Here is a 144,179-nt window from a genome sequence, read left to right as displayed (position 1 = left end):
CCACCTGGATTTTTTACCGGAATCACGTACTCCTACAACCGTCTGGGCACTGTAACTTTCGGGCATACGTGTATGCCTGTAGCCACGATAGGGTTACATGACCTGTGTAGGTGTTTTGGCTGGTTCCCAAAGGCAAAGAATTTTACTACTCTCAACCTTAGTTAGGCTTATTACTAAATTCCGCTAGCCTTGAATCAAAACCAGTAACTGATTTTACCACCAACAGCAATCTCTATTGGTTTTGTTTTTCCTTTATTGTATTTCAGTTCCCCATCAGGGCGGGCTGGCAGCAGGAGATGCGCTGCTCTTCAGCCGAAAGACATAGAACAAACAATAAAAGACATTTAAAAATATACAAAGGGGAAAGCATATTGAACATAGATATAAAAAAGGGGGAACATCATGGAAGACAATAGACAAAAAAAAGGGCGAATGTAAAAGGGAGATAAAAACCGTGGGATGTGGGAAGGAAAGAGGCAAGAATGGGGTGCAGGGTCTCGGGGGGGGGGGGGGGGGAAGGAGGAAAATCCGCTCTGGGAGAAAGAGGGGAGAGGAAAAAGGGGGCCCTAGGGAGGGGGTGGGGGAACTAGGCCAGGTTATAGTTGGAAGCAAGGGTAGATGTAATGGCGAAGTTCATCATCCGGGAGGGGAAGGCACAGGAAATTGCCCTGATGAAGCAGATGGAGGGTGTGGGGGAGGTGGGGAGAGGGAGGGATACAGCGACAGAGGCGCAGCAACGAGTAGGGGGTGGGGGGGAGGGGGTGGAGACGAAGAAGGAAACCAGAGGGTGGGGGGAATCAAGCCTGTGGACAATGTAAAGTATGTGGAGATGTAGGAGGAACAGAAGGAGGTGGAGGGAGGGGATGAGTTCATACAGGAGCCATGTGGGGGAAGGAAGGCTGAGACAGAAGGCAAGGTGGAGCACATGGTGTCCGAGGATTTGGAGGGCCTTGTAGAAGCGGGTGGGTGCGGAGATCAGGCAACGCTGGCATAACAGAGGATAGGACAGATGAGGGATTTATAGGTGTGGAGGATGGTAAAAGGATGCAATCCCCATGTCCGGCCAGACAGGAGTTTCAGAAGGCAGAGGCAGGAATGGGCTTTCTGCTGGATGGCCTGGAGGTGAGGGGTCCAGGTGAGGTGACGGTTGAGGGTGGGGCCAAGGTATCTCAGGGTGGGGGTGAGCTAGATGGAACAACCTTAAAGGGTGAGGTAGAAATCATGGAGACGAAAGGAGCGGGTGGTGCGGCCTATGATGATTGCCTGGGTTTTGGAGGGGTTGAGACAAAGGAAACACTGGTTATACCAAGTGGTGAACTGGTTAAGGTGGGTTTGCAGGGTACGGTGGGACTGTTGAAGGGTAGGACAGAGGGCCAGGAAGGCAGTGTCATCAGCATACTGGAGAAGGTGGACATGTGGGGTTGGCATATCAGCCATATACAAGAGGTAAAGGAGAGGGGAGAAGACAGAGCCCTAGGGAACGCCAGCAGTGGAATAAAAGATACGGGAGTTGGTGTTGTAGAGGGTGAGATAGGCAGAATGGTGCGAGAGGAAGGAAGTGACCAGACGGACAAAACTGATAGGCAGGGCATAGGTTTGGAGTTTAAAGAGTAGATCGGGATGCCATAACTGGTCATAGGCATTTTGAAGGTCAAGGGAAACAAAAATGGCAGAGCAATGGGAGCTAAGCTGGAGGGACAGAAAGTGAATTAGGTTAAGTAGCTGGTCTTCAGCGGAGAAGGAGGAGTCGGAAGCCACACTGGGTAAGAGGGAGGAGGTGGTGTTAAGGTGATGATGGATATGGTATCTTTATTAGTTTTTTTCCTTTGTTGTTATTTTAACACCTTACATAAGGTGGGCTGGCAGCAGCATATTATGCTGCTCTTCAGCCTCAAGTTGTACAATTAAAATGCAAAGGAGACACAGAAGATGCAATACAAAGTGGTGGGCAAAAATACCATAGACACAGAAACAAACAACACGAAGCCGTTCACACTCGATGAAAAAAAAAGCACTAAAACTGTCGGCACGGCGCACAAACACTGACGACTTCGACGGCACAGGTGAACGAAGGAGCATGATGGCGAAGAGCACTAAACACAGACAAGATGGCACACACACGAGAAACTGAGGGCAATGATCTCCGGCGCGTGAAGGTCCACTTAGTGTGTGTGAGTCCGGGGACCTGCCATGAGGGGAAGAAGGTGATGGGGGAGGGAGAGTGGAGAGCAAAGATGCCAAGGGCAGAGGGGATGGGGGAGGAATGAAGGTAATGGGGTAGGGGAAGCCCAGGGAGTAGGGGGCAGAGAGGGAGGAGGGAGGGAAAGGGGAGAGAAGGGAGAGTGGGTGCCCATAAGAACAAACACAGGAAGAGGGAGGAAGGATCAAAGTTGGTAGGAGGGGTAGATGGAGGGGAGGAGGGTACCATCAGGGAGGGGGAGCTGGCGGAAGCCACCTTGGGAGAGGGTATGGAGAGTGGAAAGATGGAGAGCAGGTGGGACGTGGAAATACAGGTGTGGCAGTGGACAGGGGTGGGAGAGGATGGGAGAGACAAGTGTGTGAGGGGGATCTAATTTACGGGAGGTGTATAGGATCCGTATCCGTTGGAGGAAGAGAAGGAGGTGGGGGAATAGAATAAGATCGTACAGGATCCGCGTGGGGGAGGGGAGAATGATACGATTGGCGAGGCGGAGAGCATGGCGTTCAAGGATTTGAAGGGATTTGTAAAAGGTGGGAGGGGCGGAGATCCAGGCAGGGTAGGCATAGCAGAGGATAGGGCGGATGAGGGATTTATAGGTGTAGAGGATGGTGAAGGGGTCCAGACCCCATGTATGGCCAGAAAGGAGCTTGAGGGGATGGAGCCTGGAGCGTGCCTTGGCTTGGATTGTCTGGAGATGGGGGGTCCAGGAGAGGCGACGGTCGAGGGTGACGCCAAGGTAATTAAGGGTGGGGGTGAGGGCTCTAAGACGGCCATAGATGGTGATATAGAAATCGATGAGGCGAAAGGAAGGGGTGGTTTTGCCTACAATGGTCGCCTGGCTTTTGGAAGGATTGACATTAAGCAACCACTGTCGCTGCAGTTTAGTGCATAAGTGACTAGTGATGGGCTAATGTACATGAGTTTCTACAGACTGTGTTGTTTTATGACATATGGGTATATGTGCTCGCAATATATAACAGCGTCACGAATGTATTTAATAGTAATGGCAACGACATATAAATGTGTTAACTCATTTTAAGTTTATATGGCTTAAAGCCATAAAAATGTTAGTAACATGCTTACGCAATTGCATTTTTCAGTCTGTGTAATGGCCCGAATATCAAGATACGCAACAATTTTTTAAAATAATTTTCAAATATTCTGTATTTTTCAGCTGCACTTTATAATGGCCTAAGGCCGAAACTGCAATCGTGAGATAAAGAAAATGTTACAGTCACTGGCGTCTATATGATGTCTTTTATAAAACCACCAAAATCGTTTTTACGCTAATCGACTGCAGACGAATATAGTCGACAAACGGACTGAATGTCGTCGTCGTACCCTGGACAAGATCACTGTCAACTGTCCGAAAAACTCCTTGAGCCCGTCTCCATGGACAGCAATCATCAAGATGTCATGAAATGTCACTGACGTCAAAATCGATGGCTTACCTGTCCACACGCTAGTTGACTTCGCCGCTTTTTTTCCTGTAATGTCGGAAGCGTATCGGCGTCTGCTAAAACCGACTATGATCTGCGATATGAGAGCAGTTGTGCTGAAATTCGCAAATGAGAGATACCTCCCGCCAACAGGAACATATATTGCAACAATAACTACCTTCGAATTTGTCGTTTTAAGAGCATGTAGACACGACGTTATCCTCAGAAGTGAATTCTTACAGGCATCACAAGCAATCATGTACTGTGGAAGATCAGAGCTTCAAACTGACGGATCTGTTCCAACAAACAGACTTAACACAGATTGCTCTGGGTGACTATTTGCCTTTGAAGACGTTGCTATTCACATATCAACAGCGAGACACGTTCCAGTCGTCAGTCAAGATTCACAGATAAACTGAGATGCTTTTCTCGATTTTCGAAAAGCTACTTAGGCTCACAAAAGAAATCTACTTGCCAGCGACTATTATAGCCATTGTTGGTGGTCAAAGAGAACTTACATTCAGTAATCATTTCGAGCACACACAACTCATCCCTAAAGGTATGTTTAGAGGCAACCAAAGCAGTCCAGAAAGATTATCTTGTATTGTATTATATGGAAGTGGGACCTAGAAAAGACGGAGAGGCTGCGTCACCGCCGTATCCCTCAGTGGTTCCCAATCCCACAACAGGCTACAGCAGTCCACTCACCTCATCGCCACCTCACACCGAACCCAGGGTCACCGTGCTCTTCAACCCCCAAGTGCCCCCCCCTCCACCGCCACCCCCCCCCCCCCTCCCCCACCTCGGGAACGCCTCACATCAGTTGAGTGTAACTCCAATGTTTGCGTTGTAGAGTAATTATGGTGTATGCTTACGTGGAGATAGTATTTGCGCAGCAATCGCCGAAATAGCGTAACTGAGGCGGAATAAGGGAACCAGCCCTCATTTGCCGAGGCAGATAGATAACCACCCAAAAAACCCTCCACAGAGTGGCCGGCACACCGGACCATGACATTAATCCACCGGGCGGATTCGTGCCCGGAAAGCAGTGCGTTAGACCGCACGGCCAACTCATCTCAGTGCCATCGATGAATTATCGTTCTGCATTTGCTATACACAAAACGCAGGGGAACAGGCTGCTCCCAAACTTCCTCTAGGATCTGGTCTGACTGAGAAACAATATCGACGTGTAATAGGCATTCTGAGTCAGGTTTCAGATGCTTTTAAATCTCGAGTGGGGAAAGGACAGACCAATTAGCGCATGATAAAATGTCTTATCAACACTGGGGATCATTTAACAATAATCCAGTCACTGAATGACGGATTGACGGCCGGTGTGACCGAGCAGTTCTAGGCGCTACAGTCTGGAGCCGCGCGACCGCTACGGTCACAGATTCGAATCCTGCCTCGGGCGTGGATGTGTGTGATGTCCTTAGGTTAGTTAGGTTTAAGTAGTTCTAACCTGGGACCGTAGAGGTCGCGGGGTTTCAGACTGTAGCGCCTAGAACCGCTCAGCCACTCCGGCCGGCCGATACATTGAACTATTTCTGAGTTAATTAGAACTGATGTCAGAAAAATCGGACTGTTGTGTGTGCAAATTCAAGTTTATACCACATACTATTAGTGTTAGTTGTTCTCACAGCATAGCATAGATGATAGCGCAAATATTTTTTTATTACTCTCTTGTTCAGTTTCAGGAAACAAAGCACATTTTTGGAAACACCGTCTCTGATGGACCGCTTGAATTCACGTCCGTCATTGTTAACTGCAATGATCGCTAACACGGAAATGGTGCAACAAACCGCATTTTTTCGTAACAGTTATTTCTCCACACAACATATTTTGCAATGGCGTTAGAAGCTTTCCAGGCTGTTTCTGACCACACTGTATAAAAGGAACTAATAACCAATAAAACAGAGATCATTGTGCAACGTCTCAGCTCATCTGCAGCCAGAGATCGTGAAGGATTTCCGTAATCTAGTCTACATCTACATCTACATTTATACTCCGCAAGCCACCCAACGGTGTGTGGCGGAGGGCACTTTACGTGCCACTGTCATTACCTCCCTTTCCTGTTCCAGTCGCGTATGGTTCGCGGGAAGAACGACTGTCTGAAAGCCTCCGTGCGCGCTCTAATCTCTCTCATTTTACATTCGTGATCTCCTCGGGAGGTATAAGTAGGGGGAAGCAATATATTCGATACCTCATCCAGAAACGCACCCTCTCGAAACCTGGCGGGCAAGCTACACCGCGATGCAGAGCGCCGCTCTTGCAGAGTCTGCCATTTGAGCTTGTTAAACATCTCCGTAACGCTATCACGGTTACCAAATAACCCTGTGACGAAACGCGCCGCTCTTCTTTGGATCTTCTCTATCTCCTCCGTCAACCCGATCTGGTACGGATCCCACACCGATGAGCAATACTCAAGTATAGGTCGAACGAGTGTTTTGTAAGCCACCTCCTTTGTTGATGGACTACATTTTCTAAGGACTCTCCCAATGAATCTCAACCTGGTACCCACCTTACCAACAATTAATTTTATATGATCATTCCACTTCAAATCGTTCCGCACGCATACTCCCAGATATTTTACAGAAGTAACTGCTACCAGTGTTTGTTCCGCTATCATATAATCATACAATAAAGGATCCTTCTTTCTATGTATTCGCAATACATTACATTTGTCTATATTAAGGGTCAGTTGCCACTCCCTGCACCAAGTGCCTATCCGCTGCAGATCTTCCTGCATTTCGCTACAATTTTCTAATGCTGCAACTTCTCTGTATACTACAGCATCATCCGCGAAAAGCCGCATGGAACTTCCGACACTATCTACTAGGTCATTTATATATATTGTGAAACGCGATGGTCCCATAACACTCCCCTGTGGCACGCCAGAGGTTACTTTAACGTCTGTAGACGTCTCTCCATTGATAACAACATGCTGTGTTCTGTTTGCTAAAAACTCTTCAATCCAGCCACACAGCTGGTCCGATATTCCGTAGGCTCTTACTTTGTTTATCAGGCAACAGTGCGGAACTATATCGAACGCCTTCCGGAAGTCAAGAAAAATAACATCTACCTGGGAGCCTGTATCTAATATTTTCTGGGTCTCATGAACAAATAAAGGGAGTTGGGTCTCACACGATCGGTGTTTCCGGAATCCATGTTGATTCCTACATAGTAGATTCTGGGTTTCCAAAAACGACATGATACTCGAGCAAAAAACATGTTCTAAAATTCTACAACAGATCGACGTCAGAGATATAGGTCTATAGTTTTGCGCATCTGCTCGACGACCCTTCGTGAAGACTGGGACTACCTGTGCTCTTTTCCAATCATTTGGAACCTTCCGTTCCTCTAGAGACTTGCGGTACACGTCTGTTAGAAGGGGGGCAAGTTCTTTGGCGTACTCTGTGTAGAATCGAATTGGTATCCCGTCAGGTCCAGTGGACTTTCCTCTGTTGAGTGATTCCAGTTGCTTTTTTATTCCTTGGACACTTATTTCGATGTCAGCCGTTTTTTCGTTTGTGCGAGGATTTAGAGAAGGAACTGCAGTGCGGTCTTCCTCTGTGAAACAGCTTTGGAAAAAGGTGTTTAAGTATTTCAGCTTTACGCGTGTCATCCTCTGTTTCAATGCCATCATCATCCCGGAGTGTCTGGATATGCTGTTTCGAGCCACTTACTGATTTAACGTAAGACCAGAACTTCCTAGGATTTTCTGTAAGTCGGTACATAGAATTTTACTTTCGAATTCACTGAACACCTCACGCATAGCCCTCCTTACGCTAACTTTGACATCGTTTAGCTTCTGTTTGTCTGAGAGGTTTTGGCTGCGTTTAAACTTGGAGTGAAGCTCTCTTTGCTTTCGCAGTAGTTTCCTAACTTTGTTGTTGTACCACGGTGGGTTTTTCCCGTCCCTCACAGTTTTACTCGGCACGTACCTGTCTAAAACGCATTTTACGATTGCCTTGACCTTTTTCCATAAACACTCAACATTGTCAGTGTCGGAACAGAAATTTTCTTTTTGATCTGTTAGGTAGTCTGAAATCTGCCTTCTATTACTCTTGTTAAACTAGTAAACTTTCATCCCTTTTTTGTATTCCTATTAACTTCCATATTCAGGGATGCTACAACGGCCTTATGATGACTGATTCCCTGTTCTGCACATACAGAGTCGAAAAGTTCGGGTCTGTTTGTTATCAGTGGGTCCTAGATGTTATCTCCAGGAGTCGGTTCTCTGTTTAATTGCTCGAGATAAGTTTCGGATAGTGTACTCAGTATAATGTCACTCGATGCTCTGTCCCTACCACCCGTCCTAAACGTCTGAGTGTCCCAGTCTATATCTGGTAAATTGAAATCTCCACCTAAGACTATGACATGCTGAGAAAATTTATATGAAATGTATTCCATATTTTCTCTCAGTTGTTCTGCCACTAATGCTGCTGAGTCGGGAGGTCGGTAAAAGGAGCCCATTATTAACCTAGCTCGGTTGTTGAGTGTAACCTCCACCCATAATAATTCACAGGAACTGTCCACTTCTACTTCACTACAGGATAAACTACCACTAACAGCGACGAACACTCCACTACCGGTTGCATGCAATCTATCCTTTCTAAACACTGTCTGTACCTTTGTAAAAAATTCGGCAGAATTTATCTCTGGCTTCAGCCAGCTTTCTGTACCTATAACTATTTCAGCTTCGGTGCTTTCTATCAGCGCTTGAAGTTCCGGTACTTTACCAACGCAGCTTCGACAGTTTACAATTACAATACCGATTGCTGCTTGGTCCCCGCATGTCCTAACTTTGCCCCGCACCCGTTGAGGCTGTTGCCCTTTCTGTACTTGCCCAAGGCCATCTGACCCAAAAAAACCGCCCAGCCCACGCCACACAACCCCTGCTACCCGTGTAGCCGCTTGTTGCGTGTGGTGGACTCCTGACCTATCCAGCGGAACCCGAAACCCCACCACCTTATGGCGCAAGTCGAAAAACCCGCAGCCCACACGGTCGCAGAACCGTCTCAGCCTCTGATTCAGACCCTCCACTCGGCTCTGTACCAAAGGTCCGCAGTCAGTCCTGTCGACGATGCTGCAGATGGTGAGCTCTGCTTTCATCCCGCTAGCGAGACTGGAAGTCTTCACTTGCGATTAATGAAGACACTAGACCGAATTACACGTATACATCCTCGATGAAGTGTATAAAATGCATGGTATAAGGGTAACATCTTCGACTGTTACTCATAATGTCGTTTGTCCCGGCTTTCAATCTAGGCACTGTCAATATTTTGATAGAAATTATCAGCAATGGCGGCCAAGGGCTTGCAGCATTAGAAGTCACTCTCGTTCTGCCGAAGGCCTTCCCCAGTAATCGACATGGGCTCTGCACACTCACCTTGGTGGGTAACACTGCCCCTAAAAGGCGGAAGTATCAGCAATAATCAACTGTTCGAGCATGCAGAAGGTAAGTGAAACGGTTGAATTAAAGATTTATAAGATGTGTCTACAGGACAAGTGGCCTGTAACTGAAAAAACAAATAATTTATGAAGATCTGTTCTTTGGCAAATGATACTCCATTGGCAAATGATTCTGGATTAGTCCCCTATTGGGGGTCTCCCAATATCAACAGAAAATGGTGCAACTGGAATGGTTAATTAAGAATAGGAAGATAGGCAGAGAGTAAACTACTGTGAACATTTCAGTGATAGGTTTCTTCTCATTAGAATCAACAGCAAACCAACGCCGACAACAATGGTTGAGCCGGCCAGAGTGGCGTAGCGGTTAAAGGCGCTACAGTCTGGAACCGCACGACCGCTACGGTCGCAGGATCGAATCCTGCCTCGGGCATGGATGTGTGTGATGTCCTTAGGTTAGTTAGGTTTAAGTAGTTCTAAGTTCTAGGGGACTTATGACCACAGCAGTTGAGTCCCGTAGTGCTCAGAGCCATTTGAACCACAATGGTTGAGGTATGCCAGCCAACGTTACAAGTAGAACATGAAGAATTGAGAAAATATATGAAGATACTGAACGAGCTAATCACTACGTAAAGGGATAGGGAAATCTAACCACCTTGGTGGATTGGGTTGTGGTTTTAGGGGAATGTGTTGAGGAAAGGATTACGGAGGAATATTGGCTTGGTAATAGGAATCAAAGAGGAAAGAGTGTGATAGAGTTCTTCAAAAAATTTTAGCTAGTAATATCAAATACTCTGTTCAACCATCACAAGAGGTATAGGTGTAATTCGAAAAGACTTCGAGACACAGAAGATACCAGTGGATTACATATTGGTCAGGCAGTGTGTCCGTAATGAGGTATTGGATTTCGTAAGATCACATTATAATAATGAAGAGCAGAGCGAAGTTGAAGAATCTGTGAGGCATGAAGACGTAATAAGGAACAGTGGTAGGCCTTTGAAGTTTGCTGGGATGTGGATATAGTGATAAGCAATATCACAGTAGGCAGCTTAGTTGAAAAGGAGTGGACACCTCTAAAAAGTGCAATCACGGCTGTTGTAGAGACAAAGATAGGTATTAGGAAGGCAATTGCGACGGCACCTTTGGTAACAGAAGAAATATTTCAACGGGTCGAAGAAAGAATCCAGAGAAAGGGAGGTACACCACAATGTAAACCACTCAGGAATGAAATACCTAGGATGTCACGGAAAACACGGCGAAAAGGCTGCAGGAAAAATGCGAAGAAATCAAAAAGGAAATAAACGTATGAAGGACTGATTTTGCATATAGAAAAGTCAGAAAATCTTCGGTGAAATTACAGGGTGTTTCAAAAATGACCGGTATATTTGAAACGGCAATAAAAACTAAACGAGCAGCGATAGAAATACACCGTTTGTTGCAATATGCTTGGGACAACTGTACATTTTCAGGCAGACAAACTTTCGAAATTACAGTAGTTACAATTTTCAACAACAGATGGCGCTGCGGTCTGGGAAACTCTATAGTACGCTATTTTCCACATATCCACCATGCATAGCAATAATATGGCGTAGTCTCTGAATGAAATTACCCGAAACCTTTGACAACGTGTCTGGCGGAATGGCTTCACATGCAGATGAGATGTACTGCTTCAGCTGTTCAATTGTTTCTGGATTCTGGCGGTACACCTGGTCTTTCAAGTGTCCCCATAGAAAGAAGTCACAGGGGTTCATGTCTGGCGAATAGGGAGGCCAATCCACGCCGCCTCCTGTATGTTTCGGATAGCCCAAAGCAATCACACGATCATCGAAATATTCATTCAGGAAATTAAAGACGTCGGCCGTGCGATGTGGCCGGGCAAAATCTTGCATAAACCAGGAGGTGTTCGCAGTGTCGTCTAAGGCAGTTTGTACCGCCACAAATTCACGAAGAATGTCCAGATAGCGTGATGCAGTAATCGTTTCGGATCTGAAAAATGGACCTATGATTCCTTTGGAAGAAATGGCGGCCCAGACCAGTACTTTTTGAGGATGCAGGGACGATGGGACTGCAACATGGGGCTTTTCGGTTCCCCATATGCGCCAGTTCTGTTATTGACGAAGCCGTCCAGGTAAAAATAAGCTTCGTCAGTAAACCAAATGCTGCCCACATGCATATCGCCATCATCAATCCTGTGCACTATAACGTTAGCGAATGTCTCTCGTGCAGCAATGGTAGCGGCGCTGAGGGGTTGCCGCGTTTGAATTTTGTATGGATAGAGGTGTAAACTCTGGCGCATGAGACGATACGTGGACGTTGGCGTCATTTGGACCGCAGCTGCAACACGGCGAACGGAAACCCGAGGCCGCTGTTGGATCACCTGCTGCACTAGCTGCGCGTTGCCCTCTGTGGTTGCCGTACGCGGTCGCCCTACCTTTCCAGCACGTTCATCCGTCACGTTCCCAGTCCGCTGAAATTTTTCAAACAGATCCTTTATTGTATCGCTTTTCGGTCCTTTGGTTACATTAAACCTCCGTTGAAAACGTCGTCTTGTTGCAACAACACTGTGTTCTAGGCGGTGGAATTCCAACACCAGAAAAATCCTCTGTTCTAAGGAATAAACCATGTTGTCTACAGCACACTTGCACGTTGTGAACAGCACACGCTTACAGCAGAAAGACGACGTACAGAATGGCGCACCCACAGACTGCGTTGTCTTCTATATCTTTCACATCACTTGCAGCGCCATCTGTTGTTGAAAATTCTAACTACTGTAATTTCGAAAGTTTGTCCGCCTGAAAATGTACTGTTGTCCCAAGCATATTGCAACAAACGGTGTATTTCTATCGCTGCTCGTTTAGTTTTTATTGCCGTTTCAAATATATCGGTCATTTTTGAAACACCCTGTAAAAGCAAGGGTGGCAACATTAAGAGTGCGATGGATATTCCACTGTTGAACGCCAATGAGAAAGTAGACAGATAGAAAGAGTACACTGATGGCATCTATGAGGGAAATGAATTGTCTGATGTCTCCACAGAAAAGGTTGGAATCCATGCAAAAGAGGTAAGGGATTCAGTATTAGAGTGAGAATTTAAAAGAGATTCGAAACATCTGAGATCAAATAACGAAGGAAAAGATAGACAACACTTCATTGTGATTCCTAAAATGACTGAGGTGGAGGTGGCGACCAAGCAACTAGTGACGTTTGTTTTAGCATATGTGAGACTATCGATTTACCATCAAACTTCCGAAAAAACGTTATAAGCACAGTTCCGAAAACAGCAATGTCTGTTAAGTGAGAGGACTATCACAAAATCGGCTTATTAACTCATGCACCCATGTTGCTGACAAGAGTGTTGTTCTGGCGTAACCACAAGTGCTAGAACGAAGATGAATAACACAAGAGAAGAGAAGGCGAAGGCGATGAAACGACGTTGGGCAATGATGCACTGATTAGGATCGCACCACAATAGGAGTGGCCTCCACAAGTGGAGAATAAGCTCCAATCCTGCCAGCCTCTGCCGCTCAGTATCGGCTCAGTATTCAGGAGTATTAGCACGGCCTGGAAGAGAGTGCTACGATAGCAGTGACGTGTGATTCATATCAATTGCTTGCAAGAACACTGTATATAGCAAAGGACACCTATTTGCAGGTCGTCCATCGCTTGCGACCACTTGCTGATAATGCAAGTTAAGTATGGTCGTTCGTCTTATTTGTAATAAAAACCATTAATGTTATTTGCTTGAGCTGTTGTATAGCATTCCGAGAGCGCAGTATCCTTTACACGAGTTAGGAGGACCCCACATTTGGCGAAGAGCATCTGTCAAACCTAGTGCCAGACGGCACTTGTCTTTACTTTGCAGGGTGCTCATTTGCTTTAACAGTTTCTTGTCGTTTTTGCTAGTTAGTGTTTTGAAGTTGGCGTTGGAGAATTTTCTTTGCCTTTATTTAGTTTGTTTGCCTTGTCTATTTGTTGCATTTATGTCTTCCATCATGCCCATCCCACCTGTCCCACTCCCTTCTCAGGCCCCGCAACGAAAAGTGTTAGATGCCACACAACTAATGCTGATGTTTCAGTTACAGACACAGCAGGTCCATACATTACTCAACATGGTGCAGCAGCGACTGGCTAGCGCTGCGCGCCCAATGGAACAAGCACCGCCTACTATAGCTGCTATACCACCTTTTCGACAGGGAACAAGATGAGGAATGGCCCGAGTGGTTCTCCAAATTTGAAGCCCACGTCATCGCCCACAATGTTCCAGGTACTGTGAAACTTTCCTATCTATTATCAACACTAGGAAGTTCAGTATTCAGATTAATTCAAAACTCTCTCGTAACGCCGCTCCGAGTGAACTTGCGTATGACAATGTTATCGCCTCCCTAACAACTATTATGACAAAGTGAATGTGGTAGCAGCTAGTTATAAATTCTTTTATTGCAAGAAAACGGTCAGAATGTACTTATCGCGGGTGGGTCACAGATTTGCAAGGTAATGCAAGGAAATGCAAATTCCGATGTGCTTGCAGTGCTTTATATTCAGATGTTAAGTTGTGTGATGCGATCGTGTACAATATAACTGATGCCAGACTCAGAGAAAAGATTTTGAAACAGTCCAAACCATTATTTCAGCAGGTAGTGCAAATATTTGAATTCCGGTGCCCTGCCGGCTCAAAAAATTTGAGCAGCCAGATATTTGCCGCGCTGAGTCCCTTGCTTGCGATTGCCCCATTCCACCCCGGCGACTTGCCCTAGCCATGCCGAGTAAACAACGTTCCACGCCGATTAAGCACTTTTCTAACAGGCGCCTGCACAGCCAAACAGAATTAAGTCATGCCGCAGGTGTTATTTACGACACAAACGCCAAGACTGCCCTTCCCAACAGGCCCAGTCTTACGCTTGTGGTTGGGAAGGACATGTCTAAACCTTATGTTTGCAACAGAACAGACATAAGAATTCGGCCCACACACAAAAATCTAGTCTCAAGGCTCATGTAATTAATGTAGTATATTACAAGTCTGCAACTAGCAAGCGTGCCGTTTCGTCAGTGATACGTCAGTCAAACAAACTTTTTCTTCATTTACTTATTTGTGGGAAATGTGTGAAATTTCAGTTGGGTGCTTCTGTCACATTGCACATATGAACTGTTAGGCTCCCCACGCATGCCTAAAACTAGCACACAACTGACGGCTTATAATGGACAAGATATTCCTGTTCTCGGAACATGTACAAGTACCTTGCCTGCTATGTATTGCAGGCAAACACGAACAGTGACTTTTACAGTGCCACAACCCACGCGAATGTGAGAACATAATTGGTCTTGATTCTTTTGATTTGTTTGGCTTTAACATTCAGCACAATGTGTTGTCATTGTCTGCATTCAATGTAAAAGACAGTGTAGCTATCTTGCTAGAAGAATTCCCGGAACTCTTTTCTGAAGGTTTAGGCAAAGTTCACAATTGTGTTGCAGATAGTACGCTGAAAGACAATGCTCAGCCGGAATTTTGCCGGGCCAGAACTGTTCACATTGCTTTACGGGACCAAGTCCCTGCTAAACTAAAAGACTTGGAAGATACCGGAGTTACTGAGCCCTTATCATCTAATCAATGTTCAAGTCCACTTGTTTTGCACCCCAAACTTAGGGCGAATTCGCCTCTTTGTTGACTTTACAGTCAACCCACAAACTGTGATTGGTACTTACCCATTGCCACGCCCAGAGGATCTCATGGACAAATTACGGGGCGGACGCTACTTTTCAAAAATTTATTTGTGCGACGCATATCTTCAAATACCGCTCGGCAACCGCAAGCGGTTCAAAACGTGGCCTGTCACTCGGCTTTGCTCGGTCCTACTTGAATGTAGCCGGAATAGAGCAACATTTCACTTAGCATAACTCTCTGAGTTTGGCTGAATCGTGCTGTCAGCACTGTTTACCCTTCGCTATTTCTTCGTGGTATTAAGAACATTCACAGGTTCAATGGCTGTTTGCACAAAAACAGGTCATCTATCGTCACAGTCATTTAAAACAGATGGGAATGAAAGAAGAGGGGGGGGATAAGAACTCTCAGTTCACATAAGCGACATTGCTACGAAACGACATTATAGTACCATCCAGAAGGAATTTAAGCTTTCAGATGACAATGAAAGAGCAAAAAATTACAACGATAGACTGACAGGATTCATTGTTATGTAATCACGAATCACGTTGTGATAAATTTGCAGGTATTAAGCACTTGAAGAAATTGGTGGTACGAATAGCTAAATGGCCGCGCGGGATTAGCCGATTGGTTTGAGGCGCTGCAGTTATGGACTGTGCGGCTGGTCCCGGCGGAGGTTCGAGTCCTCCCTCGGGCATGGGTGTGTGTGTTTGTTCTTAGGATAATTTAGGTTAACTAGTGTGTAAGCTTAAGGACTGATGACCTTAGCAGTTAAGTCCCATAAGATTTCACACACATTTGAATTTGAATAGCTAATTTTCTGGAGTCATACGCATTATTCCAGTGTCTAATGCAACAGTTCCAAATGAACTGAGCGAGGAGTATGGGTACTTCATATATTATTGCAAAGTTCGGTGGTTAAGTCAAGGACAATGGCTTGAACGATTTTATGATTTAAATTTCGCTATTGTTTAATTTTTGAAGGAGAAGAGAGTGCAGGAACGATAATTAGAACATCCGGAATGGATTACAAACTTCGAATTTTAAGTGGACTTGACTACATACTGTCCACACTAAGACATTGCAATGTAACTTTCTTCTGATTTGAAGGGGATGCATTTAAAAAGATAATCGCGTTGTTGATGGGATGCTTCCTGATGAGGACAATCCAGTTCCCCAAGCTCACTGTCGTTGCAGAAAGCACAAGGTCTGAAGAATTCATTGTGGCCTTGCAAGAATTAAAAGGATAGTTCTATAATGATTTTGAGGACGTTGTTAGTCTTACAACTCTTTTCGAGCTGTTTTCGAAACAGTTTTCCATTTCACACGAAGGCGCCCTGTTCATCTGCAGATGTTACTGACTGACCTGCAAGTTTGTTCCAGGTTTCATTGAAAATATTTTTACATTAAAACTGTCCAGGATATCAACATGTTTTTCTTGGGTAGGTTTTCTAAGTCTCCATAATGAGGTTGGAAAGTGCCACAATATTTCGATCGACATATTTGTGTTAAAGACCTTTTATCGATTATCAAATGAAAGAAATCACGATTACATGGCAACTTAAGTGCAAAATTGTGCCCAGCTGTCTGCGTCAGTCGGTATGCCGACAGCTTGTACCAGACAAAAATTGTATTATGTCTTCATGGTGCCTAAAATAATTAATTAATGTTTAAAACCTGTTTTGTTTGTGATCAATGTCATTGAGAAATAGGAAACATAAAATCAAGTTGTATGCCGTACACCTATTCTGCCTTTTAAATTTTACGTATTCACTGTTTTCCTCTCTTCCCGCCTCTCGCGCCCAGACAGCGTGGCATGGCGGTTTGGGCAATTGCGAAGCGAGGCTGAGTGCTTTGACACTCAGGCCTAGGCATCACCTGTGAGCGGAAATCTTGGACGCCCCTTTTTTTAGAGTGTTATTGTTTTGTGAAGGTCCTTAACGTCTATGAACGCTATGAGGTATTGTAAAGTGCCAACGCTGAGCTGAGAAGAGACCAGTACTTTCGTGTAGGTAATTTACAGAAACTGCTTTAAGGTATTCTGACGAGCCCAGTCTGAGTTGACAAGCTTTAATTAAGGAGTGTCAAAAGTACGTGTTCTGTGGGAGGATTCCCAAGACCTAAACAAACACTTTACCTTTGTGTGTCTGTGATTTTGAGACTCCACTACAATGTTGTGAGGGCGGATTCAGAAAGTTCCAGTGATATTGTTTGTTTGGTTCACGCTTTCATTTTCGGTACTCACATGCCTAAGATTTTGTTGCAAACACATGTAATGGGAATCGTCGTAGCCGTCTGACAGAAATAAACACCCAGCACACAGGAAGGATCGAGCAGTTTATATTTCATTGTTGAGGCTACAATTAATGCAACTCACAAATACATTTTACGTCTCTCGGCCTGGACTTTATATTTTGAAACTCTTTTGGAGTAAGAGAATCTTGGCTATAGTTCATTGGCACTGACTTTGGCTCACATTACATGTGGTCGAAACGGTCGCTCCCTGGTGCATTCTTAGCTGTCGACTTAGCGTCAAACTTATTTTCAGAGGATTTGTGGTTCGCGGCAGTGATCTGTTTAGTTTGCCTCTAGGAATGTCATTTACGTAACCTTGACGGAATTGTTCAAAACTATATCAAAGCCCAGGAACCCACAAAAGGTTCAAAATATTATGAATACCAGCATTAATGTCTCGGATTATTAACCGACACACACACTCCAAGACACCTGAAAGGCAAATAAAACTTTCGCAAAGCCTTCATGATATTTTTATAAAGTAGCTCCGTATGCTAACGAATGACCTTATTCTATTAAGTACCACTACAAATGGTTCAAATGGCTCTGAGTACTATGGGACTTAACGTCTGTGGTCATCAGTCCCCTAGAACTTAGAACGACTTAAACCTAACTAACCTAAGGACATCACACACATCCATGCCCGAGGCAGATATGACACTGGTGCTTTTATTATGGGAGACCATCGGCCAATTCATTTCGAACAATGATGCAACGATGAACAGGATCCGTATTATGGAAAGCCTGCGTAATTATTATTCCTTCCAGAGAATAATCGTATAGAATGTTAAACGAAGTTTATTTGCAGGTTCACTTTTGTTGGTGAAATAATATAAATGGCCTCCCTCGAACGAATTAGGATTCTCGTAAGGAACTACTACTGTTTATGACAATAAACGTTGAAATAAAACAATTATCTGCGTTATTCAGTCCCTTTATTTAACCCCACGACGCTTGGATGGAGGTTACATTCTCATCTTCAGGCGGAACAACAATATTGAGTTACATTTTTGCTACGTGGTAGCAGCTATTTTTTGTCGTGCTTCCATTTTACTACGGAAGCATATAACAGGCCCTTTTTAGCGCAATACTGCACTTAGATTATAAAACAATTATTGTTATTTACAATCTGTTCCAGTGCACAGAACCCTGCGGTTCGTCATAAATATACATTTTTAACTTGATTAGACTCACAGAACATGAACAATAACAAAAGCAAAGCAAAGGTTGGAATGATGTAAAAACATGGTGCCTTGAGTCACAGATCATTCCTATTTCGGTCAAGCTGCACGATGTTTCCGAACTAGATTCAAAGAGCACATTAATGTATTTGGATACAAGACCTCCAATAAATCTTCCATAGCCACCCAGTTCAGGATACATGACATTCCTTTGATAACATAGGGGACAACCTAATAATAACAAAATAAACAGAGGCATCAAACTCCATCGTTATGAAGAACTGAAAATTTTTGTCCACAGTGGACGACATGGACACAACACACTAAATGAAAAAGCTGAGACAAGCACATTGAGCTTGTTGAAGAGCTTCGCAGGTATACTAGATGATACATTTTAACTCTTTCCACTTTCTACGTCCTGACTAATCTTAATAAAAGATAATTTACAAAGCGCTATACAGAATCAGAAAGAATGATATTATGTCGATAATAAGTCTGCATGTTTTATGTTTTTATAGCCGTCTACCAACTATTCACCTGGCTACTTGTCCCGTACAGCCGGCTGAAGTGGCTGTGCGGTTCTAGGCGCTACAGTCAGGAACCGAGGGACCACTACGGTCGCAGGTTCGAATCCTGCCTCGGGCATGGATGTGTGTGATGTCCTTAGGTTAGTTAGGTATAATTAGTTCTAAGTTCTAGGTGGCTGATGAACTCAGAAGTTAAGTCGAATAGTGCTCAGAGCCATTTGTTTTTATATTTTTTCTATATTTATTTATATTTGTGTTTTACCGTCTTGTATTTGCGATAGTAATGCTTTTAACAAGTTATTGTAATGAATGAAACAAATTTTATAGTTGTGATATTTATCTATGGCCCACCATGTAAGTTAATAATGAATGATCTCTGAGGCAAAGCCCTACATCTTTATATTGCTACAATCTTCGGTTTGCTTATGTTGGCACTTCGTGATATGTGAGACAAATTAAGTTAAAAAGGTATATTTATGACGAACCGCAGGGTTGTGTGCACTGTAACTGTTGTATTCTCCAACAGTTTATTGAACGTAACTTCTTCTACAATACAATAGCTGGCTGTACAATAGATGTAGACGTCCGTCGATCTAGCCGGAGATGTGGTTCCTCTCGGTCGGCTGGTACTTCGATCGGCGGTGCAGTACAGCGGCTTCGGGGATATCTTCTTGGAGACTCTGCTATAGCGGTTGCCATTAGCAGCGGACGAAGACTGGAGCCAATAGAAACCCGGCGTAAGAATCCGTCGCCGGATATGTTGCGGCGACCTCTGCAAGGAAAGGTTCCTATTAATGTCTTCACCTGTTTGGCTGTTGGTTTGTTTCCCTCATAGCGTGGCTGTTATGCGATGCTGCCTGCCTTTTAGGGGAACTCGGTGGCAGACAGTACAGTAACAAATTGTAAGTATATGTACCACCGTTTAAAATATATAATCTTAGTGCATAGTAGCAAACTGATACCATAAGAAACAACATGTGTCATCCAACTAGCAAAGATGTTACGCGATATCTTTATTCCGTCTGAAGATGAGAGTGTAAACTCTGACAATGGGTCGTCGGATGAAATACGAGGCTTGGAACTTAAATAGTGGTAACTGTTTTTTCACAACCGATAAAAAGGGTTACATGTTTGCCGCTGTTACTGTCCTCCAAAGTAGTCACCAGCGTTGTGTAGAACCCGTTTCCAGCGATGTGGAAGGCGTAGTATACCTTTAGTGGAGCTTATTCTGTTGTTGGTACGAATGGAGCGGCCTACTGCCTGTCTAATCTCTTGAGCAGTTCTGAAGCGAATAGCACGAAGTGGTTCTTTCATCTTCGAAATCAAATCAAAGTCACAAGGACTTAAGTCGCGGGAGTATGGTGGATGGTACAGTACGTCTCAGTCACATCGACCGGACAGAGCAGCCACAGCTTGCGCTGTATGCGCCTGCGCATCGTCGCGCAAAATGATGAGTGGGTTGCGCAGGAAGTGTCTCCGCTTCTTTCGCAAACCTGTTCGCAGGCGATGCCCCAGAAACGAACGGTAATACTGTGTACTGACGGTCTGCTGTGGAGGACCGTAATGCGTTAGGATAAATCCATCACAATCACCATAACTTTCACCATACTGGGGCTCTGACTCACTTTCAGCTTTCGCGGTGACCCATAATGACGCCATTCATTGGACTGGCGTTTTAGTTTTGGCTCATACGATGTGGCCCACGTCTCATCCAGTGTTACGATACGGCGGAAGAGAGCCTCTCCTTAGCGCTCATAGCGCTCCAAGTGCATGTGAGCAGCGTCGTATCGCATCCATATCTGCATTTGCGTTAAGTCATGCGGAACCCATCGTGATGCAGTTTTTCGCATGTCGAGCTATACGACCCCTGGCACATTCAATCTTGATCCAACTCCGTTGTTCCTGTTTCGGAAACATAGTGACCTCGTTACTTTAGACCGCTCGCTCACAAGAGACTGTGTCTCGCTCGATTCTACGCACGCCGGTGACGTATGACGGGCGAGTCCGTTTGCTCGGAGGTATGGTAGGTATGTCAAAAATATGTGCTATTAGCGACAATATTAGATTCCATTGCACAGTGTCACCGTCGCAGCATTGCGACTATTTAAGTACCTACGTACGTAGACTGTGTGACGAAAATTATTTTAAGTCCGCAGATCCGAAACTGTCTCCAAGCAGTTATTGTGGGCACTGTGCAACACACTGTTAGTATCGTGTTTTAACTTGACTTAATATCGCTTGGAAAGAAAAAAATTACTTTTCTGATTTGTGGACATCTGAAGGCAGTTTACATAAAATAAACTCCTGTGAAGATGGTGGTCTGTACGAATGTAGTCATCCGTTTACTGTCGAGTAAAGCAGTATTTTTCAAAAACAAGACACCGATGAGGTTTTCATGTAGCGGTGACTGTGGTATCTAGACGGTGGTGTACCTTGGGATACATGATTATTTCTGGTAGGTTTTCCAATGCAGTGACTGATTTTAGCATCACATCAAGGGATGCACTCTGGAAACTTAATTTTCTATTGATTTTGCTTTTGTGTAGCATGATGCTGAGTTCTGGACAGCATTTTCATTCTACTGGCGAACAAAAATCGCAACACAAAAAAGCAGTTAATGCACAGTAATGAAATTTCGGGAATACATTTGTCTAGGTTAAGTGATTAACATTGCAAGATCACAGGTAATGTAAGCTCGAGATACGCTATAGCAAATGTTAATTGCTGGTACCTAATAACAGGTGTAACGGACAGAATGTTGAATGCAAGTATGTAAACGTGCATACATTCCGTTGACTAAGTGCCGGATATCACTGAGTGGGATAGAGTTCCATTTGTCTTACACGGATATTGGTGTTTGTGGATAACACTGGAGTTATCGTCCGATGATGTTCCGTATGTGCTACACATGGTTCAAATGGCTGTAAGCACTATGGGGCTTAACATCTGGGGTCATCAGTTCCCTAGACTTAGAACTACTGAAACCTAACTAACCTAAGGATATCACACACATCCATGTCCGAGGCAGGATTCGAACCGGCGACCGTAGTGGTCTTGCGGTTTCTAGACTGAAGCGCCTAGAACCGCTCGGCCACACCGGCCTGCTGCTCCACTGAAGACAGCTCTGGAGATCGAACAGGCAAAGGCTACATGTCGACACTGTGTAGAGAGTGATGGTTACAACAGCGGTATGTGGGCGTGCGTTATCCTGTTAGAAATCAGCCCTTGAAATGCTGTTCATGAATGACACCACTACTGGTCGAATCACCAGCTTGACGTACAAATTTGCAGTCTGGGTGGTGCGTGGGATGGACAAGAGAGGGCTCTTGCTGTCATACGAAATTGCATCCCACACGATAACTCCACGTGTAGGTCCAGCGTGTGTAGCACTCAAACTGGTTGGTTACAGGCCCCCAACTCTCCTCCTTCAACCAATACACGGTCATCACTGGTACCGAGGCAGAACCAACTTCTATTAGAAAACACACTAGGTCTCCACCCTGCCCTTAAATGAGCCCTCGCTTGGCGCCACTGAAGTCACAAAAGGCGGTAGGTTGGAGTCGGTACAGTGCCGTTTACGGAGCGTCTCATTCGGAGTTCTCCTTGAAGTAACCGATCTGTAACAGTTTATTGTGTCTCTGTGCTGCCAACTGCTGCTGAAACTGCTGCTGCAGATGCAGTATGATACGCCAGAGCCATACACCGTCCATAGCCCGGCCTTCTTGCGACCGTACATTCTCGTGACCTTCGCTGTCAGCCGTAAGATACATTGGCTACATTCCTGTCAAGTCTTCCTGCAGTATTGTAGAGGGAGCATCCGACTTCTCGTAGCCCCATTACGCGACCTTGTTGAACCTCAGTGAGAAGCGTCTTTGTCGCCTTATTAAAGGCATTCTTGACCAACATCAACTGCCACGTACAGGCTCATAGATAACTAACGTTCACGATGGTAAAAATGGAAATAAGCGTTTGGTGTCAATTGCCGGGAGGCCCCTTACGGGGCAGGTCCGGCCGCCTTTGTGCTGGTCTTATTACATTTGACGCTACATTGAGCGACCTGCGCGCAGGATGGGAATGAAATGATGAAGACAACACAACGCCCAGTCCCTGAGCGGAGAAAATCCCCTACCCAGCCGTGAATCGGACCCGGCCCCGAAGAACGGCAATCCGTTGCACTGACCACTCAGCTACTGGGGCGGACATTCATGATGGTTACAGCGTGTATGTCAAAAAGACCTAATTTGTATCCTCAAAGTGGTGCTACTAGCGCCACTCTTATGTAAAGGGCACGAAAGCCGAACAGACATCGTCTTTAAAATGTAGAAACACGCGTATCGACTTTCGTTTATGTCGCACAACTCCTTACTGTCTTTGTGTTGTTTTTTTTCGTCAGTGTATTACGCGTTCAACATATTTAGTAGTTGTATATTGTAATAAAGCCGTCTGGATGGTGCAGTTACTTCTTCAGTTACAGAGTTTTATTGTCAGTAAAGTTCGATAAATTTTTAAAACTATCTATGTACTGTGTGCACAGTAAAGCCAACATCCTCGGTAACGCTCCATCTTGTATCTTGAAACGGAAGGTCTATGGCCATGGAAAATCTGATATTTGCAAATGGACGGAGTTTCTTTAGTATCTCAACAGTTTTACCTGTGTCCAAAACTGAAATTTGTGTTAACTGCAATTTGCCTTTATTCCAAAACATTGTCAACTTGTAATTGGTTTTTGACAGTACTTCTTCTTAATGTGATCTGTCTCAGTGATTTGTGGTGTGTAGTAGAGTGATAATGTTGAAATGTGTGTGAATTCCTAAGGGACTAAACTGTTGAGGTCATCGGTCCCTAGATTTACACACTACTTAAACTAACTTAATGTAACTTATACTAAGAACTTCAAATACACCCAAGGCCGAGGGGGGAGTCGAATCTCCGGCAGGAAGACCCGCGCAATACATTACATGGCGCTTAAACCGCTCGGCCTCTCCGCGCTGCTACACATGGATATACTGTTGATAAAATTTTCTTAATTGCAACACCTTAGAGCAGAGTAATTGTTCTTAGATACATGACCAAGTTTTATCTTGGAAAATATTTTTACATTTGGAGGAATCTTACTCTCCTGGGGTAAGTTTTGTAACTTCAGGAAAAGACTACAGCACACATAAAGTGAATGCTGTCATTTTAAAATGGATAAGGAGAATTTATTAACCTCTCGTTACAGGGCTGATTAGAGTCAAAATTATGAAAAGTTTTCCGAGGTTACACGTAGGCACACATTATCTCTTTCGCACCAATACGTAAAATTTGTCATTAAAGAATTTTTATTAACCTTAGGTCGCCGATATTTTTCTTCGTTAGGACAGTCGCTTCCTTCTTACAAACGGAAGTTACGCCAAACACTGGCTCATAATTTTTGAATGTCTCGATCGACCTGCTTGTTTAACGCAGCTTTCATTATTTGTAGTCATCGACGTGTTGCGTTTGTTTACGTTATATAACTCGAATGGAACTAAAAGTGGAGAAACATGAATAAGTTACTTAGAAAATACTGCATTGTAACTAAATAAGTTATATCTGACCTGATATCCATAATGTAAGGTCACTGCGGTCATATATATAAAGGCTTGTTTCAGCGCAGGTATCTCAAAAGTGAGAGTGACTTGAAGTAATCACTTGTAAGGTTCATCAGCCTCCTCACTCTCGTGAGGATCGAAGTAACAGACATCCAGCACTCCAGAAACAGTGCACCACACAGACACTGTCTTGGGTACACTGAAGTCGCTGCACGGTACCAAATGACGAGTGTGCGGCGAAACGACGTGGGAACGCCAATGTCCTGGGCGGAGAGTAGTCGATCGGTCCTGAAGCTAAACATCCGCCATCTGTGGCTGTGTGGGGTGTGGCCGCTGCCTGGTTCTTGGGTATTCTATGCTTACGCCGCTTCTATATTCGGGTTGGGAGTCTGGAACGCGGTGGAAGGCCCCCTGGCTGTTTACTTCTGCTGGGGAGATCTGCAGCAGACGACGATGGTGTTCATGAACACCTTCACCAACGGCAGTGGCCTTGTCAAAATGGCATTTTTCCTTCGTAACACACGGCAGTTCAATTCCCTGGTCCGTCACTTAGACGCACTGATGTCGGAGCAGGTGGAAGCGTGTTCTACAGACGCTCCTCTGGGAGAAATCTTGCAGGCATCGCGCAGACGGGCTTTCCGCCTCTCCCTCGGTATGGTGCTCTTCATGGCATCCCAAGGTCTCGTGTGGTTCCCCATGCCACTCATGGCTCACCCAGGCGAACGGCTGCTACCTTTCGTGCAGCATTTCTGGGACAACAATACAAACTACTACGAGCTTTCGTATGTTGTCCAGTGCGTAGCAGGGCTATGGATGGCCGAAATCAGCTTCGGCATGGACTGTCTCTTCGCGTCCATCATGATTCTGGCAGCAGCGCAGCTGGAGATCCTCTCAGGACGCGTTCTTAAACTGGGACAGCTGTCCTGTTTTGCAGATAAGACCAACCCAGCCACGGACACAATATACAAAGAGTTGTGTCGCATCGTCGAAAGTCACCAAAAAATTCTTAGGTACGTTAAGTATTTTTAAGTAAGAAAGTAGGTCCAGTAGGATAAATTACTACTATCATCATCATCATGACCACTTCTACGGATTATGCTTTCTACCTGTTCCGTCCTCAAATTGTTGACAACATTTCGTTTTGACCCTACCATCTAGGTCTGTGTCGTCCGTCTTCCTTCTGGCATTCTGCTCACATTCTCTGTTGGACTGCTCCTTTATTTCTCTATTGTGTTACTTATAGCCTCAACACTCAATTTTTCACTAATTTGTTCATTCGCAAACTGTCACTGTTCTTATAAATCTCATTTCAGCAGCAGACATGGCAGTCATATTGTTTACTTTCTAACTCCGTTCCTTACGAGTCTATTAATAGTGTCACATGTATGGTGGACTAGTTAAGCTTTTTGTCCATGTATCTATCATGCTGGTAAGTTCATTCATTTCCTAAATGTATAAATTTCTTAACTTGTTCAGTTATGCCGAAATTGATAACAAAATTTTAATCTGAATGCCTCAGTCCCTGTAAATGCCATTACTTTCATTTTAGCAACTGAGATTTCCATATGGTATTCTTTGCACAGCAGGTGCAACTTACGTACAGAAGATGGTTAATTATATCCATGGCCTAATAAAATGAACTGATCATCTGCAAAAAGGCAAGTGTTTATATTTCCATGCTGCGATATCTATAACTCAGGATGTACTTCTTATTTCCCTTTCCTTGAGAAATCTTCATTCTACATGTTGGATAACGTCGTTCACGAGCTGCACTCTTGCTGACACCCTAATTCACAGGTATCATTTCGAAAATTCCTGTACCTAATCTAATCATTATTTAAGTGTTCGTGTGTAGGATAACATTGTTTCTCATAATCTACAAGAACTATTTGCGTTCCTGTACCAAATTCACACCTTTTCTCTAGTAACTATATAATGAATACAACTCGTTCATTGACTACACTATCTGTGAACGACCTTCCCTTCCTGAAAAGATTTTGTTGTAAAGGGATTCTTGCACTAACGGCGTGTAGTCTTTTGCCAATCGTTCTAACATATATCTTATAGGTTGTATCTATCAAAATAGCTACAAACAAAATAAAATGTAATAAAATTTGTTAAAAATTAGAGATTATGGTGAGCTTACTTGTGTGAGCTTACTTCGATATTTTGCGGATGAGACTGAGGACATTATTTTTTAATTTGTCTACGCCTATAATTAAAAAACAACTGATATGATAGTATAGTACCCAAATAATAAACCTACGGTTAGGATAGGTGCTTCAAAACTTTGGCCTTAATTAGTAACGTTACCTTTGCATAAGTTTTTCTAGTATTGAAATAAACTGCTATAAAGCAAAATGTAATATAATATCTTCAAACTTAAGAATAATTTAATTAGCAGTCAGTAAAAGATTGTTTACCCTTATATCTACAATTCACAAACATAAGGTAAAAAAACTAAAAAAATGAATTTTTTAAAAATTATTCTTAATGAGACAGAGAAAGAATTAAAAAATTCTTCTGAGGTATGGCGGTGTTCCTTGTATGGCAGACCAAGCGTATTTAAGTAGAAGAAGAACGGTACGCATGCGTGTGGGTAACGCTAGATGAAAGTTCCTCTAATGCTGAAACACTTCCCGAATAATTATCGACGGGAAACATAGTGGCATCCAGGTTCGACCCGAACCTTTGAAGATGTCAGTCTTTTTCTATATTGGATTCACTGAAGAAGAGGCGTAGCTGCTTCAGGTTGAGACGTCTACGGCCCGAGTGGCCGAGGGGTTCTTGGCGCTACAGTCTGGAACCCCGCGACCGATCCTGCGTCGGGCATGGATGTGTGTGATGTCCTTAGGTTAGTTAGGTTTAAGTAGTTCTAAGTTCTAGAGGGACTGATGACCACAGCAGTTAAGTCCCATAGTGCTCAGAGCCATTTGAACCATTTGAGGCGTCTAGGGGGCTGTAACAGGAATTTCAGTCTCGCTACACGTGTTCTAACATGACTGTGGTGACCTAGCGGGTGCCAGTACGATAGTTCAGTGTGTTCCGTCAGAATACTAGACTCTGGGAATAGAGTCCTGTGTTCAATCGCGTGTAGGGAGTAGGGGTCTCCTCTCGTTTCAGTCCCTCCAGGAAGACTACATACCCACCAATATCCTTTCAAAATGCGTAGCGATGAGTTTTCGCGGGAATAAGGAAGTTGAGATTAGTGTATGACGTCCCGTCGACAGCTAGGTTATTAGAGATGAAGCACATGCTCGGATTAGGGAAGGATGGAGAAGGAAATTGGTCGTGCCCTTTGAAATGAACCTCCGTTTGCCTGAAGCGATTTTGGGAATTCACAGAAAACTAAAATCTGGATGGCCAGAACGGGTTCGAACAGCAGTCATCCCGAATGCGAGTCCAGTGTGCTGACCACTGCGTCACCTCGCTCGGTTTCGTAGGAATAATAAGCAACCAGAGTCACTGGTCCACCACATCTTTCACTCAAAATTCGTGGCTGATAGAAAGTCTGCAAGGCACTTGCAGGCAAGCCGATAGACCTGTCTCGAGCTTCTGCCTTAGCCTTTGCCTTTGCCTTTTACACGTGTTACAACGTTCCCGCGAACACATGAGTACAATGAGATTTTCACTCTGCAGCGGAGTTTGTGCTGATATGAAACTTCCTGGCAGATTAAAACTGTGAGCCCGACCGAGACTCGAACTGCAAGGTTCTGCAAGGTTCGCAGGAGAGCTTCTGTAAAGTTTGGAAGGTGGGAGACGAGATACTGGCAGAAGTAAAGCTGTGAGTACCGGGCGTGAGGCGTGCTTCGGTAGTTCAGTTGGTAGAGCACTTGCCCGCGAAAGGCAAAGGTCCCGAGTTCGAGTTTCGCTCGGGCACACAGTTTTAATCTGCCAAGAAGTTTCACATGAGTACAATAGTGGAACAGGTAGCTCAGTTTTATAGATGTATGTAATAATGTGTGAGATCCTCACATAGCATTGAGTTTCTCCCTGCATCACCTTGGACCCTTCAACAGTAATCATGTTCGCGTTTCTGTTTACTACTACGAAAGATCGCCTTGCATTTTACTAAATACGCAACTTGAAATAAAAGTAAAATGGAAAATTAATTTACCAGCATAAGAATTTGAAACTGACATCGAGTATGTCAGTTTAAAATAGTTATAACCGAAAAATTTCAAGCTTTTGTGAAAAAACGTTCGAGTAGTTAACCATGGAAACCAATATACACGATGGACGCACTAACAATGGGTGTGTGTTGAATAAAGGGAGGGCGAGACAGAATCGATTACAGAATTTAAGGAAAGCTTGCCTATGCTGTATCCTACGGAATATTAATCATCATCCGAAACCTCTAGTAAAGAGAAGGTCCTCAGAAAGAATGCTCCGACAATCCTGGTCTGCCCTTATTTTCTTTCAAACTCAGGAACTCTACACTAAATTCTGCAAGGATGTCATCCTCGGTATTAGATTTCAAGATATTATGTTATAAATCTTCTCCTTTGTACCCACTTGTAGTATTGCAGCAACTAATACCAAAGACTGTTTTCTGAGCCACTACTGAAAACGTCTTTCTTTTGTTCTAGATTTGCAGCGCGCCTGCAAGACTCTATGAGTCCCATCGCCATGACTCAGTTCGTATGCAGCGTTCTTGTACTGTGCGTGACGTTATTTCAGGCAACATACGTAAGTATCTTATTTATAGCTGTTTCTCAACGACGTAACTGTAACGAAACTTATGTTTGGGCTTTTACGTGGGTATTAAATGCGTTGTTCTGTAGGCCTTAGAGTTTTACGCTTTCTTGGTATCGACACTGGTGAGATGGTGAACAAACATTCGACGGTAACCATCTTGAACTCTTGTTTCATTTAAACAGCCGTATGAACTAATACACTCCTGGAAATTGAAATAAGAACACCGTGAATTCATTGTCCCAGGAAGGGGAAACTTTATTGACACATTCCTGGGGTCAGATACATCACATGATCACACTGACAGAACCACAGGCACATAGACACAGGCAACAGAGCATGCACAATGTCGGCACTAGTACAGTGTATATCCACCTTTCGCAGCAATGCAGGCTGCTATTCTCCCATGGAGAGGATCGTAGAGATGCTGGGTGTAGTCCTGTGGAACGGCTTGCCATGCCATTTCCACCTGGCGCCTCAGTTGGACCAGCGTTCGTGCTGGACCTGCAGACCGCGTGAGACGACGCTTCATCCAGTCCCAAACATGCTCAATGGGGGACAGATCCGGAGATCTTGCTGGCCAGGGTAGTTGACTTACACCTTCTAGAGCACGTTGGGTGGCACGGGATACATGCGGACGTGCATTGTCCTGTTGGAACAGCAAGTTCCCTTGCCGTTCTAGGAATGGTAGAACGATGGGTTCGATGACGGTTTGGATGTACCGTGCACTATTCAGTGTCCCCTCGACGATCACCAGTGGTGTACGGCCAGTGTAGGAGATCGCTCCCCACACCATGATGCCGGGTGTTGGCCCTGTGTGCCTCGGTCGTATGCAGTCCTGATTGTGGCGCTCACCTGCACGGCGCCAAACACGCATACGACCATCATTGGCACCAAGGCAGAAGCGACTCTCATCGCTGAAGACGACACGTCTCCATTCGTCCCTCCATTCACGCCTGTCGCGACACCACTGGAGGCGGGCTGCACGATGTTTGGGCGTGAGCGGAAGACGGCCTAACGGTGTGCGGGACCGTAGCCCAGCTTCATGGAGACGGTTGCGAATGGTCCTCGCCAATACCCCAGGAGCAACAGTGTCCCTAATTTGCTGGGAAGTGGCGGTGCGGTCCCCTACGGCACTGCGTAGGATCCTACGGTCTTGGCGTGCATCCGTGCGTCGCTGCGGTCCGGTCCCAGGTCGACGGGCATGTGCACCTTCCGCCGACCACTGGCGACAACATCGATGTACTGTGGAGACCTCACGCCCCACGTGTTGAGCAATTCGGCCGTACGTCCACCCGGCCTCCCGCATGCCCACTATACGCCCTCGCTCAAAGTCCGTCAACTGCACATACGGTTCACGTCCACGCTGTCGCGGCATGCTACCAGTGTTAAAGACTGCGATGGAGCTCCGTATGCCACGGCAAACTGGCTGACACTGACGGCGGCAGTGCACAAATGCTGCGCAGCTAGCGCCATTCGACGGCCAACACCGCGGTTCCTGGTGTGTCCGCTGTGCCGTGCGTGTGATCATTGCTTGTACAGCCCTCTCGCAGTGTCCGGAGCAAGTATGGTGGGTCTGACACACCGGTGTCAATGTGTTCTTTTTTCCATTTCCAGGAGGTTAATTTTAGGTGATTTGTATGTGGAAGATTATTATGAGTTTGATGGGATTCTTTTTACTTTTCCATAGCGTATGAATACACGTTTTGGGACATGAGCAATAACGATAAACGTCCATAAAAAATCTTGTAAGGGCCTACGAAGAATGTTGTCTCTTTGAGACTACAAAGAGTTTCCCAACTATGGGTTTGTTATAGTCACTGAAGAGTTCTTCAGCTTCGCCTTTATGCTTTCGGGCCAAGTTTTAAGGTGGTCGATGCATTTCAGGTATACTACATACCACCGGCAGCAGAATCAAGAACAAAACATGCTGATATGTATCCCAAAACCGTGACATTTATAGGAATGTGTATGTTTATAAAATTTAATGGTCTTCATCGTAATAAATGTAATACGCAATAAATGATTGCTATTACATAAAATTACTGTAAAGACTATTAAAACTTACAGTGATACAGATTGCCGTATCTTCCTCATACAACGACGTCAGGTCTTACGAATACGTATCAGATCACTTACCCCATCTACTACACTCTAGCGGAATACGCGGCGTTGCCCTGGTATGTATGCAGTTAGAGCGCTGGACTTCAATCCCATCGAAAATTTATGACCCAAAATGAAGCGATACATGAACTTAACTGTCCGACTCCGGCACTATGCGCACTTGGCCAAGTGTTAAACCTGCTTGATACATTGGAGGCGACATTCGGGCGATGAGACATGTTTCCAGAGACTGACGCCATATCTCTGATGCGAGTCTGTTATCCGCTCAAATTACTACACTTCATGTCAGGACAAGTGATGTAACCGTATTTTTTTAAATTAAAAATCTACGTAAAATCATTGTACTATAAACTTTATTTACTTAAATCGTGCTACATAAGACTTAACATATGTGAACTTGAGAAAACCACAAAAAGGTCAGTTGGAATCGATGTAGTAATGATGTCCTGATGTAAGACCGTCAGAGAAAAAATTAATGTCGACCAAAATAACAACAGATAAACTGTACAAAAATTATATTCTTTACCTGGCTGGCTCTTTAACATTTTCCTTGTTTAATGGGCAAAAGAGGTGCAGTTAGAGCCTGCATAAGTTATTTTTCAGGTTAACATTCTTTGGAAGTTCAAGGAAGGCATACCACGCATTGTGTCCATTTCTCGCTGTTAGTCTTCAGAGAAACGATCGCTACAGAGTATGCATTCAGTGTCTGCATCTTAATGTTGCACATCTGAAACATTGTCCTCAACTAAATTTATAACAGCCTCCCATGGACAGTGTTTCTCTCTCCTTTTTCCGAAGAACATAACATTTGCTTCTGCCTACTTTCACTCCACCACTGCTTTCTTCTCACTGAATTATTTCAAACTTTCTCTGCATGGAGACAAATTAGGTGCTTAATGGATTCAGAACGAGCTGATCCAATTAAAGCTACTGCCTCTTGATTTGGCTTGCTGACTTTGGGAGCTGTCCGTATTCCATTTCGACTGACATTTATTCCTTTGTTTGCACGTTGTACGTCAGACTCCTCATGTAGGGCCAAGTCATTGTCTCTAAGCATTTGCCTGTTACATGGCTGGAGTCCCGTTTTACAGCGGCCCTTCAGTGTTTTTTCCGTCGCTACTAGTCTCAATTAGGCCGTTCCAAATAATCTTGTAACCTTCATCTGGGTTATTTGCCCAGCAGCTTTCTCTTTATTCGGAATAACACCTTTAAACGGTCCAATGAATTCCACATAAGAGGCTGCATTTCATGCTTGGAATGGTGGCATGGTTTTTTATTGCTTTGTCCATCGTACAAATATGATAAGATGCCTACCAAGTCTTAGCACAACAGGATCATCACCAAATAGCTTCATGAAGTTCACAAAATTATCAAACCACTTAGTGAAAGTATGAATCTGAATCCAGCTACTAGAATAGCAAGCTGAAGTTATCCTTACATGAAACACCGTGTCCCAAAATACTTACATTGTTGAGTTTTAGCATACCCACGTAATCGTATATTACCAATAAACCATCTTGACCAGGAAACTTTGTCTCATAATTACGCTGCTCAGTTTTAAGGACAATTCGTTGTAGCTAATGAGGGAGCACTTTTGAAAGTTATAATCGTGTGGACAGTGTTGCAACAGGTACTAAACTTCAGAATTTAAAGCCCTACGAGACACATTCACTCATCTCTTCAGATATAAGTATATGCTGATCCAATTCGTTGGAAAAGAAGTACCACTATAAACGTTTATACGCCCAACCACATTTTTGTTTTCATTTTCTACATGACTCTTAAATTTTGGTTTAAGCACATTTTATGTAAGTGTAAATTAATTTTATCCGTGATCGCCATTCAAATATACTGTTACTGCTAAAATCAGTTCATATGTGCTCCTCTTTCTATAACGACTTTCTGTTGCCATAATGTTATTTCTAAACCGTATGTTTTACTGATAACGCTAAACCATTTTTTTGAAGACTCACTAATAGAGAAAACTATAGTGGTACATCATCGGCAACGTCGCAATTTTATCTTCTTCTGTTTCCTATAAGCCAACCACACAGATTGCATATCCATAGCAGTCTGAAAACTAAGGTTAATTCATATAAATAAAACACTACATGGTGACTTATAACAGTAATTCTCTTTGCCACATAGACTAAAAATCACATTAAACTACAACAAAACAACTGTCTTCACATGATCTGTTCCTCAACACACAGAACTGATAGGTGACAGTAAGTCTCCAAGAAGCACGTCGATCACACTGACGTCACTAAATATCGGACGGTGCAAGAGGTGCGAAATTAGGAACCGGTAAAATATTGGCAACTTTCTCTTAAGGAGCAAAAAGACTGCTATTGAGCTTGGCACTTACGTTTGAGTGGGTAATTTGAAAAAAAAAGTATATCATTATTCGTTCCAAAGCAGTGAATAACTTATATTAACTATTCCCTCCTACAGTTGGAGTACAATCTTTATAAAAGATGACATTTTGCTAAATGTTTGACTGACGAAAAACTACTCACTCCTCTGTATAATAATATTCACTCACACCTAATATATGAATGCCCTTAAAATTACTTGGATTAAATTTGTATAAAATTGTATGTTCTGTGATACAGATTTTGTTAGCTTGTACTAGAATAGTTCTCTTGAAGCCTGAGAATAATAAGCACCGTAGCTGTGCTCGTCAAGACATGAGAAACTACCACACAAAGGCTGTTGGCACGTACTATGACAGGCACATGAGAAATATTGGTCAGATGACCGAACAGAACTCTGATTCGGTGAATGATGACCAGACACATTGACCATCAGCTACTTCCTCCATGAGGCCCTTCAGTGTGCAAAAGAGGTTAGCACCTCGTTTGGACAGCATCTACCACTGCCTATCCAATCACTACATATTTCACAATTGCTGTTGACACCCTATGCTTCTGCATATAATGTTTAATTGGAATTTACTGTTAGATGACACTTTGATAGACACCTGTGGAGAGTAAAATTGGACATCAGAATGAGAGTAGATATGTTTCATTGTCTTCTTTATTCCAGCCCAAGGCCATATCACATTAGAAGGAGTTTGGTGAAGGCGTAAAGTTGCCTCTAACGCAAAACAAGCATTGCTGAAAGCCCAAAGTACGGGGTCAAGCGTAGTGTCACTCGAATGCCTCTGTCAGCAACGTATCCAGATGTGGGAATTATGACACCGCAGTGCCGCAGTTGACGATACAGCAGAGACAGCCATGAACTCCCTCTAGCAAGCAGGCAGCTCTCTACTTCGGTGCTGGTTGCTCATGTGAATGGTCAGGCTGTCCTCCCGTTTAAAACGGAAACGGGGTGACATTCCAAAGACTAAGGTCTGGTGTGGTGTAATTCATGATAGTGTGTCAATAACTACGGCAGGTTATTGGAACATGTTGGAGTGCTATCTATTTCAAAGGTCGAAGTAGTGCAACCTGGTATACAGGAGGATTCATTCCCATGTCTCCAAGTTCTCCAAACATAGACGTATAAAATTTAATTTATTTGGAGCTCGGTGGAGGATGTTCTGTACCAGACGCCCGTGTGGGACTTACGCCACCTGCATCTCTTTTAAGGTAACTGAATTGTGTGGGACTTTCACCTATACGGAACTTTTCTGCAGACACACACTGAAATTTACATGCGCAAACACACACACACACACACACACACACACACACAAGACTCACCCATTTTATTACTTAACACATGTTATAAGTGTAAGATAAATCGAATATGCAACTAATATACAAAGTGGAATCGCATACCTTACCTTTAATGTAACATCTTGAACACATTTCAATACAAAATTCATTTAAAGAATTCTTAGGAAAGTAAAATAATTGATTACGACAATCTCTGCTTGAGAACGGTTCAGCTTTTTAAGTTTCTTGCCTAACAAGATTAACAGAAAATGTAGGGAAGGTTCAAAGGAGGCCTTCATGTATCTTCGCCACTTTGCCATTTGTTTAGTTGATACGAGAGATCGACAGATCTACTTACGTATATATTCACTGGAGCCGTTTCAAGGAGGTTCTGCAAGACGAAACCAGTTGCCAGTAATTTACGTCCGTGACGATTTAGGAAATAAAAGTACGGCCAACATGGCATGTAATATTGTGAACAAACTGGTAGTGAATTCAAGGTTGTTTGTGAAACACAATTCGGTAGGTTAGGTTCAGATATTCGTTTTTCAAATGTACAATCAGCCAACACAATAAAAGGATGTAATGACTATGTATATAATATCAAGTATGCATCTGCAATAGTATGAAGTCTACAGTTGTGGTTGTACATGTCTGTATCCCATAATACTAAAATTTAAGCGGTTACTAATGGATTGTAAAGCCTACATAGGAGCAGATATAAACTCAGATCACAATTTAGTAACGGTGAAGAATAAGCTGAAGTTTAAGAGACTAGTCAGAAAGAATAATTGCGCAAATAGGTAGCATACAGAAGTGTTATGGAATGGAGAAGTACGCCTCAAATTCTCTAAGGCTATAGATACAGCAATAAGGAATAGCCCATTAGGTAGCTCAGTTGAAGAGTAATGGAAACCTCAAAAAAGAGCAGGCACAGAAGTTGGAAGGAAAAACACAGGTACAAAGAAAGCAACTGCCAAAAAACCACAGGTAAGAGAATAAATATTTTTGTTGATCGATGAAAGTGGATGTACAAAAATGTTCAGGGTAGTTTAGGAATTCTCAGATAAAGTACTTAATAATGAAATAATCAGGAATTGCAGGGAAGCTAAGGCGACATAGCTGACTGGAAAAGTCAAGAAATCGAAAAAGAAATGATTTTCGGAAGGACTCTCAGCATATAGAAAAGGTTAAACAACTTTCGGTGAAATTAAAAGCAAAGGTGGTAATTTTTATGTTAGCAGAAGAGCCAACACCGTGTTACGAATGGAGGCCGAAATGCACGCGTTTTAGCTCACTCAGGCTGGCGTGAGGAGAGAAGAACTATACGGACGTGAGGTCTGGAACACGACAAGGAATGAGAATTCAGAAAGCGGACGTAATTAGTTTGATACTTAACTTTAATCCATTAATGATGAACGTCACTCTTGACGGTACATGAGTCACAATATTATCTGTTCAGAATACATTCTTGAAGATACTACCTATAGTAACTGAATAGGGCGCCTTGTTAGGTCGTAGCAAATTACGTAGCTGAAGGCTATGCTAAACTGTCGTCTCTGCAAATGAGAGCGTATGTCGACAGTGAACCATCGCTAGCAAAGTCGGCTGTCCAACTGGGGCGAGTGCTAGGGAGTCTCTCTAGACCAGACCTGCCGTGTGGCGGCGCTCCGTCTGCAATCACTGATAGTGGAGACACGCGGGTCCGACATATACTAACGAACCGCGGCCGATTTAAAGGCTACCACTTAGCAAGTGTGGTGTCTGGCGGTGACACCACAGTAATATTAAGTGTGCAACGGGAATTTTAGTGTTAAATGCAGAAGAGTCAGCTAATAGCGAGAAAGAATACACCGAAGAGCTCTATGAGGAAGAAGACTTGATAGATGTGATACAAGATGAAACAGGAGTCTATATGGAAGAGATACTGGATCTGGTACCAGGATCTTAAATTAAAAGATCTTTGTAAGACTTAAGATCAAATAAAGTATAAGGGATTCATAGCATTCTATCACAATTTCAAAAATCAGTGGGGGAAGCAGCAGCAAAGTTACTATTCAGTTTGACGTGTAGAATGTATGAGTCTGGCGACATACCAATTGCGTTTCGAAAAAACATCATCAACACAATTCCGAAACCTGCAAGAGCTGACAAGTGCGAGAATTGTCGCACAGTCAGCTTAAGAGCTCATTCAGCGAACGTGATGTCGAGAATAAGGTAGAGAAGAATTTAAAAGAAAATTGAGGATGTGTTTGAAAAGATCAGATTGGCTTTGGGGAAGGTAAAGGCACATGAGAGGCAGTTCTGACGTAGCGGTTGATAATGATAGTAAGATTAAAGGAAAATCAAGACATGTTCACAGGATTAGGCCACCTGGAAAAAACGTTCAGCAGTGTCAAATGCTGAAAGATGCTCTAAATTTTGAGAAAAATTTAGGGAAGTTCTTGGAAAAGACGAGCAATAATCAATATGTACAAAAGCCAAGACGGAACAATAAGAGTGGAAGACCAAGAACGAAGTACTCGGGTTTAAAAGGGCAGAAGACAGGGATATAGTCTTTCTCCCCTACTGTTCAATCTATATATCGAAGAAGCAATGATAAAAATACAGTGAAAGGAAGTTTCGAGAGTGGAATTAAAAGTCAAGCTGAAAAGATATGAATGATAATATTCGCAGATACAATACTAACCTCAGTGTAAGTGAAGAAGAGTGACAAGATTTGCTGAACAGCCTGTTGAATTTTCAGAATACGGATTGGGAGTAAATCGAAGGAAGACGAAAGTAATGAGGAGGAGCAAAAATGAGAACAGAGAGAAACTTTAAATTGGGATTGGTGATCACCAAGCAAATGAAGTTAAAGTATTTTGCTATGTAGTGAGCTGTGCACGGCTCATGTTCGTGCCGTTTATTGCTTGACGCCTTGTCTTTGCGGTACTGCGTTTCTTATTCTATTTACTGCTGTCACTAAAATGCTAGATTGCCTGCCTGTGAGTGGCAGCAGCAGCGCTTTTCGATAAGAGCACTGTCATACTATCTCTGGAGTGACCAATAGTATTTCCGGGTCGTCATGTGTCGGGAGTTCAGTCGGGACGGAGTAGCAATGAGGTCCAGACAGCCATGATTCGCCCGACCGTTGCCGACACACATGACTTGAGTGGGCACGACCGTGATTGGTCGTTCGATCGGTCGTCTCATTGGAGAGCATGTATTTGGTCGCCGTCCACTTCCGGGTTCTCTCTGTGTGTCGACTTGTGATTCCTCCTAGTTCTTTCACAGTGACTGGTTTTAGTACAGTTCGAATTGTTTGTGAAAGTGTTTCGTGGAACAGTGTGAAGCTTGTCTGGTTTTGGCTCAGCAGTTATTTTAATGCTGTCTGTGTGCCGGATTGAGTCAGTTGGTTTGGACGGAGCTGTGAGGAAGTCTCCATGGCGAGAGGCCTGGCTGGGACAGCTGGTGGCATACACGCACTGTCAAATCGTGAAGCTGCGAGAGCAACAAAGTTCGCGCCCACCGAACCTGAACACTGAAGCTGAGCGATCAGTTAACCTGTTATGAAACCTCAACTATTGTGACATCTCTTCATTCATTGGTGGATTGTTGCTTCCTGGGCTGCTTGGACTAGCAGCAATGTGATGTGTTGGAGTCGGCGAAATCTTGCAACCGTCTTACTACTTTGTGATTAATTATTAAATTGACTGTTACATTGCCAGTGAAGTGCACCAGCGGTATTTTGTGCCCTGTGGTCGTTAACACCCCAGTTACCTGTCTTGGTCGTTAACATATTTTTCCGGCAGTGTGACTTTCCTCGTCGTATTGATGCTGTCAAGCACAGTGTGTTGTTCGACAGCTTTTTAGGTTCTTTGGTTGATATTTTGCTTAGGGTGGTTGTTGCTCCCTTGGCTGTTTTTGACATGCCAACTCCTGAAGACATAGTGCTGTTCGTATCCTCATCGTCGGCCGATAGTTTCCATCGTTGTGCCGTTGGTCGGACGGAAGGGTGTCGGTGAAATTGTTGGTCGGTCTTTGGGCTGTCCCTAGTTTGGGTTGCCATCCGATTATTTAACTTCAACTCTTGGCTGCCTGTCTCAACTCACGTTGCGTTTGAGCTACCTTCTCAAGCTGCCTTTGGAACACTTCTGAGCACCATTTGTTTTGGTTGTTTTAGATTGTGATTTTCCTGTTGGTTTGAAGTATTGTGCGAGGCCTTCGGCCATCTATTATTTCAGTTCTTTTAAATTTTACATAAAGGCCTTCAGCAATGTTAAAGTAAAATTATGAAAATTCATTTTATTTTATAAAAAAATTTTCCTTCAATTGATTCTACCAGAAATTGTTTATAAATCAGACCCTAGGCCGTTAGTTGTTCGATGTTTTATGTGTGGGCTTCAGCTGAGGCTTTACGTGAACCCCTATTAATATGGCCTTCAGCCATGTGTATTCTTTAAAGGACAAATTTTTTTATCAGAAGGAAGGGGTTTATTTTAAATTGTTTGTCTGACTTGTTGTTCAGGCCTTCAGCCGTTGTTTCAAATTTGTTTGTAGCCTTCAGCCATGCAATAAGTTAATATTTCTTTGTTTAGCTTTCTGGCTGGTCTGTCGTAAGTTTAAAAAGGATATTTCTTGGTTAGAACAATTATTTATTAATGTCTTTTAATTATAGTGGTCCTTCAGACGTGTAGTGTAGGCCATCAGCCGCTAATTGTTTCGATCGCATGTTCTTTTTTTTTTTTTTTAAATTTAACCTTCTGTCTTTTATTGCTTTTGGTTTCTAAGCAGCAGAATGTTGAAATTGAAGTGGATTGCTAAGGCATGCAATGAGGTTCTCCGCAGAATCGGAGAGGAAAGAAATATTTGAGAAACTCTGGGTCATGATGGTAAGACATCTGTTAAGACACCATGGAAAGCTTGTATGGTACTACAGGAAGGTGTAGAGGGTGAAAACGGTAGAGGAAGGTAGATACTGGAATACATCCAGTAGATAACTGACTGCATAGGCTGCAGGTGTCCTAAAGCAGATGAATTCGTGGCTGGCCGCACAAAACCAGTCAGAAACCTGGTAAATAAAAAAAGGAAGAAAGAAACACAAATGTATTCATTCTGATTTGTTCTTTGTGTGTTGATGTTGCAGTTAGCAGAAAGAGGGTGATTTCACTCGTTCAGATGCTATTTCACTTGTTTTCTTTCAGAATAAGGACATCATCACGTCTTTGAGTTCCATGACCTTCCTTTCCAACCCGTGCGGGCAAGTTTATCTGTACTGCTGGGCGGCTCACAACGTAGCTGAGAAGGTTAGTAGAAGAAGAGTGTAATTGCGTCATCTTCGTAAGATTATTTTTCGCTGCGGATTGCACAGTTCTTCAATGAATTTTATTGAATTGGAATGTGCCATACTCTTGTTATCTCGGGCTACGTATTTCCCACTCTACATTGTGTCACAGAAATGTTGCGAGAAATTTCGAGGGGAGGGAGGGTGGGCTCTTGAGGAACAGATGGAGGGCAGGAATCTGTGACCGGAAACGGCATCCTACCACACGGCACAGTGTCGACATTACAGGCGCCGGTGCTTGCCACTAGGCCACCTCTCCGGCGGCAATGGTGACTTTGTACGCTGACGGACCGTAGGCGGAACATCTCGCAGTCTCATTTGTTATTGTGGTCACGACCGATTGTCCCGATCGCCGACGGAGAAGACGGAGCTAGCTGCTGCGTAGACATTCCTTGTCTCCCATGGAAGCGACTATCTGTTGCCCTTGTGGATGACGGACTCTGAGGCAGGTATCCACTACCAGGTTATTTTTATACTGTATACCGCAGACAAAATTACATAGCCCTATGTCACATCATTTACCGGGAACTTCGATCCGATATTTGAAACCCAATTACGCAATAAAAAGAATGGCACGTCTTACGCAACACAACCTGTATATCGTGAACACTAGTGGCTAGCCATCCATCCTTGAGACACTGTAGCCGCTACTTTGTCTTTGTAAAATATCTCCTTATTCAGAAAGACCTATTGCTTTATTCGTAACTAGGGAGTCTTCAATTCAAGTCGCTTACCTATTTCGATGTTCCGATAGCACGTGTTTTTAGAACTACAGTAAAAGTGCTAACTGTATCTGAAAGCTACCAGAAGTTAACACACTTGGCGTCAAACAATTATAGATCTATGGATTTCCTTTATGAACCGACCAACCTCATATCACATTGTTTGTACTGATTATTTCTGCGAGTTTCAACAGAGTAGTTTCCAATAATCAGAGAAGTTCAAAAATGGTTCAAATGGCTCTGAGTACTATGGGACTTAACTTCGGAGGTCATCAGTCCCATAGAACCTAGAACTACTCAAACCTAACTGACCTAAGGACATTACACACATCCATGCCCGAGGCAGGAATCGAACCTTCGACCGTAGCGGTCGCTCGGTGACAGACTATAGCGCCAAGAACCGCCAGGCCACCCCGGCTGGTTGCAGAGAAGTCATTGGACGTGCGCACTACAAATGTTTCATACTATCATCACTAACTGGCTCTACCTCTGTAAGCAAGTTCTTCTAAATATCATCCTTTCGGACTGCTCTTGTGTGATATGTCTGACACCAAGACATCAAATATCCAACTTGTTGAGGAATTCCATTCCTTCTGCATTACACCGTTCATACAATAAATCCCGACGACCGCACACGTTCAGAGACGTGGCGTACCATCGTTCGAGGAACTCGCCACACTCCAGAAAGCTTACACCCAGCAGCAGCGGCATGGGTGGGCACAATGGCCACCTTTGTATATCCGCCTCCAAATCCTAAGAGTATGTTGCAATGCACTATGGTGTGTCCAACGCGCCAGCGGAAAAAAACCCTCATTGAAAATAGGTGCAGTACTGCAATAGTGTCCCCATAACACCAGTGACAAATTCCGCGAAAACAAACAAATGGTGCAACGTTGTAAGGCGTGCCCAGAACACTGTCGACATGCATCCAGTAGCTCTTCCTCAACAAAGACACAGTAATAGGTATGGTGTAAGGAGAAAACACGCATGAAGTTCAAATCTGTGTTACCGTTGACTCGGAAGAGTGGTGGCTCCCCGATGTAACGAAAAGTCTGGAAAAGTGAGTTAGACCGACACAACTCCTATCTTCGCTTTCAGAGTTAACCAAGATCGCGCAATATCATACGTCGCTTCGTAGCAGCTACAACTTACACATGTACATGTTAAATAATATAAATAAAAACAAATTACCACGCTTCATGTCTAATATGTACAAAACAGAAAAATGTTTTCTAACCCAGACCATTTTACAAATTTTTCCCTTTTGTTTCCTATACAAGACTTGTTCCACAAACCCCTTGATGTGGGATATGTGGTGAATACCAATGGATTTCTTGCCCTTCAGTGTCTGCAGTTCGTACGTGTTCTGGTGGGCGATTCTTTTAACCCTGTACGACTCATTGTACACTGAAAAAAATTTTTTGGCATTTCTGTTTTTTTTATTTTTTTTTTAATTTTTTTTTTTTATTCGTAAGCCGAAAAGATTTCACAAACACTTTTCGACTATACGAAAATTACGTTCTCGCGCAACTTAGATTTGAACATATGAACACGGCTATGTCCTAGTATTTGTATGGACTTTCCGTGAGCCGAATCCGCACGGTCCTGGCGTCAATCTCACACGCCATTTCTATTTTGGTGATTGGAACTCGGGTTAGGACCACGTATTTCAATTGACTCATTCCGCTGTTCATCTGAATCTCTACGTCTCCTGTTCGTGTCGTTATGGCGGGTATCATATTTCCTCTGCCAGTTACTCTGCCGTCCTGAATTTTTTCTCCCATAGTCCTGCCGACCGGATGTTCCATCACGCTCTTTTCTCCTATCACTGTTGTTATTGCGCGGTGCTCCACCAAAGTCGCCATGGTAATGGTTATATTGCCTTTTCTTCGATCATGCACTGCTTTTTTCTTCAGAAATTAACTCCAACTTGCGCAGAAGGCTTTTGAATGTTTCAATATTCGATCTGTACTTTCCTACAAGCGCTTTCTGGTAGTTGCTTGGTAGTTTCGCGAAAAAGAACTTCATTATTTCACCGTCACTATGTGGCACATCAGTGAACTCATTCTTTTAAATTAACGCCTCAAAGTGCTTCTTGGGACTTTTGTATCCTGATGCCTTCAGGTCTGGACAGAAAATGATTTCTTGTTTATTCGGTCTTGCATTTCGAGCGATCAATATGTTTCGAGAAACGCGTTTGTGAATTATTGGTACGTTCGGCATGTACCCGCACCACAGCGCATTTTCTCAGTTGCCGTGCCCTTGATTTGCCCGCAGATAAATTCTAATGTTGCTAGCAGTGGCCAAGATATTGGTAGCGTGTTAGAGAATTGTGACACCCAAATTTTTGGGTGAAGTGACCCTCCATATTCCCGGAAATTTTGAAATTTGAGGATCGATAAAAAGTTTTTGTAATCAAACTCTGGTCCCCCTTGCACGTATCAATAGGCTCTAGTATCAAACGCGCCCGTCTGTTTGACGCGAGCTGACATCTCTTGGTGTGTATAGTGACCACATAGTCCTGTCCCAAAATGATGCTGGAACTGAGCGTTAGGTGTTCCGATTGGGCTTTCATTTTACGTCCGTATGCTCCCTGGGCTAACGTGCGCTCTTGGTAGTCCACTACCTTTTGCCGAGCCGGTGCACGGTGGGGCGTCGTCCGGCGCTACACTTCCATGTTCGCCGGTCGTCGCCTCTGGACGCGATGCACCAATTTGTACTTGGCGTTCCAGGCGTGCTACACGTTCTTCTGTACTTTCACATCTTTGGGTGATACCCGAAACGCGTTCTTCAAGAATTTGCATTCTTTGCGTCTTACTCGCAAGTACTTCCTTCTCCTGGGCTTTTATTATAACAATTTCTACCGAATTGATGTGTCCAGTTCGCCTAGCGATTCTTCCACGGTTAATTGTCATTTTTGACAATTGTTTGGTGTCAACTGCCTCTATCCTTACCAACTCTGCATCTCTCCTCGACGCCCCTTTTCTTTGCTTCCACACTCGTCTTACCAGCCAGCGCTATTTCATTCTTGACTTCTTTCACAATCGCAAGTACGTTATTCTCTACCACATCCATTTTCTTTTCTAATTACTGCTTCGTGTGCTTTATCACCCCCAAAATCTCTGATAATAAATCCTTCGGTTGACTAGGACCGTCTTCACCAACTGGTCATGTTGCTTTATACATTTAAGCGCTGTTATACAGTCGTGGCCGAATTTTCCTCGGCTTGTTCGCATCTGTGGTCTTATTTATAGAAACAGTTGTTTTCACATGTCTGTTTACTTCTACCTCCCTTTCATTCCTTCTGATTTCACCGGTCAAATCTTCCTGTTCTCGGTCTGCCTCCGATAAGCGTCTAACGTATGAGTTCCGTTCCTCCCGTCCCGTGGGAAAACTCAACCCTGTTACTACCCTGACCCTGCTTCATCGTGTGCAGTCGCATTTATTTGAGTTGCGTTCGACAACATTCGCGCTCTGCTACGAGTGAGTATTCATTCACGATAACTCAACAAAAAAATATAACAGCGAAAACACTAACACACACAAAATCAAACAACAGGAAATTACTAAATAAATGAAAAAACTGAATGGCTATTACATGTGCGCCGCAAAACGTTTCTACCGCGAAATCTATTTACAGCGAAGAAAATTAATTATGATGTTTTTCGTTCATCAGAAAATGTTATCGATCAAATCCTGATAGCGTCTCAGCAGTCATAGGAAAGATCCGAGGCAGGGGTCGCCATATAATGCCAGGTGCCGGGGTCGAGAACAGTCTGTACCTCTTTAATTCTGAAGAGTCCGCAGCTCGTGGTCGTGCGGTAGCATTCTCGCTTCCCGCGCCCGGGTTCCCGGGTTCGATTCCCGGCGGGGTCAGGGATTTTATCTGCCTCGTGATGACTGGGTATTGTGTGATGTGTTTAGGCTGGCTCGGAGCACTATGGGACTTAACATCTATGGTCATCAGTCCCCTAGAACTTAGAACTACTTAAACCTAACTAACCTAAGGACGTCACACACATCCATGCCCGAGGCAGGATTCGAACCTGCGACCGTAGCAGTGCAGGAGACTAATGACCTCAGATATTAAGTCCCATAGTGCTGAGAGCCATTTGAATCACAGCTGTACGATTGTTACAGGCTGCCTAAGTCCAACCCCCGCCGTCAAAGTTCAATGTCCCGCTGGGATTGCTCCATGTGACATAAGAAGAGAGGTCACTGCTAACATCGAGACGCTTTAATCAAATACAGTGACCCCACATCCAGTCTTTGGATATCAACCTGCCAAGTCTGAAGTCCAAGAAGAATTTCCTAACAACTTCACAGCCCTTAGCAGGATCAACTGCGGTTACCCGACTCACCAAGTGGAAAGAATGATACCAACACCTGTCAAACTAGATGACACCACAGCAATTCCTGCCGCCTGGACACATGGAGAAGTGGGTCATCTGGAAGTCCTTGAACAGACTGCGGACTGAAGTCGCAAGATCGGGGGACAATCTTCTTAAATGGAACTTCCGACTGCCAACTGCCAACACAACACTGTGCGAATGCCGTGAATTGCAGAAAACCCGGCATCTCTTTAAATGTAGCTCATGCCCAACCAACTGTAGCATGAAGATTTAACATCTGTAACACCCAATGCTATCAACGTTGCCCAGTTCTGGGTGAATGCTGTATAGTGTTCTTTGTATGTATTGTATATGTCTTCATTCTAGTGTACATCTGACACGAATAAAGAAGACGAATCTCAGAACATCATCTGCACCAATAGCGATCGTTCCCTCCAATTACGGGCAGGGCTTTATGACATCAACTCACCTCAGTTTAAGTTGACCCACAAAGCGCCTGCTATTTAGCTGGGGGCACTGAACTTGCCACTTGACCAGCTACGAAAGCAGCATGCCAACATCACCAGCCATCCGGCACCAGACAGTCGCGCCCAGCAGGGCACAGCCCACAAGTATTCTCAGAATCATGAAGACAATAAAGTCAGTCAGCGCCAGCAGTCTAGATTTCAGACGCGCGGGAATGGTAAACACATAAACAGCGGCGACACTCAGACGGCTTGGAGGTCATTTCGCCATTCTTACAATAGGCGAAACTAGACTGAGCTCAGTCGCCCCAGCAGACGTTCAAGCCCATTGATGTACGGCCCTCTCTGTATTCGTGGAAGTGCAGCCCCCCACGAAAACTCAGTGTGTAGTATTCTCCAGTGCTCGCCTCGCAACAATTCACCCAGGGAAGTAACAGAGAAAACTGAAAGCAAGACCACATACAGTTCCCAACATGCATAGCAATCAAGTGAAAAGTAATTTGAGCCCCCAGTACAAATACTCTCACGAGAATAACCATTGCACGACGAGAAAGTCACATCTAAGGTTATCGGGCCTTTTTTTTTCTAGGAAATGCGTGATTTTGGTTTTGTAGCTGCTACCGTGATGGGTAAGAGGTACGCCGATATGTTACAGACTCGCATCATCCCCAGCCTGGCTGATAAACACCTGCTGGAACGTACGATGTTTATGCAGGATGGCGCTCCATCCCATACTGCTACACGCGTGAAAGATCTCTCGCCCGCGTCGTTTGGTGATGATCGTGTGCTCAGCCGCCACGTTCGTCATGTTTGGCCTCCCAAGTCCCCAGACCTCAGTCGGTGCGATTATTGGCTTTGGGGTTACCTGAAGTCGCAAGTCTATCGTGAACGACCGACATCTCTAGGGATGCTGAAAGACAACATCCGACGCCAATGCCTCACAATAACTCCGGACATGCTTTACAGTGCTGTTCACAACATTATTCCTCGACTGCAGCTATTGTTGAGGAATGATGGTTGACATATTGAGCATTTCCTGTAAAGAACATCATCTTTCCTTTGTCTTACTTTGTTATGCTAATTATTGCTATTCTGGTCAGATGAAGCGCCATCTGTCGGACACTTTTGTAACGTTTGTATTTTTTTGATTCTAATAAAACCCCATGTCATTCCAAGCATGTGTGTCAATTTGTACCTCTCTATCTACACTATTCCGTGATTTATTCAGTTTTCAAATTTATACTGACTTTTGTATCACCAAGCACATGTAATTGACGTATACGTAACATATATCTCACATATTTCATTAGTACCTGTAAAATATTCCGACCTGCAGTTCCTTCTGAGCCCTGAAGAGTGATTTAATTCTGCTTGGGCAAAAAATGGAAGTTCTAATTTTGCTTGGGTGGAAAATATGGCCGGCCGGAGTGGCCGGGCGGTTCTATGCGCTACAGTCTGGAACCGCGCGACCGCTACGGTCGCAGGTTCGAATCCTGCCTCGGGCATGGTTGTGTGTGGCGTCCGTAGGTTAGTTAGGTCTAAGTAGTTCTACGTTCTAGGGGACTGATGACCTCAGAAGTTAAGTCCCGTAATGCTCAGAACCATTTGAACAATTTTTGAAAAGTATGCAAAAGTAGTGGACGATATTTTCCCTTTTATATCCTCTCCGTTGATTTTAACAGACAAACTTCCATCAATGAAACAAGATCCATAAAACAGAGATTGCGCTTCGTACTTTAAAAGTACACTCCTGGAAATTGAAATAAGAACACCGTGAATTCATTGTCCCAGGAAGGGGAAACTTTATTGACACATTCCTGGGGTCAGATATATCACATGATCACACTGACAGAACCACAGGCACATAGACACAGGCAACAGAGCATGCACAATGTCGGCACTAGTACAGTGTATATCCACCTTTCGCAGCAATGCAGGCTGCTATTCTCCCATGGAGACGATCGTAGAGATGCTGCATGTAGTCCTGTGGAACGGCTTGCCATGCCATTTCCACCTGGCGCCTCAGTTGGACCAGCGTTCGTGCTGGACGTGCAGACCGCGTGAGACGACGCTTCATCCAGTCCCAAACATGCTCAATGGGGGACAGATCCGGAGATCTTGCTGGCCCGGGTAGTTGACTTACACCTTCTAGAGCACGTTGGGTGGCACGGGATACATGCGGACGTGCATTGTCCTGTTGGAACAGCAAGTTCCCTTGCCGGTCTAGGAATGGTAGAACGATGGGTTCGATGACGGTTTGGATGTACCGTGCACTATTCAGTGTCCCCTCGACGATCACCAGTGGTGTACGGCCAGTGTAGGAGATCGCTCCCCACACCATGATGCCGGGTGTTGGCCCTGTGTGCCTCGGTCGTATGCAGTCCTGATTGTGGCGCTCACCTGCACGGCGCCAAAAACGCATACGACCATCATTGGCACCAAGGCAGAAGCGACTCTCATCGCTGAAGACGACACGTCTCCATTCGTCCCTCCATTCACGCCTGTCGCGACACCACTGGAGGCGGGCTGCACGATGTTGGGGCATGAGCGGAAGACGGCTTAACGGTGTGCGGGACCGTAGCCCAGCTTCATGGAGACGGTTGCGAATGGTCCTCGCCGATACACCAGGAGCAACAGTGTCCCTAATTTGCTGGGAAGTGGCGGTGCGGTCCCCTACGGCATTGCATGGGATCCTACGGTCTTGGCGAGCATCCGTGCGTCGCTGCGGTCCGGTCGCAGGTCGACGGGCACGTGCACCTTCCGCCGACCACTGGCGACAACATCGATGTACTGTGGAGACCTCACGCCCCACGTGTTGAGCAATTCGGCGGTACGTCCACCTGGCCTCCCGCATGCCCACTATACGCCCTCGCTCAAAGTCCGTCAACTGCACATACGGTTCACGTCCACGCTGTCGCGGCATGCTACCAGTGTTAAAGACTGCGATGGAGCTCCGTATGCCACGGCAAACTGGCTGACACTGACGGCGGCGGTGCACAAATGCTGCGCAGCTAGCGCCATTCGACGGCCAACACCGCGGTTCCTGGTGTGTCCGCTGTGCCGTGCGTGTGATCATTGCTTGTACAGCCCTCTCGCAGTGTCCGGAGCAAGTATGGTGGGTCTGACACACCGGTGTCAATGTTTTCTTTTTTCCATTTCCAGGAGTGTATTTTAAGTCAACTAAATACACGGAAAAATATCAACAGGTAGCTATTGAACATTTTTACATGTCCCCTAGACTCATCTCTACCATCACCCGTAGGGATAGTATGAGTCTCTTGCTAGGACTCCTTTTTATACCAATAATTAATCATATATATATATATATATATATATATACAAATATTGCTTTAAATTGCTCTAGGCGTTTCTGAGTTATGTCAGAACATTCAACCACAGTGAAGCTACGTGTATGTTAATATCACAATAATTTTTTCTGAAAGTGCCTAATAGGTGCACCATTTTGATGGAAATTGCTTCAGGCGTTACAGTAATAGGAAGATATCTCACTGTCTTTGGCTGCCTCCAATGACCCATCACTCCTAGGGGTCTATCATGGCCACTGAGTCTAGCGATGTCGAAAACTATTTATTAGGTACTAACATCAATAGTTACCGATTATTTTACATGTTAGAGCTTCTCAACCTTAACTCTATTGGTGGTAAATACGTATTACCCACAAAGAACTTACATACAGACCATTATGCAATTACTGTGTTACGAATAGACAAAACAAAGTTCGTATATCTGGAAAACAGATAGCATTCCAAAAAGCTTCTAGTCGTCTCGGAATGGGTGAATACTGGCTCCGTATGGTTATCAATGTAAAGTTTTAATACTGTCATTCCTATGCAATACTAGCAAGTTGAGGTAGCGGTGATGGAGGTACGCACCCTTCTCTCCAAAGTAGGACACAAAGTCTCAATAATATTGTCATCTGCTGACTGTGGCGGGCAGGGGAACGCGGTAATTTATCCTCGTGGTCAGAAACCCAGTGCTGGACGAGGCGATCTGTCTAAACAGGTACCCTGTCAGCTTCGAACACAGCAGCATCATTGGGGAATAAGTATTCTACCATTCGATGGACCTGTTCACCAAAAATTGCCACATAGTGCTCGGCAATATTACGACCTAACAGAGTAAGAATCGAGCCCATGGAATACCTGACATGGCCGTCCATATCATCAGCAAACCCCTCCATACATGAGTCTTGGCTGTAAGCTGTCTGCGTCGTAGATCTGGGGCCTTGTACGTCAGACATAAACTCGGCCAGTAATAGGTCTAAATGAAATGGTAGCAATTTTCCTTAGTCCAGGTTTTATGGATTCGGCACCACGTGGGGTGTCCAACTGTAGAGTTACATTTGCTTCTGACTTATCTTTCATCACAGTCCTCTTCAATGGCCGTCCAGCACCATCATTCAAGACGCACCTTCGTCGGCGTCGTGACTTAGAAGATCATGTTTTCCAGCTTTCCCCGTGTGTGGTGTAAATCTTCGAGGCGGTGACTCTTGACACACCAGTGTGGCAACGTTTGCTGCGGAAGCACTCAACATACGCCCTCCAATTTGCTCACGTTCGCATTGACTTATCTCTGGCATTATACACTCACAACTAGACAGAACACTTCTCTGACCACGACTGAAATTTTCAAATTAAGGAGTGCACCACACAGGTGTGGTTCGTCGTGGATACAACAGCACGATCTGAATTTAAGCAAAGGCATGCATTGCTCAAGATGTTTCCCCATTTTTGTGCACATTCTAAACAGGCTGTCCCAGGAGGAATGGTGAGTATTCAGAGACTTGGCCGGAACGATCATTCGAAGCAAAAATGTCTGGTAAACGTGGCCACTAAGATCGGTCCGTTAAGAGCTATGAGCACTTTTTCATCTTCGTTACTGAAACACATCTCCTGTGGTAAACAAAGGTTGATAGCTCTTGAGGTATGCATTTCACATCTCATGTTCAGTAAACATTTTTTTCTTGTTTTGGTCCATACCAAATTCTCCCACAATATGGAAATCAAACAGCTCGCAGTAGAGGAGTAAAAGAGATTTGCTTCCCTGTATCGAAGATGAATTGCTCATATTTCTTCGGGTCTGGGTTTTAGAACCAATGTTTTCTAGATTCATTTGCTTCGTATGATCTGCCCTTTCATATCCCTGATTACTGACGATTCCATCTGTGACCCCATATATGTATAACGACTCTTTCTGTCCTAAATAATGCTTCTGCGTCACCTACTTTTCACCCTCACACCCTTGGGAGGTAGGTAGATCTTACTCCCTAAGGTGCTTCTTCCCACACTGTAAGTCATGTGGGTGCCAATTGTGGAAGAAACCAATGTAGTTGGTTAGGAAGAGATGTAGGACTTGCATACATACTTACACGCATACGATTTTTATAAATGAAAATAAAATTAATCCAGAGACAGAGTTTAGTAAACGTAATATACTCAGTGCTTCGTGTAATGGCTGTCTGCTATGATAACTGCCTTTCTTTTGGTAATGGGTAAGAAGTTAATTTTAGTGAAGAATGAATTTGCAAAGTTGCTATGTTTTCTCATTCACAGATTTTTCAGCTTCTATTAATAATTTTGAAATACATTAAGAGATATATAGAAAGCACGCTTTAGTGAAGAGAAATTTAATTACTAAGTGACGTGAGACATACTGACGAGAATTTTGGCCTTTGTAGCAGTATGACAGTGCCACTAATTGCTTGTGCTCTTTTTTTCAACAGGCAAATGCAGTTTCTACGGCTGCATACAGCTGTTCGTGGGTAGAGGGGAGTGCATGGTTCAAACGCGCCCTCAGGATCCTCATCACTCGCGCCCAGAAGCCACTGGTTCTCACTGCTGGAGGTCTCTATCCTATAGATAGAGCAGCCTTCCTCTCGGTAACTATGCAGCTGAACCGCAATCTATCTTTATAGTCTGTTGTGCAATAAACAGTGGCAGCAGTACTCTCCAGATTATGGCAAACAGTAACAACAGGGTGGTACCTACGCGTCAAACCGACATTTGTGGGCAGTTGGCACTACATCATAAGTGTGTGACAAGATGGAAATTTGGGTTGGACGCGAGTTGTGCCCGGATTTCTGGGATGGTAAAGGTGACCATTAACGAGAAGCAGGAAATCCAGGTTCAAGTTATGGGCTGGGAAAAGTTTTCACTTGTCGCCATTGAGATTATCTCAGCACCTAATTCCACCCGAGTCAGGGTGTCTTTAACGTCATCATGTACATACGGCTGCAGGATCATGAATGGTGTCTATTGATTTGGACATAACCGTAAGAACAGACACTACACATACATGAAACCATACACGTTGTTCGTTGTTGAGAGACCTATTTGTTTTAACCACCTTTTCGCGGGGAGAACTGTTTTCTCATTTATCAGATTGCTTGCCTTCTATGCTGGCGTAAGCTTTCGCAAGCCCACCAGTTGGCAAAAATGAAGCGCAAAGCTCCATGACGAGGCGCTGGATCAAGTGCACCGATCATGGGAGCGGACAGAGAAACACCTGCAAGCAAAATGCCTCCAACGCCCTCTCGACATCATCTACTTACGCAGCCGCCGCTGACCTGAGGGCATCACTGATGCACCGATATCAGTTTGACGTCAGTCAGTATACTTGCAGTTCGTTGTAGGTTATGACAGTATATAACGACCAAATTAGTGTCTATAGCGGGACTAGCAGTGAGACTAAGTTTTGTAATAGGAAGATTACAGATTATTACTGATGAGTTTGAACCACAACACATGGACTCTATTAAAGTTAATTAAAAGTTCGTCTAAATAGAGAACCGTTAAATACACTTGTGCAGTTGTGTTGTAGAAAGAGGGTACGGGCCACCCATAACAACATCCTCTCCCTTGCTGCCTTGCTGTACAAGACTCTACATTTGCTCTAACTGTGAGGCACTTATTGACTTCTTACCAGGAAAGTTGTTGACTGTTATCATTACCGTGGATTTGTAGATCCAAAATGTAGTTTATTTTGACGCTCTGCTGGCGAACTACGAAAGTGATATATCAGCAGATATCGACATATACTGTCATTTCGCCTACATTGAATTTGCTTTACCTGGAAATAGATTAGTAGTGTCGCGACAGCAATTATTACAACCTAATAAGGGTAGAAGAGCCTAACTTAAAATAGGTACATTTTAACGGCTGAAAAGACAGTTTCGACTTCTACATCTACACATACACTCTGAAAGCCCCTGGTGGGGTACATTTTACCAATATTACTGACTACCTGCCTGCATTGCTAAAATGCTTCTACAGCATCATGGCCGTGAATTAGAATTTTAGGGATAATTTTGTGTTTTGTTGTCTATCAAATGTAATTATTGTGCAGGAAGAGTATAATGCTATATTCACCGTAGTAGCAGTTTCCTCTCCAACAGGGCATGAAATGGTACCTTCGTTTTCACCATCATATACCATGCGGTGACGTAGTTTAGATAAACTTTATTCAGTAGGAATAGTAAAAGTTCAGAAAAACTGGTCACACAGGTCCGTAGTATCCGTCCACGAACATCTTACAGGGTTTCATTAAAACTTCTCGGAACACTTACTTAACTTTGCTGTGTGTTCCTCTGCTTATTCTCGCCATGCAAGATTTTTTTAACATTATGGACACTTCCGAAGAAATTCTAACGTTCAGTCTACACACAAGACAGGAAGTCGATTTTTTTCTTTCTTATTCATTGTATTTTATTCATTGTATTTCTTGCTTATTCATTGCAAACCAAAGTATGGCCAATCTTTGTGTTTCACATTAAAAAAACCTCCCAAGAGAGCTAAAAACATGATTGATTAGTCACAGACTCTTTGTAATTCACTTTGTATAGTTTGTACTAGAGTTTCTCACAGTAATTTGCGCTGTTCATTGTATTATGTTACCTGTGTATTTATAGCATTATAGATGCATGAATGCTGGAATTATGTAGTCTTTTGGAATATATTTTATAAAGAGGTACTGAAATGAACACGAGACAAGCAGGACAAGTAAGCAAACTGCTCTTTATTTCAAAACTACTTGCCATAACTGTTAATAAATATATCCCTCCAACACAAGTCTGCCAATGCGTTCATGGAAAAAGTGGTTGCCTATGGAAACACGATTTACCTGGGCATCCACCTCTTCGTTCGAAGCAATTCGTCGGCCACATACATGTGGGCGGGCACACATATAGCCAAGCTGTTTAGACTACCCTGCAGAAGTTTCGCTGGCAAGTCATTAGAGACGCTCCATACAGTCCCCATCTCTCCCATGTGATTTCGAATTTTATGGAGCAGTAAAGTATGACATTCGTGACTGTCGATTTGCTTCGGACGAAGAATTGCATGCCTGGGTAAAATCATGGTACCTTAGGCAACCACAAACGTTTTTCCATGAAGGCAGTGACTATTTTGTCTCACAGTGAGATAAATGTGTTAATTACATTCATTCTCGTTTCTGGAATAATCCTGATATTTGGTCTTATCACAATGTGGTATCTCCACTGGGTTCTCCTTTTCACTATATCGAGATTGATGAAAGTACTGAGTTCGCTAAAACCCCTAACACACAGTCCATATAGTAAAAGTGTGAGAATAATTGAAACATAATGGTATTTTTTGCAACGAAAATTTTTACTAGTCGGGAAGGAGATATCCATTTCTAACTCTGGAGCCTCGTATTCAATTTGTGCATTTCAAAACCAAACCTCACTACAGCAATGTCGATCAATTAGATATGCATTACGTAACGAAAATTCTATGTATAACAAGAGATATTATTTGCCATCTATCTGGGAAGTAAAACGGAATATATAACTGAAGTCATATAGGTATCATACTATGATTGGCTTTTCAGCATATGGAATTCATATTATGTCGTGTTTTATACTTCCCCTAAACGCTGTATCCTAAAATTATACAGTCATTCTACCTTTCCCTGCCGAGTTGTGTTCTGTCTTGCATTTGAGTTAGTCACTTTAAACATAGATCAACATCTGCCATGACATTTGGCTGATACAGTTGAGCAGGATTATACACGAGAAATAATTGGTATAGCTTTCTGTGCGTTTTCCAATTAAGGTACTGAGATTACCAATTACAGTCAAGCGACAATTTCTTGAAGGAGATTATCTTTTAATATTGATTCCAACAGGCAAGCAGAGTGGCGCAGAAAAAATGAGAAATATTTAATAATAGGTGAATGTTTATCTGGAGAGTGGTTTGCAAACAGAAACTGGGGCAGGTTGGCCAATGTGAAACTACGCAGTCTACTGTAAGCTTCATGCTCCAGAATATTTCCCTGGGTTTGCACCCAATTTAATTAAAACCGGGAAAATTTAATATAAGAATTGAATTAATCTTTAAATTAATAAACCGACGTATTAATAGTAATAAAAAATCTAAGTGAATATAAGGAATGAACATAAGGGAACAGTTTAAGTACAACTGTCAAATCAAATAATTCAGAGCAAATTGAAACTTAAACCTGAAAAAAAGGAATAAGATGATGAAACAAAGGCTGAAAATATAAGGCATGCCCTTTGTGCTTCAGAAACTCAAGAAGGGATGTACTAAAATAATTTTACAAAAGCGGACGGGTTTGTCTGAGAAACTGTCATCACAGTTTAATATAGTTTATTAAATTAAAACGTCTTATAAAAAAATCTCAAGATAATTCTAAACTGTGATCGGTTGTTGTCTGTTATGTAATTCACTACGTCGCTTATTGTTGTACTGAGTGCTGCTGTACATTGCGGTGATAAATAAAGAGGAAAACTTCAGCGCGTATGGGAAAGCTTCACACAATATACACGATTCACGCACAAGAATAGAGGTAAACAGAATTTTGCGCCTCACATAAGTTAGAGGTTCAGAGGTTCATCCTATCGCTATTACTCTTAATGTCGTGGCGAATATTGAAAGGTGGCTACACTGAGCCACAGCGCCAGAGAGTTTTGTTTCGCCGCCTCCACTGGCAGTGATTATTGAGAAGTAGCGGAGCGCAGTGCTTGTGGAGAACTCGTAGTAGTGAAGTGTGCTTGCTGAGATGTCGTAGTGAAGAGTTCTTGTCGAGAGGTCGTAGTAGGGAGATCTTGTTGACATGTGGTAGTAGCGAGTCGGTGTGGAGATATTGTAATGATTAGAGGGCTTTTCATCAATATAAATGAAGGTAACAAACTCCTTTTCTTTTTTTTCTCATTATTTCAATGTCCTGAATAATGCGTCATTACAGGTTCGGTCAACAAAGCATCTGGCTTGTGTTCTAGTATTAGAGTGTAATTCTGGTTTTCTTGCGCAATTATAGTATCTCTAATTTTTTTTTATCACGTCAGTATAACTGGTATTTGAAATTTCTTGTCTTATTGAAGAAGAACCGTGCCAGATGTGTACGTTGAGTCATATTTCCACACACAGAACAGTTATACTTGTGCTTTGGTTTCGTAGGTTTTATAGTTGCTGGGGACTTAATTAATTAATTGTGTTAACGAAAATTTTCATTTCATTCTTTGTTGTTGTTCTATGCAGTCAGATTGCGTAATAATACTAGTCAGGGCCAACCGTTTACGAGACTTCGTAATCGGACATACAGCTACTAAAAATTTAAAAAGAATTTGCATTTCATATTTATATAATTAAGCCCCCATGCACGTGGCGACCGCTGCTTCGGATCGTCCCTTGGAATTCTTCTGATTGTAAAAATAGTAGACAGTAGTATTGTTGTAGTAATTTGTAGTTTAGTAATTGTAGTCTATATTGCATGTGTAGATTTGGTAATTGTCATTCTTCTAATGGTATTTTTTTTTCTTCAGAATTTAATTTTGTTGTCTTGTATACGCGTTTGACAATTTAGTGCAATTATTTCAATTGTTCGTTAATCGTGTTTGAGGGAAACATTTCGTGTGAATGGTATTGTTGGAGATAAGGAGGCATTGTGTGTAATTTTCGTACAGTGAAGAGTTTTGTATGTTTTGTAAATGATTACGCGCTCGATGAAAAAGGCAAAAATGATGGATAGTCAGAATGACGAAATTGTTGACATGGCGAAATCGCCAACACAGGGGAACAGTATGATGAATAATGAAGTGGAAAACAATTTAATATGTCGGGAAAGTAGTCCGGAACCATTTAAAAATTTTTCTCAATTAGAAAATTCACAGAATACGAGATTAACTATAGAAGATTCTGAAATAGTATCGAACACAGATAGCTTTACAGCTATGACGAAAGAAGTTGGTGTCGCGGGAAATGTTAGGGGCGAAAAGAATTTCGAACAAGTTAATATGGAGCAGTTGATGAGGGCAATATTAAATTTACGATCTGAATTAAAAACAGATAGGGGAACAATGGAAACACGGTTAGACTCACTGGGATCACAGTTGGGATCTAAATTTAAAACAGAGATGGGAACTTTGAGGTCTGAATTAAAAACAGAGATGGAAACAATGGAAACACGGTTAGATTCACGAATAGGGACATGTTTCAAAAACATGAAAGATGAATTAAAGAAAGAAATCAGAGAAGAAGTACAACCGATTTTGAATTCTCACAATAATAGATTAATTGCAGTAGAGATTAGACAAAAGGAACAGGATAGAGAACAGGAAGAAAGAGATCGCGTGATAGTACAAAAATGTTCAGAGTTAAATTTACAACGTGCAAACGATAAGGAAGAAATATTTGAGAGAATCGAGGAATCCGTACCAAATGACAGAATAAATAATCTAACTCAACAATATGAACACTTAACTACCAAATGTGTTAATAATGAAACCCGAGTCACGACACTTACGGAAGACGTAAATAAACAGAAAGAACAAATAGGTGATTTATCGGAAAGAGTTGAGGAGATTTCAGATAAATTGACAAGTCTTAGTTTAAATGGGGACAGGGATTCAGATGATACAGCACCATTGCCATTTGCAGAAACCGAAGAGTACCAGAACATAAATAAGAATGTTGAAAATCAGGGAAAATTTAATGAACGCGTTAAAAGGGAAGTTGAGGCATTACGAAAGCTAGTCAAACAAATTGAAGGCGAAATCGGAGGAAAAGACAGCAAAGGAAATTTAGAATCACAGGTAGCAGAGGGGTTTGAAGAAAGTAATTTGTTTCGTGTATGGGATGCAACAAGAGAGCGCCAGGCGCGTGAACTTGACAATAATCGACATTCGGACTGGAACAGTCGCGGTAGGTCTTTGTCACCATGAGGAGAAAACTTTGACTATAAACACTTCTTGACTGTTCGGAAATTTAAGATCTTTCGTAATTCTAAGAATGACATACATCCATGTGCATGGTTAGATCAATTTATGTACGCACTTCCACCAAATTGGCCACTAAGTCACAAACTGGAATTTAGGTGCGGCTATTAATGTCCTCAGGGGATTCACTACACTAAGTGAATATGTGCCGTAGCGTGCATAGGGCCCCAAGCTGTAGTGGTGCTATTTCCCTTTTAGTTTTCTGCACCGCTGCCTACTCTTTTACTATTCTTTGCATCTGTCAAAGCAACTCTTCAACTATCAATCTATCTAGAGAGTCGTTAAAGAATAACCGGATATGACTATTTTACCCAAAAGTGATTTCGGAAACTACCATTTGGACTTACTGTGTCTTCAGCAGCATTCATTCGTAGTTTAAACGAAATCTTACCTGTTTATCTTCGTGACAATATTACTTCATATGTTGATGATATTCTTATTGCTAAACATTCTTGGAGTGAACACAACAAAATTTTGGATTCATTATTACGTATTTTTGCAAGAGTTGGCATTACAGTGAACTTAGAAAAATCTGAATTTGGTCGTTCTCAGGTGAAATTTCTCGGTCACATTATTTATACAGAAGGTATTCTTCCTGATCCAGAGAAAGTAGATGCTATTCGTAATTATGCTGTTCCTACCACAAAACGTGATGTTCGTAGTTTCCTTGGTGTCTATAATTTTCTTAGACGCTTTGTTAGATTGGACGATTTGGCCACACCTCGTTTTTGCGATCTATCTGGAAAGTTCTTTTAAACGAAAATCGGTCGACAACTCTGTTTGGTTAGTTTGTATTCCTGATGAGTGGGTTAATAAGCTGATTTGGTATACGCATTTCAGTTATGCACACTTTGTTCCCAGAAAATGCTTTCATAAATTACGGGAAAATTGCTACTTCAGTAATATGGCAAAACGTATTCGATCTGTTCTGGCCAAATGGAAATTATGTCAAAAGGCTAAGCCGCCAACAATTTCTCACAGAGCACCGTTGTTTCCTATCATTCCAGCGAAATTAAAGGACATGGCTGCAGTCGATTTGTTTGGTCCAGTGGTTCGTTCTACTATTGGTTTTGCGTACATTTTAGTAGCAGTGGAATTGACATCAAAATATGTGTGTTTTACACCTTTACGCAAAGCAACAGCTCGTTCAGTGTCTAATGCTTTCATTAACCATTTTCTTAAAGAAGTGGGTCATATTGATAAGGTTATATCAGATAATGGATCACAGTTTCGTTCTAAAATTTGGCTTCGTACTATACGGCGTCGTAAAATTAAACCAATTTTCATTTCACATTTTCACCCTCAATCTAACGCTTCAGAGAGATGGATGAAGGAAATCAATAAATTGTGTCATCTTTATTGTCATCGGAATCACAGAGCGTGGGATCAGTATCTTCATATTTTTCAAAACATTCTGAATGAACTTCCTAATGACTCAACTTCTTTACCGCCTATACTGACATTAAAAAACAAAGCACCGACAAATCGCATTTCTGAAATCGTTCCTTTTCCGCCTTCACGGAAACTGCGGCATTCTGAAGTTGTCAACCCGGCTCTGCAAAATATTGCATCTGCGGCTGCTAGAAGAGTGAAATCAGCAAAACGTCCTGGTCGTTTAAAAACTTTTTCAGTTGGCCAAAAGGTGTTAATTAAGTCTCATCGTTTGTCTCACAAAGGAAAAGGCTTGTGTCGCAAATTTTTTCTGCTTTATAACGGTCCATATAGAGTTCGCAAAATTATTCATGATAACACTGTTGAAGTAGAAACTCTTAAATCAAGACGCTCTAAGGGAATACATCATATATAAAACGTTAAAATTTGTGTGGAATGACATACTTTCGAGAAACCAACAGTTTACGTAAACATGCAGAGAATACAAGGATACGCGCTGTGTTTTGGCGGCAGCATATACTCAAAGCAACAGTCAAGTCTGCGCGCCGCATAAGGCAGTCGTTGACCGCAAACAATTGCTTCCTACGTCACGCGCCTACAGCTGATCGAGCACTCAGTGCGAATGCACTGACAGCCGTAAACAAATACACAGTCTAATTTCTCCGACTAAATTCAGTATAAAGCTATAGTGACTTGATGAATTATGTTATTAACGTTCAGTGTTTTTCAGGATACGGTTGTGTAAAATGTTTAAGAACTTCAGGTAAATTCTGTGTGTCTCCGACGTTAAGAGGACTTACTATCGAGAAAATTTCAGGAAGAATGTAATTTCGAAGAAAAAAGTAATAAACTAAGAAAGGTAACTATTAATTGAGTTTATTTTTTCAGGTAACATATTTCCACTTAGGTACGTACTTTAGACGTAATTTGCTGCTCGCAATTACGTGATTTATACTTTGTGCTAATTTCATGTTCTACGAATTTACTTGTGAAGCGACGTGCTTGCGTACATTTGCTGATTTTTGTCAACGTTTTATTAATGAACAGGGTTGTTATTTGTATATATTATGCATCGCTTGGCTGCAATGCTTTTTGACTGATGTCATATTTTTTTTATTATGTGTCTGCTGTGCTTATTTATTTAAATTATAATTGTCTCCTGATTAGTTGTGCTGATATGTATGTAAGTTATACTTTGTGATTTATCTGCTTGCGCCTTCATGTTTACTTATTAAGATGACATATGAACATTTATTTGCTTATGCTGATATGATGCTAATGACCTGTTTATTACGTAAGATATATGTTTGCTGCTATACGTATGGATTGCATATTTATACATTTCTGTTTGTTGTCATAACTACTCTTTAATTTGGTATATAGAAATGCTGATGTACTGTGTACAAACATAGAGTTTAGGTCGCACTGTTGTATTAATTATAGATTGTTCGCTTGGCAGAGCCTCGTTGTAAGAACTGTGCTGCATCCACTTGTTGACATTCTGTTCTCTACTGGTATATTTACTCGCTATTGCATGTTTTGCTTACGCTCAGTGCCTTATATTTTTAAGATAGGAAAATGAACTGCTATAATTCGACATAAACGACATTAGTACAAGAAACTTCATAGAAGTCACATGAGCTGGAGGTTTTATGGAAACTGTATAAATTTATGCTAATAGGAAGGAAGCTAACGACATGACATACCAAAACTAGGTTTAGACCATTGACAGTTATTACACTGCATTTTTCGTGAGCAATTGAAATAGGAAGTGACACTTGACACAAGAAATACTCCACATGTTTGCTTCTGTTTGCCATAATTCTTCAAGTGGTGTACACACTGTGAAATATTATGATCATTCACACTCCGTAATCGTACTTAATTACTGAGAGTTATTCGAACTAAGTCTGTTAGAGGTCGTGTATGCATTTCTTTTATTTAATGATGGACAAGGTAACCAAAATCCATCATATAATTTATAATGAGTAGAAGATTTGGGTCAGATGGATTACACAGAGGTTGTGTGTTGACAGTGTGTCTTAGGATTGTATGGGATGATGAGGTTTGCATTAGGATTTTATCTGTACTTGTGCGAGGAGACTGACTAGAGGAAAGAGTTGTTATGGAAGTGAAATGATATTGGCAATAAGGTTTATATGTGTCGACGTATTGAAGAGGTATTATTGAGGTATTGAGATTATATGAAGTTGATGATTATTGGAATTTTTGTGGACAAGAGGTAAGGTAAATGATATTGATGATAAGATTTATATGTATCGATGTAAGAGGTATTTTTGAAGTATTGAGAATATGTGATGCTGATGATTATTGGAGTTTTGGTGGATAAGAGGTAAAGTGAGGTGCATATTTTTTTTTGTTGGTCTATATGGAACAAGGAGGATGAAGATAGCAGACTAGAACACTCAAGTAGAAGGAAGATTGTCTACACACACTTTGTTAAGTCAATAAGCAGTACATATTTTTTTTGGGGGGGGAGAGGAAGTAATTGCATATCTTGGCTCACTGACAGTTGCTCAGCAACCGTACATTTTGATCTGGCTTGGCAAACATTGGTCTCGACATGATGACTATGACGTTGACTTAACTATTATTGACTGTTATACATTGCTGCCACTACTACTTGATACACATGATGAACATCAAATTTTGACAGAATTGCATTTACACAGTTTACACTATTCAATTACACAGTAGTGCTTAATGTAGATGAAAGATGAGTGAATGTGTTTTGTGTGTTTTCCTTTCCTAATCCTACCCATCTATCTCATAAATATTATTTTATTTGTTTGTAGTGGCTTGCACTGACACCCATAAATATTATAGGTTTACTGATATTTGAGTATTTGTAATAGTTAATATGACAATTATCTGATATCATTTGTGTGTTTATTAGAATTTGTATGTTTAGTGTAAGAGCATTGAGAATAATTTTGTAAAAGCATTTGTATGTGCATTCAAACTATTGTTCATGCCTGAACTGTCTGATTAGTGATGGTGAATATTATGAACTGTTACCTGCACTTGTTCAACATTGATGTGTGACACTTAGAAATGTTTAATTTCTGCTGATGAACTGTGTGATTAGTGATAGTGAATATTATGGACTGTTACCTGCACTTTTTCAACATAATGGGTGCCACTTAGAAATGATTAATTTCTGCTGATGAACTGTGTGATTAGGATAGTGAATATTATGGACTGTTACTTGTACCTTTTCTACATGATTGGTGCCACTAGGACATGTTTAATTTCTGCTTATAAACTCTGATGAACAGTGTGATCAGTGATAGTGAATATTATGGACTGCTGTCTGCACCTGCTCAACATTGCTGGGTGCCACTATTGGAACTGCTTATACTGAAAATGTCACTTGTTGGTGTCTGCACCTACTCAACATTGCTGGGTGCCACTAATGGAACTGCTTCTGCTGAAAGATGTCACTTGTTGGTGTCTGCACCTGTTCAACATTGCTGGGTGCCACTAATGGAACTGCTTCTGCTGAATGATGTCACTTGTTGGTGTCTGCACCTGCTCAACATTACTGGGTGACACAGATGGAACTGCTTTTACTGAAATGAAGTCACTTGTTGGTGTCTGCACCTGTTCAACATTGCTGGGTGCCACTGATGGACTGCTTCTACTGAGATAATGTGACTTGGTGGTATCTGCACCTGTTCAACATTGCTGGGTGCCACTAATGGGACTGCTTCTGCTGAGTGATGTCACTTGTTGCTGTCTGCACCTGCTCAACATTACTGGGTGCCACTGATGAACTGCTTCTACTGAAATAATGTCACTTGTTGCTGTCTGCACCTGCTCAACATTGCTGGGTGCCACTGATGGACTGTGTCTACTGAAATGATGTTGCTTCTTGCTGTCTGCACCTGTTCAACATTACTGGGTGCCACAGATGGAACTGCTTTTACTAAAATGATGTCACTTGTTGGTGTTTGCACCTGTTGACCATTGCTGGGTGCTGCTGCTGGAACTATCAACTATTTGTTTTTTTTTAATAATTAAAAGTATTTTATTTGAATATTTGTATAAACTGATTTTTTGTGTATTGTGTAAACTATCATGTAAAGCCACATGTATGAAAGAATTTGTATTGCCTACTGTATTTTATATATTAGGTTATTGAAAGGTCAGTGCAAAGCCAAAATTTTATCTTATTATGTGATATTTACGTATTAATATTATCTTTTATTTTTGTCTGTATTTTTTTTTGACGAATTTGGTGGTATTTTCACCACCAATGCTGGCAAAAATACCATCAAATTCTAGCCCGTGGAGGAAGGGCATATGAAAGGTGGCTACACTGAGCCACAGCGCCAGAGAGTTTTGTTTCGCCGCCTCCACTGGCAGTGATTATTGAGAAGTAGCGGAGCGCAGTGCTTGTGGAGAACTTGTAGTAGTGAAGTGTGCTTGCTGAGATGTCGTAGTGAAGAGTTCTTGTCGAGAGGTCGTAGTAGGGAGATCTTGTTGAGATGTTGTAGTAGCGAGTCGGTGTGGAGATATTGTAATGATTAGAGGGCTTTTCATCAATATAAATGAAGGTAACAAACTCCTTTTCTTTTTTTCTCATTATTTCAATGTCCTGAATAATGCGTCATTACAGGTTCGGTCAACAAAGCATCTGGCTTGTGTTCTAGTATTAGAGTGTAATTCTGGTTTTCTTGCGCAATTATAGTATCTCAAATTTTTTTTTATCACATCAGTATAACTGGTATTTGAAATTTCTTGTCTTATTGAAGAAGAACCGTGCCAGATGTGTACGTTGAGTCATACTTCCACACACAGAACAGTTATACTTGTGCTTTGGTTTCGTAGGTTTTATAGTTGCTGGGGACTTAATTAATTAATTGTGTTAACGAAAATTTTCATTTCATTCTTTGTTGTTGTTCTATGCAGTCAGATTGCGTAATAATACTAGTCAGGGCCAACCGTTTAGAGACTTCGTAATCGGACATACAGCTACTAAAAATTTAAAAAGAATTTGCATTTCATATTTATATAATTAAGCCCCTATGCAATATTATGTCACACTTTTCGACGAAGATATATATCTGCATCACCTTGAACATGAAACTAAGCTAGGGTGGCGTTAAACACCCATAAAAGCAATTGAATATTAATGAACGAAGCAAAATTACTAATATTCGTAAAAATTTCTAAAACACCAATGTGTTGAAGGCGCAGGCGGCCGAATTTTCCGACGAAGGAATTTCCAAGCTCGTCCATCGCTACGATAAGTGCCTTAATTTAAATGGCAACTATGTAGAAAAATAGTATTTAAGTGTGGCTTTCATCTGTATATAATACAAAAATTTCCAATACTTTATTTATTTTTAATTCCAAAACGTAATGTACTTTGTGGATAGCCCTGGTATGAAGTTTTGCAAGGTTAAGCTACCAGAAGAGAAAGTTTGTTGTTGTTCAAAGTAATGTAACAAGAAGCTAGATAACATATTGGTATTAATAGACGTAGCTAAATGCTCTTTATACTGTAAAATCGAATGTGTAAATGTCTTCACCTATATAAGTAAGAAATAACGATTATGATATTTTTCTTTTGTAAATTTCTACACTTCAGTCTTTCTATAACTCAAACTTTTGCTTTAAAATTGTGGCGAAATTCTGTTCTGACTGTTAGTGGAAACAACAAAAATTTTCACATGTTACATGTTTGAGCAAGGAATGTAACATCAAAGCAATTTGTTGATTTGTATGAACAGAATCAAACAAGCAAAGGACAACTCCTTAAATAACTAATTTATAACAAACGTTTGTCCTCAACTTTTTAGATATGTCACATATTAATGAAATTTAGGAAGATGAATGTGGCTTATAATTTGTATCATAACCTGTCAGTGTTATAGGAAGTTAAGGTTTCTAGCTGGTACTGTAATGATGTATATAACTCTTCATACTCTAATTATGTACTGACATGTTTTACAGCTGGTGAATACATCTTACTCATACTACGCCCTTTTGGGCCAAATAAACAATCGATAGACCAGAATCCTGTACAGGAGTTCGTGGAGGATGGATAGTAACACTGATATCAGTCGCTCTTCAGACACTTCACATCAGCAAAATGTGGTTCAAAAGTATAAAAGTATATAATACATCAACTGCAAATGAAACTACAATGCAAAAGAAATTTAAATATGTATAGTATGTAATATTATTTTCATTTCAAAATTCCATTACAAAAACACTACATTTTTAATGTAATTTTGACGTTTCTTTCCACTTGTTACACTGAAAAGTATTTTATCTGAGTTTATTAATTTTCTTTTACATTATATTTCAGATGAGACTGTTGTATCTGCGAAACTAGATGCTATAAAATTGCTTGCTTTCATAATAAACGAGTTTTGTTCGATAAATTATGCCTATCTCTAAACATAAACGAATATAATGATACACTATGATATTTAGTCTAAGAAAACTAAAATGAAATTTAGTAACAATATATTTGCTCATTATGTTGTAAGTTTTATTAACACTTCGATGACTATAATTATGTTCTCTCAGTTACTATTGAGTAAAATGTAGAATGTACTGTAGGGAAATAAGTGCTTGTGCTTCTCAGTAAATTGACTGAAATATTGTTATGAAGGCTTAACAGAATTACAATAATTTATAACATGGCCAACAATCAGACATTGTGAGTTACATGTATTTTATCTAATACAAAAAAAATATATTTGAACAATAAGCCACATCTTTCTAGAGAATATTTTATAGAGGAACGAATTTTAAAAAGAATACACCTCACACTAGATGTGATATAAATCACTTCATATATAAACAATTCCTATATACTGTGTTGTTAGATAATTCACTGTCAGTCTCTTGTTGTAACAGTGTATTGATTGTAATGATATGGGATCTCTGTTTTATGCTATAAGGACGTGTAAAATAGTAGTTCCCTAGTTTCTTGTCACATATACTGCATATGCTTATCTAATATGTAAAATTTTTTATGTACATAATGCTGTCTATTAGTCTTTCAAAAAAAAACACACAAAGGAACAATGTCATTTCAGAATATATTTATTCTATTTTACCTTTTGTCCCTGAAAGAATATCTCTATCAGATTTGATTTTCCAGAAAGTAATCTTATGAAATAGGATATAAAAGTATATATTTATTGTAACTGGTAACTGAAAAATCTTTCATAATGATCATCAAAATCTAGATAACAATATCTCCGTGGAAACAGTATGGATAAAAACTTAAAAGTCTCATATATAGCAGTCTAGCTTATTATCTGTTCTTTTTTTCTATTATTCTACACTTATTTCTACAAATCTCCATAAAAGATTTATTTCTCCAATCTCATTTCAGATAGTGCTAATGCACAATTTTCGAAAATCACAACAGCGCAAAATAAATATAATTCATAAATGCTATGAGCTTTATCAGTTTCAGTTATTGTGCAAATACTACACTTTTGATAGTTCTAAGTTGAATGCATACTAAATTCTATGAAAATGTGGATAAACAATTCGTAAGGAATCTTCACCTTGACTCATAGGTGACTTCTCGGTTTTGACAATCACGTTTATGTGATAGTGAGCCCTCTGTTTGCACATGCCTGTTCGTTTGCAAATTTTTTTGTACCCTACTTTGAATGGATAAAACCGACTAAAATGGTTTTAAAATAGAGATGAATCTGTTGTACCACACATCAACTTCATTAAATTCTAAGGCTCCACATTTGTGTAGAGTACTTTCCCTAAGTCATATTGATTTTATACCCTCGCTAACTGACAATACACACGTTACATTATAAAACTCGTACTCATACTTCTACAGTAAATTTTCAGTAAGATTTTTGCAACAAAATACATGACTATGTTAAAAAACGCGTGGCAACAATTGGTTTACGAAGCTGATATTGATGTTACTTCATTAGATTAAAAACTATGAGGCTCTTTAATATTGGAATGCTGCACTGGCGATAAATGGACAATGTGTTGTCCCTGTTAGTTGTGCATACTGTTCCGTTCTGCTGTAAGTTAACCGCTTCATTGAAACATCATATTTGCTATTGGAAGATAAATGAAAGAAGAATGCACCACACAGAACTTCTATTTTGGAAAATATGACTTTATAAGTACCTTAGTCTGTGGTTCTTCTAAACAATACCATGTGTGTGACTCTTCTGAATCTGATAATCGTAACTGATTGTTAGACAGTATTGCTTATCCAGAAAGTTGTACTTCTATAAGCTACAGTTTTGTATACTTCAACCACTGATATTACAACAGATATATGACATAGACAGATAGAAGGACACACATTCCTCTGTACCTTAAAATACTTTCTAGATATTTGATCTATGTACTTTCCTAGTAAGTAAAAAAAGGTACAGGATGGTAGGAAAGGTATTAAGATACCACAAAACAATTTTCCATACTGTTAGAGGAAGCAGTAGAAAGTAAAAGTTGTGGATGAGAACAGAGCTTGGAACATACAAACAAATAATGGTTTGCATATCCAAGCAGTTTCAGTAAAATTTCAGAATAACAGGGTGATCATTTTTGACTGAATTTCCTACAACTTCTCTTTATAATTTATCATAGTGTAGAAATTTTATCCATATTTATAACAGTGTATTGTATTTCAACATAAATCGTTACCTTCAGGTAAATATATTTAGCTGAGATGGATTTTGGAGAAACGGCGAACTGAGTGCGAAAATAAAGGGGTGGCGCACTTATTAACTTCACAACTGAAATTTTTCGTCATGTTCGTTAACTATGTGACTATCTAGATTACTGATTCCTTTTGCCACCCATATTCTTCTCCTCCTTTCATTTCACCCAATTATGGGGTACCTTAGATGAGCCACTGTTTGGTACTCTGTCTCTTCCCTTTGCGCCTGTATTGTTTCTTTCTTTGTAATCCTTCTTTTCTTCTGTCTTCAAGGATTTACGTCGTCTGTCTGGTTTTGATTTTGACTTTCAACTTCTTTCTTATCTTTGGTTATTTTAAAATAGTTTCTGCTGTGAGCGTAATTTCTATGGTATTGATTCACCCCTTAAGACATTCTAGGTTTACTTAAACAATTTTGTTGTGAAAGTGGTCAAAATTTTCTTTGGTTAGCCTATTTGGGTTCATTCAGAAGATGTGCTTAAACAAATCAGTTCTTTTTCTCATCATTCTGTCTCGGAGATTTTCAGTTATGTGTTAAAAGGTTTCATTTGTAATGTGAATCACTTTGTTATTATGGAATTTGGGGCAGAGATGTTTTCTTAATATCTTCCAGTTTTGATAGCCAGACTCTTAACTGAGCCATGAATGATGACAGTCAGTGATTTGGCCATGTACAATGCTTCTTGTTTGAGTACCATGTTACAGTGTCTTATGTTTGCGATCTGTGTAAGGGAATTTTTGTTACTTGTGTTTTTTGGTGAGCTGATCGACCAGTTCACCGTTACTTCCTCTAGATTGCAGCTGACTCATTCTCAAATGGTTCAGATGGCTCTGAGCACTATGGGACTCAACAGCTGAGGTCATTAGTCCCCTAGAACTAGTTAAACCTAACTAACCTAAGGACATCACAAATATCCATGCCCGAGGCAAGATTCGAACCTGCGACCGTAGCGGTCTTGCGGTTCCAGACTGCAGCGCCTTTAACCGCACAGCCACTTCGGCCGGCGACTCATTCTCCAAGATATCTATAACATTTGATGATTTATATAATTGTTCACCCAATTTAAAATGTTTCAGTAGATATTTTATGTGTGTCATTATTTTGATTTCATCTAAGAAGATTTTTAGACCTACAAATGCAGTTATTTTTGTAGTTCTAAGGCCTTTTCTTAGGCTTATTTCCAGATCTTTGTTCAAAGGTTCATATCATCTTCCAAAGCTACGCTACTGACGTTTATACCTCTCTAACTGTCTTATGTAGTGCACAGTTAAATTGCAGTTGGATGAGTCTCCTTGCCATACACTGGGTTTTATGTGAACATTCTCTGAAATTTCTTCAGTCAGTCTAGCTTTGCAGTGTATGTAGGTAACGTTTAATCTGATTAGTTATGGTGTTTTGTTCTCAATGTTTAACTGTTTTAATAAATGAGGGATCTCCAGCCTACTGAATCATATGTGCTTTGGAAGTAAATGAAAGTGACAATATATAATGTTGCTCTTGATTTTTGGTATGCTGTGTGGTTCTGAGGAGTAGGATTTATTCTGTGTAGTACGTTACATTCCTGAAACCGTCTGGCATTCTACAAGTTGATTGTCTAGTTGGTATCTGCTCCATTTAGCAGGAATTTAGAAAATGTCTTGTTCGGTACACCTAACATCCCGTTGCAGTTTTGATGGTCTGTTTAGAACCCCTTCTTAAGTAATGGACAGGAGAGCGCTGTCTCTTCTTCATCTGTGAGCTATTCACTTATTCAGATTTCTCTGTGGTTTGTTTTGGCATTTTTGCTGACATTTCTCGAGGGTTCACCTGCGGTTTGGTTTTCTTATGAGCGCTTTTAGTTATTGAGATATCATTATTGTAGTACTTGATTATGAGTGATTCCGTTTTAGGGTTCATTGTCGTTAAAGTAGAAAAGTCAATTTTTCCTGTCTATTCTGTACTGAAATATGCTGGTATTATTTACAATTCCTCCTGTTGTGGAAAATATTTTCTTTTTGTCTAAGAGTTGAAGATTCGTTTGACTGTATTTTGCTATTTTTTGTTTAAAAATATTATAAAAGTTTCTTTTTTGTTGTTCTTGATGAGGTGTTCATTGATCCAGAAGAGGAGTTGGTCTTCTTGAGTTTTTGGATTCTTTTGAGACTTCTACTCCTAAATTCTTCTAAACTTAAGATATTTTTCTGTTATGTCTGTTTTTCTATCATTGTCACTGTTGCTGTACTTTTCTTCTTTCTTTGAGAAGTCTGAGACATCCGTATGTCAATCAGGCTCTTTTTTATCATTGATTATGGAACATAGTGGCTCTGCTTTAGCTATTCAACTTTCCAATATTTGATCTCAGTTCTGAATTTACACGTTTTCTGTTGCGAAGGGAAATCCTTTTGAGCGTAGGAACTTTCCTGCATCATATTTTATGCTTTTGGGTTTGTTGGTATAGCTTTTCTTTTTAGAAATGATTTTGAATTGAAATTCAGTTACGTAGGGATTGATGAAACCCATGTTTTCTGATTTTTGTTCCACTGGATTATGGTGATATTTTGAGACACAGGTTTCATTTGAAAGCTACCATGACAAGAATTACTCTGCGAAATCTCACACAGCTATTGCTGTACTGTCAGAAGAACCTTTAGAGATGTTACCTGAACAGAACCTTACCTTCCTTAACAACACCTGGGAACCTTGCCAGGAGCATTCACAAACCCAAATGATAGCAGCCAAAGAGGGACAGATCGCTGCAGAGCAACAACTGTGGCGTCTGGTGTAGAACTGAGATGGTAAATGTCAAGAAACCACGACACTGAGTGTCTCACCTCTTAGCGCCATGGTAACTCTGATTTTACTTTGCCTAGTTCTCACGTATTTCGAGTGATGAACCATGCAGAAGGCATGGAAGGTGTAATTTCAGTTTCTGTTGACCAGGTACCCAGAGACCGAGATGAAAGGTAGATTTATGGAGTCAGGGTTTAATATAGTGATTTAAAGGAGGCAAATTAGTATTATGAAGTTTTTTGTAGATTAAGGGTAGAAGTAATTACAATGCAGTTCTGGGACAGGATAAGACCCGAGAGACTGGGTCTTCTTGGTAGGGGAGGGCAGTGTACTGTCGTGTACCAGTCCGTGGTCAGGAAATTATTATTCTTTAAAAAAGGTAAGAGTAAGTTAAATAGAAGTGCGAAAGGGCGTTACTTTAGCAATCGCTGGTCAATAGCCGCCAGTGTGGCTACATGTGAATCACAATAACAGACACCCATTGTTCTACAGGGATAGCCAAGCCCAGTGGTAAACAGCGCCACACAGCAGTAACCATATAGCAAACGGGGAGGTGTCACCACTCCAGGACGAGTCTCCTCTTAAGGCAACATTATTATGTGCTGTGTTTTAGTGAAACAAATAAACACTGGAGGTATATAAACACATCTTGATTTTAAGGCAGGGAGCACCTGTCATTACCAGAAGACAGCAGTACCACCATGACACCAGGGCCATGCCAGACAGTGAGACAACTAGGCTCGGCCACAGGTTGGAGATCAGGCGGTGTCTGCTGTCTGCATTAACTCCTCATGAGAGCTGGTGTCACTAGTCTGCTAGGTTGCCGCCCGTGCCTGCCGCCAATGATGCTGCTTGCCAACTTCTGTTCAAGAGTAGCGGGTTGTACCTCGCACACAGCAAACTTCACATTCCGCCAATGTGGCTGCATCAATACCCATGGACTACAAAGGCTACAGGGCTCAGCAGCATGAGGAACTCAGCAGAACCACGCAGATGTTGCTACCAGATCATCAGCCCGAGCCTGAGTCATTGTTCAGAGGTGTGCCTAACCCACTACAATATGTATCGATGTCAGTAAAACTTCTTTGTAACTGTTAACAGTATGTTCCCTGGGACCCACGGCCTGTCACCACCACTTGCCACCCAACTGCTTTAGTGTGCATAAGTGGGTGCAACATCATATAGGCATGTACTGCCAAGTTACTTGCAAAACTGTCTAGATTTTGTAATCACTGAAATACATTCTCAACCCACGAAATTTCATTTGATTTCCTCCTCCCACCCCTTCAGGTATATATATATATATATATATATATATATATATATATATATATATGAGTGTGTGTGTAGGTGTGTTTGTGTGTGTGTGTGTATTAAACTTAGTCAGAACACGCCTTTGAAAGCATAATGGTACCGACTGGCCGTTGTTTCATCCTCAGTCCACAGGCATCACTGGATGCGGATATGGACAAGCATGTGGTCAGTGCACCCCTCTTCCAGCAGTATATTAGTTTACAGGACCAGAGCTGCTACTTCTCAGTCAAGTAGCTGCTCAGTTTGCCTCACAAGGGTTGAGTGCACCCTGTTTGCCAACAGCGCTCGGCAGATCTGATGATCACCCATCCAAGTGGTAGCCCAGCCCGACAGAGCCTAACTTCGGTGATATGACGGGAACTGGTGTTGCCACTGTGGCAAGGCTGTTGGCTGTATATGTAGTAGGTCGATAATACCCAGGACATGGGCACTGGAACAGAATTTCTGATTAAACTGGTCCAACATAAATTCTATTGGGGAACAGATCTGAGGAATTTTCTGAACATGGAATTATATCAGAATTATGCTGACAGTTGACTGAAACATATGCCATGTGTGGACAAGCATTGTTCTATTGAAAAATGACACCATGGTACTAAATTAGAAAAACACTTGTGGCCATAGGATGTCCAACACCTATCCTTGTGCTTTCAGAGTTCCCTCAGTGACTACCAACCCTGACCTGAAGTCTTACCCGACGGTTTCCCGCACCATTACATCAGGAGAACATTGCTGTGCCTCTCCCAAAACACTGGGAGGGTGGATTGTCTCTCACGGATGGTTGCATCAGAACAATTCGCTACTGGAAATAATATGACACCATTCTTCAGCACTCAATGCTTTCTAGTCACAGCATCACTCCTAACAAAGTAGTTTTTGTTGTGGTGTTAGTGACAGCCGATTTGTGGTGAAGTAATTTCCTATTCTGGCTGCTACTCTCTAACCAATAGCGCAGGAATACACAGAATGTTAAAGGGAGTCCAGTATTTATTATTACATGACAAATGTATATGTGAAAGGGTTACAATGTGTTTTGTGCACAATAAGTTGATCCTTCCCTGTGGTGCTCACACAACATCGACCAGAACCTAGAAGACAGTACTGCCCACACACTCCATTGCAGTCCTACTGTAGTCCGGTGTCACATCCAAATGCACCATAAATCAGGATTTCGCTTAATTCGATCAACTGGCTAACCTGAGGCCTTCAGAGAGTCCCATGTCAAATGCTTATAATGCTCAAATGTGTATGTGACATCTCCATGTTCATTGCAGCGATCTCTCAACACCTGATGCTGTTCATACCCTGGCTGGCTTGATAACAACAGTAAACGTGAACAACACTACTGCAGTCTGGTGGCTGCTCTGTCAGCTAACTCTAGTGATTCACATACCTGCCGATACTGTATATATGTACAACGCTACACTGAATTCTGAGGTGCTTCACTTTCTGTCATCAGACTGAATAGTAAATACACTAATACTTTCTATTTTTATAATGCGTGGGGTGTGGAGTCACACCCTTACTTACATGTGAGACTGTTTCTTTTTGTAGTGTGTGTGTGTGTGTGTGTGTGTGTGTGTGTGTGTGTGTGTGTGTGTGTGTGTGTGCGTGTGTGTGTGTGTTCGCGTGTGTTTGCGTGTGTGTTTGCAAATGTTTCTATTCTGTGATTAACTTTTGAATTTGAAAGTAGTGTTTTATGTACATTATCAATGAATTTTACCATTTTCGTGCCTGTTTTTGAAGTGTTGGCCTAGCGGTCTTCTTGACACATGTGTTTTGAGGACATTCAATTGCTAGTGCTGTATTTCCATGTTCTTTTACTCTTTTCACAGCTTGTTTCAAAAGTCCTTCTGGTCTGTCCGATCTGTACAGTATGATGGTCAGTACACCAGTCATTATGCTGATGTTGGTGAACGCCATATTTAATTCCACATGTGAATATGTGCCACCCACCATTTGACCTTCAGGACTGTGCCCTTCTTTTGTGGTTTTGGTGTCATGAATGTATGGTTAATTTTGAGGGGCAATGGTTTGTGTTGTAATTCCCTTTGCTTCTTTCTTATTTTATATCTATGTCTTTTTCGATTTTACTATCAGTTTTTATACCGAAAGGCCCTTGGTATCACCTTTTTTTGCTATTTGAGTCATTATGTCTAATTCCTTAACGTAGTTCTGTTTTTGTAGTTTTACAGTATTAAATCTGTGGAGCATGAAGCTGAGTGGTGGTTGTATTTAAGGGTGCAGGTGATCATTGGTATTGTGTTTTCTCTATTGCGTTAGTTTAGCTAGAAATAACAAGACGAATGTGGTCTTCCTTTTTCTTCACGTTAGATGCAGCTAGGTAGTCTATATTTCGTGTTTGTTCTTTATTTCAAGTTAGCTTCTTGTTTTGTAGTGCTTGTGTGTCTCTGTGTCATTCTGTCCGTTTCTGGTTCATCCACCAAGCAGAAGATGTCATTCGTGTACCTACATCAGTATATTTGATTGTATTTTCCTGGTACTGTTCTCTGAAGTATTCTTCCTCCTAAATTGTTCATGAAGATATTTGCAAACATCCTTTACATGGGAGATCTCATTGACAATGTTTCATTTTGTTTGTAAAACTATATATTAAATTCAAGCTAATTTTGGTTTTAATAAGGTCTAGAGGTAGTGTCTTTTATTAGTAATAAAAAGCGTCCTCGGTCCCGTGTTCGAAACCCAACACCGCATAAACTTTTATTAATAATCAGCATTGGCGGCAGAAGACTTCCGGCATAAGAAGTCATCCTCATCCTGCCAACGGCCTTCTCAAAAAGGGCGAAGGAGCTGACGGAGGTCCAGGGCTCTCTCTTGTCCTTGTGGTGGGAACTTGCCCATAAAGGTGCAAGAATCAGCAATGATGAACGGCTTGAGGATGCAGAAGACAATGGAAAACACTCCATTAAAGACACATATCGTGTATCTACGGGACAAATGGCCTGTAATTGAAAAAGTATCATCATGATCTCTCCATTGGCAAAAGATTCCGGAACAGTCCACCATTCGGATCTCTGGCAAAGGAGTGCAATTGGGGAGGGGATTATTTGGAAAAGCATAAATAATTAACGAAAGGATAACGTTCTGCGATTCGGGACGTGGAATATCGAAAGCTTGAACGTGGTAGGGAAGCTAGAAAATATGAAATGGGAAATGAAAAGGCTCAATCTGAATGTAGTAGGGGTCAGTGAAGTGAAATAAAAAAAGACAAGGGTTTCTGATCAGATGAGTACAGGGTAACATCAACAGCAGCAGAAAATGGTATAACGGGAGTAAGTTTCGTTCAAATAGGAAGATAGGGCAGAGAGTGTGGTACTGTGAACAGTTCAGTGATAGAAATGTTCTTATCAGAATCAATAGCAAACCAACACCGTAAGCTGAAATGGAAAGACAGAGAAAATACGAATATATGATGATACTGTAAGGGTAATACAGTACGTAAATGGAGATGAAAATCTAATAGTGATGGAGGACTCGATTGCAGCTGTAGGGGAAGAAGTAGAAGAAAAGGTTAGAGGGGAATATGGGAGTGGGGAAAAATTAGAGAGGAGGAAGACTAATTGAGTTCTGTAATATATTTCAGCTAGTAATAGCGTGATTTCAGTTACACTACATCACGGTTAGACAGAGATTCTGAAATCAGATACTGGATTGTAAGGCTTAAGCAGGAGCAGATATATTCAGATCACAATGTATCAGTGATGAAGAGTAGGCTGGGGTCCCAGATATCAGACAGGAAGGATCAATGTGCAAAAAAATGGATACCGAAGTACTAATGAATGACGAGATACGCTTGAAGATCCCTAAGATTGCACATATAACAACAAAAAATTGCCCAGTAGGCAGTACAGTTGAAGAGGAATCGACACCTCTAAGAAAGGCAGTCACAGGAGTTGGGAAGAAAAGATAGGTTCAAAGAAGGAAAATATGAAAATCCATGGGTAACAGAAGAAATACTTCAGTTGATCGACGAAAGAAGAACGTACAAATATGTTCAGGGAATTCAGGAATAAAGAAATACCAGTCACTGAAGAATGAAATGAATAGAAAGCGCTGTGAAGGTAAGATGAATTTTCTGCATTAAAAGTGTGAAGAAACCGGAAAACAAATGACTATCGAAGCACTCAGCGTATAGGAAAGTCAAAAGAACCTTCGGAGAAATTAAACCCAAGGATGGTCATATTAAGAGATCAACGGGAATTCCACTGTTAAATGCAGAGCGGATATGCGAATGAGAACATGGAAGACCTCTGTGACAGGAAAGGTTTGTTTGATGTGACAGAAGAAGAAATATGAGTCGATATTGAAGGTACAGGGGATCCAGTATTAGAATCAGAAATTAAGAGAGCTTTGGTAGACTTAATATCAAATAAAGCGGAAGGAAGATAACATTCCATCAGAATTTCCTAAAACATTAGGGGTAAGTTCCTATGAAATCAAACTGCGGAGGTCATCGATTCCTAGGCTTATAAACTAGGTAGTGTAACTTAAACTAACTTACGCTAAAGACAACGCACACACCCATGACCGAAAGAGGACTCGAAAATCCGACGGGTGCCTAGACCGTGCGGCTACCATGCGCAGCCTTCACGTTGATGAGTACAATGTATGAGTCTGGTGACATACCATGTCATCCACATTATTCCGAAGACTACAAAACCTCACAAGTTTCAGAATTATTGCACAATCAACTTAACAGCTCAGGTCCCAAAGTTGCTTACAAGAAGAATACACAGAAGAATGGAAAAGAAAATTGAAAATGTGTTAGAGACGATCAGTATGTTTTTAGGAAAAGTAAAGGCACAAGAGAGTAAAGCGAGACTGATTGTCACGAAGTAGATGCCATCAAGTAATTCTTCTACCTTGGCAGCAAAATAACCAGTGGCGGACAGAGCAAGAACGGCCTTAAAAGCAGAGAAGAACTGGTTAAAATGGCATTCCTAGTCAAGAGAAGTCTACTAGTATCATACATAGGCCTGTATGTGCGGAAGAAATTTCTGAAAATGTGCATTTTGAGCATAGCATTTATTGGAGGTGGAACGTGGTGTGTGGGAAAGAAGATCGAAGCATTTGCGATCTGTTGCTACAGACGAATGTTGACAATAATTGGACTTATAAGGTGAGGAATGAGGAGGTTCTGCGCACAGTCGGAGAGCAAAGGATTATGTGGAATCATTGACAAGGTGAAGGGACAGGATGATAGGACATCTGGTAAGACATCAGGGAATGACTTCCATGGTACTAGAGGGAGCTGTATAGGGCAAAAACTATAGAGGATGATAGCGACTGTAATACATCCAGCAAATAACTAAGGACGTAGGTTGCAAGTGCTGGGATGAAGAGGTTGGCATATGAGAGGAGTTTGTTGCGGGTTGTATCACACCAGTCAGATGACCGATGACTCAAAAAAAAAAATTAGAAATCGAAGTTTTTTACTATTTAGGCCGTTTCTTCGACTGGAATTGTGAAATACATGTTCTCGACATCAAATGAGATTAACGTAGGTGTTTGTGAAATACATGTGTCCTGTATCTGATTTTTTAGTTCGTTTGTGACTTTCACTGTTCAGTTTTTCTTTGTTTTGTACTGTAATGTGAGTGTGTTTAGCATTTGTGGGTGCTTATCTGTATTTTATGACTGTTCTCATGGGTATGTTTAATTTATGAATTTGTTTTTGGATACAGAGTTTTAGAGAATTGGGTTTCATACGTACAATCTGAGCTTTTCGTTTGTCTTGAATGTGTGTTCAAAATGTTTTAGTACTGTTTCATTTCTGAATGGAACCTACTGATTGGCTCCAACTTTATTTTTGTGATTTTTTTCTGTATAATATGTTCTTGCCTTTTCTCATGTACTGCTTTTATCTATGAGAACCATTGTATTCCCCTTGTCTGCCTTGGTTATGATTAATTTTTCTCTGTCTACATTTTTCTCTGAGTATTTCCAGAGTTCTACATTCAGTGATTATGTCTATTGTTTTATTGTGTTCATATTTTGTATCTTTGACCGTCTTAGTTTCTTTGGTTATTAGTTTCCTAACTCCTTCATGTTAGTCGCCTTTCTCTGTTATTGAGACATTATGTATTCATATCTTATGATAAAATGTTTCATGCAACGTTCATTCATCTGGGAGCTCTAAACCTTTCTGTGGCAGCTACGGTTCTTCATCAGTAAATTTGCTGTCGGTGAGATTTATGAGGTGTCAGCAGAACTGAATGGGACCTTTCTGCTTGTTTCAATTTTTTGAGTGCATTTGTTGCTCTTTAGTGTTTTTTACTTTATTTTGCTGTCGTTTTTAACTCTTATATCATATCTTATTCATCTTTGTCCAGTATATGAGACAAAGACGCCGTTTTCTATGGTGTAACCTAATCTCAAGTTTTTGTCATACGAATAACGTTCCAGTACGTATTTTTGGAGTGAAATATTATACGTGCACTTGGAGGTTAGCTTCTTGAACTATTGACTTTACTTTCTGTGCAGCATGGGTGATAACGATGCTGCTTCAGGTGAAGATCTTCTGGAGATGCTTGGTTGAGCTCTATCTACAAATTGTATTTTAGCTGTTAGCTGTCTATTCAAGTATTGTGGTTTTAGAAGCAATATAGGACATTTTATAATTTTACAGAGGAATACCAGACGGTGTTACAGCCACAAAAACAGAAGACAATTCCGTTTGCAGCATCAAATGAAAGTACACTATACATAAACGAATCTATACAAGACGAAAACATAAGCGTGTCAATTAAAGGAAAGAGATGTGGTTTGCTACTTGAACGATTATTTCAGAATTTATTCGTTTTGTACTTTGATATTTTGAACTACTTACGTCTTGTTGGGTCGTCTGAAGATGTTTTTCGGAAGTTTGAAACGATCACATCAGTGTGTACGTAGCATTACTGTGATGCTGTAACACACCCAAAACTTTTCGAGTTGTGGAACAGCCCACTCCTTATCTATTTAGAATCGCAATGGAATGAAATGAAATGATCGTGTAGCGTTGAGGGCTGAGAGGCTTCAACATTGGAAGTCCGGCAGGCGAGTTGCAAGACTTATATAAGTTGAAGCCACATTAAGCGACTTGTATGTCGGTGATGATGAGACCATGATGAGAACAACACCCAATCCACGAGCGGAGAAAGCCTCCAACATGGGAGGGAATCGATCCCAGGCCCACTGCATGGTAGAAAACCACGCTACCACTCAGCTAAGCAGGCGGACATTATTGCAATGTTGCGGAAACACGCCTATGTCATCGACCAAACGTTTGCAGTTTTTGCAACACACATTGTTTTTGTCTTTTAGCGAAGGAAACCTAAATTAAAGGATAAGGATCAACCTCTAGAACGGGTAGTTTATTGAAATCTTCACTATAGACCTTGGACACTTGATTAAAAAGACATATTGCGGCTGCGCGGGTTTTTTGCGTGTTTTCCGTGTGCAGGCTGCAAATTAGATATTCACCTACCTCAGAACGTCCTCTGGTCGATGTCCCTCCACTCGGCAATGTAGATACTTACAAGATGATGTAAAAGCAGCGTTGATAAGAAATGCCATCTAATATCTACAATTACTGAGGCCGGCAACTCTATTAATGAAATAAAGTTCTGAAGAAAAAGGGTCATTGAAATATTTATCGGGCCGTAAGATAACGGACTGGCTTCTGGAATATAACGTCCAAAATTTCCACACAAAAATGTTTATTTTTTCTTATAGCCAAAGAAACGGTACTATTCAGACCACATTTAAACTATTGGTCATTTTCGTCAAGCTCACAATTAATACACTCACTTCGCACTCAAAGCAGCCAGAAACCTGTCCAAACCCGATCTAAATTAAACAATGTTTTCACAGTCATTAATTTCACCTCTAATTTGAGTTAATACATTGGGTAATGCTTATGGATTCCTGAAAAAAGAACACTGCTCGCCATAAATGCTCATGTTGAATGCTGAAATATGCCACATGGATAGATGAAGGTCAAATTTTCACACGCGAATATGTGTCCAACAGAACAATTATAGAACTTCCAAACTTCACAAAACTGTCTGTAACTACATCAGCGTCAGTCAGTTTTCTATCCTTTAATACTAAAGACTGCGCTATTTACCATTGTGTTAATCCAATAGTCCTATATTTGCAACATCTTAGGATAGAAAGCTTCACCTTGCTGTTGACAGCTATTTTCAGATGTCACAAAACAAAAAGTCTTTTTACGTTGTTAGCTAAACTTTCTAATTCGCTGATAAATTATCTGCACTTATTAAGAAAACAATTTGTCTCATGAACAAAGCTCTTATTCTCATTTAGCAACAACAGTGTTCAAAATAATATCCACACTCTACTACAAAACCACCTTATCTGAGGACTTCATGACTACACATTTCAGCAGTCAATTTCGTGTTATTTAAGACTACAGCTTCTGTTTACCTTAACAAAAATTATCACTGCACATGGGAAAGAAATAACCTTATTTAATTTATAGTATGGATTTTCAGTGGCACTTCTAAAATAACTACGTTTTGTATTCTATTTCACTTTTTGTGTTATTTCAGAAAGTGCACTGTGGAGCACTAAGTTACTACATTAAAGAAATACCGAGAATTATGAATAAAATGAATTTTTGGTTGAAACGTTTTCGATATTTTTGACCTGCCATACCTTGCACTTTCGTTTGTCTGTGACAGCTGCAGAGCATGTAGAGTTATTTATAATTCATTAGGCACATAGAACTGCATTTCAGATTTAGTCAGATGTAGTAAAGGACACCAGTAATTTTAATTTCGAACAACATATCTGATGATTTGGCATTTCAAGCAGCATTTAGTGTTTACTAATACGATTACAAAATCATGTAAGATTTTTGAATATAATGCCACAGAAATTAATTTAAATAAGCTAGTGTCGGCTGTGAATCAGTGAATGAAGTTGATGAAGAAAAAATTAGAAGATTTTAAGGTATGGTTTACACCAAATCACTCTTCTTCCATTACATCACAGGCGCTGGCTGTTGTGGTTAGTAGCTCTAGCGACTGTTCATTTGACTCAGCAGTGCATAGTAAGAGTAAGAAGCGTTTACCAACTGAAACAGAGTGTTCGACATTGTTATTATTCATAAACAATAGGACAAATAAATGATTTATGTTATCTAATCTTAATCTGATACATACTAGCTTGAAATTTAATATACACAATTGTTTGAAATGCTCTATGAATTTCAGTTTTACATAAATGACTTGTCTAAGTTAACCGTTATTTAATGATTTCAGTGGTTCGGCTATTGCAATTCTGATTGATACCCGTAATTTTCAGTGTATGTCACAGATAACATTCCAGATGTGAAAAGTAATCATAAAGAAATAATTTTCGATGGACCACCGACATTTCCAATGAATTAGGAAACACTTTCACTCAAATTCACAACTATTAATGAATGAACGTTTACGTGTTGTTGAAACACAGGATAAATCGATGTTACCAGCAGTAATTAAGATATTACGCCATAACAGTCTTCTCACTTGTATTCATCGTTCCTAGAAAGACAGAATATGTAAAATGTGGTCAAGTAACAGTCTACAGTTCCGAAAGTCTGCGGTTCGATCTCCAGCTACCTCTACTACTTTATCTACCTTTTATTACTTCTTTCACCTCTGACAATGTTTACTACCGTGCAGACTGAAGAACTCTACAGTTCGAAAAGTCCACGTGGAACTACATCCCTCTGTAAGTGAATGGATAAGTCAGTTCCATCGTTGGATGAAGCCAGTGGCACACTACGTCAGATAAGACTGTGCCTAGTAAAGCAATGCACTGTTAAGACGAGCTTCCTGGTTGACAACTGCTTACTCTTTAGTTGGACGATTCAAATAAACACGTTGGTCGTTTTACGAAGATGAATTTGGTGCTTACAGCACTCACGATGCTTACACAGTAAATGTTCGCCTGACAACTTCGACTATGTTCAGTTTTTCATTTTTATTGACTCAGGGAACACATATGTAGACTAACCGTGAGGAATGCTTCCCTGTTGATAGGGTAGAGGTGTCCAGCTGTGAGAACTAGCTGCTTCTGGGAACGGCTGACGATGATCCTCAGAGCACGCTTGAAGCGCTCACTCGCGTCCACCCAAGAGCTGTTGTATGCTGCCACCGAGACCGCCTCTGCCTGTAGTAAAGAAGACACCCTCCTGTGTACATGTTATAAGATTTTCATTTTATTTTATGCACATCTTGACAAAGAAGTGAAGTACCAAGGAGACATGGTCGGATGTCAATTGAACTTTTACAGACGTACATGCCGTCGGTGGTTATGTTAATGATTACAGTACCAGTGTCTGTAACAGGTAGAGTGGCCACCAGAGTCCACTAGTGTCGCTCAAGTTCAGTGTTGCTACCAGGCCTGGTAGGGTGTATGTGGGGGTCTGAACACTGACAGATGTTGGATGATTATGCTGATAGAAGCGATGATGCTGTGGACTTGTGTGAGACAGTGTTACCTGCACCTCACAGACATTGAAATAGGCCTTGTTGTGCATCTGCGCCGGCCGCTGTGACCGAGCGGTTCTAGGCGCTTCAGTCCAGAACCGCGCGAGTGCTACGGTCGCAGGTTCGAATCCTGCCTCGGGCATGGATGTTTGTGATGTCCTTAGGTTAGGTAGGTTTAAGTAGTTCTAACTTCTAGGGGACTGATGACCTCAGATGTTAAATCCCATAGTGCTGAGATCCATTTCAACCATTTTGTGGATCTGCATTTGGCTCCACATCTCAGACGTTACCGTTCTCTTCTGTTGCGGTTTTCTCACAGTCCGTGTTTCACTGCAATACAATTCTGCACTCCAAACATACATTCCCAGAAATTTCTTCCTCAAATTAAGGTCTATATTTGATACTGGTAGACTTCTCCTGGCCAGGAATGCCCGTTTCGACAGTGCGAGTCTGCTTTTGATGTCCTCCTTGCTCCATCCGCCATTGGTTATTTTGCTGCCTAGGTAGAAGAATTCTTTAACTTCATTTGCTTCGTGATCACAAATTGCAATGGTAAGTTAAAAAAAAAAAAAAAAATGGTCAAATGGCTCTGAGCACTATGCGACTCATCTTCTGAGGTCATCAGTCCCCTAGAACTTTGAACTACTTAAACCTAACTAACCTAAGGACATCACACACATCCATGCCCGAGGCAGGATTCGAACCGGCGACCGTAGCGGTCACGTGGTTCCAGACTGTAGCGTCTAGAACCGTACGGCCACGCCGTCCGGCAATGTTAAATTCCCTCTGTTCTCATTTCTGCTCCTCCACATTACTTAAGTCTTTCTTCGATTTACTCTCAATGCATATTCGGTCGGCCGGTGTGACCGAGCGGTTCCAGGTGCTTCTGTCCAGAACCGAGCGACTGCTACGGTCGCAGGTTCGAATCCTGCCTCTGGCATGGATGTGTGTGATGTCCTTAGGTTAGTTAGGTTTAAGTAGTTCTAAGTTCTAGGGGACTGATGACCTCAGAAGTTAAGTCCCATAGTTTTCAGAGCCATTTGAACCACTTTTGGCTCTCTGATGGACTCATGCCATATCGAAATTTGTACGTTTTGGTATGCGACAGTAGGTTGAACTGTCTGGTAACATGAGGGCAGGGTACTTGTACTGGTCGACCACATCTCACAACCATGGGAGCATCGCAGTATCGCGCACCAAGATCACTGAAACACTCACATCTGCATCTCCCATCCGACAAGAAGTAATGGATTCCTAGAAAATTTCTGTGCAATGACACACTAGTATTCAGAGACTACCAGCAGTCGGACTGGGGCATTACAATCCCATGTGTACGCTTCCACTAACGCCACAACAGATGTTGCTGTTTTTAAAGTGGTGCTATGAGCACGAATCGTGTACTGGGGATGAAAGGCGTCATATTGTTCTCAGTGATGAAGTACCTCCGATGGCCACTGTTAGCAAGTATGCCATCGATGTGGAGAGAGATCCCATTTTTCCAGTGTTTCGGAGAGGAACAGCGGTGTTATTCGTGGTGTCATGGTGTGGGCTGATATTAGGTATAGCTCAGATGAAGACTGATAACAAACGAGGCGTCCTCCTGTGTCACCTCTCATATGAGAGTATTGTGGTGCCAGTTTTGAACAGGACAATGCCTGTCAACCTGAACTGTCTACGTGATGTTGAAGTACTCTCGTGCGCACCAAGATGTCCAGATCTCTCCCCAATAAAAATTTTGTGGGGCCAGTTAGGACGTTGACTCTGTACCAGTGACTATATCCAGGATTTCATGGGCCAGTTACAACAATTGTGAACCAACTTGGCTCAGAAGAGGTGCGGGTCCAGGGCAATAAGTGTGGAAGCGGGCTTACATCGCCTAGTTCTTTGTAACTTTGAATTTGTTTTGTAATCTCTACAGTAACGTCAGATACCCTCTCAAGACATGAAATTTCATTTTGTTTCATGATCCCCTTCTGGTTGCATAATGTTTTGACTATATTTATTGGAATAACGCTAAGAAAATGGAAGTAGCCGGTTTTTGTGCGTAAGTTTCCCTCTTCACAGCTTGGGTGACATAATAGGAATCAAACCTAAGAAAATAATCAACGCATGGCCGAATTTCCACACATCACCTACTCCTAGTGGTAACCATGTAAACATGTAGTGTCAGTGATCCACTGTCATCCAAACTGTCAAGAAGAAAAATAAGCACGAAAACGGACTAATCAATACGTAAAAATGAGATGTAAAAGTACATTTACAACGAATGTCCAAGTAACATTTATACGAATTCCAACATAGATAGCATATGGCAAAATTAATATTATACTTGAGGTAATAACGCCAATCGAATGTAATGACAGTCTTCTATAAGAAGACTATCTCTTATTAATGTATTTACAGAACATCAGATGGTGGAAGTTTGTCGCATTCAATTCGAACACTTCGCATGATATCCTCGACGCCATGAATAGAGGAAACTAGATTTCGTAAGTGTTTCTGGGCTTTCGGGAGGCTTCTCCTTAAGTACTACATCTTCGCCGTACAAATTAAATACTGTCCTATGGGATGACTAGGAACGTTTACGGTAGTTCAAGGTATCCCGACAGGCCCTATACAGGACTCAGTTCTGGATGGAGAGTCATCTAGAGGCACTGGTGTGCCCCAGGGGAGTGTAACAGGACAGCTGCCATTCATGTTCCACATTAATGACTTGGTGTTTATAGCTCCACTTCCTCTTTTTTGTTGCAAGCTCACTGAAAGTGAATCCTGCTGATTATTGCACGTCTTTCTATACAGCGATTAAGGAAGCGTTATCTAGTACGTGCAGAATCGTCTAGTTTTCACTGAGTGAATGCGATAGTTTCTTCTGAATAAGTGAATAATGTCGAAAACAAATCCCAAGTTTGAAAAAAATATGCACAGAGACGGCTGAGTTAGGATATTGAAATACCACAGCAACGATCTACAAGAAGTTGGCGAACCAGATCAGTCTGACTCCCTCTTCTGGGCTAAAGATATTCTGGGTGCGGCCTCAAAATATTAAACCATATGGGGTAATAGAGTGAAATTAAGCAATGTAAATCAATTTTAGGGTTTGAATATCAAACACACCGCCGGCCTGTGTGGCCGAGCGGTTCTAGGCGCTTCAGTCTGGAACCGAGCGACCGCTACAGTCACAGGTTCGAATCCTGCCTCGGGCATGGATGTGTGTGATGTCCTTAGGTTAGTTAGGTGTATGTAGTTCCAAGTTCTAGGGGACAGATGACATCAGATGTTAAGTCCCTTAGTACTCAGAGCAATTTGAACCCTCAAACACACCGGACATTCAGCGGCTTGTCGACTTGTCTGGGATCGCGGTAGATTACATCGAAACTAAAGCTGAAGTCTTAAATTACGCATTTAAGAAATTATTCATGCAGGACGATCGTACAGACATACTTCCGTTTGTCGTCGCACAGATTCCCGTATGGAGGACATCGACATTCCCGGCGTTGAGAAGCAACTTCAAGAGTTGAAAATAAATAAGTCGCAAAGTCTGGACGGAATCCCAGTTTGATTAAGAGAGTACTCCATGGCCCTGGTCCCTTATTTACTTTCTCGTCTAGTGCCAAGTCCCAGGCAACGGTTAAAAACACTGGTGAAGCCTGTACATAAGAACGGTAAATGAATGGACCCGCAAAACTACAGACCAATATCCTTCACATCATTATGCTGCTGAATTATTGAACGTATTCTCATTTCGATCGTAATAAATATCTTTTAGATCGAAAACCTTTTGTCCACAAATGAGCACCGATTAACTAAGCATCGCTCGTGCGAAACTCATCTTGACCTTTTCTCACACGACATCCTGTGAACCATGGATAAAGGTGACAGGCAGATTCCATATTCCTAGATTTCCGTAATCAATTCAAATGGTACCTCACTGCAGTCTATTAACGAACGTCCAAATATACGGAAGAGCTTTCCTAATACGTGTGTGAGTTGCTCGATGATTACAGAAGTAACTAGCACCCTCTACGGTGTCCTCGTCGGTGAGTGTTCATCAGAGACAATGTTATCGTCATGAGCACCGCGGGGATGCGTTATAGGATCGGTCTGGCTTTCTGTATACTTTAATGACCTGGCGGACCGGATGGCTGATTCTTTGCTGATGGCGGTACAGTATATGAGACGGTATTGCCGTTCAGAACCATCATCAGTTATTTTGCTCCCCAAATAGCAAAACTCATCTACTACTTAGAGCGTCTAATTTCCAAATCTAATGCCCTCAGCATCACCTGATTTAATTCGACTACACTCCATTCTTCTCGTTTTGCTTTTGTTGACGTCCATCTTATATCCTCCTTTGAAGACACTATCCATTCCGTTCAACTGTTCTCCCAGGTTCTTTGCTGTCTCTGACAGTATTACAATCTCATCGGCAAACCTCAAAATTTTTATTTCTTCTCCACGGATTTTAATTCCTACTTCCAGTTTTTCCTTTGTTTCCTTTACTGCTAGCTCAGTATACAGTTTGAATAAGATCGAGTACAGTCTACACCACTCTCTCACTCGCTTCTCAACTAGTGCTTCCCTTTCATTCCCCTCGACTCTTATTACTGCCATCTGGTTTCTGTAAAAATGTATATAGCCTTTCGCTCCTTGTATTTTACACCTGTCAACTTCAGAATCTGAAAGAAAGTATCCAGTCAACATTGTCCAAAGCTTTCTCTAAGTCTGCAAATGCTATAAACGTAGGTGTGCCTCTCCTTAATTTGTCTTGTAAGATAAGTCGTAGATTCAGTATTGCCTTGCGTGTTCTGACATTTCTTTGGAATCCAAACTGACCTTCCCCGAAGTCAGCTTCTACCAGTTTTTCCATTCATCTGTAAGGAATTCCTATTAGTATTTTGCAGCCTTGACTTTTAAATTGATAGTTCCGTAATTTTTCACACCTGTCAACGAATGCTTTGCTTAGGATGGGAATTATTATATTCTTCTTGAAGTCTTAGGATATTTTGCCTGGTTCATACATCTTTCGCACCCGACGGAAGACTTTTGTCATGGTTGGCTCTCGCAAGGCTATCAGTAGTTCCAACGGAATGTTGTCTACTACTGGGGTCTTGTTTCGATTTAACTCTTTAACTGTTTTGTTAAGTTCATCACGCAGTATCGTATCTCTCTTCTCATCCTCATCTACGTCCTTTTCCATTTCTATAATGTTGCCCACAAGTACATCTCCCTTGTATAGACCCTCTATATAATCCTTTCACTTATCTGCCTTCCCTTCTTTGCTTAGGACTGGTTTTCCATCTGATATTCAAACAGGTGATTCTCTTTTCTCCAAAGATCTCTTTAATTTTCCTGTAGGCAGCATCTATCTTACCCCTAGTGGTATATGCTGTTATATTCTTAAATTTGTCCTCTAGCCCTCACTGCTTAGCACTCTGCACTTCCTGTCAATCCAGTTTATGAGACATTTTTACTCCTTATCTCCTGCTTTATTTACTGTATTTTTATATTTTCTCCTTTCACCAATTAAATTCAACATTTCTTCTGTTACTGAAGTATTTCTACTGGCCGTCGTCTTTTTGTCTACTTCATTGTTTGTTGCCTTCACTATTTCATATCTCAAAGCTACCCATTCCTCTACTACAATACACTCCTGGAAATTGAAATAAGAACACCGTGAATTCATTGTCCCAGGAAGGGGAAACTTTATTGACACATTCCTGGGGTCAGATACATCACATGATCACACTGACAGAACCACAGGCACATAGACACAGGCAACAGAGCATGCACAATGTCGGCACTAGTACAGTGTATATCCACCTTTCGCAGCAATGCAGGCTGCTATTCTCCCATGGAGACGATCGTAGAGATGCTGGATGTAGTCCTGTGGAACGGCTTGCCATGCCATTTCCACCTGGCGCCTCAGTTGGACCAGCGTTCGTGCTGGACGTGCAGACCGCGTGAGACGACGCTTCATCCAGTCCCAAACATGCTCAATGGGGGACAGATCCGGAGATCTTGCTGGCCAGGGTAGTTGACTTACACCTTCTAGAGCACGTTGGGTGGCACGGGATACATGCGGACGTGCATTGTCCTGTTGGAACAGCAAGTTCCCTTGCCGGTCTAGGAATGGTAGTACGATGGGTTCGATGACGGTTTGGATGTACCGTGCACTATTCAGTGTCCCCTAGACGATCACCAGTGGTGTACGGCCAGTGTAGGAGATCGCTCCCCACACCATGATGCCGGGTGTTGGCCCTGTGTGCCTCGGTCGTATGCAGTCCTGATTGTGGCGCTCACCTGCACGGCGCCAAACACGCATACGACCATCATTGGCACCAAGGCAGAAGCGACTCTCATCGCTGAAGACGACACGTCTCCATTCGTCCCTCCAATCACGCCTGTCGCGACACCACTGGAGGCGGGCTGCACGATGTTGGGGCGTGAGTGGAAGACGGCCTAACGGTGTTCGGGACCGTAGCCCAGCTTCATGGAGACGGTTGCGAATGGTCCTCGCCGATACCCCAGGAGCAACAGTGTCCCTAATTTGCTGGGAAGTGGCGGTGCGGTCCCCTATGGCACTGCGTAGGATCCTACGGTCTTGGCGTGCATCCGTGCGTCGCTGCGGTCCGGTCCCAGGTCGACGGGCACGTGCACCTTCCGCCGACCACTGGCGACAACATCGATGTACTGTGGAGACCTCACGCCCCACGTGTTGAGCAATTCGGCCGTACGTCCACCCGGCCTCCCGCATGCCCACTATACGCCCTCGCTCAAAGTCCGTCAACTGCACATACGGTTCACGTCCACGCTGTCGCGGCATGCTACCAGTGTTAAAGACTGCGATGGAGCTCCGTATGCCACGGCAAACTGGCTGACACTAACGGCGGCGGTGCACAAATGCTGCGCAGCTAGCGCCATTCGACGGCCAACACCGCGGTTCCTGGTGTGTCCGTTGTGCCGTGCGTGTGATCATTGCTTGTACAGCCCTCTCGCAGTGTCCGGAGCAAGTATGGTGGGTCTGACACACCGGTGTCAATGTGTTCTTTTTTCCATTTCCAGGAGTGTATTTCTTTCCCCTGTTCTTGTCAATCGTTTTCTAATGATCATTGTGAAACTCTCTACAACCTCTGGTTCTCTCAGTTTATCCATGTCCCATCTCCTTAAATTCCCATTTTTTGCAGTTTCATCACTTTAAATCTACAGTTCATAACCAATAAATTTAGGTCAGAGTCCACATCTGCCCCTCGAAACGTCCTACAATTTAAAACTTGCTTTCTAGATCTCATATCCGCAACTTGCTATAAACGTATGAAAGTGGAAGTTAATGCAGATAAGTATGGACCTAGTTTTCGAATACAGCATTAGTGATGGTCTGCTTGACAAAATTGCGTCGATTAAGTCTCTCAGGCGTAATGTTACAAAATTATATGAAATTGAATGAGGACGTAAAGACTGGTATGAAGGAAGGCAACTGGTCGACTTCGGGTTACTGGGAGAGTTTAAGGAAAGTGTAGCTGGTCTATAAAGGAGACTGCGTATGGAACTCTTGATCTTGACTACCGTTCGAGTGTTTGGAATCACATCCACGTGGGATTAAAGGCAAGCGATTAAAACGTGTGCTGCTAGATTTCTTATCGGCAGATAGTGTGCAACTTTCCGTGCCCCCTGCTCTCAGAGCGCTGCCCACAGAGGCTCATTGTGAAGGTGTTACGGGTAACCCGTGGAGAGCGCGGCAAGCCGAATCCCTGTCGCGAGCTACGCTGGACACACTAACAAGACGTAGGGGTCGCTCTCGCTGTTCTGCATTTCGAGGAGATGATGATGTTTGATTTGTGGGGCGCTCAACCTCGCGGTTGTCAGCGCCCGTACAAATTCCTAATCTTTACACAGTCCAATCTCGCCACTTCCACGAACGACGATGAAATGGACTACACAAACACCCAGACCCCGGGCGGAGAAAATCACTAAACCGGCCGGGATTCGAACCCGGGACCCCGAGATCCAGAGAGCTGCTGACATTTCAAGGAGATGTGCAGCGGTCCGAAGGCTTGGAAACTGTGGAGACAACTGTTTGGAACAAAATCTCTTCAGGGTTGGAACAGATTCTCTGTTATCAAACAGGGTTAAAGTGGTGTCTTGTGACATTATTTTGGAAACTTCACCAAGATACAGCACCCTGCTCGCAACGAATGTAGAAATTCTGTGAGGCTAGTGCCCTCCTTTCTATTATCTTTTGATTATACAGAGTGGTCCATTGGTAGTAACTGCGAAATTACCGAAATAACCGTCAAACGAAAAAACTACAAAGAACGAAACTTGTCTAGCTTGAGAGGGGAAACCAAATGGCGCTATGGCTGGCCCGCTAGAAGGCGCTGCCATAGGTCAAACGGATATCAACTGCGTTTTTTAAATAGGAAACCCTTTTTTATTGCAGTTCGTGTAGTACGTAAAGAAATATGAATGTTTTCGTTGGACCACTTTTTTCACTTTGTGATAGATGGCGCTGTAATAGTCACAAACGTATAAGTACGTAGTATCACATAACATTCCGCCAGTGCGGACGGTATTTGCTTCGTTACACATTAGCCGTGTTAAAATGGACCGTTTACCAATTGTGGAAAAGGTCAATATCGTGTTGATGTATGGATATTGTAATCAAAATGCCCAATGGTTATGTGCTATGTGTGCTGCCCAGTATCCTGGACGACATCGTCGAAGTGTCCGGACCGTTCGCCGGATAGTTACGTTATTTAAGGAAACAGGAAGTGTTCAGCCACATGTGAAACATTAACCACGACCAGCAACAAATGACGTTACCCAAGTAGGTGCTTTAGCTGCTGTCGCGGCTAATCCTCACATCAGTAGCAGACATTCTGCGCGAGAATCGGGAATCTCGAAAACGTCGGTGTTAAGAATGCTACAAAAAAATGGTTCAAATGGTTCAAATGGCTCTGAGCACTATGGGACTTAACTTCTGAGGTCATTAGTCCCCTAGAACTTAGAACTACTTAAACCTAACTAACCTAAGGACATCACACACATCCATACCCGAGGCAGGATTCGAACCTGCGACCGTAGCGGTCGCGCGGTTCCAGACTGAAGCGCCTAGAACCGCTCGGCAAGAATGCTATATCAACATTGATTGCACCCGTACCATATTTCTATGCACCAGGAATTGCATGGCGACGACTTTTAACGTCGTGTACAGTTCTGCCACTGGGCACAAGAGAAATTACGGGACGATGACAGATTTATTACAAGCATTCTGTTTAGCGACGAAGCGTCATTCACCAACAGCGGTAACGTAAACCGGCACAATATGCACTATTGGGCAACGGAAAATCCACGATGGCTGCTACAAGTGGAACATCAGCGACCTTTGGCGGGCTAATGTATGGTGCGACATTATGGGAAGAAGGATAATTGGCCTCCATTTTATCGATGGCAATCTAAATGGTGCAATGTATGCTGTTTTCCTACGTAATGTTCTACCGATGTTACTACAAGATGTTTCACTGCATGACAGATTGGTGATGTACTTCCAACACGGATGGATGTGCGACACATAGCTCGCGTGCGGTTGAAGCCGTATTGAATAGCACATTTCATGACAGGTGGATTGGTCGTCGAAGCACCATGCCATGGCCGGCAGGTTCACCGGATCTGACGTCTCCGGATTCCTTTCTGTGGGGAAAGAAGAAGGATATTTGCTATCGTGATCCACCGACAGCGCTTGACAACATGCATGAGCGCATTGTCAATGCATGTACGAATGTTACGGTAGGCGAACTACTCGCTGTTGAGAGGAATTCGTTACACGTATTGGCAAATGCATTTTGGTTAACGGAGATCATTTTGAGCATTTATTGCATTAATGTGGTATTTACAGGTAATCACGCTGTAACAGCATGCCTTTTCAGAAATGATAAGTTCACAATGGTACATGTATCACATTGGAACAACCGAAGTAAAATGTTCAAATGTACCTACGTTCTGTATTTTAATTTAAAAAACCTACCTGTTACCAACTCTTCGACTAAAATTGTGAGTCATATGTTTGTGACTATTACAGCGCCATCTATCACAAAGCGAAAAAAGTGGTCCAACTAAAACTTTCTTATTTCTTTACGTACTACACGAATATGTAATAAAAAATTGGGGGTTCCTATTTTTTTAAAAAAAGTAGTTGATATCCGTTTGACCTATGGCAGCGCCATCTAGCGGACCAGCCATAGCGCGATCTGCTTTCCCCCTACAAGCTAGACAAGTTTCGTGCTTTGTAGTTTTTTTGATTTGACGGTTATTTCGTGAGATATTCGGCCCGGTCACGATCAATGGACCACCCTGTATACCCATTTGCAGTGGGCTCTGTTCCTTTGATGAAAATATAGGAACCATTTACGGCTATGATTTTCTTTCCATCTTCCTTCTTATACTTATCTCTGGACTAAAGTTCCTAATATCAATGTTTCACAAACCGTAAGAGTCTATTGCATTTCGTGAAACGTCTATATTCCACTCCAGAATGAGAGGTTTCGATTTAAACGAGGTCTGCACGATAAAAAATTCTGTGTTGGGTACCAAGAGGTAAAAAGAGAGCGACATGATGACCTAATGGAAGGTGGATCACTTACACTAGAGAACATGCAGCAGCGACGTGGATGCGTGGAAGAAACTGGAGCAGGCCTTTATCAGCAGTGGATGCCTACAGGCTAATAACGACGACGACGATGATGATGAGGTACTTCAACAATACATAAATCGAATATGTGTCTCTTAAGTTCAATACCGTGTAATTTTGTCATAGATCCATTAGTTGCTTTTTCTAGTGGAGAGACAGTACGTAAAAAATTCATTAACGTTGTAAAAAACAATGACGATACGATATTTCCTTTGCTTGTAGTGGTACATTCTAAGTTCATAATAATAATAATAATAACACCTTGGCTTGAGTGCCTTATAGGTTGGAATCTCAAATCAGCTTAATAACTGTGGTAGAGTTGCCCGGCAAAAGCCTGGAAACAAGTACGAGTAATTCTGAGCAGGAAGTTCATCTCGCTCACCTGCGCTGTCACGTTATTTGCTGCCCAACAATAAAGGTAGACTTGGCCTCCCGGAATTGGAAGAAATGACGCGCATTTCAATACTGAACTGAATTCTTCACTCTGCGAAAAAACAAAACAAATATATAAATACCTGAAAAGATGTGTGGCCTGGATTACATTAACACAAAGATAGCAACAGATGCAACAAAACTACATGTCCCTTACAGTTGCGAGTACCACGGATTCGTTATAATATATAGTCCGTTTTTGTGTTCTTCCGATTCCCTTTTACGTACACGGATGTGGATATTTAACCGCGGCTTCAATAAATCGCTGTGTTCTTCGCAGGAGGCGGGAGCACTGCATGCTAAACAGTAATACACCTGCTTTTATGCAGCATTCGGCACGTTTCCTAACGAATATTGTCTTCTATAGATCTCGTACATTAATATGTCACTCACTGTTTCCAGAGTATACTCAGACGTAGAATAATTCTGTGCATATATCCAGTCTCAAAAACGTTTTACAGCAGTTTCATCTTATTTAATATTTTGGTAGTTTGAGGGTGTGTGGTCACCATTCCTGAAGGCTAAAATGACAACTTTGACGACATTCCGAAGGATAACTCTAAGTCTGCTTCCACGCCTTCCACCAGACAAGATGCCACTTCCCACCGAAAACAATGTGTTTCACTGATGATTCCACTGGGTGAAGTGCGCAGGTGAGGCACTATAGGATATTTTGCGCCTACTGTTGGACATGTAACGAAGTAGTAGGCAGGGCGTATACAAAATGGTTTTGTCCGGAACTTTGCAGACAGGGTGATAGGAGAGGCAAATTAGAAGAAAACATTCGTATAGTCGCAAATTTTTGTACAACGCCAGAAAGGAGTGCAATTAAAGCAATATTAAAATTCCTGATCCATAGGGTGTGAGCCTAGCAGAGGGGAGTCAGTTACTTATGTTTTTCTGAAACGCAGTGGTTTCTAGTGAAAATGTTTCTCTGTGCAACCCGCTACATTAAATCATCTGCAAGAAAAGGTTTTGTTCATTTTTTTCTCTACAAGCACTCGATTGCACGTTGCGGGGATAGAAAAATCACATATTTTTAAAAATAGTGTTTTTTGGTATGAAATTATTGTTTATTATTAAATAAAGTGGATTGAGAACAAATTTTAAAGATGTACAACACACGTAAGTGTAGTAGAGCAGTTTCAAGAGATAAATTGGGATGGATGGCACATATGTGAGCGAAGGTAGGTCGCCGGATTGTGGTCATGCGCTTACTTCCTTCATAGGTTTGCTAAATGAACAGTAATCGGGCGATCCTCACTTCTGTATACCTTACTACGTCATAAGAAGCGACTGCATGATGTTTCGCGAAGACATACTGACCCTACTGCAGCGCACTTATGAACGACTGGCGACCCATCTTTACGTCCGAGGAGGAGTTTACTTTCCACTGAGTGCATAAACACTACAGGGAATACAGATGTCAGTTATCAATAGTACTAAAGCAAGAAATTTATGTGGACAGAATGTACGTAAATCTTTCCACACTGCTCTATATCGCTAGAGGCGAAGTTGATTCCTGGTTATCCAATACGGCAGCTGAAGTGTTCTTCAAGCAATGGAAACCCCCTCCACCACGACTCCAGCTGGCTTTTCCGTTTGCAGACAGAATACACATTCCCAGCATTTGTTGTCCAGTTCTCTAATGTGAGTAGACACCTTCATTGGGCTCCTGTTTTATAATTCCATTACTTTTAGTTTATTAAATGAATACTTATTTTTAGCTCTTAAGTGAGCTTTTACGGATCAAAGCTGGAGCTGTAAAGTTTCTGCCGCACTACAGAGCCTGCCGCATGTATAACATGCTGTCAATATGTACGCGGACATATTGAAAAGAAATGCCACCAAACGTTTTATTTCAATATTATTAGAGATTTTTAAAGAATGTCTTCAGAGACCGGCCAGTGAACAAAAAACGGTGAATCGTTAGGTCCTAAGGCTGTGGTCATCTGAGCAAGGTCGCGCAACCCTGTCCAATCTCCCGCATACGGCTGAGACTCATGCAGTGTTGAAACGTGTGGAACTCTCTTTCGGGGTAATCTGCGAACCATCTGTGCAGAAATGGTTGCTCGTTACGAGGCTGATTGTGACAATCATTTGTCAAACATCGTCATAGGTTATGAAACAAGGGCCACCTTTCTAAACGGAAGCAAAATGGCAATGTACGGAGTGGTGCCACACTACCTCTTTCGTTATTAAAAAAAAAAAAAAATGTTCGAAGCAGCACCCTCAGCCGGTAAAATCATGGCGACGAGCATCTGGGACATTGAAGGGGTTATTCTGTTTGATGTCATCCCTCATGGTGCAACCATCATCTCTCAAGTGTATCGTGCTAGCCTCAGGAATCTGAAGAATGGACGTCAGCGTTTTCGTCGTCACAAAAATGCAAACGGACTTTTCCTACTCCACTACAACGCAAGGGCTCCCACATGTCTGCACACCTCAGAGGAGCTCACAAAACTTCACTCATCCTCTTCCACCCTACAGCCCAGGTCTCGCACATTCCGATTTCCATCTTTTTGATCCAGTGAAGGATCTACTCCACGGGAAGCAGCAGGAGGATGATGGGGAGGTTATTGAGGCAGCAAGACGTTGGTTCCGACGTCGACCAGTAGTGTGGTACCTTTCGCGAATACAGGTCCTCCCAGTATGACGGCGTAAGGCTGTCGCATTGAACGGTGATTATGTTGAAAAATAGGTCTTTGTAAGCAAAAGATTAGGGAGTAGTATGGTGCATTGGAGTCCTGAATAAAACCAACCATACTTACTGAACGCACACCCAGAATATAGTTATTGTCTTAACACTGTTCTACTGCACTTAGATATGGTGCACCCTTTCAAAATTGTTCTCAACCTATTTCATCTAACAATAAAAATAATTGGATGGTATTTGTGGTGTGCATACTGTAAGACCTTCAGTACACACACCAGCAGATTAATTGACTTGTCGCTCTAACGAAGTAGGTGAGTGTCAGCAATATGTCTCGTGGTCTTATCGTGGCGTGTTTATCTTCTGCCGTTAGGTCAGACGATAGAAATGCCACTTGCACGCTTAGAGTAGCAGATTGACGGTGACCATCTTTAAACAGAACTTGATTATTTTTCACACACATTTATTAAATTAATAACAAGCATAAAAATTACTTAACTTGGTTCTGGATGCTATTTACAATTGACAGTCTGAAGTTCCTTTGGTATTGGTACATTACTCTTATTGTCACATATATCTCTGATACTTGACAAAAGTGTCTATACATTTATCTTCATGGCTATGTACGGGAATATGGTAATCTTATTAGGCGCAGACTGAAACTTGACTATAGACTGGTACAGACAAATGTAGAACCTGTACAGACTGGTACAGACTAATGCAGGCTGGTACAGACTGGTGCAGACAAACGCAGACTAATCAGAGGTCTGTACACTCGTTATAATACCTCGCGCATTCATGTATCACTGTGCGAGTGTGATCCGCGAGGATAAAAGGTTCTACATTAGCAGCAATCTCATTGGCTGCATTACATATTAATACGTGGATCGGCGGAAGCAGAATTTGGTCCGTCTCTATGGCAGCGCTATCTCGTAGTGCGGAGACGGACGAGCGCTGCGCCAGCGCTGTTGTGCTTAGCGGGGCGCGCTCTAGTGGGAAAGTTGTGTAAGCACTGACTACATGGAACTATGTACACAACAGTATTAAAAATCTGTTTTTGAAAATACGCGAATCTTCCATCTCCTGCGACGTGAAAACTGTACGTCCTAGGATATCTAATGCACTTTGATTTTGTACTTGGCAAAATTTTCACTAGAAGTCGCTGTTTTCGAATTATTCAAGTAAAATGTTAAAAATTACATTTAATTGCCCCTCTCCCAACCACCACCACTATGCTCAGACCCCACTGGTCAGGAGTTTTAGTATATTTTTTTTCATGACGCTCCCTCTTAACATTGTTAAAAAAAAAAAAACTGCGTGCGACTTCACGAGTACATTCACCCAGTGAGACCCTTTACCGTTTTCAGCGACTGGGCTAAGATTACAACGATAATGATTGTGGCTCCGATGTGAACGACATTCAAGAGGTATGGGAGGGGCGGTACGACAGCTGAAACCAGGAATCTCTCATAGACTGCGGGTTACAGCTGGCATATTAACAGGGTTTTTCAGTACGACGAAATAGATTGAGAAAATAGACGTTGAAAGTCAATAGTTTCTCACTAGAGTACGAAAAAGAAATGGTTGCATAACTGCCTGCAACAACGATGTTGTATCTCAAACCACCAGCATTGTTGTTGCAGGTAGTCTGCAAAAACCAGTTCATGGGTGTTGACCACTAATGTAATCGTGTTACAGTTTGCGTCAACTCTCTCAAAGTCAGTTAAGGCCTGAAGATGGTGTACTGAATCACCACAATTGGTAGCCATATAATAAATAACATCGAAAGGAAGGTAGTAGGTGTTCCATTTTACTACATAATGATTAAAATATCCATAATTTTTTATAAAATCGGAGAAATCCGTCTTTACTAATATTGTCATTGAATTTTCAAATGATTTTTTCAACTTTAACGTTTACTTACTTTTCTTTTTCAATTTTAAAATTTGTAGATGCGTAACAAAATTTTCCGTGAGACATGTACACAGAAGTCTAACTGAATAGAAATAAAGTGAATATAAATGAATAAATAATAAAGTCATTTCACGATAGCACCTATATTAGCCATTTGTCTCCACACTAGAATCCAAACATAAAGTAGAAATATGTAATAATTACACTGATGTCCTTATTGATCGATATACATTGTTTGACAAGAAAAGCGAAGCACCCAGACGTAGAGGAGTAAATGAGACGAATTTTATAAGTTGAGAGGGTATGTGATTACTGGCAGTATGACTCCACTTAACAGTATGGCGTTGTACCGCCTGTTCCCTGGACGCATACAGTTATTCAGTTGTCAAGAGTGTCATAAAGCAGTCGTTTCCTTTTCTAAGGTAAGCTGGCCGACAACTGTTGTTATCTGGACCTTGATATTCCGGACACAAGCACTGGACGCTGTTGACGTCCGAGCTGGTCCCACACATGATCTATCGCGGGTGCTTCTAGAGATCTTTCTGGCCGCGATATTGCCTCGGCTTCACTTACACGGTCCATCTATGAGGGTACGAGCATTGTACCATTCAAAAAATGATACCACGAAAACTGCCAGTAACAAACGAGGAATAAGTGTGTCCGTGATATACAGTTTCCAATCAGGGTTCCATAGTCACTACCATCTGGGAACTGAAGTCATACCCTATGGCTCTTCGCGCCACAGCATGACGCGTAACACCGCTTTACCTCTCCAAAACGCTGGAAGACTGGAGCGTTCTCAGGTAGCCGCCATACTTGCTGACGGAAAACAAAGCGACGTCATTCGTCAACAGTCCATGCTTTCTGAACACCGCACCACTCGAGACGTAGCCATTATTGTTGTCGCGGCAGTGGTAGCCCACGCATAGGACGGTAATTGACTAGTCCTGTTACTGCTGGATTCCGAGAGATGGTGCGGCTGAGCCGTGGCGAGCTGGCGCCAGTGTTATTTTGTCCATGTATCGTTGAGAGCGATTGTGGTTGAGCTAAGCTAACTTTGATTTTCGGGGGTCTTATCTTCCGGGTTGGCGGGCGAAACGAGTTGGTTGGTAGCCTACGACGGGTAACCCTTAAGATCTCGTGACATTCGCTGGCAGACGAGTGTCAACGGCTGCCGAACGAGCGTGATGACCGTTACATGTTGTGGTGTGAAATTGGTTGGGCGTTTTGGCGACATGGGCAGCTTGGAGATACGAGTTCTGTGACTTCGCTGAGAACAAAATCTGAAGTGAAGCGGTGAAGCTGTGGCACCCGCTTCCTCGTATTGTGTACGTGATATGAAGTAAGTGGCCGTAATTGTGTTTTGTTGACCGACGCACTCGGAGCCATTTAAACTTTGTTATTCTGGGGAGACTTTCATAGTCGACCTTTAAGATGGTGTGAAAGAGTTCAGTTGGCCTAGTTAAATGGTGACAGTTATTTGAAAGTTTTCGCAGAAATTTTATTAGTGCTTTGTGTCTCTTGTAATCAAATGATTTTATGTTGGTGCTTTCAAAGCCGGCACTCTATTAATACAGTTGCCCATGTGTAAAATACTTAAGGTCAAAGTTGCGATTTTGTCAATATTGTAAAGTGTTCCTTTACACGCTTACCCACACATCGTGTCGAAGGTTCTGCGGAGTGTTTCTATGTTTCAGTGATATTGGAAAGTCGTTGTGATTCGGGCAGAAACTTTTGACTGTGCCAGAACCTTGGCGGGGAGTGAAATGTCGACCAAGGTCTAGGCCTGGCAGTGCTTAAGAACCTGGCCACTATAGGGAGTTGTTCACATATCGCCTTCCAGAGTTTAGTATTTATCTTCCTTCCGCCAAGGCAGGTTAAGCTGGTAGGTATATAAATATATGAAACCTGTTAGTATATGAACCTGTTTCTTTAAATATTACTGATCGGCAACTGGCTAAACCTTATGTTGCATAGCATCCGCTGAGTTCCTTGTGCAGTTATTTCTAGTAACTTTTGTATTAACACGTTTGAGCATGTGAACAATTACTTTTAAAGATCAGTGTTTCTGCTGTAGTTTCTTTATTTAAGTGGTTTTATCACATTATGTAATTGGATCTTAGCTTGACACTAGTGCTCCAGTGTCATCGTCATTCTTTACTAGTAATTCCTTTTATTATATGTATTTTGAGGGAAATCCTATATGGCAGTTTGAAATTCTAAAGTTTGTCAGTAATTCTCTTTTCTTAATAAGGGACTGTTTATTTGAGTACTGAGTATGTTGGGTTTGTAACTGTATTTGAAAAGCTTTATGTAGTGGCTCGTCCATAATTTGTAATCGTCAAATTACTTAAAGGCCGTAATGTCAATAAATTGTCTTAATTATGAACTGTGACTATCAACCGTGATTCCATCCCGCTTCCTCTTTTATGGGATTTTAGATATGGTGTTTAAGTGTGGTAGATTAAGGAATTCACGTACCAGTGGGATGACAAAAAACGCTGCAGGGAGTCCATGAGTTGTTCTTTAATAGCAGGGGCAGACGTGGAGGGATTGCGATGTGCCTGGTGCCCTGCTGAGCGATACGTCCTTGTGATCAGCAGATATGGCCGACCGGAACTTTCATGACAAGTACTCACGCCCTCATAGTTCCCTGTAGTCGCACACTGGGCCCTTGTCACTTCCGAATGCCGGCAAATTGGAATACTGCACGATTCGACCAGCTAGCGAAACTGATGCCAGAATGAGGTCCCTTTATCACGATAGAAGATGCTGCTAGTGCTGCCTCACGTGAGTACGTTGCATTTCTACCTCCTCACGATCTCGTAATATCTGATAATATTCACACCAGTTATACAGCCTACCAGTCCGGGTAACAACACTAAACACGAAAGACAATAATGCACTCAGGTGGCTGTTATACTTGTCACAGAGAATTGAACCTGAAATTGCTTACATAACCAGCAATGGTATGAACAGTTACGGAGTTAGAGTGACATCAGATAATATAATAGATTTATTGGAACGAATTATATCATTTACTGTAATATGTATTAATAAAAAATTAACTTTATATTAAGTTAACTTAAATACCTAAAACTTAAATAATCTAAATTGAACAAATATTAAATTATAATACTATAATTAAAATCTACTATACACCAATAAACGGTGCTAATCTCCTCAACATGCAGACTGTTGCAAGATAGTGGCTGCTTCACTCAATTTTCAGCCACTGTATATGAAGCTCTTGTTAAGTCCTACAGAACGGCAACAAATGGATATCTATGTGAAAAAACTGCTTGCCAACGAGACGATGGTCAGATTTCATACGTGATAGAACTGAACAAAGAAATATAAGTAGGAAGCAAGGATAATGATATGTACCGATATTGACTAGTTACGTAAGACTCGAAAGACCCTGAGAGAGTATCTGCTAGTTGTGTAATCGAGTGAATCAGAAACTGAACTTTCTTTGAGGATTATCATTTTAGAAAAAATGGTTCAAATGGCTCTGAGCACTATGGGACTTAACATCTGTGGTCATCAGTCCCTTAGAACTTAGAACTACTTAAACCTAAATAACCTAAGGACATCACACACATCCATGCCCGAGGCAGGATTCGAACCTGCGACCGTAGCAGTCGCGTGGTTTCGGACTGAGCGCCTAGAACCGCGAGACCACCGGGGCCGGCATCATTTTAGATACCTTCTGTTCGAGTAACTCAATTCAACCGTAATGCCCACCAAAGGAATAATTCAATATCCCACGAAATCCCGGATGTCTTCAACGAGCCACAGGTAACTGGTCATATCGGAAAAATTTTTAGTACCGAGCGAGACAAGAAAAAAGTGATAAAATTGTATACTTCTCTGGGTTACAGCTTGCATCACCTTCAGAATTGGAGACTCAAATGATTAGAGCAAGTGATATGGGCAGGACTCATCTGATATTGTTCTAAATAGCTTAGCAGGAAACTACACTAAGTCATTATTCAGGGAGTCGACTAGAGGGGATAAAATCTTAGATATCCTGGTTAAAAAAGATCGAACGTTTTGCCTTTGTCAGCTTGGACAGGGAATCTGTAATGTACACAATTTCTCTTACTATGGATGCCAATATGAATGTATGGAAAAGTGAGAAGGAATTTGTATTTAGTTAGTGTGATAAGAAATAAGTGTCTGATTACCTGAGAAGTCAATATCAAACATTCATCTCTGATCATAACAGCTTTGAGTACAAAAGTACGAACAATTTACAGAGTTATGTGTCTAGAAAGGTTGTGAAGACTGGGAAAAACCCGCAGTGGTTCAACACTCGGCTTAGAGATCTATTCCGAAAGCAAAGAGTGCTTCACCGCACATTTAAACGTTGCCAATACCTTGTACGTACGCGAAATGGGAACTAGATCAGGATGAGCACATGGAAAACCTACATACGCTCGTCGAAGTGTAAGGTAAAACACTGTGTAATGATCTAACACAATATCCTAAGGATTTTAATCCTTACATTACATAAATAAACGGATATACCTGTCCACTCACACAGTGGTCTTATTGGCACCGAAATGGAGAATGACATAAAGAAATTAGGGATACCACGTTCCTTTTTCTGAAACTGTTTCACTGGTCGAGATCGTACTCTTGTTTCTCCTTTCGAAAATCAGAATGACAGGTGTCGAAATAAATGTGTAAGGTGGCAATATTCTACCACCATGCATTACTCTGTAAATTATTTTCCATTTGCATTTGTATTAGATCACTATGTACGGTCCACAATAAGATTATTAATCACTTCTTTGGCCGTTTCTGGTCATATCTGTGGATGTAAGACTTTTTTATTACCAGAGCAGCGCAACAGGATAGTGCCACTAGTTTAATTTCTGTAGTACGGCGTGTCTGGGATTTCATTATAGTTGATCACTGACAGGATAAGCGACATTGGTTACCCACTCCATAGAAACCGATATCGGCTGAAGAGGGGCTGTGAAGAGAGTTGTCGTGTTCTACAGGAGGGGACATTTACTACCCTGAGAGAGAGCAGGCTGAGGAAATGGCGTTTTACAACGCTGGGGGCCACAGAACCCCCCAAGCACGGACAGTGCGGGCAGGAGGTTGCACTTTGGTGTGACGAAAAAGAAATCAGAATTACATATCTGGTGAAAGACCTTAAGTGGTGGAATAAGGATAAAAGACATCATTTTAGTATGAAGGAATGTGTGGGGTCACAAACGAAGGTCGCGACGTGGCCTCCAATGAATGTTGTCACGGGAAGTGCCATGGCATTTTCCCACTGTATAGCAGAGAGGCATATTTGATTGACAGATTGCTAAGGGCGTTGAAGGAAAAATGGAATTTTCCAGGGAATCTTGTGAATAGAGTATAAACGTCAGGAGACTGGCTGGAAGATGGCATGACCCATTTAGTAGGAGATAATGTTTTCGTAACAGCCGCTGGTATTCGTAGCCTGAGGGCAAACGTAGGCTCAGAGGGTGTACGGCATAGAGAGGCAATTGCCTGTTGGGATAGATTGAAAGCACTTGCCTATGGGGATCGATCTAAAGACTCCGTTGGGGAGAGCCACAGCTGTGAATCTGGCTGTTAGATTTTGAGAAGTGTTGCTTGCGACACAACGGGGACGGGGGCGTGAAGTCGTATCTCTGTGAACAGAATTGTTTTTCTGCTGATTTTAAATGACGGTTCATTACCTCTCTGTGGAGCCTGAATCACATTGAAGTGCTTCTTTATGGTAGAATATCTGAACCGAGTTTCTGTTCCTGACTCGTGAGCAAACAGACATCTTTTTTTTTGTCTCTTATTGAGGCACATTCAGTCATACAGGTTTGTGGGCGGCATACTGCTTCGTCTGTGTGGGGAGAGAGTTACGGGTACCCCACGTGCATCATCTGCACAGCGGCCAACAGCCGAACCGGCAGATCATCGCTACAGTACAACTGCTGTCCGTACTTCAATAGGTGGTATGCACATCCCGGTTCGGCTGATAGGGAAACACTGACAGTGAGTGTATTGAATTGCATTTCATATCGTCTGAGGTTTTTCTGAAAGGTTGTAGGCTATTCAGTATCAGCCAACTTTTTTTCATTCCAATAAAGAGGGTAAAGTGAAACAAATGTTCTGCAAGTCTCGGAATTACATTTAGAGTAGTATCCGACATTGTGTACTTCATATTTATACAATTTTTCTGCACTCTACGTGTTCTTTGCGAATAAATCATTTACGGTATCCAAGTTGTGATCCTGTCTATTAGAATTCTGATAGGAAAAACTGGTTTGATATGCTAATGGCACGATACTTCGTTTTATGGAAATCCCTTGATGTAGGTTGTCAATGATAGGGTCGCTTTAATCGTTTGTAGGCACTCGAATTCCATTGCAGAGACAACATTAGACAACTACAGATACATAAACTACATGTTACAAGCACCACTGAGGTTTAGAAATGACCACAAGATAGAAAATTATTTGCGATTGGAACAGCAAATGAAGGAAATGACAGAGGCATAGCAAATACCCTCAGCCATACACCACACGGCGTTTTCAGAGTGTAAACGTAGATGTGGATTGTGTCATACTTCCACCTGTTACGTTTCATTATAACTGCACTATACGTACTAATTCATTAATTCAGTGTTTGCTAGGATAGAGGAATATATTTCCATTCTGGTAATTAGAAATATACTTTCGCGTTTCATTTCGACTAGAGCACTTCACACTCATCACATTTTTCCAGTCTGTTAGCGACGTGTGATCATGGTCTATTCATTTAAGCCAAGTGAAGTGAGAGTGTTACAGGATGAGCAGTGGATGATCGCTTGTGCGGCACCCCATCAGCAAAATCTCAAAAACAGTGATACATGCATCCAGGGTGAGGAGCAAGATTACCACCACCGTCGCTCCTACATTTCACGTGCAACACGTATATTCGGAATACCCATCTGCCTAGCCGCAGATCCACTTCACTATCCCGCTGAATTCAGTTAATTGTGTTTGTTGTGCTCTTTTGCTTTATCCCGACTTACCGACAATGCATGCTCATCTTAAACTGGTACGCTGCCCGAAGCTATGAAGCTCTCTTTCAGCAATCCAGTTGCAATAGTTAAGTACCCAGCGTTCTCGATCTCAGTTCACGGTCTATTATGCGTTCTTATCACAGCACTTTGAATGTTTCGTCCCACACCGAGCAGATGTTTTAACAACACTTTTTGGAGTGTACTTATTAAGAATTTCTTGTAAGGCAAGTAGCCGAGAGCCTCTTGCATGTTAAGCTAAAAGATCCAAAATTTCTCTTACTAACACTTCTTAGAGGCTGTGAAGGAGAGTTACTAGATAAAAGTTTACATAACAACTGGTGGCTGGAAGTAGCTAGTTAACACATTACAAAACCATACCAGATATTTCTTTTTCGCTTTAAGAAGGATGAATTTTCACGCAGTTAACTGCAGTAAGATGCGATATCACGACCGCTATTTTACGCAATGGCTTTTTCCTACTGTACAAGGACATTGTAACATAGAATTCTCATGTAATACTGCAAGAACAAGTCTAACGGAGTTAAGTTTGTGAGCTATGCACGTCGGCCGCTTCGACCTATCCACCTATTTCCGAATACTGCATCGAGATGGCAGCGACCAGTTAACTGCTTTGTGTTTGTTGTGCTCTTTTACTTTATCCCGACTTACCGACAATGCATGCTCATCTTAAACTGGTACGCTGCCCGAAGCTATGAAGCTCTCTTTCAGCAATCCAGTTGCAATAGTTAAGTACCCAGCGTTCTCGATCTCAGTTCACTGTCTATTATGCGTTCTCATCACAGCACTTTGAATGCTTCGTCCCACACCGAGCAGATGTTTTAACAACACTTTTTGGAGTGTACTTATTAAGAATTTCCCGTAAGGCAAGTAGCCGAGAGCCTCTTGCATGTTAAGCTAAAAGATCCAAAATTTCTCTTACTAACACTTCTTAGAGGCTGTGAAGGAGAGTTACTAGATAAAAGTTTACATAACAACTGGTGGCTGGAAGTAGCTAGTTAACACATTACAAAACCATACCAGATATTTCTTTTTCGCTTTAAGAAGGATGAATTTTCACGCAGTTCACTGCAGTAAGATGCGATATCACGACCGCTATTTTACGCAATGGCTTTTTCCTACTGTACAAGGACATTGTAACATAGAATTCTCATGTAATACTGCAAGAACAAGTCTAACGGAGTTAAGTTTGTGAGCTATGCACGTCGGCCGCTTCGACCTATCCACCTATTTCCGAATACTGCATCGAGATGGCAGCGACCAGTTAACTGCAAATTCTGATTAGGTGACAAGAGATCATACCAGGTGACTGAATAATGTATGCACTCAATTCTAGTAACCTACCTACTTACAGTAAAGAAGAAGTACGTGAGGAACAGTAATATTTGTGTGACAGAAAAATCCCGAAACATACTTTCAAGTAGCAAAAACTGCATCTACAAATTGTATTTACGTAGTTAATGACAGTCAAATTCTTGAGACAAACTGGAGGTACACGGCTAGTTCCGACTCGTTGGGATAAATACATTTGCTGCACGATTAATCATCTATCGCTGACCCATAAGCCATATAACAAAGTCTGTAATCCGATCTCGTAAACAAGAGTAACTGCGAAAGTGTGGTTACAGGTCTTCTATTTAGTATAAATGTTTTTGGAAAGTAATATTTTCAGTTAAATACCCACGTAACTGGGTTCAAATTACACCACTGAGATTGTGTTAAGCTATGGTGACGGATGTGACGTAACAAGGGAGAAAATAAACGATTATGTCTTGACCTTACATTCATGCTGGAAGATCTCCACAATGCTCATTGTCTAGTTTTAAAATAAAAATGGAACAGTTTTACCGAAATTTTCCCCAAAACTCTTGTAAGCTTGCAAATAGCCCTGGTTTTGTCAGTATCTGTGGCAAGTAGTGCAAGGAGCATTCCAAAATTCGAGTTGAGATAGCTATTCTGAGGCCAATACTTTCCCAAGACGGACTGGGTGCACTTTTGACTAACCACTGAAAGGGATACCTTGAAATGAACAGATCCTGACTCTGTTCTGAAAAGTACTGCTAAACGATTATTCGGGGAAAAATTAACGGTACATAACCTGAACAACTGTAGGAATCATATTTAACTTTATTAAGAGAATATTTCTCTATCGTATTACACACATCTTGTATTTTCCCTTACCGTTGCATACATAAAATCTTTGCAATTTTTTATCGGTTATCAGGATCTTTCATGATAAATTTATTAATATGTAACTATTTACTCATGAGTTTCCTTCAGATCTACAATTTACGCATTGTAACGGTGTCTAATGTGTAGCACTCAATTATGAAATTAGATGTTGTTTTTTGTATTTATGTCGCACATTTTCCTTTGAGAAGTGAAATAATTTGTAAATTAGGAAATTAAAATCCTCCATTAGAAATCTAGAGAAAGAAAAGGAAATTTGTATATTCATCTTTCCATTTAGTTTAATAGACCGGAAATTTTTATTGATGCTAGAAGAATGCACTAGTTCAAGTTCTATTTGCTTTCACTACAAGTTTTTAAGGATCTCACGAATTACGCTGAACAGATTGATTTGATTGCTCTTTTAATATTTCGCACTGGAGTAAGATTTCGATATTTATTTCTGTTACAGAAGACTATATATGTGATACATATTTTAAGAGATGAAACAACCCTCATCCACGTTGTTCCGTGGTATGACGTTTTTCTTACCACAAGTGCGTAATAACAAACTGCATCTAGCTGCATCTGGCAGCCTGATTTAATTTGCGCGCGCGGCGACCTGAAGGGATGACTTCATTGTTACTTAAATAGGAAACGGTGCAGCATATCGCAAACAGTCGAGATAGTTTCTATCTGTTTTCTGTGTCGTCCTTTGATTTTTCTTTGGAATGAAGTTCGAGAGAATGTCTATTACCTCTGCACTCATGCTTGCCTCTTATGATAGTGGTTTTTCTCAACTGAAAACTACGGTCACTCTAGAATGAGATTTTCACTCTGCAGCGGAGTGTGCGCTGATGTGAAACTTCCTGGCAGATTAAAACTGTGTGCCCGACCGAGACTCGAACTCGGGACCTTTGCCTTTCGCGGGCAAGTACTCTACAATCTGAGCTACCGAAGCACGACTCACGCCCGGTACTCAAAGCTTTACTTCTTGCAGTACCTCGTCTCCTACCTTCCAAACTTTACAGAAGCTCTCCTGCGAAACTTGCAGAACTAGCACTCCAGAAAGAAAGGATATTGCGGAGACATGGCTTAGCCACAGCCTGGGGGATGTTTCCAGAATGAGGTTTTCACTCTGCAGCGGAGTGTGCCCTGATATGAAACTTCCTGGCAGATTAAAACTGTGTGCCCGACCGAGACTCGAACTCGGGACCTTTGCCTTTCGCGGGCAAGTGCTCTACCATCTGAGCTACCGAAGCACGACTCACGCCCGGTACTCACAATTTTACTTCTGCCAGTACCTCGTCTCCTACCTTCCAAACTTTACAGAAGCTCTCCTGAAAAAAAAAAAAAAAAAAAAAAAAAGATGGTGGAGCACTTGGAGCACTTGCCCGCGAAGCTAAGCCATGTCTCCGCAATATCCTTTCTTTCAGGAGTGCTAGTTCTGCAAGGTTCGCAGGAGAGCTTCTGTAAAGTTTGGAAGGTAGGAGACGAGGTACTGGCAGAAGTAAAGCTGTGAGTACCGGGGGGTGAGTCGTGCTTCGGTAGCTCAGATGGTAGAGCACTTACGGTCACTCTTATTACACGAATGGGACATAGTGAAGAAGAAGTCTTACTTACAAAAGTGGCTTGAAATAACGCCATACAAGCGATGACAACGCTGAGGGCGAACTGCGTCATTGCGATGGGGCTCATGGTGTCCTGGAGGTACGCTACGAACCTGGAAGAGGAAAACGTTTTAAATAACACCATCAAATGAAATGTACTTTAGCAAGTTTGATGTACTCGGTATATATGCACGCGACAGTACATTAATAGTATGAGAAACTGGCTTGGCAATCATTTTCTGAGATTATGCAGTGCTGAATGTATGAAAAAGAGCTAACCGTATTTCAACCTTGTGAGTTATATTTCTGTGAGAAATTTTTTTTTTATAATTGTTTAATTTGAATATTTTAAGGTTAAGATTAACTCTGAACAACATAATGGTCAATGTATTTATATTCAGGATAACCGAGTGTACAGTTCTTAATCTTGGAAAAATACCATTTTTCATGTGCTGCTATATTATAATTTTGTCTCGTGTTTCTGAAGTCAACTGTCTCAAGACAATTAAAATTTAATCATCATTTATGTTAAAGGTGGGCCGGCCAGTGTGGCTGAGCAGTTCTAGGCGCTTCAGTCTGGAACCGCGCGAGCACTACGGTCGCAGGTTCGAATCCTGCCTCGGGCTTCGATGTGTGTGATGTCCTTAGGTTAGTTAGGTTTAAGTAGTTCTTTGTTCTAGGTGACTGATGACCTCAGATGTTAAGTCCCATAGTGCTCAGAGCCATTTGAAACAATTGTTAAAGGTGGACGTAAGTAAATATATATATATATATATATATATATATATATATATATATATATATATATATATATATATATTCCACACCCCCTGCTAAACCACCAAATCGTTTTCAACCAAATTTGGTGCACGTATCACTATCACTTACTGTCTGGAAAGAACCACTCTTCCAGTAAAAGCCATTACCTCTCCAAGGGGTGATGACAGTACTGAAAGAGCAGCGTAGCTCACCATACTCAAGTAGTGAGACTACACTCATCAGCTATTTGAGAATGAGAGCAGTTAGTGACTTGGATCCAACTTAACGTGATTTCAAACCTTTACATTTTCTCGCTATAACTGCCAACAAACCAAGGAACGGTAAGAAATTTATCACTTACTACAATTTCGCTTTTAATACAGTAAAACAGGCTCATCAGATACGATCTTTTAATTTGTTACCTCTTTACTACCACGTCTTTGCAGCTTGAATTGCATACATTATTTACATGTATTTCTCGAGATATGGCATCATAAACACCGATATCCATTTTCGCTGTTCATACGGTAAAACTGCCGAATCATGCATAAAAGTTAATTACTTCTTTACTACTTGCTCCATTCGCAATGCACTCCACAGACATTATCCATATATATAACTAGATGTACCTCAAAATGTATGTCATTGCATGACATATCTTTCAGGAGATATGACGCCATAAACATTAAGCTGCGTGAAAATGAAACTGCATGACGAAATTCACTGAAGGTACCGGTGGAATATACAAACAAATATGTGCCAGATGAGTTACATGCATATCAAATATATATTACACGTGCGTGACATGGTGTCAAAAAATAACACACCTTACATTGAATTCCTGAAACAATTGTGGTTAACTCGTTAAGTCACAGGACATAATTACACGAAAATGGACAACTTTTATTGATAGGCAAACCGAAGTGAATAAACAAACCAACATATCATGAATATACACCACTGACACACACACTAGTAACTGAACGCAAGTAATTTCTCGAACTGGAACTACGAGTTGCACTTCTGAGAGAAAACAGAATTTTACGGCAGAACGCCGTCCTGCTAAGCTGAAACCCTCACCACAGGATACTTAGTGTACACAATGAGACACCGCACTCAGTGTAGGCTGCTGTGAAAAGCAGCCCTTCTCCCTGCTTTTAACGACGACCTTAGTAAAGCCTTTCTACAGGAACACGGCCGGAGATCGCAGATAAACATCTGGAGAAACTCAAATCAGAAGACTCGTGACTCACTATACCCACTTGTGTTAAACCTGACATGAACGAAAAAGCTGTTTATCTCAGTATTACATAGCAGAACTTAAACTCTGCCCTACGAAAGAAACGACAGCTGTGAAAGGCTACAAAAACTCTAGTAGGTGGAGTTATAACAAGTACAAACGCCATGATTGGCCAGAAAAAAAATACGTGGCCACGAGCTGTGATATATGTAAAATGCAGACAGAGTAATTGGCTCCTTGTCTTGCAGAAAATCGTCAAGATTTTGAGCAAGGTGACTCGCGCAGTGCTGAGACGTTTGCGAGAGTCATTGTGAGAACACTTGTTCACAGATTCGTCTAAATTCGTAAGGAGTTAAGTTGAAAAATCTTGTAGTTCAGAGAATCGCACCAAGCACTAACAGTTAATGCTTGTGAGCGATTTGAGGGCAACGACGTACTCGCTCTTCCTGCCAAATAGCGTGTACCATGCCAATTAACTTAGTTACGGAAAATAAGAGTCTCGGCTTCACTAAAGACGTAGGAAATGTATCAGACTGGTGTTCAACAGTCGAGAGAGATTTAGAATATTCTTGAGAGTCTCTTCGGGTTTGATGCCGGATCCTAAAATCAACATGACTCGGTATTTCGGCGGTCCAACTGGTCGCCATCTTCAGGAAAATGCTGCTTCTGCTGATGAGTCCCGCTGAGAACTGACGCCAGGTTGCAGATCGACGTCCTATACAGGCCACCGTTCAGTACAGTTGATTTTAGGATCCTTTAGGATCCAGCAGAAAACCCGAAGAGACTTTCAAGGCTTATTACGCCGGGAAAGCCTACGTAATGAGATTTCGAATAGGTTCTCAGATTTATAGCTCGCACCGACAGCCGCCACTGCTGCCGCCAATGCAAGGTAATCACACGCGCTCGCGCCACACCAGCAAGAAATATTCAGTTGACACTAAGAACTGCCGTCGTCTCCTAATTTTCGTACATTGAACCGGGACCTGCAGTTAAACATATTCACAACTGTCTTGTTTAATTAAAGCAAAAACGCGAGATGTCCCATCTAACGGAAAGGACTGATCAGCCACTGTAGAGTTATGAATTCTTTTCATTGTTTACTTCTTTTTGGTTGTTCTTATCGACCCCATTCAATTTGGGTATTTTCATTGTGCATCTTAGCGTAATAGATATCTCTTGCCCGAGTTGTATTTAATTTGTTTGTACTTTTATCGACCCCAGACATGGTCATCAACCATCATACCACTACAGAATCTTATTACAGTTAGGAATTTCGTTTCATAGTTTTGAACGCCCAACATCAATATTTTGGCATCCTGTGCATAATTTTTCTAATATTCCTATGTCATGAATTCGTACTTAGAGTACAAATATATCTCAATAACGGAAATCTAAGACTTTCACTTCTGATAACATATAGATACGTGTGAACCCGTACATTAATTTCTGTTAGCGATAACGTTTCCTTTGCAAGGAGTGTAGTGGAGCGACATTCAGATAATTGTCTGACTGCATCACTGCCATACTCTGCACTCTTCTGGACTCTGCGTGCGTGAGATGGTATCGTCCCACCTTGCAGGCCGTAGGTTGAACACCAAATTCTTAAAATACTCACAGGGCGTCCTTGGACAACTGTGGTGGGAAGACACATCAGAACCAATCTCGCAGACGTGTTAGATAATGGCCGGCCGAAGTGGCCGTGCGGTTAATGGCGCTGCAGTCCGGAACCGCAAGACCGCTACGGTCGCAGGTTCGAATCCTGCCTCGGGCATGGATGTTTGTGATGTGCTTAGATTAGTTCGGTTTAACTAGTTCTAAGTTCTAGGGGACTAATGACCTCAGCAGTTGAGTCCCATAGTGCTCAGAGCCATTTGAACCATTTTGTTAGATAATGGGGACCCTGCCAGTATGGAAAATAACATGCTAAGGTGGTCAAAAATATGTATTTGCTAAGACAGAGAAAAACATACTCGTAAAAACATTGTATTAAATTTTTGCGTCGTATGAACCAATGGTAAATATTAGTGACTATTGACTAGTCAATGGGGAGACAGAGACGTGCAATGCACTGAGAGGCGTACGCAGTATCCCCATAGTACATTTGCAATGGATTTGTTAACTCTAAGTTTTTCTTGAAAATGTACACATGGCTGACACAGCGTTCATAAATTGGTTCTGTCCCAACTAGTAAATCACGGTCGCTCAGTCTTGTTATTGTGTCAAGGGAATTAGGAACACTAGATGAAGGGCGACGGTAGTAAGTTTAAGAAGCCAGTATGGTTGTACGATCGCAAGATTGAGCGAAGTATGACGCGTCAGCCGGCCGAAGTGGCCGTGCGGTTAAAGTCGCTGCAGTCTGGAACCGCAAGACCGCTACGGTCGCAGGTTCGAATCCTGCCTCGGGCATGGATGTTTGTGATGTCCTTAGGTTAGTTAGGTTTAACTAGTTCTAAGTTCTAGGGGACTAATGACCTCAGCAGTTGAGTCCCATAGTGCTCAGAGCCATTTGAACCATTTTTTTATGACGCGTCAGTTAAAATTGTAAAGACGGGAATCAGAGAGATTAGCAATGGCAGATCGAGACCTTGACTAAATTGAGACTGACACCCAGCAAGATGTGCAGGAATGTCAGGACAGAATAACAGATCACACAATACCGCGAGAAATAGATCAGGGTGTGAAACAGGACGTAAACAAAGAACAACGAGGCACCTAACGCAGAGGTTCAGCAAGATGGGGAACGTCTCGATATGTAGGTCCCGTAGTATATATAATAAGACCTCCCTCACAACAAAGTACAGGCAATTCAAGTCGATATGTGTGATCACATAGTTCACTGCAGTTAGTTTCGGACGGACACGAGAATGTAAACGCAAAGCGAAGAGTGTTGCAAGAAGAGGTAGTAGGACCCGTTAATCTGTCGGGAATTCTTTAGCAATTAACGTGCACCATAAAGATACAAAACAGAGAGATGAAACAACAGACGAAACAACTGCAACAACACATACGTGAGCAGCAACCAGAAACAACGAAACAACTGTGTGAGGTCAGACAACAGTTATGTCACATAGAGCAACAGGCTAAAGAATCCAGAAATGTGATCGAAACTTCAATAATATTTCACACACAATTAAGAACATATATTTACAAGGTCCAAGTGGGCGTGAAAGCATTGCGTGACAACACACAGACTGGAATCCAAACATTGCGTGGTGATAACAAAATATTACGTGATAACACTCATGGTGAAATTACGAAGATAACCGAAAAGGTTAAACAAGTTAGACGCCAAACAACAGGCACAGCGCGACAAACATTTGAAGATACTGTGTTGCAAAAACACACCACGAAAACAGTTCTCGAGAGGTACTATACTCGCATCGTGAGAATAGAAGCGAAAACGAAGAGTCTGTTCGAAAAACTCAGAGAAGAGCTGTTGCAAACTATACAAGAGTTAAGTGATCAAGATCTTGCAAGGTCTGAATCCGTAACAACTTCCGAGTCAATAACACCACCAGGAAGGCAAGAAGTTTCACAAGAAACAAAAAAAGGATTTCACGTAAAAACAACTCAGTTCACAGATGAAAAAGAAATTACGCGATATCCGACAACCTACGATACCACAGGAACGTTTCGAAACTAACGAAGAGCAGACGTACCACAAAGACATTGGGTACCGTATGCATACTTCTCGGAACAATGCGGACCACATGATGAAGCGGCAGGAAGTGCAAGGGAGCGAAGGTTATAGCGCAAAGCATACCGACACTCGCGGAGAGCCAATGAAAGAAAGTCATTGCGTTCCATTACAACGACTTCATACATTACTAGGCAAATGTTACGGTGGACGATATGCAATGGATTTACCACAACGTGAAACACTAACACGTGAAATGATCTGGAACAGAAGTGGCGAGGACTCTCGACTTTCGTACGGTACCATGACGAGGTACGATAATGGTCAGTTCCTCACCGTAAGGAAGTTTCAGCATTTTCGTGAAGGAAACTCACTGCATTCACGAACATTCATTGATCAATCCAGAGTTACTCTATCGGAACATTCGACATTAGCACAAAAACTAGACTTCATATGCGCCCATTTGTCTCGAACAGTACCAGAAACGGTGCAAAATGTAGCATCTATATGTCGATCATACGAATATTTCAGAGATTACTTTCTCTCACACTACGGTGAAGTATGAACTACTTCAAAATCTATACTTCGAGAATTCCGGAGAGAAGACCCGTGTAAATTTTTTCGAAGCAGTCAGAAAGAAAAACCAATGTTTGGGTGTGCCGTACAGTGAGGGAGAATTGATTAAATTGTGTACCATGAAGGTACCACTAAAATAAAAAATATTCAGGTGTGTGTGAATTCCTAAGGGACAAACTGATGAGGTCTTTTTTTGTGGTTTTTGGCGCACAAGTACAATGGTCATTAGCTCCCAGACTAAGTTAGGAATGCACTGCGAGGCACAAGGCTAAAACAGCAACTAAAAGTGACAACACTATAAAAGACATATTAATAGGCATAGGATTAAAAAAAACCAGCCTAATCAAATGTCCTGGGACAGGTTCGTCAAGTGGATAAAACGAAGAACGCGAGCAGCTTCTCCTGGGTCATCCGCTAAAATGGCATCCAGAGTACATGGCAGGCCAAGACCAACGTGCAGTGTATTAAAATTCGGACAGGACGTTAAAATGTGGCGTACCGTCAGCAATTGCCCACATGGGCAGAACGGCGCCGGCGCAGCCGTCAGCAGATGGCGATGGCTGAACCGGCAGTGTCCAATTCGTAACCGGGCCATCGGTCCCTAGACGTACACTCCATTTAAGGCAGCTTAATCTGACTTATGCTACGAACAACACACATACCCATGCCCGAGGGAGAACTTGAACCTCCGGCGGGAGGTGCCACGCTAAAGCAACAACAGTCATTAGCAGGACGTGGAGGCAATGACATGGAAGCCTTCAAAGGAATTTTAAGAGAAGTAGAATTCATATTCTCGGAAGATGAGGCAAGAAAAAAGCGAAACCCGGATGAAAACGTGAATGAAAGACAGCGAAATGCGCCAAAGACCGCGCGAGGGAATGTCAGGTATTACAAAACCGCATGATAACTTGGCGCAGAGAAGTGGCAATAAATTCCAACAGAGAAACGGGTATGCTACGGAACAAGAAGTGGCAACGGCTATTCACACAGGAATGGCTATAACTATTATACGGGGAATAACGACAATCGCAATGGGTATTGGAGGACAAACCGGCTGACAAATTACTAGCAAAGAAACCAGTGTCACCAGGTCGAACACAGACAAGAAGGACCGAAAGAAGAAGTGGAGATAAGGCCATCAAACCCCAAGAAACCTTCGAATTGAAGAGAGAGCGGCAAAGACAAGGAGTACAGCGCACCTACTCCTGCAAGCAGCAGCAACGTAATAAGACAAATATGCACCTAATCACGGTAGGTGAACAGAACCGCAGGCACCAAAAGAAGTTGGGATACCGCAAACAACAGGTTGGACACGAAGTAGTTGGGAGGATTTGGCAAAAATGGGACTACCAGAACAAAATGAAGCAAGCATAACGGAAGTCGAGATAACAGGTAAAGTAATTAGCATCGCAGAGTTATTTAATTCTGAAACTAGGGAGAGCCGATTCCAAGAGGACAACGTACCATCGACAGAAATAAACATTTAGTAACAACAGGTGGTAATTGAGGAAATAGGATGGCAAGGATCAAACAAAGGCAGGATAACAATAACATCATGCTGGGGAGATATTAATTGGGTGGTTACTGGCAGAGTTATTTGAGGCTGAGACCAAGGAAAACGAACTCAAGGACTGTAATCCGCAGTCGACGGAAGCTGAAAATAAATAACTATTGAGCATAGGTTCCAATGTGTACAATGAATGAAAGTTACGGAGATACATCAAGGGCATTTAGATGCGACTATTTGGGAGTTTACACAAAGAAATAAAAGGCAGATATAGTTGAATTGAGGTAAGACTAAGTTAAATGTGAAGAAGAACTGGTAGAAGAGAGAGAGAGAGATAGTGGTCGAGGCATACCTGACAGGAAGTTCGATTTCACAGGTAAAAATCCTAAAACGACTCATATATGATTCATAGAGGTTGCATTACTGCAGGGAGATGAGGAAGAAAAGTGAAAATCGGTCGAGTTTCAACCAGCTGTGAAGGCCCTGGTAGCAAAAATCCAAATTAAGGTAGTCAATAGGCAGCAGAAGCGAGCTAACCGCGATTTCGGAAAACTTATTAAACCAATGCAATGCTAACGAAGAAATACCGATCTTGAAAACGAAGGAGATGAAAGTGAAGGGACTCAACAAAAATCATGCTGCGGGTGTCGATAAACAAACAAGGTAATGCTTTTCAGCCAAGGTCAAAAGATCGAAGCCAATTTCTTTATCATACCGAAATTAATGGTGGACATGATGGTAGGTGCGGATTTTCGAATGAAAGACGAGCTGTGTTAGACATGGGAAAGGATAGCGCGACATTTGAGAGGATTACACTTCTCTTTGAGCCAGGGCTGAACACTGTCAAACGTAGGTGGAAGAGCAAGAGCTTCCAGACCTAAGGAACGATCTTCCACCACTCAAACAAAGTGGTGCAGACAGAACGAACGAAGCATAGAATGAGATAGGTTAAGTTCTAGGACTTCATCATGTAAGCCATATTAAAAGGTGTGATAAATAATCAATTATAAGCATCAGTAAATAATATCAAAGAAGCCGTCAAGTACGTCCAGACAGGACGTGACCAGGAGTATGGGCGAAAGAAGAAACAGAGAACTGAGAAGTACCTTAAATTTTCATATGTAGCAACTAACATAATATATAGAGTGTGCAAAGGTGATGATCTAATAGCATGACCTACTAACATGCCACACCACGACACCACACATATCGACCATAGGGAGTGTCATTAGCTTAATATATCAGGAACAAACTGGAACCAGACAGACAAACGAGAATTGTAACACAGAGATAGGACGACGGACCATGTAAAGAATTTCATAAGCGCGTAAATTAGGCATTAGGCATAAGGTAGATTATAAGAAAATATTCTTGTACTCGACCTCTGCAAGAAACAACCGTCAACTGCCAATGACGATGCGGCAGACGAGAACTGAAAATGTATATCGAACGTGGTTCGAAGAGATAAACTTTTTCTACAATGCAGAGGTGCTGGCAAGGACACGAGAAGGATGGCAATTTGTAATCTAGGCACCCCTGTACCTAACTGCGCTAGCAATCTTGCCGTAATAAAAAAGTACAAGGAGGATAGATGAGCACCAAAGATCGAATTTGGGTCCAGGCCTTGCGAAAATTCCCTTTCGATCGATACTCGATTTTGGAGGACTGCAGGGAATGACGGGCTGAGGCACAATTGGGAAAAAACGTATTACGTGTAGAATGGCACTGTTGCCATCAGACTGCGATGTTATTTTGAACTACAGAGCTGAAGGAAAATCAATAAAACAATTGTGAACTACACATCCTAATCAATGACTGAAACACTACCGAACATAAAATTTCGAAGCAACTAGTGGTCAATAATTTCGTATATGCTACCCAGAGAAGAGACAAGGTTCAAGTCTGGAGAAAGGAAGATACTTCAGAGGATGAAGAGTCCCAAGACTGATGTTGAAGAGAGAGGATGGGCGGAAATATTTCAAGATACTCTTTTTCCAAACACCCATCTTACTGTAAACTAGTAGTCTACGAAGTGTTATAAAAACAAATTATCTTCAGCAATGTCTTGAGATGAAAAAATCATGTCTTTAAAGCCAATACTCCATGAGTCGCAGCACTAAAAGTTCCACATCATTATGAGGGTCACACCAAACTATGGCAACAACCTGTTGCAAAATTCGATGAAGAATGTCGCTGCTCTCTCAAAGGTTTGCTGACAAACATCTGGTATAAGTTCTGCAGCTTCGTGCAAAGACAATTGTTGCCAAACTCACGCAAGAACATTCGTAGACATCATATGAAAATAGTATCGAACTGAGGTAAAGATCAGTGTCAGACAAAGAAAAACCTGCAAAGAGCACAGCAATTAACATAGGACTTCGTTTTCATATCGATTTCATACAATTTGCAACTCTCCGTACAATATGTGAAAATGTCTGAATGAGAACTGTATCAAAGTCTTTTCATAACCTCTGTTTCATGAGCAATGCAGGAGAAGTATTTTTGTAAAGAAATGTTTTATTAACTTACAATGTTCATTAGAATAATATGTTAAAAAGAAAACCTTTTCATCTATATTGTGTCCTGAAGATAACGTTTTTGTGAAGTTCGTTTACTGTCTATGAGTGTAATATTTTAAAATTTTATTCATGCATGATTATCAATACAACATTTCTTAAAAACCTTGTTGTCTCTTAGACTAATATTTTTTATAATAATATGTGTGTATGAGCATTCTTTGAGGCAACAATATTTTTGAATTTGCATAAATCAGGAACAGAAACTTTTAAAATTTTGACATGATTAAGATTTGCCAAAGAATTATTTTGATGCTTACATTAGTTGTTAGAATCATAATTTTTGTAAAAGAAACAGCAAAATGTAAACACTGCATTTTTGGATTACGTATAAAGTATTCAATATTTTAAGCTGATTTAAATAGTAAGTGGTTGTCAAAAAGGTATTAAAAGATCGATGTGAGAGGCTCCTTGTCTTCAATATAAAATCTAAAATACGCACAACACATTTAAATAAAAAAGAAAAGGAAATTGACGTCAGTAGAAAAAAATTATAGTCTTCACTTAAGGGGGACAAATGAATAACAAAGTTAACCATATAAAAAAGTATACAAACCAACAGAATTAAATAGAATAAGGACTAAACCAAGTGCTTGAACAATATTCAATGCTTGAGAAAAAGTATAATTTTCGACTGACTTAGAGAATGCCGCAACCATTGTCTAACTTCGGTAAAAAAGGGTGGTGATATGTAAGGTGTCAAACATATAACGCACCTTACATTGAATTCCTGGAACAATTGCAGTTAACTCAGTATGTCACCCAACATAGTCATGTAAAAATACATGATTTATATTGATAGACAAAATGAAGCGAATAAAGAAACCGACATGTCGTGAATATAAACCACTGACACTCACCCTAGTAACTTAACGCAAATAATTTCCCTGACCTGAGCTACGAGACGCAGTTCTGAGAGAAAGGAGAATTTTACGACGGCACGCCTTCTTGTGCAGCTGAAACCCTCACCACGGGATACCTAGTGGACACAATGAGACGCTGCACCCACTGTGTAGGCTGCTGGGAAAAGCAGCCCTACTCCCTGCTTTTAACGAGGACCTTCAGAAACCCTTTCTACAGGATCACGGCCGGAAATCGCAGATAAACGTCCGGGGAATCCAACTCAAAACATTGGTGACTCACTGTAGCCACCTGCTTTAAAACTCGCATGAAAGACAAAGCTGTTTATCTTAGTATTAAGCAGTAGAAGTTAAACTCTGCCCTGCGAAAGAAACAAGTACATATGCCCTCATTGGCCAGAAAGAAAACATGTGGCCACCAGCTCTGATATAGGCAAACTTCAGACAGAGTAATTGGCTTCTTCTCTTGCAGAAAAACGCCAAGGTTTTGAGCAAGGTCACTCGCGCCTTGCTAGGACAATTGCGACAGTCATTATGAGAACACTTGTTCACAAACTCCTCTTCAGTCGTAAGGAGTTAAATTGCAAAGTCTCCAAGCACAGAGAACCGCACCTAACAATTAATGCTTGTGAGCGATTTTAGGGCAACAACATACTCGCTGTTCCTGCCAAATAGCGTGTTCCATACCAGTTAGCTTAGCTAGGGGAAAATAGGAGTCTCAGCTTCACCAAAGACGTAGGAAATGTTTCAGACTGGTGTTTAATAATCGAGAGAGGTTTAGAGTAGGTTCTCAGATTCATAGCTCGCACGAACAGCTGCCACTGCCTCAGCCAATGCAAGGTAATCACAAGTGCTTGTCCCACGCTAGCATGCGATGTTCGATGGACACTCGGAACTGCCGTAGTCTCCATCTATCCTAATTTTCGTACATTCATCCATAACCTGTAGTTAAACATACTCACAATTGTCGGGCTTAATTAAAGTTGAAACGTGAGATGTCCCATCTAACGAATGGTATTGATCAGTCACTGTAGAGTTATGAATTCTTTTAACTGTGTACTTCTTTTTGATTGCTCTTTACTGATCCCATTTAATTTTGGTTATTTTCACTGTGTATTTTAGTGCAATTGATATCTCTTGCCCGAATTGTATTTAATTTGTTTGTATATTTATCAACTCCCTGACATGGTCATCACCATCTTACCACTAAAGAACCTTATAAAATTTAGGAATTTACTATCGCAGTCGTGAAGACCCAGTAATAATATTTTTCCACCCTGTACATATATTTTCTAATATTTCTATGTCATGGAGTCATACGTAAAGTTAAAATAAACCTTAAATACGAAAATCAAAGATTTCACTTTTGCTAATATATAGTTACATCTCAGCCTGTACACTAATTTCTTTTAGCGATAATATTTCCTTTGCAGGGAGTGTAGACGAACCGACATCGAGATAATTGTCTGATTACATCACTGTCGTTACTGCTGCTCTTCTGAACTCTGCATGTGTGAGAGGGCATCGTCCTACCTTACAGGCCATAGGTTCAACACCAAATTTCTAAAACACCCACACAGCATCCTTGGGCAAGTATGGTAGGTATATAGATCAGAACCAGTCTCAAATATATTCGAGTTTATGCAGGCAAAGTCACAGGTGAAAAGCTTCAGCTTAGCCACTGCTTCGATTTTGCCCATATTTGGTAAACATTATTTTCTTCTGCAATGAAATAATGTGGTGGTTAAGGATCTGCAACATGCAATAGGGTTAATAGCAATAATGTAGAGACATAAGGGAGGAGGAGGACAAGGACATACACTGAGGGGAAAGGAGGAGAGAGACACACATAAGGGAGAGGAGCAGATGGACAGAGAGAGAGAGAGAGAGAGAGAGAGGGAGGGGTGGGGGTAAATAGAATAAAGGGAAGAGAAGTAGAATGAGACACATAGACGAGAGCAGGAGGTGGACATCAAAAGGAAAGGGGAGGAGATGGATAGAGAATGGAGGTAGTAGGAGGTGGACAGGGAGAAGTGACAAGAGGAGATGGGATGGACAGAGAAAGAAATATTGGAGGAGCAGATGAAGAGAGGGGGCAGGAAGTGATGTAGAGGGATAGGGAAGATGAAGAGATGAACAGAGTTATGGGAGGGGGGGGGGGGAGTAAAGAGATTAATAGAATATTCAAATAAACATTGCAGTGAATGCCAAGTACACAGCCACTAAATAAATAACTACAGTATTTCCTCTAAGAGAGAGTTCTTTGTTTACAACAGATTAAAGTGAGGAGCAAGAAGTGAAATGAATCTGTGACCTCACATTCTCCTCTAATCCGCACTCCATCACACTGCTACACAGTTATGTCCACTCATCACGGTTTCCCCCTCCCCTACACTCACAAAAGATCCCTCCATCGATATTCCATACCTATTCTTACACAATACATAAATACACAGAAAGATAATTAAATAGAATTACCCACATACAATAATCCATCGGGAAAAAAAAGTTGTAGGTCAAAGACAAAGTAGTGGAAAGGTTATGTTGGCAACACTAAAAACACAAATCACAAAACATACTTGAAGTACAAAAACGAGATTGGTGTGCTTAAAAGTGTGTTGTGAAAAACATAGTGCTGTAGAACGCATACAAATTACACCAAAACCATCAGTCTCTAACGCAGAAAAACAACCATGTGCTTGCAGAAGAAATCAACCGAAAAACACCGTGAGTACAAATCAATTTATTCTTAACGAAGCGTTTATCGATATAAATGCAAACCAAAATGTGAATAACCTAATTACAGACCACTGTTTATGCTTTACCTCAATAAGGCGAAACGCGTCTGGTTAAAAAATGACGCATTTTTGTAGTTGCTGCGTGCAGTGACCGCGTGGTTTGAGGCGCCAAGTCATGGATTGCGCGGCCCCTCCCACTGGAGGTTCGTGTCCTCCATCGGGCTTGGGTGTGTGTCTTGTTCTTAGCATAAGTTAGTATAAGTTAGTTTAAGTAGTGTGTTAGTCTAGGGACCAATGCCTTCCGCAGATTGGTCCCTTAGGAATTCACACACATTTGAACATTTTTGTAGTTGCAACGGCACAACAAAAATACCCTCAAGAATGCTTAAACTTTGCCTATAATTCCTCTACATCCTTCTTACTGATGGTAAGTGATGCCAATTCACCCTATAAATATGACGTTAATAAGTGCTTATCTGCTCCATCTAGTAGAAACTCTCTCCTAGCCTTCTTGACTGTTTTATTAACTCTTGGAATGCTTGTGAATGTGGAAAACGCTTTGCGCAGACGGTTCGGAACCTACCTTAAATTGTAAAACTATGCATAGTGGACTTGAAACCTTCTTAATTCCAACAGTTGCCTCTACGTTTAGTGTATGTTGGGAGGTGGTAACGTACAAATCACTCCTAGAGGCGGGCATAGTGAAGAGAAGGCGTCACATAAAAGAGTAATCGAAACGACAGTTCTTGGCTTTGACGCCATATACACTCCTGGAAACGGAAAAAAGAACACATTGACACCGGTGTGTCAGACCCACCATACTTGCTCCGGACACTGCGAGAGGGCTGTACAAGCAATGATCACACGCACGGCACAGCGGACACACCAGGAACCGCGGTGCTGGCCGTCGAATGGCGCTAGCTGCGCAGCATTTGTGCACCGCCGCCGTCAGTGTCAGCCAGTTTGCCGTGGCATACGGAGCTCCATCGCTGTCTTTAACACTGGTAGCATGCCACGACAGCGTGGACGTGAACCGTATGTGCAGTTGACGGACTTTGAGCGAGGGCGTATAGTGGGCATGCGGGAGGCCGGGTGGACGTACCGCCGAATTGCTCAACACGTGGGGCGTGAGGTCTCCACAGTACAGCGATGTTGTCGCCAGTGGTCGGCGGAAGGCGCACGTGCCCGTCGACCTGGGACCGGACCGCAGCGACGCACGGATGCACGCCAAGACCGTAGGATCCTACGCAGTGCCGTAGGGGACCGCACCGCCACTTCCCAGCAAATTTGTTGCTCCTGGGGTATCGGCGAGGACCATTCGCAACCGTCTTCATGAAGCTGGGCTACGGTCCCGCACACCGTTAGGCCGTCTTCCGCTCACGCCCCAACATCGTGCAGCCCGCCTCCAGTGGTGTCGCGACAGGCGTGAATGGAGGGACGAATGGAGACGTGTCGTCTTCAGCGATGAGAGTCGCTTCTGCCTTGGTGCCAATGATGGTCGTATGCGTGTTTGGCGCCGTGCAGGTGAGCGCCACAATCAGGACTGCATACGACCGAGGCACACAGGGCCAACACCCGGCATCATGGTGTCGGGAGCGATCTCCTACACTGGCCGTACACCACTGGTGATCGTCGAGGGGACACTGAATAGTGCCCGGACATCCAAACCGTCATCGAACCCATCGTTCTACCATTCCTAGACCGGCAAGGGAACTTGCTGTTCCAACAGGACAATGCACGTCCGCATGTATCCCGTGCCACCCAACGTGCTCTAGAAGGTGTAAGTCAACTACCCTGGCCAGCAAGATCTCCGGATCTGTCCCCCATTGAGCATGTTTGGGACTGGATGAAGCGTTGTCTCACGCGGTCTGCACGTCCAGCACGAACGCTGGTCCAACTGAGGCGCCAGGTGGAAATTGCATGGCAAGCCGTTCCACAGGACTACATCCAGCATCTCTACGATCGTCTCCATGGGAGAATAGCAGCCTGCATTGCTGCGAAAGGTGGATATACACTGTACTAGTGCCGACATTGTGCATGCTCTGTTGCCTGTGTCTATGTGCCTGTGGTTCTGTCAGTGTGATCATGTGATGTATCTGACCCCAGGAATGTGTCAATAAAGTTTCCCCTTCCTGGGACAACGAATTCACGGTGTTCTTATTTCAATTTCCAGGAGTGTATACCAGTGTCACTTATAATGGTCCGAATGACATTTAGACCCAGGTATAGTAGAGATACCGAATGTTTTGAAAACGTTTAGAACAATAAGGCATGGTCTATCGGAGATTAAAGTTACAAGAAAAAAATTTTCAAGACCTGGTTTTTTTGGAGAATTCGAGGTAATTGGGCAACGTCGGTTAATCATCTAATACCTGCAAATAGTGGAGGACGTACACTTGGATTGCGTACTGAGCCCTGACAGAAATTTCATTAGTCTTAGCTTATTCAGTATTTCTACATTTTATACCAAATGGTAATATGCTAATGCATATAAGAGAGAGACATGGTTTGACTACATCCGATTTACACCTAAGTGGTAGACATCTGAAGTTGTCGCATGGTTTAAATACTTAGGGCTAATGCTATGAAGTAGTTCGAACACATAGACTTAGTAGCAAGGAAAGTCAATGGAAATCTTATTCGGCCTTACTTAGTGCCCTATCCAGCTGAAGGCACTCATAGAAGATTAGATACTGTAGAGCAACAAAAGTGTGGGTATTTTGATCACTGTATTTCACATGCTGATCCAAACAGTCCCAGACATCTTCTATGAGATTAAGAACGCTTGATTCAGCTAGCCAGCCTAAGTGCAATAGGGTGCCTCAGCTGCTATGTAAACACTGCTACTGCAATCTTGAAAGACAAGAGTGTCAAAAGCAGATTTCTCCTGAAGTTTCAAGTAGCAAGTAGACAGAGAGAGTGCGTCGGCTGCAGTGAGAGAGAGAGAGAGAGAGTGTGTTGACTCGTCGGTGAGTGAGTAGCTTTGACGGCAGACGTGCTGGATAAGGAATGAATCTAATCTGGATACTCACTGGAGTAGACAATAATTCTGACATTCTTTCATAGAGAGGCGACACATTTGGAAAAACATGAATATACTTCTTCTCCGCTGCAAGCACAAGCCGAGTAATTATTGCAGTGTAAAGATTACGCATTGTTCGACAAAATCAACGTTTTTGAAACCAGAGCAAATTATTGGTCATGTGTTCAGAATCTTAATGACTATTAGCCATCCATCACTTTTAGTTATAAATGTTTTGTAGAGAGAATAAAGAGTTAATTTGGAACTTAAATAATGTTTATTCGTATCAGTTTACATTGTGTATTACAATGCAAAAGGACGATTATAGTTTCGTGTTAGTGCAACCTCTGGCGGCAAATCGTAATATTTCTACACGCTCACCGCTTACACAATTGCGTAAACAGTTAGTTGCATTTTTCAAAGTAGCCTAAAGTGAATGATAAGGCAGTTAGCTGCTCAATTATTTATTCCATTTCTGCATTCCGTATTGTTGCAGCGGAACAAGACAAGGCAGAGCTGAATGGTCCCTTGCAGGTAAGAAACAACTGGAGGGTTTAAACGAACTTTATGAGTTGGAATTAGGAACTGTATTCACTTGTAACATTTTCACATGATTCAGTTGGTGCATGGTTTTCAGTATGGGACTATTAGCCAGGGTGTTGTGACTGAATGATGACGAAGCCATTCCGTGTACTATTGGCAGCCATTCTTTATATTCAGTTACAGTTACAGATAGATTCACTTTAGAGTCATTGGTGCTGTATGCACTGAAAGTAATTTGCATAGCCAATCTTCGTGTTCAGAAGAAGGATAGTAAATTCTATTCTAGATAAAAATACGTGAGAGACAATACATTCTAAACAAGGAACAAGTGCATTCACTTTGTTAGTAGTACTTTGAGGCACTGGATTCTTGTAGAAACAGTAAAAATAAATATGTATGCTACTGTTAAACTGCAGAAGCTATAGAGTAATGGTACTAAGGAATATTCCTGAGTAACAAGCTTTGTCGCGCGTAGTTATCAAGTTTCAGCACATAATTTTCAAAGCGAAGAGTAAAGAGCAGCACTTGACACAACAATGAAAACATACACGTTTTAAGCCAACAAATAAATTGGTAAAACGATGTTCTGTTGCTAGTTAATATATTTGTGTAAACGTACATAAATTAGCCAGATCATGTACCATGAAACTAAGAAACGTTTCTCGGCAAATAACAGCCGTGGTGGCCGAGCGGTTCTAGGCGCTTCAGTCTGGAACCGCGCGACCGCTACGGACGCAGGTTCGAATCCTGCCTCGGGCATGGCTGTGTGTGATGTCCTTAGGGTAGTTAGGTTTAAGTAGTTCTAAGTTCTAGGGGACTGATGACCTCAGATGTTAAGTCCCATAGTGCTCAGAGTCATTTGAACCATTTTCGGCAAATAAATGTTCTACATGCAAATATAAACTACCTTGTAAATGGGCCAGAAAACGATAGATATGTGAGCAATTTAAACATGAAGCTATGATGCCTTATAACATACTGCACAAAAGTTAAAATAAGTGTAATCCAAATCCCCAACATACCATGGTAAGGGATCTTTCGATTCACTTGATCACGAACGTTAATGGTATAGCAAAAACTTAAATATTTTCGCTTAGCAATTTTTCTTCTGAAACCCGGTGAAGATTTTACGACGTCTACATTACAGTGAAGGGTACTTGGGCAAAACATACAGTATCGAACCTTTCTAGAATCGTAAATGAAAATATATTACAGCTTATGTGAAAGTTGCTGGAATACATCACATCTGCAACTTAGTGAAATTTTGATATGAAATAGTATCTGTCAAGATTTAAGGATTTTGAACGTCAGATATGTTGTTATGGGAGTATATTTTGATATAAGCTTTACAACTGAAGATCTGGTATGTACCACAACTGGTCATTAGCCAGTTTCAGTCCGTTTGTTGTAGAAATCATAAAACAAACGAATGCTTTCCTAGCATAATCTCTTAGATTTAATAGAGGAAAAGCTGTTTGATCGAAGCGTAACGCATATAGTATAGAGATCAACAGGTTTTTGCTTAGTTCCGCAGATGGACGACATATCCAAGAGGAAAACAATCGTAATGAAAAGAACAGTAACAAAGTAATTAAGGAACTACTGAAAACATGAAAATGACGATAAATCAGAATATTGCTATCAAAGTGCGAAAATAATAACACTGGTGATGAAAGCGCTACATGACATCGAAATCTGTCAAATTATTGCTACACCATTTATTCTTCAAAATAAATAGCGGTTACAGAAATATTTAGGAAATTGTTTTGCAAGGAACAAAAACTGTAATGTATCGAAATGTATTTGCAATCAGATATCGCGCCAAGTAACCTACCTGAGGATTTCTTGGTGAGTTTCAATACAAAGGCACAAATCGTAGTACATGGTTTCACCAGTTTCGCTGTCAAGTTCCTTCTTCTCAGAAACGGCTTTCTCCTCGCCGACGATGTCCACGTCGTTTCTCAGCTTCACAAGACGCTGTCCGAGGATCTCCAGCTGGGCCGCGACCAGAATCATGACGACCGCGAACAGGCAGTCCACACTGAAGCTTATCTGGCTCACCCAGATAGCTGACAGGCCCTGCACGGTGTAGGAGAACTCGTACAGGCTGTTGTTGTTCCATTGGTGCTGAACATAGGGCAGACGCCGCTCCTCTGGGTAGACTAAGAGGGGCACAAAGTTCCACAAGAAGCTCTGCGACAGCATGAAGAGCAGCAGACCCAGCGTGAGGCGGGCAGCTTTCCGGCGGGACCATTCAGAAATGGCTGCCAAGTTAGGGTCCTCTGAGCAGGACTCGCTTTGGAGCGACAGCAGCTTGTCGAGCTGATGAGCCAGGGAGTTGTACTGCCGTCTGTCGTACAGAAAGACGGCCATCTTAGCGACGCCGCTGCCGCAGGTGAAGGTGATCAGGAGAACAAGGGTGGTTTCCTCCAGATCTCCCCAGATGAAGTAAACAGCTAGGGCACACTCCACGGTGCTCCATAAGCTTAATCCGAATGCGATAGTAGATTGGAATTTGAACAGGCGGGATTCACCCAGTTCCCAAACTCCCAACAGCCACAGGTGTCGGATGTTAAGCTTGAGAACGGAGTTGCCACTGGCTGCCCAGGACAAATTATCCTTCATTTTAAGGCCCTTTGTATCTCTTATCCGGCCCGTCTTACAGCGAGTACTTAAGATCTTTTTGACGTTACTACAGTTCCTGTCGGGAAACGGTGTGCTAACAACTTTCTGCCCCTGCCAGATGTGAATCGTGAGATACGGAGACGATGAAAGTCGACTGAGCGCTTCTGCATTCCTCTAATTCTCTTCTGTCACTGAGGGCGAGGCTGTCTTTTATATATGAATACATCTATATGGCTGCAACTATTACAAATTGCAGTGGCGGAAGTAAGTTGTGAATTATCAAGGCAGACTGCAGCATTTTGTGGATGAGTTATTTAGATTCGTTTGCAGACAGTGTCGACTGCGTTATATAATAGGAAAAAAACGTAATTCGTCGATGGACGTAAATTATGAAAACTTATCATTCTTCTAAACTCTCAAACAGTTCGATGGCAGCTTTTAATTTCAAAATTTAGGTTTCACTTTTAAAACATTTATATGAAGGTGTGACAACGCAAGACCATTATTAAGCTGAATAAAATATTGACAGCTATATGAAATTTAACACCGTGTGTGAATTATTGAAGTATTTACGTCACAGTGCCCGCCGTCAAACTACAGAATATTTACCTCATAAAGAAGTGTGATTATACGGGAAAAAGAGTGGGGAATATTTTTGTTTTAAAACTGTGCATGGTAATGACTGTACCGTATCTAATGTAACATGAAACGTTGTTCAAACTAAACAAATTAGTGATATAGTTTGTGATTCCTTTTCGTAAAGGCTGTGTCCAGTACAGGGAAATGGTTTCGCTTCGCCGTATGTGTGGCATCAACTGTGCACATGGCCCCTATGTCTGTTGCTTGGCAACGAAATGTGCACCCTTGTGCAGGCCAGGTCGACAGATTGTGCACATTACCCTGGGCCCATTTAAAGCATGAAGCGATACACTCGATCACGGGGGAAGGGATGGGGAGGGGGGGGGGAAGGGAAAGGAGGGGCAAGTTCAGAGTAGCGCCAGGATCACCCATAGTGCGATATTTTCACAAAGGCCGCATCATAAATAATGGCAAAATGAACCCATTTGCACGCTCAACAGATGTAAGTTTATCTGTAAAGATCTTACAAAGAACCCAAATAACGGCAAAAACTGTATGTGAGAGGGAACTAAAGGGATAAAGGTGCTAAATCTGATGTTGTATAGAAAAAAGGGAGGTAATCATATATCGCTTTTGTGGATTAACGCCTTCTAGAACCGGCCCTGATATTAACATACACGGGAACCAAATTTTCGGCATTTCGCATTAGCGGTATAGTATTGCAGCTCCAGTAAACCAGATACGAATGTTAGTTAATCCAGTAGTCAAATGAAACAACTCTTGTACCACTTCGTAAAGAGCACAACTACCCTTTTCTCTACAGCAGTCCGATAATTCTTCGACATATAATTGCACATTATTGTCATTTCTACCGTACAGAATTTCCTCGGTGACAACTGCATCATTTTCGAAGAGCCTTAGATTTGTAATTAGCTTCGGCCGCAAAGTCATTGACATGTATCTTGAAAACCAAAGACCCTACTACACTGCCTGGGGCTCACGAGATGCAGTTTCGGTATTTGCATCCTGTCTGTCAGACAGTTTTCGACCTCTTTTAAACCGGGTTTTATATATCCCAGGAGGACCCATTCAGAATACCCCGAAATAGTACGGAATAAAAAGTTATCCTGTATCAAAATGTTATCTCTAGCACTGGGGATATCAGGTGTTAAAAGCACGACTTGAGTCTCTTGCGATTAACGTTTTTGTAATGGAAAAGATTATTTTGTTCAGGAAGGAGGCAGAGATTAAAGATGTTGGATGATACCGAACTGAAGGATTAATGAACGAAGCATGGATAACACGAAATATGAACTCCTTCGGTGTAAGTAACATTAAGTTCATTAAGTCTGACTTACTTAATCTGAAGTAAATGTGAACGTAGTACGTTCACATTGTTTGCTTTCGGACAGAGTGAGGCAAAAATTATAAAGCGGATACAGAAACCGCCACCAAACAGTACTGAGCGATGTACGTATGTTGATCTAGAGTTTAATCCCTCCATTAGCCACCGCGCGTCAGCGTAGAAAGAATGGTCAATTGAACAATGATAATGGAGCCGGAGGTAGCTCGGTATTGGCCGAGAATGTGTAATATGTCAGCAGAAGTGGAACTGCTTTGAACACCACGAAAGTTCCTCAAGTTTTTTTTTTTTTTTTTTTGACGTTATATCGATGACATAGCCATCGGAGATCTAATGGCATCTCTGATCATTCAGAAAACTTCCCAGAATCGGCCCTAATTTTCAAAAACACAAAATCTGGGTCAACTGTAGCAATGAATTATTAATCTGCACCTCGCAAGAACAGTTTGACAATTTTTCTAATATAGATCGGCAGCCATAATTGACAGTAGCGAAGAAAATCAGGAAAAAGTTGATTACTGATTGTATAAGCCCTACATAAAAGAGAAACCTCGAAGAAGTTAGCAGGCTGTGCCTCATTAAGCGCTGCAGAATCAGAATGCAGAAAATCACTGTCGGTTACAAGTGTGCTAAACGGAACAAGTCGTAGGTCTGAAAGAGACAGATACCCTGAGTAGTGAGTATTAGGCGTAAAGGAGTGTAGACGGGCATTCATTGGACTGCACAACATTAGTATCTGAGAAGGATCGCAATATCAGTGATTTAGAGATTATACAGTGTTCAGGAAATGCTTTTGTGTTATAGAGACGTAAAAATACTGCAATGAATGGCTGGAAAACTGTATAATTATGTAACATTGATACAAAAGGAGCTATAGGATAATTTACATCGTAATCGAGTAACACAGCTCAATAGGAATTGAAATAATTTCGAAAAGGAACAAACTCTAAGCTTACTGTAACGAATCAATAACTTACACAACTATTATTTGAACCAAGTAAAGAGTCAACGCGACGTGCGTGAAGTAAAATGATGTGGAGATGGAGTATCAAAAATTGCTCTGTAAACTGATAGATTTTCACACGTACACGGAGGTCACAAAAATCACGGTATAATACCTAACGTCGTGTCGCACCCCTTTTTGCCCGCCATAGTGCCGTAAATCGACGTGGCATAGACTCCAAAAGTTGTTGGAAAGCCCCTGCAGAAATATTGAGCCATTTTGCTTCTGTAGCCGTCCACAAATGGGAAAGTGTTGAGAGTGCAGGATTTGTACACGAACTGACCTCTCGATTATGTTTGATAAACGGCTGATGGGACTGATTGCGGGTGACCTGAGTGACCAAATCATTCGGGAGAATTGTCCAGAATGTTCTTCAAACCAGTCGCGAACAGTTGTGGCCCGGTGATACGGCGTATTGTCATTCATAAAAACTCTATCATTTCTTGGTCTCCATGAAAACGAACATAACCATGTCCAGTCAACGACAGTTTCAGATGAACCAAACGACCCAATCTGTTCCATGTACAAACAGCACAAACCCTTATGAAGCCACCACCAGCTCGCACAGTGCCTTGTTGATATTTTGGCTCCATGGTTTCTTGGTGTCTCCGCCACACCCGAACTCTACCATCAGCTCTTAGCAATTATGACTAGTCTGACCTGATCATAGATTTCCATTCGTTTAAGGTCGAACCGATATGGTCACGAGCCCGGGAGAGGAGCTGCAGGCACTCCCGTCGATCGGCTGCTGCCATAGTCTATTAACCCTAGATTTCACTGCTGTGTCCTAAGGGATACGTCCATCGTACAACCCACATTGATTTATTCACGATATATTTCACGCAGTGTGGCTCGCTTCTTAACATTGACAACTCTAGACAAACGCCGCTGCTCTTGATCGTTAAGTGAAGGTCATCAGCCAATCCGTTGTCCGTGTTGAGAAGTAACGCCGGAAATCTGGAATTCTCAGAGCACTCTTCACACTGTAGATCTCGAAGAACTGAATTCCCCAACGATGGACTGACCCATGCGACTACCTGTACCTACCATTCCGCGTTCAGAGTCTATTAATTCACATTGGAAACCGTTTCACACGAATTGCCCTTTTATACCTTGTGTACGCGATACTACCGCCATCTTATATGTGCATATTGCTACTCCATGACATTCGTTTCGTCAGCACAAAGTGAGTAACGAAACGAATTTGAGGACCTTAAAGTGAACTACCGCTATTCACATCTCATACTGATCATTGTTACTATAAATTGTTCACTGTCTGATACAGTTAAGTAATCAGGTTACCAACGTATTTGAAACACCTTGAAGAAGGAATACAAGAAGCATCAAATGGGCGGAAAGTGTAGCACATGCTTCGAAACGCGAAAAATTGGCATTTCAGTTCAACCTTACTAAGCAGCTGGCAGTGAATCCATCTACATCCCGTGTATATGGAAAGATCGCAGAGTGCGTTACTTATTCGTACACCTGCCATCATTGAAATTACTTAACCCGGCGTAAGACTTAGAAGAAACGGGACGTTCGGGTCAAGGTGATTTATTTTTCCGGACACGTAGACCTAGTACATCTACATCATACTCCACAAGCCACATAATGGTGTGTGACGGAAGGTACGTTCGGTATCACAATCTGATACCTCCAACCCTGTTCCACTCGCGAATAATGTGTGGGAAGAATGACGGACAGTAAGCCTTTGTATTGGCACTAATCTCTCGAATTTTCTCCTCGTGGTCATATGCGAGATGTATATGTGGTAGGGGGGGGGGATGTAATATGTTGTCTGACTCCAGAAAAGTGCTGTCCAGAAATTTCAACAGTAAATCTCTCCGTGATGCACAACGCTTCTCTTGTAACGTCTGCCAGTGGAGGTTGTTTAGTATCTCCGTAACGCCCTCTCGCCCGCTAAACAATCCCGTGACGAAACGCGCCCTTCTTCGTTAGATCTTCTCTATCTCCTCTATCAGTCCTACCTGATAGGGATCTCATATAGTTGAAATTTACTCAAGAATCGGCCGAAAAAGCGTCTTATAAGCCACTTCTTTCGTGATGAGTTACATTTCCTTAGGATGAATCTGATTCAGGCGTCTGCTTTTCACACTATCTGTTTTATACGACCATTCCATTTAAGGTCTCTCTGGATAGTTACGCCAAAACATTTTATGGCAGACGCTGTCTCCAGATGTATTTCATCAATAGTGTAGCTATCGGCGGAATTTCCCAGCGGATAGTGGGGACATGATTGTATCCTCGTTTATATTTCAGTGCTGACAACGCCTGAGTACGCATGCAGTGTACCGATCAGCAAATTTCATACAAATAACATCATGGCGTTAGATGATCTTAACCCTTGCAATATCAACGCTTATTCCATGATGTTTAATATGGAGGTGGGGGTAGTTTATGGTGTCTACAAAAAAAAAAAAAAAAAAAGAAACAACGTCGTTACGTGATGGCACCTTTTGTTAACAACATCGTTTTTAAGTAGATGCTGATGTATAAGTAGGGTCCAGAGCCAAAAAATATCGTTTAATGCGATCTTAGCAATACCAACGATTTTTCCGTAATGTGTGCACTTATTCGAGGGTTACCTTATGACCAACGAAAACAATTAAATGAAAATACAAATTTTGTTAATTGTCGTTGCTTTATTAACTTTTTAAAGATTACAGATGTGTAATAAGTGCCCTGAACATGAAAATATGAATACGAAATTTATTGGGGAAAGTCGGATTCACTATCTATCTATATCCGAATCCCGCTCCAGCTACTGCCGGGTCTGGGTGCTGACGAGTCCTCTCCATTTGGCTCGGTCCTCACACCACTTTTCTTCCTCCACTTGCTGCCAGATCACACCTCTCCTTTCAACAGACATTCTCACTCCCATATTCCACCGTGTTCTTGGGCGCCCTCTAGGTCTTTTCCCATCCATCTTTAGTTCTTCCATAATTTTGGGGAGTCTCTGCCCATGCATCCTCTTAACATGCCCATACCATCTTAATCTCTTTCTTTCAATTTCTTCTCTCATACTTTTTTGTTTGATGTCCTTTCTAATCTCTACATTCCTTACTCTGTCCATTCTTGCTTTTCCCTTAACTGCTCTGAGAAATTTCATTTCCCTTGCTTGCAGTCTGCTCCAGTCCCTTTCTGTCATTGTCCATGTTTCTCCACCATAGGTGACAATAGGCATGTAATAATTCTTATACACAAGGAGTTTTGCTCTTTCTGAAACCTCATTATTTCAAATCAGATGTTTTATTGTTTGGTAGAAATTGCCTCCCTTCTGTAATCTCCTATTAATTTCTTTAGTTATTCTTCTATCCCTAGATATTTCACTCCCTAAATAAGTGAAACTTTCTACCACTTTGAGGGGTTCTCCATTCAAGGTAATATTTCCGTTGATTCCTTTCTCCCTTCCAAATACCATTACTTCACTCTTATCTTTATTTATTTTTAATCCATACCTTGTCATTATTTCCTTCCACGCATCAAGCTGTAACTGTACATCTACCTCTTTATCACCCTATATTACCATATCATCTGCAAAAATCATATTTTGATCTTTTTCTTTTACTATATCTTTAACTGCCCTATTCATTCCCTCCACCTTAATGGCAGCGACGGCGGAGAAGGAAGACTTCGGAACGGCGTAGCTGGCAGATGAGGCAACCCTCCTTTCTGGGGATTAAATGAGAAGGGAACCACTGCCTTGTGGTGGAGGAGAAACTCCAAAGGCTAAGGGAGACAATCCCAACAGAAAATCCTTCCTTGCGTTAGGCCTAGCAAGCCAGTAGGAAAGTCTTCATATATTGCTTTCAAAACACAGATATTGCTTTTGGATTCACTACTAGGACAAAAATAATGGGTTAGGTTTTATTAAAAAATTTAAAACAAGTACGGAATCCGGTAAAATAAATCGTGCTGTCCTGGTGGGTGGTGTGATTCCTGATACTATGATCCCATGCGTTTGTTTCACGTGAGTATGATGCCCAGTGACTGATTAGCCCAAGACCCACATATTTATGTTTTCGTAATTATACGGTTGCACCTGATGATGAAGCTTTAAGCTACGAAAACGGTCGCGAAATAACTTTAGAAAATTACTAGCAAACGATGTAGATTTTTTTTTTCTGTAACTCTGTAAATAAATAAAAATCATGAAGAACAATAAATATTGTTCCAAATTTTTAAAACATTGATTAAATGACTACAGTAGAATATTTTCGACAGGTAGGTATGCAGTACCCTCCCTCCCCCCCCCTCCCCCTCTCTGGTATTACGAAGGTTAACGAATGTTAATGATACAAAGTTGTATATGTCGCTGTGATGCAGTATAGAGTTATTGTGTTTGTGGCACAGACGTGTGGAGTGAACCGTACACTTATACATAGCACATGCAATGGGTGGCTGTGGGATGCATGAGATGGTCGACTGTTGGTGGCTTGTCATTGTTCTCACTTAAGAAATATGAAAACATGTTTGATTAGGAAAGCGTCTTTGAGTGGTTCACGATGAACTTTTAAAACAAAACTGATGGAACTACCTACACGGCAGTTTTCACTTAGTCCATTTTTACTGGGATTAATTGAAAGCTGTTACTTTCCAGTCCACTGAATTTCTCCAGAAACAGAAGTCAGTCCGGATTTGCATTGGACATTGCACAATTTCTCCTCCCCGGGACTCTCCTGGTCACCGTCAAAAACAGGATAGAACTGGGAAACCCAGAAGTATGGCAGCCCTAAATCATTCAAGTTTTTCATTTTAAAGTCGTTTGTTTGTGAGAAGATCGCGTTATCCTTGCAGTAACGCGATGAACGTTCTACCTGAAGATATCACAGTTCAGTCAGGGTCGTGATCTCGAGTTTGTCGGTCATTCTTCAGCGACATTGTTGCTCACCTTGGTCGGGACCTAACGACTACTTTGCGAGTGAGGAATCGCTCAGCATTTTGCAGCATAAGAACAGCCCCTGCACGGCTATCGCCCGAGAGAACAGGGTTTTTGTTCGCTTGGGAGTGCATGATCGTCTTGCCAAGTCACGTTCCCTGAGTCAGGAAAAAGGTTTCCTAGCAGCACGACAAATATCCGCAATGTGAGTGGGCTGACGGATTGTCAGCGCAGTGTACATTGTTGCGGCTCCCTTTTGTGCTGCAGCAGAGAGAGCCATGGCGACAATAGTGCGCCCGACAAAATCACTTGAGCGGTGCTGTCACCACGTAGTCTTTTCGTACGATGGACGTATGCTCCCAGGACGATTGTGTATTGCAGTAAATTCAATTTTTGTAACCTTTATGAGGGCTTAAGACATGGCGTCATTGCATGGTGCATAAATGGGTATTCGCTAAAACAAGTAAGATTTCTCATTTGCTGTCCTCTCTAGATCTTGCAATATTATTGAGCAGTGGTAAACCTGAGGTGCAGTAGCTCCTCAAACTAACACAGCAGTCAACATACAACTAAAAATTAGTACAGAAACGCGTAAACTGCATTTACGAAAAGTAACGCAAAGATAATATGCACTTCACATAAACTTAAATTTCATTACATGAAATTTCATGATCTTTCGAGGCGGATATGCTGCGCTGAATGCTTGTGGCATGTTACTAGTGAAAGTGTTAACTATTCAGTGCCTTACAACGTAACTGGCGGCTTGTAATACTGTAAGTATTTACTTTTTTTGTTTGAAATACAATTCGTACGGAGGCAACAGGTTGTTAATATTCAGTACTGCCCTGGTTTGTAATGAAAAGGGAGTGGGTACGTAATAGATGCCCGCTGTTCAATAAATCTTGTTACTGAAGTAACCTAAGGTGGCCAACTTTTTCAAGTCCCAACGCGGGACGTTTCGAGGATGTTGATGGAGACTATGAACACGTGATTCAGTGTTTCGGTTATTCTGAAACTAGGCGACAAAAGAACTCATTTACTTTTCTAATAACATATCTAGTATAAGTGACGTTCTATTTTGAATTTTAGATCTTTCTTTTAGTTTCATAAATATTTTTGCAAGCTCCTTGTAAGCCGAAAACCGCTTAACGCAATAAAAGTAATACTGTAGAATAAAAGCAATCTGGTGTTTTCCATTTATTAATTTTTGAATGGTTTTTGCTTAAGATGGCCAAGCTCAATGTAGGACGTTTTGTCGCATGTTGATGGAAATTGACGGTAAGTTACCATGTATCCTGACGGTGCTAAAATTAGAAATGAAACATAATTTATTAATTTTTCACTTATTTCTAAAATCATATTTCTGAGATGAGTGTCATTTTTTACTAAGTTTTTCTTTTGCTTTCGAATTTCATAAAAAATTTTCACAAGTTCTCATATAGGAATTTACAATCAGCATTTCACGAAGTGTTTCAACTTTAAGTGAAGTTTTTCCGATGTCCACATGGTGTTCATCAACGAAAATACTCGTCCTGAAGGTGACTTCGTCCCCGATAAGCCGATTACATATTGGACGATGGCCAGGCAGTTTGTATGTTGTATGTGGTGTTCATTAAGTTTATTGAACACCTCTAACCACCGTTCCTCCGTGCTGCTCTTCATATCTTCCCATTTGTTCAGAACATCGTGACTGACGTAACCTGAAATGTAGTTTACCCGGTCAAACAATCTATTTTCTGCTGTTGTTGTTGCCGTCATTGGCATTTGCACAACTAATTGTTGGTATGTATTTCGGACTCAGGGGAATATAATCGCTTCGTATACTTGTTTTTGAGATCCATAAACAATTGTGAAACTTGTGAAAAGCAAATTTTATCTCCTTCCATCAATTTCACAGAGTCATTAAATAAAGCGCCCTGTACATGTTCAAATTATAGCCAAGGCTGCGAACATTCATCAGAAAATGATGCGTGTAGCACAGCTGGGCATTTTACTTTCGATAGAAAGTAAGATTTCAATGGTGCATACATTTGCAGGACTCTCTCTACTGCAGGTAAAAGTGCCAGCCATCTTGTTTTACTATATACCAGGATTTTTTTTGTATTGCATTTCTGCTTCTTCGCAAAAATGTTTGGGAGCATCTACAAGCACGGTATATGTATAAAAGTACGAATAAATCTTCGTCAGAGTATATTCAACGCCCACTGGTAACAACTCTGCTGATGTTTGTATACCGTTGTGTGCAATATGCGCTGCACACCCCATGCCAACTACTTTTCGCCCTGAGTCCTCTTGAAGTTTGAAGGAAACATTATGTTGTCCTTTACGTTGAACTCCGGCAAAATTTCTGTTGGCCTTATCTACACTAATTCTCATGACTTTCTCCTTAAGCCCATGATTTCTAGAATGTCCATTAAAAAATCATATATAATAACTGCAGGTTTACCAAGTAAATTCAGACTATCTAATGTTTTTACAATAATTCCAGTCTTTGGATGAAAGTACCGCACTAGTATTGGAAATATTTTTGAGTTCTTTGTGGTTTGAAACGTCTGTAAATGGAACGTCTTTGAAGTCAGGTCTGTAGGTTATCTAAAGAACAATGATCAGTCACATTCCTTATATTTACTTCGCACTTTGTTTTCCCGAAGCGAAACTTCTTTTGAACCACTTTTTGATTCAATTTAGAAGTCCATTCCATCGATCTAAAACTCTGTGACTTACCGTGTGGAAAGCCCACAAACCGTCGTAGTCACCGAAGTTTCCCTGGCGGAAATAAGTTGAGAGTGCAGATGGACCTGCCCTTTTATGTTTGTCAGATGTTAAATGATATTGTATATCGTGTTTACTACCGTGAGCAACGGATAACACCCCAATGCACTTTTTGCACAGCACTTTTGAAGGTGCTGTACACTTCTGTAAAACAAGGAACTCCTTTTGCAAGTCCTCCGTGATTTGACAACTTCGCTTTCCAACAGTAGGAGGCATTGCTAATTAAAACATGCAAATAAGTTCACGGACCTCGGCGAAGTACGCAAACACAAATCAACAATGACGAGTCTCCGCACGGACTAGTTTACGAACTAAACAATCGCCCGTTGAACTTCGGCATCATCGGAAATGCTTCGTCTGGAACCTATGGTTTTTCATATGGCTGCCAACCTCAGAGAACTGAGAGTGGTCCACCCTGGGCTAACAGCACCACCCAGTCGTACTATATATTTATTTCTTTTTTCGTGCACACTAGACAACGAAAGGTACTGCACATAATCACACTCATAAATCCTAAGTTCATATCCTAATTCGTAGTGCTTACGATACGTGGTAATAATCTGCAGTTGGCAGAATGTGAAAATTACTGGAATGCGGGACAAATTATGCATTTTGCGGGACACTTTTATTAAGTCCTCCAGTGCGGGTCGGTGCGGCAGAATCCGGTACGGTCATGCAGAATCCGGGACGTTTGGCCGCCTTAAAGTAACCATTCCTTAGCTGGTGAATGTTATTTAACTCTGGCGAGAAATGCACTACGGAGACCACTACTCTCAATTACTATCACGAGACGAGCTTGACAGAGCAGCTCGTTTTGTATTATCGCGAAATCGGGGAGATAGTGCCACAGACATGATACGTGAAATGGAGTGGCAATAATTAAAACAAAGGCGTTTATCCTTGCGTCGGGATCTTCTCATGAAATTTCAGTCACCAGGTTTCTCCTCCGATTGCGAAAATATTCTGTTGACACCTATCTACATGGGGAGAAATCAGCATAATGATAAAATAAGAGAAATCAGGGCCCCCACAGAAAAAATTAAGTGCTCGTTTCTCCCGCGCACCGTTAAGAGTGTAATGGACCATTATCAAGATGTTAAACCTCTCTTCCTTACTTCTTTCCTTCCTGTTAAGAAATATCCAAGTTGAGAAATTTAAATCGTCAGTCATTCATTTTGACGATAAATATTTCTCTTAAACATTATATCGTGTAACATATATGTGTGCAGACACTTTGTACGTGGTACTTGAGCATATACACACATAATTGTGTTGTTTGTTGTTTCTTTCTTTGTGTCGAACAGTTTTCCCACAAACGCATCACATTATTTACTACCTGACGTTTTTTGCGCTATAGTAACTGCACGCCTGTCAGTGTAACCTAACCATTTTCCGTCCATTTGTCTACAATTTAACATCTGACCTGCTACCCAGGGAAAAAAAAGCTTTAATGCCTTCTTCTTTCCACATGTAGTTCGAGATACTAACCCACATAAAAACATACTACTGTTAATATCTATAATTATTAGTCTTGGGAACGAAGTAATATGGTTCAGTACACTTTTCTCACTTACCAATAAAAATATCTGCACACATACCCATTATACCCTGTATAATGGGAAGCAAAGTGAAGAGCAATGTCTAACAAAACTGAGGATCAAAGCAATTGTGAATGGACGTCAAGTGATCAACTGAGATCAACGTTTACACTGTCCACTTCAGTCGCTCGACTGATCACGGAATCTTAAACCTAAGGCTTTGTAAAACCTCTTTTACAAAGGAAGTTTTGTAAAATATTTAAACAGTGTACTTTTATCGTAATGTTTATAAAAGTTGAAAGTGGTCCTAGCTTTTATCAAAGCATTGTCAGAGTTAATTGACAGTTTAACGGTGCCTAACAACGTTTCAGTAGAATGTAGAAGTTGTCCGCTACATCAGTCATTGTCGTCGTCAGTCAACACAACATTCGTTCAGACAAGGATCAAAAATGAAAAGCATGTGCTTTCAGACTGACTCACAGACACACGCTATAAAAATATCCAAATGGTATTACTGCTACAAGGGCATCCAGATTCAGTAACGCCATTCTAATCTGTCTGTCATCCATTATGCACCTCGTTTGGATTGTCACGAATTCGTTAATTTATTTAGCTATCGTTTGAAATTACTCTCAATTATTCATTAAAAATACCTGCCATTCATTGTAATGATTACTGTCTTCTTTTTTTGTGATATGTTACAATACAGCATCACCGGTTTTTTGCGGTCTAATAGTGTTGATGGGGCAGTAAATTTATCCACAGGGCAATGACACTGCGTAACTGCAATACACTTCGGAGGTGTGGCGGTGGGACTTGGAGTCCCGTACCATCCTCCGACGGTGACAGTGCTACATTTTGACCAAAATGGGCACGTGGGGTGGGAAAGTACTGGAAGTAGATTGGGGGGCTAGTCCCATCAAAGTATGTAACCGTGGTGGGCGTGACAGGCCTATCGTTAGCCATGGTCGGAATCTGATTCCTTTAGGATGGTTAGGGGAACTGGATGACGATGCCAGTTGCGTGGAAGTGTGGTCCCAACTTGGCGTAACCCACGGACAGTGTCCCGCAGGGCATCCACTTTATCATGGAGACGCCGCGCATTAGTCTTGAGGGGGACGATATCCGCTTCCTCGTGAGTAGTGACAATTCTCGTGAGTGACGAGGCGTGTAGGCTCCACCTGAGAACCTTGTTGTGCAGGCGCTGCAACGTCCGCATCCTGGTGACACTAATCGTGGCCTATGCAGCAGAGCCATACGTTAGGGCAGGCAGGATAACTGTTCGGTAGATGCGGAGCTTGGTATGCAGGTTAAGTTCCCTACTGCGGAAGAGTGGATATAAAGCCATGGTGAGCTTTTGCCCCTTGTTGGCGACATACTCCGCATGGCAGTTGAAGATCAACTTGTAGTCCATCTGGACCCCGAGATAGGTGGTTGTCGGGGACCAGGGCACCTACACGCCTGCAATCGAAATATTGCGGAGGAGGACTGGGCGCCGTTCGGTGAAATAGGATGCCGTAGGTTTGGCGGCATTGAGAGCTATTTTGTTTGTCAGGCACCAGGTGATAATGGCGTCCACCTGTCGCTGGAGGCGGGCGACGACGGAATCAGTAATGAAGAGAGTGGTTTATAGTGCTGTGTCGTCAGCATATTGTGATAGATGGCACTCGAGGATGACTGGCATATCATTCACATAGTAATTAAAAAGGATGCGAGATAACACTGATCCTTGTGGAGTACCTGCCGACAACTGGCGAATGCCAGAACGCATTCCCGATGGAGCCACTAGGAAAGTCCTACTGCAGAGGAAGTCGTCCATGATCTTGACATAAATATCCAGTATAGGGGTATGTGTCAACATCTTGTGTAGTACGTTGTCTTACCAGATCTTGTCGTAGGCATTCTGCAAGTCCATAAAAACGGCAGCTGTCGACTTGGCGGTGTTGAAGCCTTTAGTGAAGTGTTTAGAAATACATAGGACCTGAAGTTAGGTGGAGAGGTGCGAAGTGAATCAAAACCGTTCAGGACAGATCGTCCCAGGAGCCGCCAGAGGTTGGGAAAGTTGATGGAGGATCGCAGACTCAAGGACCATCACCATAGTATTTAGGAGGCTGATGAGCCTGTAGTTTGCGGGTACCATAGTGTCCTTGTACTTCTTGGGGATCACAATCAGCGTGGCTTGTTTCCACTAAGGGGGGAAATGGCCAAATGTGAGACAACAGTTTAAAATCTTGGTGAAGAAGACGAGAGGCGTGCAGGGAAGGTGGCAAAGGTGTTAATTTAAAATCCGTCCAATCCAGGGGCCGACCGGCCACGTTTCCGTCGAAGGATACGCTGAATTTCTGCCATGGACGTAAGGAAGGGGGCAGACTGGGGTGGGCGGTAGCGAAAAGCAGCAACAGCTGTCAGGACTTCATGTTTGTCCTGTACTTCGTCTGGTGAAAGGTCCTGGACACGGGGACGGTTTTGGGTATCGAATGTCGAATGCATCCGCCAGCGTTTCCACAATTTGGAGGGTATCATACGACAAGCCCACTGCCGTGAGAATAGGATGGGCGATCTCTGGCATAGAACGCTGCAGGGTGCGAAGTCAGACTTATGGTGGTGGAGGAAAGTGGACATCCTGTCCTCCCATTGTTCGGACCTCCAGTCGGCGAGCCGGTAGCAGAATTCGCGCTGGAGGCGTCTCATTTGGCATTTGTCTTCGAGGATACGAAACTGCTTCCAACGCTGGCGCTAGTGGTTCTTTTGCACCTTCAGCTCCCATAACAGGGGAGACAAATCGTCGACGTGCAGGTGCAGTGGAGGTGGAGAGTTTCACTGCTTCCTGTATTTTGGCGGTAAGGCAATCCAC

At 41.9% G+C, this 144,179-nt stretch overlaps 2 protein-coding genes across 2 annotated transcripts; one reads left to right on the top strand and one right to left on the bottom strand.

Moving 5' to 3' along the window:
* The first annotated feature begins 24,463 nt into the window (after positions 1-24,463).
* On the top strand, positions 24,464-65,332 carry LOC126418990 (odorant receptor Or2-like). Its single transcript, XM_050086037.1, has 5 exons — positions 24,464-25,292; positions 28,872-28,971; positions 39,950-40,051; positions 51,371-51,526; positions 65,276-65,332. The coding sequence occupies exons 1-5, from the start codon at positions 24,505-24,507 to the stop codon at positions 65,330-65,332; spliced, it is 1,203 nt and encodes a 400-aa protein (XP_049941994.1). The 5' UTR covers positions 24,464-24,504.
* A 15,665-nt stretch (positions 65,333-80,997) lies between these two features.
* On the bottom strand, positions 80,998-129,252 carry LOC126418989 (odorant receptor 43a-like). Its single transcript, XM_050086035.1, has 5 exons — positions 128,380-129,252; positions 109,101-109,200; positions 93,644-93,745; positions 82,102-82,257; positions 80,998-81,175 (listed from the first exon to the last, which is right to left on the bottom strand). Exons 1-5 carry the CDS (start codon positions 129,168-129,170, stop codon positions 81,119-81,121), a joined length of 1,206 nt encoding a protein of 401 aa, XP_049941992.1. The 5' UTR covers positions 129,171-129,252; the 3' UTR covers positions 80,998-81,118.
* Between the last annotated feature and the right edge of the window lie 14,927 nt (positions 129,253-144,179).

Source organism: Schistocerca serialis, chromosome 9, assembly GCF_023864345.2.
Source record: "Schistocerca serialis cubense isolate TAMUIC-IGC-003099 chromosome 9, iqSchSeri2.2, whole genome shotgun sequence".
Taxonomy (NCBI): domain Eukaryota; kingdom Metazoa; phylum Arthropoda; class Insecta; order Orthoptera; family Acrididae; genus Schistocerca; species Schistocerca serialis.
Note: the sequence above shows the minus strand (reverse complement) of the source record. Positions and strands in the feature narration are given on the sequence as shown.

Bases quoted from the DNA above. Each gene is read 5' to 3' on its own strand.
- LOC126418990 (XM_050086037.1), top strand. From the start codon at position 24,505: ATGACGAGTGTGCGGCGAAACGACGTGGGAACGCCAATGTCCTGGGCG. The intron at 25,293-28,871 runs GTACGTTAAGTA...CTTTTGTTCTAG, and splicing joins AGTCACCAAAAAATTCTTAG to ATTTGCAGCGCGCCTGCAAG. The intron at 40,052-51,370 runs GTTAGTAGAAGA...TTTTTTCAACAG, and splicing joins CTCACAACGTAGCTGAGAAG to GCAAATGCAGTTTCTACGGC.
- LOC126418989 (XM_050086035.1), bottom strand. From the start codon at position 129,170: ATGAAGGATAATTTGTCCTGGGCAGCCAGTGGCAACTCCGTTCTCAAG. The intron at 109,201-128,379 runs GTAGGTTACTTG...TTCCTCTTCCAG, and splicing joins ACTCACCAAGAAATCCTCAG to GTTCGTAGCGTACCTCCAGG. The intron at 81,176-82,101 runs GTTAGTCTACAT...ACTCTGTTTCAG, and splicing joins ACAGGGAAGCATTCCTCACG to TTGGTAAACGCTTCTTACTC.